Below are 133,793 nucleotides of genomic sequence, written 5' to 3' on the forward strand. Positions count from 1 at the left end.
ATGGAACATCAAAGCAGGCAATTCTCAGTGTCACTCTGCCACGGGACAGGCTCTACCGGTGGTATCTTGGTGAAATTGCATTTCAACAGAGGTATCAGTAAGTGCTTTTGTTCCCTTTTTGAGTGAATGAAAGCCTTCTGGGTGTTTGAGTCACTTAATGCTCAACCCTCTCAAATCTACTAGATTGTTGCTGTTACTTCACACTACAAATCACTTGTGTCGATGTGAGAAATATTCAGAAATTCATGGCATCAACTAACTATTATATATATATTTTTTTGAGGAATGTATGGCGCTATATGTGTGTGTTACAGTGTTTGTATTGCATCGGCTGGATAAGGATGATGTCCTTGTACTGGAGATCATCAGTAAGCGGTGGTGCACGTGGGCTGATTTTAAAGATTGATGCAACTTTGAAAATGATGCATTAAGAGTTTATTGGCTTTGAGAGGTAAATGCTGGCAGGTGTGTATACGTGCATGTGCATGAACAACACACACACACACACACACACACTAGACATCCCTCTCCTTGTAATTGCTCCTCTCATTGCCCAGAGGCAGCGTGAGCTGGCATATGAGCTATATAATAAAGCACATCATCCTGGCTGGTAATGCATTTCTGCCTCCTCCAGCCTGATGACAGCTGGAATTGAGCTCTGCATGTTGCAGAAGGTGATCCATACTAAATACCTTCAGGCAGCTTGGAGCTCTGTGTCATAGTGCTGACCTTCTCCTGACAGCTAGCATAATGAGTTTTGCAATAGCATCGTCTTCCATGAATGAGCCAGGTCTCGCTGTTAAGGTTTTACTTTGACGTCCATAGAGTACATCCAAAATGGGGATTTCAACCAGTTCCAGGAAGTATTGACATTGTGCAGCTGCTGTGGTCCAGAGCCAGAAATCAGAAACTCCACTTCCCTACCTGCCTCATTTTCTTCGACATTTTCTAAAAGTTAAGAGATTAAGCAATTTTTTTCCTTTGCACACTGATTACTGCTGATGACATATAAACGAAGGCAGCTGCAGCCAGATGAACAAAGTAATGTGTCCTACTTTCCTCTGATCTATTTGCTGTATCAGCATCCGCAGCAATCCTCAAGTTGTAAAGGGAGCAGTAAATAAAGTTTTCCTGCCAATCGCTCTGAAATCACCCGTTCAGCGCTAAACAGCTGTGTTTTGATCAAATACAATACTTTTCCAGTGAAGAAAAGTGCCTGCTGTTTGGCAGCTCTTTGATCGGAGTGAAGCAAACTGAGGTGTGCCAGGTGGAGGTGTTGGGTGGCGTTATGACTGTGAGGCAGGTGAAGCCAGCTGGACAGCTGGACTAATGCCAAGAATGGAGTAAAAGTATCCTTGTTATCTCTTGCGGAAAAAGTATTTATTGTGTGTGAAAAATAATGTTTAAATTGACATTGTACCTAAACTGGTAAAACTGAGTAAAACTGGAATAATAACTTTTGGTTTTAATCATTTGATGAGTTAGTTTAAGTGACATTTAAGTTAGTTGATTATTGATAGAAGCTACAGAAACTTTAGTCTCTTTAGTATTGGCTAACTTGGAATTTGACGCCTGTCTGCGATGCCAATTGATTAATGCAACCCGGACAGAAAGCCCGTCTAGCCACGCGAATCGAAAGCAGCCCCTCTCGCTGTGAGGCGACGGTGCGAGCCCAGATCCCGACATATATTTCATATATTTAAGTTGGGCCCTCTGTGTTGACACAGTCAGTGGGGGTGACGGATCCTTAAAATAGCAGACACTTGATGCTAATGTGCAGTGTTAACCGGGAACATGCACTTGGCGAGGGACCTGTCGACACTTCCTGTGTTGATTTGTCTGTGTAGCGGGCATGTTGCTATGCTCATATACTACCCTCGGCCTCCATAGACCATTTCACAGTTAAACTTTAACGTTCCAAATGTGTCCCAATTTATTTCCTGTTGCAGTATGTGAATGACATAAAGTGAATGGAGGTAAAAATTGATCCAAGCAATGCAATTGCGTTGAAAGGGCCTTCAGACGTGCATGTCAGACAGTCCAACAGTCATAACCGTCTTTAACTGTAAGATCTGTTCGACTGATATACCGTATTTTATTAGATCTTGATGCTCGTTTTTCTGCCGAAGCTATTTATTGTAATTAGTTCTGATGATGTTGGTTCATGTAGTCAACAGAAAGTTAGAACATTACAGAAACAGGCTCTTGGCCAAGATGCCACTGGTTTAATACAATAGTCCTGCAATAAATGCCCTTTTTGTGAAGCTGCTATCTGAGAGATCTTCTAGGTCACATTTCATGGTGTTGCTGGATTGGATTGCATTATGTGAGAAGTTAATGCTGCATCTCAAATAGAAGCTGGTTAGTCATTGCATACAGGTTCCCAGTGTTATATTATAAAAGGAAATATGGCTCGTTTTTTACAATTGTTTCGAAGGTGTGAAGGTGTGTGAATCAGGCGTCCGTGTGGGCTAAAGTTTGTGTGAGCAAAGTGATACTTGTGTTTGAACTGGTGGCATATTTTCAGTGTGTATAAGTGAGTGTGTCAGTGTCGGGGGTTTGCAAAGAGAGCCCGAGAGAGAAAGTGTGTGTGAGAGAGAGAAAGACCAAGAACAAGGGTTATTTAATGATCAGAGCAGTTTAATTACCTCCCAGTGAGGTTCAGCCTTTTAGACGGATGATTATTCAAGGCGGGAAATCTCATTTGCATCTTGTACAGTAATATGTAAAAGTGTTCACTCTACACTAAATTAAATTGCCACATTGATTTTTTTTTCTCTCTCGTCCCTTTTAAGTATGTTTTTGTCCTCCTTCAGCAGAATTATGGTTTTATACGCAGTTTAATTTATCTGTGAGCATAAAAGAGAAGATGGTGTCTCTATGTCCTGCAGTTCTTGTATTCAGTCATGTCTCTGGGGTTCAGCTTGCAGATCATTAACAAGGTGTTAGACATTATACTCTGCGCTCTGTAATAAGGGGCTGTGAAAAGAGAGGCCATGCGATAAACCTGTGTCACGCCCTCACCGCAGCGCTCTAAAACAAGGCAGGGAGCGTCACTGTGAATGGACATTTGCTTGGCATTTGCAACACTTAAATCTGGAGTCCACCTCTCTTCAGTCTCTTTTTCTGTAATGCAAAATTGTACAGCTTCCTCACTACCCACGTTCATACACCTACACCTACACACCTTCCGTTTGGCAAGCACACCTCTAGCCATCAGTATCTTCAAAGGAAATCAAGGACCCCGCTTTCATTGACAGCACCTCCAACTACGGTGGGAGAGAAATGGCACGGAGCGAGTGTAATGACAGCAATCAAAGCTGTGTGGGGGAGAAGAGAAGAACCTGAATGAGCTCATGTAACATTCGCTGCTGTACTGCCTGAGGACAAATGGACGGCTGGAGGAAACCAAGGAGGGAAAAAAGATACAAGAAACGAGACGATATGTTTGGTTAGGATAAGATAAGATAAGAGTGAGTGAATGAAGGTGGAGAACAGAGTGAGGCGTGGTGAGATTAAAAAAAGGAAACAAGAGAAAGAGACTGTGATTGACAAGAGAGCCATCTGTTGATCTTCATGCTTATTTGTGTTGCTTGGAGCCTTTTCCCTCCCAACTAGTCCCTCGCGTGGCTGACTTGGGGTCAGCTGTGACTGATAGTCTGTGCTCCTGTTTTTCGGCTGACAGATGGGCGCAGGGGCCGACTCTGGTGCAGCCCGAAAACGGATTCTCCATGCCTCCATGTGCTGCCACAGCCATTTTACTCAGCTGTCAGTCACAGACGGCACGGTTGACGTTATCAGTTGTTCCCCGCTTAACGGTGGAGGTCTGCTCAGAGCTGCTGCTGGGTAGGAGTCTAACGGGGGAAAGGAGTGGACGGAGACGAAGTAGAAAAACCGAGAAGGTAAAATGGAATCAGAGAAGGTTAAAAATCATAAAGACAGAAGGCATAAAGCAAGCAATTCAAAAGAAAAAGGACAGCCGTGGCATGACAGATGTGAATCCAGAGTAATTAAAATGGAGCTGTTGCTAACATTGTCTCCTCCTGTAGATGTGCACATAATGAAGACGGCGTCCAAGGCCTTTGGCTCTGCACCAAGAGCAGAGAGGCTAAAGATGAAGTACAACAAGATAATCAATTCTCTCCTCTCTGCTCCCCTCTTCCACTCAGGGAGAGATTTACAGGCCGAGTTATGACAGCGCACAATAACGACAGCCATATTTTACCCCTGCAGTCTGACAACAGCATCCGCAGCCAATCAAATCTACCACAGAACAAAGTTATCGCTTTGTGTGTGTGTGTGTGTGTGTGTGTGTGTGTGTGTGTGTGTGTGCGTGTGTTGGGAGTGTTGGAAACTGCTTGTCACCGCTAAATGTGATTGTGCTACATTGAGTTGATCCACTCAATTTATTGCTGTCAGAGATAAGGGATTCTGAGGATAGTGGAATGGACTTTTATGGGAAACACATTAGAAAAATAAACAGCCATCAAAGAAACCAAAGAGAGATGAATTGCGTGGAAACGTGATGAGGAAACACTGTATAGCCTTAAAAGTACGCGTAAGTCCTAAATGGGGGCCGAGGAGGATGGAAATGTGAGAGTGAGAGAACAAAAGTAAGAGATACTTTAAGCCTGGACAGCGACAACGAAATGATGAGAGTATAAAGAATGAGAAGAGGAGACGCAGAAAAAAAGAAAGAAGGGAACCAGAGAGTTACTTAATGAAAGTGTGCATGGATCAATAGATATGGATGTGAATAGGGAGACTTTTAAATAAGGCTCTCGCTTGTGTCCTCAGATTCTGTTTCACAAAGAAACTCAAACTCTACAGATCAATACCGAGCTCGTCTCCCTGGCCTGTGTCCTGTGCCGCCGGTAGCCAGTGGCTCCTCTTGTATGTCGTTCTCTGTGTGTCTGTCTCTGTTTACAGCACTTGAAACCCCCTCAAACCGTCTTTTAAACAGTTATTGCTCTGCAGCCCCCGCCCGCCCGGCTCCCTCAACATCTACACCACCTTTGCTCAATAACTGCTTGTTTATCCATTTCCCCAACAAAGTATAACCATCCTCCAAAAAACTGCCAAATAACAATCAGCCATATTTCCATTCCCATTTAAATAACTATCAGTTCTGCTGCTCTAAATTGATATAACTATAGGAAAACAGATGGGGATACAGCCTATACCCAATGGAAGAAACTATTTTTAATGTGCATGTTGAACATCAGGCCTACTGGGTTGGACGTTTCCTGAAATAGTTCTTGACAGATTCTGACAGCGGAAATTGAAGATAATAGCAGTTAAAGGCGCTCCATATGAAATTCAGAGAATATCTATTGCCTCCACACAACTCTCAGCATGGAGAACAGCAGCTAAAGGTGCTAACGGCACCAACAGTGCAAGCAACATCAACAGTGCTGACAGCGCTAACAATAGGCTTTCTTGTACCAAACTGTTCTTGGGACTGAGAGCAACTGCCCACTGGTGAGCTCCCTAGAGAACGTCAGACCTTAATGGGCTTCTTGAACCATTTCTTTAGATTTATAAATAGAGGATTCATGGAAAAAGACACCACTGCACTAAGGACACCACAGCAAGGAAAATAACGCAGAAAAGACTAATGTAATAATTGCTACAAGCTAATTATGGACACACTATACAGGCAGAAGACGGTCAATAATATGCAGAGAGAATGAAATTAGCTAAATACCTGTCTACACTCACACTAATGCGTTCATGTAGAGACACACACACACACACAGACACACACAGACACACAAAAACATTTTTCATTAATTCCTGACCAGCCACTGTGAGTCCCCGACCGCCCTGGGACATCTGTTATTGAGATGCAGAGAGACTGCCAATGGTTGGTCTAAACGTGCTTCACTGCCTCACAGCAGCCTCTGGACAAGTGTGTGTCAATACGCAGAGAATGCTACATTAGAGCTTTGTTTGATCAGAGGGCTTTTGAATTTGGCCTGTGTGTATGTGTGTGTGTGTGTGTTCATTTGCATAAACACAGGCGTGTGCCTTAATACCCTATTCAAGAAACAATACATTGATTAGTAAAATATGAATCGGACAGAGACGGAGACTATTTCGTGGACAAGGAAGTGTCCACGATCCCTGTCTGTGAGCCTGTGGATGTCAGGCCATCTCAGCGCTCACATCCTCCTCCTTGTTTGACTCATTAGTAAAAGCGGACCGTGTTCGTCGCTGTGCTGTGATGCTCGGGTCCCACTGTGCAAATGTCACCGGAGTCCTCTCCCCGTGTCACCTCTGTCTGCTCCCTGCTGTCACCATGGGAGCCTCCCCTGCCCTTTCTCTGACAAGAAACCCTGGTGAGTACTCTCACACACACGCACATGCATACACCGGATTGCACACGTGCATGCGGACACACACAAACACTGAGGAAACACTGACAAAAAACATCCACCTAATCAATTGCATCCGTCTAAGATGTAGCATTTTGTATTTCTGGATTTACAAGTACGCTCTGTGCCTTCCCGATGACAACAAAAGGAGTAACTAAAAATGATTGTGCGATCTTAAATCTGAACTCCCTTTGACACCACTTACCTGGTGGTTAGTGACTTTGCATTACAGTACAACTTATGATGTTATGACCTCAACAAGTGCATGATTCAGAATGAAACACTGCTGCTTTTCACACAAAGAGGAGCCATACTAGCTCCATTAGTTACATTGTATAGACTTGTGATGTGATTTAGATGCTCTCCATGCCAATTTGAATGCATTCTCTTCAACAATGTAGAGCACACACGCATTGTACACACGCAGTTAGATGATGTTAGCTGGATAAGACTACATGGGCATGTATTAATAAATGCCCTTTCAGTATAAAAACATGGGATGGTGTGTATAAACTATAACCACATTTGCAAACATGTTTATACCAGTAGCTTGTTTGGACTTGGACGGTTATGCACGGTTAAAATGTTGCATCTAAAAAGATCCCAAAAGCATTTTTTCGTCTACAATTCATAGTTTTCAGTCACGTGACATGCGCGGTGACGTGGAGGGCCAACATGGCAGCTTGCACTGGACTCTCCATAGAAAAACGCAGCACAAGCCGTCAATTTTCCTTCTGTTTCAAGCCATGCATATTTGGATCACCTCTCAACCGCAGAAAAACAAAGATATGAGATCAAACTGCAGGTTTTGCGATCCATAGGCAGCGCCCCCCCGCCGTATTGTAGTCACTAAAATCCAACATGTCCCTGCCAAAAGCTCCACTTCTTCGATGTTTAGCCTTCGTCCATCTTGTGGATAATCCCTCACCTCACTGCTGCCAAGATGAAAGCATACAAAAGTGTTTACCGCTCCTATTTTAGCAACGTCACATGATGCCACCAAATCATCTGAAGGCCAGGGCTGTTACTGTGGGGAGCCTGTCCTGCATAATGACGACAGAACTGAGTGTAAATCAGGAATCTGTAAAAGACAGCACATTTACAAAAGTTGTTTAAAGCGCAACACCACACATTTAAAACATGTTAAACTGGAAATACAGCGACTGTATGCAGGAGATATTTAAACATATGAGGAATAACACAGATTGTACATTTGAAATGTTTTATTCAACACAGGCCACTTACGTTCTGACATGTATACGTGCACGTTTTTGTACATAGATGCATGTACATTACATGTGGATTTTTTCAGCCAATATATTAGCTGATAATTACCTGCTTCTCATGGCCGATACTGATAAGACAACTGATAATTTCAGGTTTGTATTTTAAAAATAAGTTGAAAAAGCCTGTAGTTCATGCACACCTGAGGGTAAGAAAGGCTCAGATTTAGCAAAGATGGATGGTTTAATATTCCACAGCTCCGACTGAATCAAATCTAACTTACATCACTATGACAACAAAAATAGTTTAGTTTGACTCAAGTTTTTTCTGGTAAAGTTAATAAAAAAAACTCTACAATAGGGCTGCAACTAATGATTATTTTCATTCTTGATTATTTCTTGCTTAATTAACAACCTGATTGGTCTATAAAGTATCAGAAAATGGTGAAGAATGTTGATCAGTGTTTCCCAAAGCCCAAGATGACGTCCTCAAATGTCTTGTTTGGCCTACAACCCAATCTGTTGTCCCACTGTGGTTCATCCTCAGCATCTGGCACTGGTGACAATTCTAGGAGGCCATCCACTGCATCTTGCTTCTTCTTCTCCTCCACCCTCGTGTTCTTCATTCTGCTGTGCTGCTCATACCTCTCCATGTCTTTCTCCCTTTTCGTCTTGTTGGTGGCCGGTGTGTGTGAGAAGATGGATGGAACCCGGTCAGGGTCATCAGATTTGGCGCCTATAACGATAGAAGAGATATGTCCAATAAGTAAAAAAACAAAAACCTTAGTTAAATGTGTAATTTGTAATTTCTGTAAACTTGTTAAACTGCTGATAACGCTTCAGACTGAAAATGAACCTTTCCTTTAACTGTAACTTATTGCAACCTCAATTCCATAAAATGTGGGATGCTGTTTAAAACTTACATGAATAAAAAACAGAAATGATCATATGAGTGTATATCAGTCTGAACATTAGCTTAGCATTGTCTCTGTATTGTATTCAGTTTAAAATAGGTGCAAAAAGATTTGCAAATCATTGCATTTTGTGTTTATTTACATCTAACACAACATCCCAACTCTCTAGCTAACTTTAGTGTAACTCATCAAGGCACCTAGAACTGTCGCTGCAAATGCATGTGTACTTTGACGGCAGCCATTGTTTGCCCTCCCCAGGGACAGAGGCGCGTTTACCGGCGTAAATCCACAATGTTTTCCTTTCAGGATATTCTTTCTCGGATGGGATTGTGTAGAAAAACGGACCAGGTTTGTCTCCTTATCTATTAGTGCATCCGATTGCACAACAACTATCCCGCAGTTTGGCGGAAAAACGGAAATCACTCACTTCGTAATCTGGCGGTCAGTGTATGGGCAGCGTCACTTTGCCCTCCAAGGGGGCGTTCCCCTAAGGACGTGACGTCACGTGTAAACTATGATACTGGGGCATTATTTAAAGAGCCAGTGTGTAGGGTTTGGCTCCATCTAGCTGTGGGGTTGCAGATTGCAACCAACTGAAACCTCTCCCGTGTGCCCAGCGTGTTGGCGTGTCGGTGGCCGACGCAAAAATGCGAATGGTCCTTTGTAGAACCAGTGTTTGTCTTGTGTTCTGAGCTACTGTAGAAACATTGCAGAGCAACATAGCGGACTCCGTGAAGAGGAACCGTGCCCTATGTACATCGTTCTAAAGGATAACCAAACTACATCCTTTTATTTGTGCCAGCCACTAGTTGATTGATGATTTTATTATACAGGTGAAAATATATAATATAGAATTTCCCTCATTGAGGATTTTTAATCTCTTTAAAGCTGCAACGGACCTTTTATTTAGGGCTGGGCGATAATTAAATGTGTTAATTTATCATCTCTCAATGAAACCGTATTGTGAGGAAATCATATATTGAGATATTGTGATATACATTTATGTTGTCACAATTGGTTATTACATGTATCCAATAGTTCAAATTCTGCTCTTAAAAGTCTTAATTAAAGGAGAAAATACTTTATTTCATAGAACATGCTATATCGTGATATCGTTATAGAGATATGTAATGACCTGTATAATGATTTTGGCCATATTCCCCATCCATACCATTATTTCCATAAAGCTACAGTCAATATTTGTATATAAAGAATAGGGAAAATGACAACAAGTGTAAGTTGAAAGGAGCCGTTGGTAGTAAAGAGTATTTAAGCATCTTTGAGCTCATTATTTTGGTTTCACAGCCTCCAACTCTCACCTCTCTCACCAATGTCCTTTTCCAGACGCGGCATGCGTCTCTAAATAAACTCACTGTATACTAGCTGTCTAGCACCAAATGGTGGACAGACAAAGTAAGCAACTAGCTGGTGAACATAGTGGAGCATTTAGCAGTTAAAGAGACAGATCTTTTTGCCACCAAGTGGTCAAAAAAACAACAATGCCTTGGTAATATTAGATAATTGTTGATTTGTGTTCCAACCAGCATGTCCGTCTTCCCTTTGTCCCTTACATAACGTAACTGCCACCACCACTTTATTGTAGACAAACAAGAAATCTATATTTTGCCCTTGACAGAGCCCATTCATAGAAACCACAGCATTGAATAAGTACCAAAAAAAAAGTGGACAAAAAAATAAGCACTTAGTTATTGATTCCATTCAGAAGGATGCATTGATGAGCTTACAAAAAACAAATCAATAGTGTTTCTTTTTATAGTCTGTGTCATACGTGTAGTCAATGTTGTGTATTATGTTTGACAATAACATCCAAATGATGTCGTCACTAGTCATTGATTACTATGTTAGAGCCTGTTGCCCTCAACTATAAAGGAATAAAAAGAAAGAATGCAATGATTGCAGGTGGTGTGTTCGGGGCTCAATTATCCTTTGAACAGTGAACATGAAGAAAGAGCGACAAAAGAGCGAGCCCTGGGTCTGTTCAATGGTGTATTAAGATTTTGTATAAGTCATTTAACCTTTCACCTTCAGGCAATTATGAATTTCCCTCCCCACGCTTAGTCAATGTGTTATCGATTGCTGTCGTTACGTCTGTATTAATTGGACTTGTCAAAACGCATAATCCTGGTCACCGTGTGGCTGTGTCTGCACCAGAGAGGTTATCATCAGGGATCAGAGCTGAATGGTAATGAGGGTGTATGGGCACAAGAGATAATACTAGACAAGTGTGTGTGTGTGTGTGTGTGTGTGTGTGTGTGTGTGTGTGTGTGTGTGTATGTGTGTGCATGTGTGGTGTGGCGGTACACCGGGGTTAGGTGTGTGTGTTTGGAATTTTAATGATGGCACCACCTACTACGGAGTGTTCACAAACACAATATATCCTCTCCAAGCTTCCTCTTTCACAGTTTTCTTGTCTTTTAAGGTCTGTGTGTGTCTACTGGCATGACTCACCTTGTGGGGTCAAAAAGCTTAGATTTTATGGGGAACCCTTGGTATTTAGCTAAGGCAAGCTAATCAATATTTTATATGAATGGATCACATCACTACATATATGTGAAAGGGTCCCATGTAGTGATGAATCCATTCAGATTTATTCGCCAACTCTGCTGATCCCCTCAGCTCTACTGATTGTTTTAGCGTCTTTCAGCTCATTGTTTTGGTTTTCTGTTTTGATTAATTTTCACTGCTCTTATAAGTGTTGTTTGCAGCTATTTTCAGCTGGAAAAAACCCTGCTATAACCATTGTATGCCCAACCTACCAGCACCAAATGTCAGACACATGAACACACTGGTGAACATAGTGGAGCATTTAGCAGCTAAAGAGACAGATATTTGTCTCAGGAGTTGGTAGAGACCAAAACCAGAGCTAAAAGGAGACGATTAGACTTATTGTTACATTCATCACATGACCAGCAACTCCAACTGATAGCTAATGTTACTCATGTTAACCACATACACATACAACATAGCATACACAGGGACACAAAAGCACACACATAAACAATTATTTTCTATATTTTCTTTTTCAATTTACAAATTACAAACCTGCCTCTTGCTGTTTACAAATAAAATATGTCTTATAGGCTCAGAAATGATATAATTCCTTCCTTTGTGTGCGAGAACGTACACAGAGTGTTTTTGTAGTTGATCCACAGGTTGAGCCACAGCTGATATTCATGTGCTTCTTTTAGTTTCAGAACCATTTCATTTTCAGGCTTTGGTGTTTTTTCTCATATGCACAGACAAATCTCTCTCCCTCTCTATTTTCTCTTTGCTTCTACGGGAGCGTACACACACACACACACATACGCACATACACGCAAACGCAAAAACAAACATGCACGTATACACAAAATAGCACGTACATGACATGCAATTCGATCAGGTGTCCTCCAACCCCAGCTTCAGCTGCGGGGCCCTAAAATCAGCTCTAACCATCGATCATGCTTTATAGCACATCACGCATAACGGCCTTACAACAGAAAGAGAGAGACAGAGGGAAATTCTGAGACCCTTATGGGGGGAGGGAGAGTATTAAAAAGAGCCAAACAGCAGGAGAGAGAGGAGGGGGAGAGATGGAGGGAGTGTAAGAAGAAGAAAAAAATGAAACAAGGGGGAGAAATAGCATCAACCTTTTCTAATCAATATCCATTTCCCGGGGCTGTCATGTTGTTGCGAGAGTGGCTGTTGCATTACCAAACAGAGAACGTCTGATCCTAAATAAAATATCACCTTCAATCCAAACTATCCCATTCATCTTCATTTAACAAACACTCAGCTTTTGGCAATACCTTTTATGCACACTCTGCCATCGTCGGAATGAATATGTTACGACGACGGGGCCTGGCACCTGCAGACGGGGACATTTCTCCACAGAAGATACCCGACTATTAGTGGCTTTGTTGCACTGCACGATTCAGACGGGGGACCCCGTAGGGACGGATTGCAACATGCAATTGAATTTACAGTTCATGACTCATGATCTTATGACTTGAAGATTATAAGGGGGGGGGGGGGGGGGGGGCGGGGTTTAGAATACATTACTATGAATTAAAATCCCCCAAAAAAGGGCAAGAAAGAAGATGTTTTTTTTTTAATGCAGGGCTTTCCAGAGAGTGGGAGTATGCTGTCATCACGATTAATGAAATGTGTAAGATGCACACAATTTTGTGGGTGTGTGTGTACTGTCCTAATGATGCAAATCTGCTTAAAAATCACTTTGTGCGTACGCCAGTGTCTGTTTGAGTATACACACTTCCTTAAATAAGTCTAGACTGACAGCTGACCTTATCAGCAGAAAGTAGGACCTAATTTGTGTGATAAGTCTGAGAAAAACATGTGAATGCACAAATTGGCTCTTTTTTTCTCTCTCTCTCTCTCTCTCTCTCTCTCTCTCTCTCTCGTGTTCTCTCCTATCTCTCTCTCTCTCTTCACTCCCTCGTGCTTCTTTCTTCCTCTTCTCTCGGTCTGTCACGAGTCTATAAATGGCATTAAGTAAATCATCTGACTGTATATCAGATGAAAAAAAGAACAGTTTAATATCATTACTGACATACTGCTCCTTTCCCTGATTCTCACGGCTCTTCATCAAAGGCCTCTTTCGTTTTCTGAGCAAGGCGAATGATAAGACTCTTGCATTGGTTCCTCCCTCTGAGTGTTCGTCCAGAGTACAGAATTCTTTCTCTCTTCCTTCTCCGGACTGGACTACATCTGAAAAAATAAGCTGTGCATTTAAGTGAGACTCACAAATATCACCTATTAACCATTATTGTAATCCACATGCTGCTGCACTGAGACATCAACCAAACATTAACCAAATCCCTTTTGATGCTTGATCAGTTGTCTGTCAACAGAAACAGGAAACTATGTAAAAAGAGCATATCTAAATAGTTAGTTTGGCTCCATTAAGACATTGTATATGTTATCACGGACAGCAGGAGGGAAGCAGAATGGAGGTTTAACCGACTGAGGCTTTGGCGAAGTAACAGGACTGTGTCTGTTCCTTTCCTCACCAGATGAGGGCTGTGGTGCACGCGGTGGTTTGAATCGCACGTAAACTGTGTTTTTGTGGACATAGTCTGAGAAAGACGAGCTCCAAGAAAGCTTGCGTGTGGAAAGGTCGCATGTCATCTCATTTGTCTGTCTTTGCCCTCTCCTCCTCTCTCATGGCATGCTGTCGCTCTGTGCTCTGATCTGTGGAGCCCTGACAGGAGCTTGATCCTCAGAGCTGCATCTCTACTTCAAACACTGAGGCAAATGACCCACTACAGCACGGGAGGGTAGCACACAGGATTATATGCATACAGGCACACACACACACATACTGGACGTGCACACACACATACAGTACACACAGAGCTATATAAGTGCTTGGGATGTCTTAACTCGTCCTTTGGGGTCTGCCTGAGATGTCATCTCCTCCAGCAGCTGCTAACGGTCCGTTTCAGCCTCTAGCCCTGCCTGGGGCCGGGGGCCTTACTCCGTCCCTCCTTCTACATCCATCCGTCTCTCACATGTTTATCAATGGCGCTGTTATTTATCCCTCTTGTTTACTGTACTGCCTCTGCTGTTGATTGCGTCTCTGTTTGTAAAAGTGTCTGTCATTAACCTGCACCTGTTTGGTATTCTTGTTCATGAGCACGTCCATAACTGTGCGCACGGCTGCGCATTTGCCGCTGACCACTCTTTGTAAAACCAGCGACCATTAACTTTGTGTTTACTGTCTCTGCATCATTAAGAACGTGTGTCCTAGTAAAAGACTGGGACATAAACTGAAGTGATGTAGCTACGGTCAGACTCACATTATTCTCTGTTCTATTTCCACGGCTGCCTGGGAGCCTAAAAGCCGTCATAAATTACACTGTTATTTGGGTCAAACCTCTGTTAGTAAGCATGTGGCTGATTTAGAGCCCCGACTGCCTACGCATAGCTCTGTGTTGGTGCTTTATGTGTGTGTGTGCATACAACCACACATGCACAAGCAAATGCTCTGTTGTAATGGCATAAACAATAAGCATTAATTTAATATCCAACAGAGTATGACAAAGAAATAGACGGAGAGAAATGCTTCTTTTAATGTTTTGTGAATAGACCACAAGTAGAGTTTGACTCAGCACTCTTTTAGTAGCCCATCTTGTGTGGTCAAACATCAATATGTGTGCTTGCTGCATGTGGTTCTGGATAGTGTGTGTGTGTGTCCATATGGTGTGTGTGCCTCCACATTTGCTGTTAGTTTTCCATGACATTTTACAGACCATGTGATTGTGTTTTTACCATAGAGTTTATGTAAGAAGTGGACGTAGTCATGGTGACGTTTGTGGTTGGTTTGTGGACTGCCGTTATAAAGCCTTGAGTTTGGCGATTTCGCCGTCGCCATCTTGGAATACGGCCGGCGCCATGTTGTTTTTTTGCAACCGATGAACGGAAGTTACCATATTTGGAATGCGGAGGAGTGACATAGAGACACCGTGTATGGCTCTGGTCGTGGCAGCGACCTGTCAATCACAGTTAGCCCACCCTAAAGCATACTACGCTTTATGGTCAATTTGACTCTAAATGGACCATCATTTACAAATTGAACGTCATGCTGTATTGAAGAAGACTTGAGACTAGCGATTGAGACCATAAACTCATGTTACAATGTTTGCTGAAGGAATAAATCAAGTGAGAAATAGGGTCATTTTTTCATAGACTTCCATACAATCAGACTTCTATACATGTCACTGGAGTTGCAATGCTTATCGGTATACACATATTTGATTGGCCGAGTAGCATCAGGTGATATAATTTACAATGCATGTAATTGATCGGTGTGTTTCCTGGACCGCTGAACGAGTGCAGTAAAGGCTCGAAAAGCTGTGCCGGTTTACTTCACAAGTCTATTGATATATTACCTTGATGCACTATTTCTTTGCACAATGGTAAACTTCCTTACTTATACCCTTTTATTTCGCAAACACGCCCACGCACATATACACAACCAACAGCACCGCTCATCCATGCTCTGTCTCTCTTATGTTGCTGGTCAAATCCCCAGAGGCCGCCACCAATCAATGCCAAGTAGACATTATGTAGATGACAAACAGGCTGCTGGAGGAGGAGGAGGAGTAGATGCAGGAGGGCGTAGTATAGAAAAAGTGGTCTTAAAATAGTTAAAGAACACCAGAAGATGACCTTATATGCCTGTTTTTCGTTAGGATGCTCATTCGGTTACAGTGGCACATTTTTTTGCCACGTCTGAAGATGTTCAAGTGAGTTTAAAGTCATTCCCACCCACCACTAAAATGTTCTTTCCATTCACAACTGGAAAAAATTAGGAGACCACCCCATATTTTTGGAATATCTTAAAATAGTGGTCTACCAAGTGTTCTTGGAGGCCTCACAGCTGTGATTGATTATTTTTAGGGAAGAAAGCTGTCTGGGTATCATCTTATTTAATTAACATTTTCAATCTACAGGACACACATTTCTGAAAGATAATCTCTAAAGTTCATTCTTAACTATGGAAATAGCAGTTTCACAAAAAATAACAAAATCAACAATCCTCTTGTTTTATGTTATATGGACAATCCCTTAACATTTGCAACACCATTTCAGTTTTTGGCTTTGGTTTATTGTTTAGAAAAAGTTTCAATTTGCCAATCAATCCAGGGTTGGCCGTTTGACTCCCAGCTTCTCCTGTCTACATGTTGAAGTGTCCTTCAGCAAGACACTTAACCCCAGTTTCTTCTGACAGGTCATCATCGCTTTTTATGGTACGTTTCCAGCGATGTGTGTGTGTGTGTGTGTGTGTGTCGGTGTACAAGAGGCTCAATAATACTAATTGAATATATTCAATTTAGCATTCACCAGGCAACTTCAGAGTATTATTCCTTCCTACTGAAAGGCTTGTTTTTACTCGTAACAATGTCACAAATATTCTACTCAACAAAACCATCCGGTATTGTATCATGGATCTGTTCTTGTGTTTACAACGATTGTGTTTCTGTTAAAGGTGTTGAATGCAACCTCAATGCCTCGTATCCTCTTCAGATGAGAAACAATGCAAGAGGAAAACAGCAGATGACGAAGAGAAAGAATAGCATGATGAAGGGGGCATGAGTATGCAGAGCGACGCTCTGAATAGAGCCATTTTGTTTTGAAGCTTTGACGTTACAGAAAAGTGTGTTGACATAAACCGCGGATTATATTTCCGTGGGTTATATAATATATATAATTATGTTGCAGGCTCCTGATCTTCTCCATCCATTTGCTTTGGCGAACATTTCATATGGATCCACCGACCCTGAAACAACTTCCCTCAGCTCACAGAGGGGGTTGCTGCCGTTTCTAGGCTCTTCCCCGTAACATCAAAGCTTGATTGACGGCACTTGCAGAGCTGTGTTTGATTATACAGGAGAGGAAACACACGTAAACACGTGGTGCGTATACAAGAACACTCGTGTCTCTTCTCCGCATATACACATGTACACGCTCGGGCGACAGGCACCGGAAATCATGCAACACACTGCAATCAGCTGTCACATGCAGAGTTCATAATGGGATTTCACAGAAAGGCAAGAAGTAGGCCTGTACATTTAGGAGGAGGAAGACATTAGCAGTATGTTTACACTTCAATAAATAAGGCTTCCATACGCTATCACCCCATATGTCACTGAGCCCTGGAGAGATATTATGTTGTTGCGTGTATCTGTTTGTGTAATTTACAGACGAACAGATTTTCATCATCTTTTCTCTGTCGATGGAGAGCACGGATTTGGACGAGAGCGAGTTTGTGTTTGGTCAGGGTCCCTCTCCAGTCAGCCACTCGCAGTTCAGCGTGTCATGTCTGCCAACAGTAATTTCCACATCTGTAAGGTATTATGTGGTCAATATTATCTCAGTTCCTCCAACCTCCTCCAAGTTTTTCTTCACTTTTTTTTTTTTTTTCCAAACTCAAACACCATTTATTCTCCTCCTCTCCTCTTATTCTATTCATCCATCTATGTACTTCTGGTCCATTTTCTAATCTGTAACAGATTTCTAGGTGGTGACAGCTGTCCAACACAGGCAGGAATTCTTGCTGGTTCTCGTTTTCTGGTTACCTTTTTATACTTGGGTCTAACTGTAGAAATATTACAGTTTTTATTTCATTTGGTGCCAACAGCCTTGGGCGGAATATGAGACAATAATCTCCTTTAGTCGTTTTGTGTCTCTTTGTTATGGTTTTGCATCTTTTTATATTTGTTTTGTGTTTCTCTGTAATCATTGTTTTATTTTTTTTGTATTATTTAAAGTTTTGTCTACTTCTTTTTTAATATCTTTTATTTCATTATTTCATTTTAAGTCTCTTTATTTTCGTTTTCTGTCCGTTTCAGTGACATCGTGCAGTTGAACGAGACCATTCAGGCTCAGTTTTTGGACCAACGGCACTACATAAGTATTTAGTTCACACTGGAGATACTAAGAGAGAGACACTATCCGACTCCTGTCCAAAGCGTCCTGCCACAGCAGAACCACACTGACTTCCCGCGCACAGATATACGCAACACTACAACATACTATACAACATATAGGAAACCAGTAAAGAAACCCGGAGGAGCAGCTTTCTATTTTCTTGAAGCAGAGCTATTCTGCTGTCAAACTTTAAATTTAAATTACTTTACTAACTATATTTTAATGAAATGTCACTGTAGACTTTACATGATGTGAAGATTTAATATGAAGGAAAAAAACAAAACTGTTGTATTGAATTGGTTGGGATCCTCTGACCCTTTTGACCCTGATCACTAATCTTTTCATGCCAACAACAAAAGCATTTTAGTTTTACTAAATTCCCTTTTTGCCTGACTTTATCACTGATTTGAGCTGTACTGATGCATATAAACTCAACCTAACTGCGAGCCAATAGAACTTGAAACGATGCCAAGAATTGTGTCCACATACAAAAAGACCCAAGTGTGTTATCTTTATTGTCGATTCACCGTTCCTCTCTCCTTTCTGTATTATCTGTCCCAACAGAAAATTGCACGGATCAAATCACAGTTCTGTCAACATCCATTTTCCTGTTCCACCGCTTGCACGAGACACACACACACACACACTTACAGGGAGACCATGACGCAGACCTACACCCAGGGTGGCGTCTCATTCCCGTGGCTGATGAGAGCGGGCATGATGGGAGTGAGGCATGTAATGTGATTTATGGAGCTGGGCTCACTTTTCAAATTCAATCAGGAACTTTGATTACTGATGAAAATTTGAGACAGGAAATCGCTTTGATAGCAAACTAAAACCTCATGAGACAGAAGAGCACTGGTGTGTACATGTGTGTGTGTGTGTGTGTGTGTGCAGACCGTGAAACACTCAGCCCAGTCTGAACTCGGCCATATTTGATTAGAGAGGACACATGCAATGCAATCAAGAGCGACAAAGCAGGAACTCCAGCAAATCTTACCAATGACCGATGAAACCTTTCCTCTAGTTCATTTTATCTACTTTCTTTTTGTCTTGATACTCGAACTGCTCTCTCTCACACACACACACACTCACACACGCATCGTTTTTGGTCTCACAAGCACTATGAACACACAGATGTGACATTCATACATGGACAGACACACACACATGTGCACACATGGCTGACCCTGAGGTCATGGTGGATCTATGGCTGTTTGGTCCCTTGTGTTTTTTTAATGTCTGCTGTTGCACATGAGGGGACACTCAAACCCACACCCGACAGCATGACAGAGGGGCCCAATTACTATTCCCATGGGAGAGAAAGAGAGAGTGCAGAGAAGAGGAACACGGAGAAAGGCATAGATAGAGAGGGAGCAACAGAGTGCTTGTGCATGTATGTGATGGAAAATGACAGGCTCATCAGTCACCAATGGCCTTTTAAAGTGTTCTCCGTAAGGACACCTGACCTTTTCACATGATGCCAATAGCAGCTGCATGATGAATCAATCGCCTGAGCCTTTGGCTCCCAGTAGCCTCCGTGTTATCCAGAGTAAATACGTGAGATGACATTCTCCCCACTGAGGCACCTGCAGACAAAAGCCCAAAAGTTATGGATTGGCTTGTAATGGTGAGAGGAAACCCAGTGGTGATAGCAGTGAGACGGAAAGAGGCAGTGGGCCTCAAAGAGAGGGCTGCATGTGGAGAAAACTTCTGCATGGATGGGGTGATGGATAGATGGATGGAGGTAGGGGAAATTAGAAAGCTATGAGAAGAGGAAAAAGCAAGCGGAGGGGAGATAATGGGGTAGTCAAGGTCAGAGAACGAGCCACAACCTGTCTGTCTGTCTGCACAGGATGGATAGGATGAGGCAGAAAACATGGGGATGCACAAGGCCAACAGAAAGATTAAGAGGAGGCCAGTAGGAGGAGATGGATATTGAGGAAATGGAGAACAGGCCCTGAATTTTTTGTGTATGTCTTGCTGTGTGTGTGTGAAAGAGAGACGGAGGGAGCGAGCGATAGGGGGATATGGAGCCTAATATGATGGGGTAAATGAGGTGTAATGGCAATAACATAGAGTGACAGCAACTAGGCCAGTGCATTAAGGGGTTAACCAAGGCCAGGAGTCGCTGACCTTCCCCTTCCCCCTCCCCCGAGACAGAATCATCTCTCAGTAAGGAACACACACACACTCATATATACTCTGATAATGAAGATGTGGTTGCAGGGTGGCCATATTTTGCCATTCAAGAATGCTATGATGGGAATTTCACCAGCGCTATCACCATTAGAGCAGAGCTGGGGACAAATGAGACTTGAATTTCCCAGTCATGCACTGATTTTCTGATGCACAGCAAAACAAAATTAAATACCTTCAGGCTTTGTTACACAGCAAAAAATAATCAAGCGAGGGCTTCATAACACTTTCATGTAAAGGCAATGGGAATTTTACACTGTCGTATTCCGCAAGTCCCAGTGTAAATGTACTGTGGAGTTGTGCGTGTGGATAAGCGTGTGTGTGTGTGTGTGTGTGTGTACTTGTGTGTGTCTGGGAGACAGAAAGAAAGAAAAAAAGCAGATCATTTGTGAAAGAAAAAGACACTGCAGGCTTCAGGTGAGAAATTAGAAATATTAGCATATTTATTACAGCAACATGAAAGACATTAGAATGCCTACACCCTTTATAACAAGCAACGCTGAGGAAACTGGCATGGGGACAAATAAGCATCGTACGGTGGCCAAAGAAAGGGAGGGTGAGGGAGAGAGAGAGAGAGAGAGATGGTGGGGTATGGAGGACAAACACTGTATTTGAGTATCAAGTAAACCAACCCACATAGCTTACCTTGAGGGTGAATAGTGTGAGTGTATGACCTCTGAATTATTAAAATGTCTAAACTGTGAGTGTTGAATAAGTTTGTAGAAAAAGGGATGACATTGTTGCAATGCGCCCATTTTTTTGAGTGATACTTAAAACTGCCTTTTTCTAATCCTGACATTGCATGAGGAATTTTGCCCGTGACAATATTTTTTGCAACCAAATGCAGCCTATCAAATTGTTAATCGTATGACTCAATGCAAATAAATAAGAACAATCTGCCAATTTCTCTATCAGCGTTTACAGATGATCAGCTTTAAGATTCATGATGCAACAAAATGACTTTGTTCTGCTTAGAGGAATCAAAGGGACGGTACTGTTGAAGAGGTGGTCTCTGGGATGTTACAAAACCAGGGTGTTGATGTGAGGTCATCTTAAGAACACAGATAAATACTACTTGTACATACACTTTACTCTTAATATCGCCTCTATAGGGCAACAGAAAAGAACAATAGCTCAGTAAATAAGGCATCTAAAAGGCCAGCGGTCAAGGGTAGTCCGCTAGAGTGAAATCATAGAGTTAGCAAGAGTAGAATGTAGAGTTTCAGACTCTCCGAATTGCATTGTATTTTTATTGTATTCTCAAACAATAGGGCTGAAAAAACACAACTCAAGAGCCTTATAGTGGTTGAAATTGGATACAGTTGCTACGTGCCGGTCAAGCTTTTCGTTCTGGAATGGCACATTGAGAGCGGCAAGTTAAGCATCAAAAGCATTAAACACTGGGTCCTTGATTTCAGGCAGATGTAGACAAAAGACATTTTTAGCCATGGACATTATTTCTTCCTGGCTAAAATGACCGATGTCAACGGCATGTTGTGATAGCTAAGCTAGTTAAGCTTCATTTAGTTCCATGAGTTGCTTGAAAACGCTGTCTCCTGCTGACTTTTTAATGTTTCTAGCTCACTTGTTTTAAATTGAAAACCCTGTAAAAAAAAAAAAAAGGTTAAAAAGGGGCCATACTTCATTTTAAACATTACAAGAGGAAAGGCTTTTAGTGTGAAGAATAACCAATGTGCTTGGCACATGAAGCGTTATCTCCGAGGCTGTTGGCTGGGGTTGCTCTGGTGTAAACTTAAAGAATCCAATAATGAGCGGGACAACAGCCAACGTTGCCCGTAACTCTGACAGCATCCAAGATCAGCCTCAAGTCAGTGGAGAAATACAACGCAGTGGATGAGCTAGTTGTGAACGTGGCGTTTATTTTCATAGCCTGTCACCCCACAAAGAAATGTAACCTAGGTAATTAATGACACTAGCTAGCACGGCATGCTAACTATTGCAGTTTACACTAGAACAGACAAACACCCTTTCAATCCAATCCGTACACTGTTGCCCTTGTATATTGGGTTATGGAAAGGCTGAAAAAAGTAACCACCCTCCAAAGTCTTTAAATGCCAAGTAACGCTCTTAGTGCATGCTAATTAGTCCAGCATGCGGATATGCTTGACGGGTATGCCGTGCCTAGCTACGGTTGCTAATCTATGATTGGACAATTTCTGCTTGGGGGAGGGGTTTAGCGACTGTTTAACTTGTGGTGTTCATGGATAGAAATTTGATCTGAGAACATGTCTTATCTCAACCCTTCTCCTTCCATCTCCACAGTACCTCACCCAAACAAGCTTTTTTTTTTTTTTTTTTTCAGAGTTGCTTTGTAGAACACAGGCTTAAAAAGTGCATGTAATTACTGTTTACGGGAGATATTGCAAATTAAGCCAGTGTATCAATAAGGAAAGTCCATTCTACTCATTCTAACACTATGGTAGAACTGCAGTCACTGCCACCTGTCAATCAAAGCTGAAGCTTCGCACCATGCTACATTCCTTTGTTCATACCAACAAATCACCTCCCTCGACTTTTCTTCTGTATGACCCGCCCCTGAACGAGAACTTCAGAAATCTCTTTTTCACAATAAAAGTACATCATAGTCATCATCATCGTTATCATTACAAACATTCTAACATTGGAAATCAACACTGTACATATTTTACACTATAATACAATCATATATACTGTACTTTTTGCCACTGTTGGTCCTATAGAGTACCACATATATTGAAACTGGGTTTGGGAATACACTAAAGCAGGTTCAGTGCTATTAATGCAGTGCACACAAAGAGGGTCCCATCATATCTACGCTTGTATTTACTGTGATAAGCAGCAGTTTCCCTCTGATAAGGAAAAAAACAACAACAAACCAATTTATTTTCTTTTTGCTGTAAACATTGTTTTGTAAATTGACCTTATCAGCATCGGTTTGAAACTAGGGATGCTTGAAAGTGGTTGGCAAGACAGATAACAAGTAAGTGAGACAGAACAAGACACAAATCATCTTTTTTTTAAAGTAAAATGTACCCTCTTGTGGTGGCACGGCTGAAAATCAACACTGCGTATATTTTGCCCTGCTGGAAAAAAAAGGGTGCATTCCAAGGCTCCTTCTCATCAAGCAGACTATTTTAACGAAACACTGTAATTACTGTGACTGGCCTCGTGTTACCATCCAGCCACAGGAGCTGATGAAAGGACGGAGTATAGTAGAAATGATGGTATGTTGCCCAGATGAACATTTCAAGCTTACGTTACATGGCACAACACTGGGGAAAAACAAGGTACACGTTCTTATCAGTGTCAACTCTATGATGGCCGTAGCATCACCTTCGCTCCACACAAAAACACTATAACTTTCTTTACACACCTGAAACATGGGAAGGCAAACTTTTGGGCTGAAATATTCCCAACATCATCATACTGTAACAGCTGAACAGACAATGTTGTTTGGAACAGATCAGTCAGTTATGGAAGAAGAAAAATGTATCTGTGCTGACTGCAGCTGAAGCAGTTTCGGCAGTTTCTTTGCACTCGGTTACATCACAAGCGCAAACAGACTAGCAAAGGTGCACTGGGTCTGGTGGCTATGGAAGTGTGTCTGAGAGCAGCCTCTAGGGAAGCCCTTGTCCTGGTCAAATACACAATTTAAATGAATAATACTTCCATCCTACATGAGCTAGCAAAATCGACACCCCGCTCTATCTTTTAAGGTCCAGTTTTTCTGTTCCCCTCGCCCTACACATTCATGTCATTCATAATCTCTGCTCACTCATTGGCTTTCTGTATACAATGGAGGGGGCCATACATTTACAAGGGAATAACTCCCGTTAAGGTTGAGCGATATAAACCTCACCACCAATACAAACATTAGGTCCATCTCTACGGTTGTGGCACACACAGCCCATATAAACATATATCTACACATATACATTTCTTCTGACCCTTTTTAAACTCTTCAAGGTGAGAACAGAAACAAAAGGACAGTAAAAAAAACAAAAACAACAACAACTGTACACCTCACAGACAGTGATGATAATTATATTCTATTTTTTTTTTTGTCATTTCTTTAGTTAAGAATTCATTTTTCTTCTTCTTTTGGCTAAAACCTGACCTGAAATGATGTGAAATGGTCTGGAGTGCTTGTTGTTGGACGCGTGTCCCTCTGTTGCTCCGTAACGGTGGCTGTGTTGCTTGGACTTTTGAGTGCGAGTGCCCATCGAAGGATGGGAAGAATGGTGAAAACTGCAAAAAGGTGAAGGAGTCAAGCGTCCATGTTGTCTCCATCTCAGAGTGTCTCCAAATCAGTGGAGGCCCGAGCACAGAGCATCCATTCCAACTCCATCTCAGTGGGGAAACTCTTCACAGGAGCAATCCATTTCGGCTCTGTCTCACTGTGTGTTTGTGTGGAAACTGTTATACTTGGACGTGCGTCGCCTGGGACTGCTGGCTCTGCACGCTGGACAAAATCTTCTTCTGGTGCCCGGCGAGAGTCACACCCATCTTGGCCAATTCACTACAAGGAAGATAGAAAAGAAAGAAATGAATTAATGGGACAAAAAAAGAATCTTCATTGTCTCTCAAATGCCAAGCAGCTGCTGAGGTTTCATGTCCAAGATACTTGTGTAAATCCCCTTCTTTCATTTTAAATGACACTCAAGTGGCATATAGTGCGTCTTTTACTGACAATGTTGACCTATTGAGTGCTTCATTTAACTGGGATGAGTCACCAGCCGTTTGTACCTGACACTGATGTAGAGGATTGAGTCCAAGCTGACATATCCAGCACTGGAAAAGTTCTCCTTATACTGGCCCATCTTGATGGCCTCCAACCACTCATCCACTGTGCTCACACTGAACTCTGGGGTGGACGCGTCCTCCCTGCTGGGATACAAAGCACACTCACGACTCAATGAAATGTTGTCCCGTTGAGTGGCTACAGTAAATAATAGTTTCTGATTGGTGCCGAAGTCCATTATTTGCCCTTGGAGCTGTTATTAAGTCCAACTCTTGTTAGGGGCATTCATAAGAATGCAAAGTGTCAGCAGCACACTTGAGGAGCCAATTAATGTCCATTCATGGTGCTCTATCTGCATTTGGACAGAATGGCTTTAACTCTGCAACAACCACAGTATGACAGACTCAAGTCCATTGTGAAAAGAAAATATGAACCCTAAATGTAACCTACCCATTAGTGGGTAAGTTTGCTTAATGATTCATCCCCTCGCCTCCAGTACAAACACACAGGGACACACAGGGAAACAGTCAAAGAGTTGTCAAACTCTTTGACTGTTTCCTTTCTATTGCTATTTTGTAAAAGATCTTTGCGTTTGTTCATGTGCATGCTCAAACTCCGTAAATACCTTGCAAATGTAGTACTAATTGCATCTGCACTAGCATACGATATGCACTTACATACTGTGCTTCATATGCTTCAGTTGAGGACAGTCTATAAGGACCCGTGTATAAGACTCTTCTTTCTGGTCTCAGTTCTTTGTGTCTTCAGGGGGTAGGCCTTTGTGAGTTGTCTTTTCAGTTGTGCTGGGATTTGTTGTTTTATCTTTTTTAAAGTGTCTTCAGTTTTCTTGGAAAGGGACTGGCTCATACTCTATTGCACACTCTGTATGCTGCTGGTCTGGTTCTTAACATCGGTTAAATGATGTTCTATGGTCGTGTGCAATACAACCGAGGTGGCAGCGAGTCTAAATTTAGAATGTGAGACCGTAGATATGCCAACCCACAATCCTATATTCATACCTTTTCATTGACGAATGTTACTTTGCAGCGATAAGAGATTAGAATGGGGTATTACCAGGGAAAAAAAAAATGACATTTCCTACTTTTCACAATTTTCATAACTGACAAAGTAGATTTACAACGTAGATCTAAAGCAGTGATTATGTCTTCTATGCATGTACCGTCCTATAATGTAATCCAGGTATCTCCAGACTACATGCGTGTGTGAGTGAAAGAGCTGAACTCAGGATTTAAATGTACAGCTTTCTCCCACTGACCATGCTGAGCTGTTGGCCAGCTCTCTGAGGCTGGCTGGGTTTCTGATGAGCTTGTCCAGGATTGTGACAATCTGTCCAAACTTTGGCCTGTCGCTGCGTCCCTTCTCCCAGCAGTCCAACATGAGCTGGTGCAACACCACAGGACAGTCCATAGGAGCGGGAAGACGGTAGCCCTCATCTATTGCTTTGATCACCTGTAGGGAAAGAGGGTAAAATATCAGCTTCTAGATCAATTACGAGAAATGTCCCGGAAGATTCGTTCTTTAAGTTAAGAATTGAGCTGAAGATGGAGGAAGACATAGCAGTCACTGTAACTGAGACATGATGTAAGTGTTTGTGACTCACGTCCTGGTTGGACATCTCCCAGTAGGGTCTCTCTCCGTATGAAATCACCTCCCACATGACGATACCGTAACTCCACACATCGCTGGCTGAGGTGAACTTCCTGTAGGCGATGGCCTCTGGAGCCGTCCATCTGATGGGGATCTTCCCTCCCTGGAGATGGTTCACAACACAGTCAACACATTCTTGGCATACTGAATATGTCACCCTGAACTTGGTGTTTTACTGTAATGGTATGAATATGTATAGGTTGCTTCATTAGTATGTTTGAGGCTAAGCTCTATAATAAATAGGAGTGGAGCTGATAAAACACGTTTTAAGACGGTGGTTGCAGAGAAGCTCGGTGTGGCGCTGCTGCCTTTAAAAACAGAGCAGGTCTGATTATACACCAATTTAAAGGAAACACTCCCTCTTTAATCTGCTCACAACATAGGAGCTACTTTGGCTCCAGTGTTTACTCTTATACTTGACTTTCTTTTGCCATCTTTTTTTCTTCTCTTGCCTTTGTTGTTGATGCACAGATGAAACGGATTCCATAAAGCCCACTGTATAGACAGAATAGGGAGTAAGATACCCACGCACACACCGTACCTCTATAGGGCTCAGTTCAGCTTTTTAACATGCGGCAGCTGCCTCTGCACCACCTAGCATTTCCCATCTCTGCTTGGTCAAAGTCAAATAAAAGACAAAGCTGCCAAGTCACTTGGCACTGTACTTTTGTTTCCACCACCCCCAGTCCACCCCTACCCCATCCTCTTTTTTTTCTCTTAACTGCTCTCACTGGATCCTTCGCCTGCCTTCCCTTATTCTCTCGTTTTCTCTCTCTCTTGCTCCCTCTCTTTCTCTCAGCCTCCCTCGATCTCGGTCTTATTTGATATCCTCTCTCTCTCTCTCTCTCTCTCTCTCTCTCTCTCTCTCTCTCTCTCTCTCTCTCTCTCTGTCTCTTCCCCATCTCCGCCTCGGCCTCATGCCTGCAGCTCTCCATCTAGGTCTCCTGACATCAGTGGGGGTGTGTGTGTGATTGCAATAGAGCAGTCAGCGGCTGATACACTCCTCCCAGGGCAATGCTAATGCCATATTAAAAATAACATCCCCAACACTTCCTATGAATATGAATAATGCCATCTCCTTGTGGGCATTTTAGATGAGTTACTCCGCAGTGGTTTAACTCACTGACGTTTGAGTTTCTTCATTCTCTCCGTGCTCTGTGAGAGGATGGTGATTACCAAAGACTTCTTTCATCTGTCTATATGCGGGCAAAACGTGAAGTTTGTGTGTATGCATACATCCAGTGTGTGTGTTGAATTTTGTGAACAGTATACGTTTATGTCATCAGTTGGGTTTCATGGCCTCATAAAAATCCAACTGCATTGTGTAGTACAGTTTTAGAGCCCTATTTAAACCATCTACAGCGCATGGACTAAAGTGCATGGCTTAACAGCATTTAGGGTGTGTCCAACTCTACTTTAGTTAACCAGCGCAAGGGGCAAAAGAGGTTGTATTAAGCCTCTTAATTAATCACAGGTGCGTTTTGGGCGTATCGTGTATTAAACCAATCAGATGGTCATCTCCCATTACCTTTGTAGCCAGATGTGCCTGCACCTGGTACATTGTTATTCAGATGGTGGATTTGGCAAATTGAAGGAGCGAGCGGTCTTTCTGCTAAGGAAACAGATTTACTCTAGCGCAAAGTGAAAGTGTGCCAGCAGACTTTATATTAGAGCAGTGGACCCTCATCCTCCGCCGTCTGGTAATCCTCTGTCCCATCAACAACTCCATTTTCCTGCATGTGAGCGACTGCGCTGACAACCTACTTAACTGAAGAGGAGCACTGCTTCACGTCCCTGTGTGTGTAACAAGCAGAGAGTACGCGTGAACCCGCAAATAAAGGCACATCTGATCGGAATAATGCACCCTTTCAATAGAAGGAAAATACTGCAACATTGACTGTAGTCCAAGTTACAGTTGGTCAATGGCACAATTGCTTTCTCCTTCCTCAAGAAAGCATTGCGCCAACAACGCGCCTGTCCAGACCTCATATCAAGACCAACCACCTGTGGACACACAGATGGGCGCGAGTACATTTGCATCTTATACAATGTGGGCGTTAAAACTGCACCAGTCTGAAACTCGCAATGACCGTTGCGTTGTGCTTTGCGCTGGGTGTAAGATAGGGCCCTTACAGCCTTACGGCTTTGTCCAGTCAGTCCAGTCAGTACATTTTATACATGTAGAGAAGAAGTCATCACACGTCCACTCAGTTCCTACTGTAGCAACTGAGACCAGACATTCGGCTAGAGTCGTCCAAATTATAAGCATTCGTATCAGGTCAGTGTCCCGCTCTATAGCCGTGGGTGTCGGGTCTGTTGACAGCAGGCTCCCTCTTGCCACTCATGAGCTTCCTCGTCGTGTATAGCCTGATTTACATATCCAGCTCTGATTGGATGGTTGTTTTCTCCCATTTCCATCATGGAAAACAAAGTGGTTCATTTCCTGAGCGATGTGTTTTCATGCATCATTTTCAATTGGCTTGTTAAAGTTATATCAAATTGGGAAGCCGTTTAACGCGGTGATCAGCTTTCCCTAAATTTAGTTTGAAGTGCTTGTTCTATTTCCTGTGGGAATCAAAACAAGCATGATTGGTTTGCTCCGGGTTGTCGCTCCCCCATGCCGGAGATCATTTCCATAAACTTTCTCAACTGCTCCACGTCACACCTTTTGGCCAAGTTTTGGAGTCTTGAATGCAGCGCCAGAGCCAGAATATCATTCAGAGGTTTCCATTCACATTTAATAGCAGCCAGCTGTGCCTCTAGTGCTTGTGTTCATATGTGTGAATGGTAATAATACCAAGTGGATACAAGTGGAGTTGCTATCCGCTCTGATCACATGGTGTGTGTGAGGAGGGTGTGGACTGTCAAGTCCCATAAAAATGACATTTATTGCTCTTCTTCTTTGGGTCTGTTTAGGTCGACCACATTTTGGATCAGGTCTGATTATCCTCAGGACTTTTTCAGATCAGCTTTCTTTTTTAAAATAATGATTACAAGGTTTTGGTTTTGGACTCTAATAATGTATGGGTCAATGGGTGAACTGTAATTGGAGGTAACATTTGTTCATGACAGCTGAGAGCGTCTTACCCTTGTAGTGTAGGCAGCCTCCGGGTCGTCCTCCAGAACTCGACTCAGGCCAAAGTCAGACACCTTACACACCAGGTTGCTGTTGACCAGGATGTTTCGAGCTGCCAGGTCTCGGTGAACGTAGCTCATGTCTGACAGGTACTTCATGCCTGAGGCGATGCCGCGCAGCATGCCGACCAGCTGGATCACCGTGAACTGGCCGTCGTGTTTCTGTAGGTAGAGACAAGGAGAAAGATGAATTAACACACAGCACAGTGTAAATGCTGACGTTCAGCCACATCAGGGGGGCATAGTGATTAGGATCAAGTCCTACAACAACCCCAGCAGGAAGTGAAGGCTCAAGCCAGGATTCAAGCGCCCGTAATGGCAGCAATCCGTGCTTTTGTCTCTGGGCTAGACGCTGAAGCCCATCCAGCTCTTGCTAACCCTCCGCTTTGACCTCTCTCTGGGAGGTGGCAAGCAAAAGATGAAGTTATCCACCCAGCGATCAATGGAGAATCACCAAGAAAATCCTGCTTGCAGAAGATTGGATCTGATAGAGAAGTCAAAACTTTCCTCTCTAACACTAACAGTGCATGCAAGCAGAGCTCGCTGGATTTCATATTTGAGCTGTCTTTGGCAGAGAGCAGAGCCTGTTGATCGATGACGGTCCAGCTCACCTTCCTCTGCCAATTATTTCTGCCCCGGGCCAACGGCCCCCGTTAAAAAGCCATCCATGTTATCAGTCACCCTCTCTCCTTTATATCATCTCTCCTTCCCTCTGTGTCTTTGTTCTCTCCATCCATCTCTGTCTGTCCTCAGTCACTGTCCCAGAGAGAGAGAGAGATAGAGAGAGAGAGAGAACTCTGTATTACTTTGACTCAGTCTCCATCTATCTATCTCCCCTCATCTTTCTACATCTGTGCACCCCCCTCCCCCTTCATCTATCGTTCTTTCTCTCTCACTCCCTCGGCAGCTGTGGAGTAAGTTAATTAGCCGGTGGTTTTGTGAGATGCTGATTGATTGGACTGTCTAACAAACCTACAGACTTCCTCTATCAATCTGCCCACCACATTGCATTGCCAGGAAGGGTGGGCAGGGTGGGGAGAGAGCCGGGGAGACAAATGCAGGGCAGACAGGTTAGACGAGGAGACGGATGAGAAAGGTGATGATGGAAAACGAGACTTTTTGGGCAGATTCTAACATAATATTTAAGTTTACCACAAAACTAAAAGGAAACACATACTGAGGAAGAGCGTAGAAAGGCTACTGGAGGTAGAAACAAGGAGACTAAAAGAGGGGGAGCTTCGCGGACAGAACAGTGGTTTTGTTGTTTCCGAGGGACGACTGCTTAATAAATGGTCATCGTAATTAAAGACACATATGGATGCCAGGAGCACGGATGAGCTGTAAAACCCATAAAATTCCATAATTATATTGAGCCACTGCGAGCACTCTTTATGACCCTCATTACAATACATACTGCAACACACAACATGCATGTGCTGCGTGTGTACGTGCGCGCGTGCGCGTGTGTGTGTTTCAGGCCATTTTTTATCTGTCAGATTTCATTTCATTTTGCTTCAGTGTTGCTGATGGGATTGGTGTCTATTTAGCGATGGGCCCATCATCACAGACTTAATGGCTTTGGAGCACTGCAGTGATTTTACTGGCTGACAAGCAACTCTGAATATGAATCAGGGGGACTTTCAATGTGAGGCACATCGGGGCTGCAACAAGCTATTCATCTGGGTGTATGCAAAACCTTAATTCAAAGCTCCTCAGCTAAATCAATACTGCTACGTTTGCTCCATGAGCAGGAGTCATGAATCACTCATTTATCAACATTTACGACATTATATGCTTGTCTTACGCATCTGCAATGTCATAAAGATCCATACTTTTGTGGATATAATTGACATTATGAGAAATACTTCAAAATCAGTTTTGAAGAAATACATTTAGATTTCTTGAGTTAGTCCGTCTGCAGGTTTGTGATGTGTTTTGGGGGATAGGCTTTAGGACAAATTCGTTAAAAACATCAATTCATGTAATGAATGTATTGAGTGACAGGCTCCTCTAACTCTTGTCATGATGTCGATTTCAATAACAAAGCAATACCTCCACAGACGCCCTTTGATTTTTAAATCTCTTCACTAATAAGGGGTTCAGCAATAACCTTGAGTAAAATCTGCTTTTCCAGACTTAATTTTGTAATGTTCTGGCAGGGATTTATACTCTACAAACTAGTCTCTAGTCTCTAGTTATATTTCTACTTATTGTACTTCTCTGTTCATTCATGATCAAGCCGTTTTGTTTTAAATCTCTTTGGTATTTTGGAGGTTATTTCCTGCAGCTTAGACAATAATGATTTTCATTGTTTTTACTGTTTGTGTCACTTAAACTCAACATTTCACCCCATAAAATACTCTCACCATGTCTAAATACAGATGCCGTTTACTCTTCTACGTACACTGTACCATATAGTGGAGACGTGTTGCATTTATTTTACTTTGAAATTGTCTGATGTGTCGTTATAGCTGCAAAAAAACTGCAACAGCTATGTTCTTATTTCTTAGATTGTGTAAAACTGCATCCATTACATTCCTAATGTGGTGACTGCATATAACAATGTGGCTCAAGTTTAAAAACTCTAATGAGCTGAAATAGTGTTAATTTTAATGGAGACTTGTTAACTTAAGTCCTTAGTGTGAAATGTTTTATATACAGAATTCTCCAGCTTGAGATGAAAGACAACTTCAGTCAGGTATTTTTTTTTTAATCTATTCTTAGAAGAATGTGCCCTCCAGGATGGCAATTTGGGGGTATGAACGCTACAATTTTCATTCATTTTCCACAGGGCCTTTGTAAAGACACGTGGCCCTGGCCTTGGAGGAAATGTGTGTGTCGTGTTCCTTCCAGCTGAGCCGCGACTCACCTTGAGAAAAGTGTCCAGAGATCCGTTTTCCATGAACTCCGTTATGATCATCACTGGTTTACCTACGGAGGCACATAATAAGGCAGCCGTTATTGGAGCAGAATTACAAGGAAGAAAGACACCAACTGTAAAGAGACGAGGACAGAGAAGTAGTTCAGTCCACAGCTGTGACCAGCCTCCCTCTCTGTCTCTCTGTCTCTCTCCAGGGGATAACATGGCATGTCGTCATCAGTCACACTGACAGCTTCTAATCAGCCCTCTCCATAAACGCCAGGAGATAATTAGAATGGACCAATCCTCCAGAATATGTGTGTGTGTGTATTAGGGGCCTCCTGAGATCTCGTGAATACTAATCAGCCTCAAGGGGAAGGGGGTTGTGGTTGGATCGCTACATGCACCTGCACGAGTGTGTGTTCGTGTGATGAAGGGGCGGTTGACTGACAGGCCCCGCGCACTATGGTCCCCTGCATGGCATCTGGTGGGGCTTACAAATGATGAACAAAGTACCTGCAATCACATGTACACAGGCACACACCCGCTCACCAAAAACAGCGGTTGTCCACGTTTTACAGGGTTCTCCCCAGTTACCACCCCCCCCCCCCCCAACAGCCGAGCTTTGCCAATCACAAACAAACATGCAATGTGCAGTACAAATGGTGTGTGGGTGTGTGCATGGCTCGTAAACACACAGCCTATGTCAGTTGTGATGAATAGGTCACATTTCCCCAATCAGATACTAAAAAAACCTGGTGTGGAGATGAGACTGCACGAGACAGAATCTTCTTATGGACTGTTTTCTTAAAGAACACAGTCAATAGGAAATTAAATGTTCCCTTCTTTTAATCAAAATGCCACGCCAATAACGCTCCATTGAATTAAGAATTTGAATTGGGAAATGAATTGAAAGAAAAAAATTGAATAGAAAGGAAATTACTGTTAAACAAATCAAGGATTAAAGAGTGTAATGGAAATTGGACAAAAGAAGCAAAGGGTTAAAAGGGAAAAGAGGGAAAAGAAAGACGGATGGTAGGGGGAAAGGGCACGTGAGAAGAGAAGTATAAGAGGGAAGGCAAAGAAAGAAGAGAAGGAGGAAAGGAGAAGGAAGGGAAAGAGGGAGAGGAAAGGAGGAGGGGTCAAACGCTTGTCATGGAAAGGCAGGAACAACACCACCGAGGCCTACAGTGAGATTGTAGGTAAAGACAGCAATACATCACCTTAAATGAATTCACTATCTCACTGCAGCAAACACACACACACACACACACACACACAGACACACACGCACACACACTGGGACTCACACACAAACAGAGTCGCCTGGTCTCTGGTGGTGGTGTCTTCTCTGACAGTAACATTAGTCTCGGGGATAAAAGTGAAATAGAATTGGATTTTCTTCTGCTTCGGGTGAGGACTGCTGGTCACATTTATCTCCACACGAGGCCTGTGTTTGTGTGTCACTCTGTGTGTGTGTGTGTGTGTGTGTGTGTGTGTGTGTGAGAGAGAGAGACACAGAGCTGGTTTCAGGGCATGGCAAGTGGATCGGTGGGGATGACCATCTGATTTCAGCTCTGATCAGAGGTGGAGAACATATGTGTGCTTTTGTGTGTGTGTGTTTGTCACAGCTACAGATAGAACCGTTGATGGGATTGATCCCGACTGAAAGGAGGTCTGACTCTTCACAGCTTTCTGTCCACCAAGGGAGGTGTGTGTGTGTGGGTGTGTGTATGTATTTTACCATTGAGGGAGAATATTACCTTCAGGCACACAGTGTTACATGCGGTCAAGAGAGAAGCCCAATGAAACGCATTCATCCCGTTGTGTCGGCTTAGAGGTCCATGTGAGCCTGGCACGTTCACACAGACACACAGACACTGCTATCACTAGCCATCATCTGGACACCTGCCATACAGAATTATCCCTGCAGCTCTGAAAGATAACAGAGGTTACCAATAAAACCGACCACACGCACTTGAGCTGTATATTAGCTCGTTCCGTCTCTTTTTGTTAAGTGCCAGCACAAACACACGCGCACACTCGACGACACAATGATTCTCTTTCAGTTCTTGTAGCGACTTCATCACATGCCATCCACATTTCAAACACACACACACACACACACACACACACACACACACACACACACACACACACTGGCAGCACGGAGCCTCTTCAACTCTGCGCGGCGCACCTCACTGCCAAACATTTTTGAGCGTTCTGCAATTTCCTCCTGAAAGCGCATAATTAACTAATCACATTCATATTCATTCCAATGTATAGCCTTTCATCACCTTTAGAAATAACGCAGCCGTTTGTGGAGCTAAAAAACACCTCCCAGTGTGTGCGTGGGTGTGTGTGTGTGTGTGCGCAGAGTGGGTATCGATGCTCTGCCAGGTGGAGTGTGTTATGGAACAATCAGTGGGGAGTTGCTCTTCTTTTTACAGCTCTTCATTAAGTGAGAGAAGAACGTGTGGTCTCTGCTTTCCTCAGGATGGAGCTAGGATTATTTAGGCCTCACGTGTGTGTGTCTGTTAATTTGTGTGTGTGTGTGTGTGTATCAAAGTGATGGAGTCTATACATCTGGTAAATTACATTATGAGCGGCTGTTTCTGTGTGTTGGTGTGAGTGTAAGCGAAAGTGATACAGTCCCTATACATCTGGACAATTAAATTACGAGTGGCTATCTGTGTTTGCGCTAGCGGGCCGCATTACCGCATTATTGAATGAGACGGCCCAAGGTACAAACGAGAAAATGAAATAACTGCTGTATTGATTAATGTTAAGGCTCTGAACTAAGTGATACGATGCTTTTAACACAGGGCAGATCTCTGTTCTGGGGAGCGCCACGTGAGGGTGCGGAGAAACAGTCAGACAGAAACTCAATAACCTTATCTCCACCCCTCTCTTCACCTCTCTCGCCCCCTCTTCGCTTTCTCCTCTCCTCTCATTTCCTCACGTTTGTCTGCTCGCCATCTCTCCTCTCGTCTATCCGGACCTTTTCTTACCCCTCATATCTCTTCCCAACATCTTCCCCTCCGTTGCCCCCATTTGTTTTCAAGCCCCATCTTCTCTCATTTCCTCGCTCTTGTGTCCTATCTCGTCCGTCCCCTCACTTCTTCCCTCCGTCCCGCACCCGTTGTCTCCCTTTCTCTACGCTCCCCTCTTTTTTCTGCTCTTCGTCATTTGTCCCCACAGTCCAATCTCCAGATCTGCATACGTATTCAAAACGTGAATAACTTCAAAGCGCTCTGACAGGAAAGATTGAAACACTTATTATTCATCGCACAAAGACACACAGTTAAACTAATCACTAGTTTCTTCAAACAGAAGACGGATGGAAAAGACGGGCGGTTTTGATAGCACCTTTTCAGTTTGTGTGTGTGTGTGTGTGTGCGGGGGGGGGCAGGCAGGCAGGCAGGCAATGTGGGCAGATGAGATGGAGCTCGGTAATTGAGGGTTTTCCAAATGAGCCGATTGTTGCAGCGATTGTAAAACACATAAAGGGTGGATGGATAAAATGAGGGACGGGGAGATGAGGGGAAGATAAGGAGACGGGGGGGGGGGGGGGGGGGGCAGAATGCTGCACTTTCCTGATGTGTAGACAGACAGAGAAAAGAAAGATCTTTTTTTCCTTTTCCGCATGTGGTGCTCTAATTAGCATGACAATAGCAACAATCAGGTGACAGACAGCAAAGTAGGTTATTAGAGTGGCACATGGAGGAGGCAGAGGGCTTATGAGGTTTTAAGAGGAAATAACACACACACACACACACACACACACACACACACACACACACACAGAAGCAGACAGTCAAAATAAGCACATACCCAATGCAAAATTCAAATAAATACCACGATAACCATCATTGCTACATTCGCTACCCTCCATCATTACTACTAATATCATGTATTACCATAGCACTAGTAGTACTTATATTATGCTGTTACTTGTAAGACTATTATTAACATTATCAATCATTCTAAAGTGCTCCTTCTTGCTATTTGAAGAAGGCGCTTTTTTGCTTCCTTGCCGTGAGTCAGATGATGATGATCTCCTGTCTGTCCGTTAAATATGAAGCTACAGCCAGCAGCTGGTTATCTTAGCCTATCATAAAGACTGGAATCCGAGGCATACCGGTACCCTGGTTCTATTCAGAGGCTCAAAAAAGAATTTCCCTACCAGCACCTCTGCACGTCACACTTTGTTTGTTTAATGCGCACACACTGTATCCTGGGACACAGCAAGGTTAGCTTTCCCCCCACTGTTTACAGTCTTTATGATAAGCTAAGCTAACAGTCTCCAGGCTCCGGCTTCATATTTAGCAGACGGATACGAGTGTGATATTGTCATCCAGTCAAGTCTTAGCACATGTTATTCTTAGGCCATTAAACTCTTTTCTTGTCTGATATCCTCACACCAGAACTTCTGCTTTTTACAGTATCATTTCGACTGGTATTAATATGTTTAAAACTGTTGTTGCTGCTTTATACTGCAGTACCACAGCTACTTCTGCTACAGCAGAACAGTGACAACAGCTACTTTCGGCACTACTCCAACTAATAGTACTCCTATAACTGCTGATTCTACTACTGCTTACACCTACACAAACCAATCCAACACACCTGAGCCCAGAGCAGTCAGGGTCAGCCTGCCTGATTAGACTGAGGGCGGTGTGAAGGGACCAGCTGGTACTGAAGAAAAAAAGGCCTGAAGGAATTATTGACCCATCTCAACTCTCACCCCCTCACTCTCACATATGCACCCTGGGCTGTGACCTGTGAAATTACTGCTCCGCTGGTGAGATTTGTTCCTGAGGAGCTCTATCAGCTTCTCAATGTGCCGTGAAGACAAGTGAGATGAGAGACACAAAGAAAGGCATGTAAAAGTAGACAGACGCTCGTTACATTCACACACAGCAAAAAAAAAAAAGGAAGGAGCACAAACATGTTGTTATATTCATGGAGCACAGCAAAGCCAATCATTCCACAGTCAGCAGAACATTTTAAGGATTTGGAGTAAGCCTTGAATTTATTCTGGTATTTTTAATCGGAATGGCTTGTGCCATTGAAAACAAAGTGCCATAATTACATGTATTCCTGTCAGAATAATACAAAAAAACCCACAATTGATTTAATTTGTTGCTACTCTTACAAACGGCCTCAATCAACTATGCAAAGGTGTAAAGGTCACAGTTACCACAGAGAGACAGAATAGGAAATGCAGCGCGTTCTCTTTCTTAATATGCATGCTGCTGAATATTCATGAGCCTAAAACCCACATCCAATTAACTTTATGGATTATTAATATTCATGATAGAAGCCTATGCATATGGATATGCTCTTTTATTGTTGGCCTAAGTGCCACTGAGCACCGGTGTGTGTGATGGACTCAAGATCTTTGTGTGTGTGTGTGTGTGAGACAGAGGGTGAGAGAGGGGGAAAGCGGAGGTGTATTTGACTATCTCCATCTTCCTTTTGGTTGTCTGTTCATCTCTAAGAAACATCTGCGTGACATTGTATGAATACTGTGTTTTATCGCAGACAAACTCCCACTTTAGTTGCTGACATATTTTTCTGTTTTCTGCCATCTGAACGAGCCGAAAATACAGATTTGAACGGTTAGTCGGGCACTTCTGCACTGCGAAATCAACACAAATACGGATCGAATTTACGATGCCTGTGTTGGTGATCACCTATTTCGACATTTAAGGTAAGAGATCACAGAATGGGTTCGAGCTAACAGAGTTGTCTTCTTGAATTTACTGCCACACAGCCACTGACCAGCCTGGAGATTATAATATAAAAATATAACATTAGCGGTTGGCTTTGCAGTTCATTAACGCATAATTGCTGGACCATTTCACAAATTATGAGAACCAATGCCACACAAACCAAGCTTTGCATTTTGGTCGCGATAGCAGTTTGGTCATGAAGGCGGGGATACCCAGGTGCAGCAAGGACCAGGCTTTCCGCCATGCTTTCTGGCGGTTGAAACGATTCTGTCAAGTAAAGAGCTCCAGGGGATTGCATCAACGCACACCATCGGCCTAAACTACGGAGGGAGTTGTGCCTTCAGTGTGGTTGTAGGTCCAAAACCGGACAGAAAAAAAAATGTGTTATCAAATTTAGCCTGCTTTGCATTGACGTATTCTGGGTTTGAGAGAGGGAGACAAATAGAGACGGGAGAAAAGTGGGGAGCGCTTGAATGACAAGATTAGAGGGACACTGGCTGAGAGGTATGAGACGAGAGAGAGATAGATGGACAGAGAGTGGGATTGAGAGCGAGGCCCGGCGAAAACAAATCGGCTATCTTGCTGAACCAGGCCTGTGTCTATTTCGCGCACACGGACAAACTTGCCCTAATTGCCCAACACAATCATGGGAATTAAACAAGTGGCTGCATGAGAGGCAAACAGCTGCCGTTCACATGCACACCGCCATGTTTCATCAAAGCATTGCCATGGTAATGGAGTTTTTTTTCATCTGGTTCAGGGTTAGCTCCTATTTACATCGCCACCAGCGACGTGAGAGACACACTCACTCCCTACAGAGAAAGGAAAAGGGGAGTGTGTGGTTACTAAACCAAACGCGTCACTCACATCTTGTCACCACACCCTCCAGCCTGATGATGTTCGGATGGTCAAACTGGCCCATGATGGAGGCCTCAGACAGGAAGTCCCTCCTCTGTTTGTCAGAGTATCCCGCCTTCAGACTCTTGATGGCCACGTAGATCTCCCTCTTTCCCTGAACACGCAGCCGACCACTGCAAACCTCCCCGAACTCTCCTACGAAAAGGCAATAGTAATTTGAATTCAGGTTAAAAACGTTACTCTTTTTAGTTACATCAATAGTCGACTGCTGTTTTGCTGCCAACTCACCAGCTCCAATGACTCGCTCTATGCGAATATTGGAAGCATCGATCTCTTTGGCAAAGTCCCTGACAGCCTGGTTGGGGTCTTCGTAGGTGTGAGGATGGATGTAGATCCTGCTGCCTGGCAGCTTGACTGCATGAGGAGGAAAAGGGGAGAAATGAAAGTTATATGTGCTGATATAACCAGAATTAGCTCGGTGTATGTATAGCAATAGTGTATTGATCCCTCTGGGAGATGGTTTTTCTCCAGGAACCCACACTGATTTCTACTGGGACACTTCAGCAGCGTGAATGCATGTTACAATGGGAGCTCGAGCGTGGGCGTTCTGTTTGAGTGACATCGCAAATGATTACATAATTAAACACATAACTACTTTGTTAGCAATGGTGTTAAAATGACTCATAACTTTTAACAGGAACCCATAAGGAGCTACACTTTGCCAGCAAACATTTATGTAAGAGTGTGAAACGATTGTGGTTTATTTAGCCGAGAACGCTGCAGAGTTGGAGACGTACATATGCACTAACTGTATTAACTGTAGCTCTGACTGTTTTTCAACAACACATTAGAAGGTCTGCAAACACAGCACGGCTATTGTATGTGAATAACCAGTGTGAGTGCTTTTCCTCCTGGAGTCTTCACCTGTGTAAACTATAAATACAGGTGATTTGATCCATTGCAGGATGGTGTGAAGCTTGCTTGCATAATCACAAACATTTCAAGATAAATCGTTGAGTTCGACAAAACAAAAACAATATGCATTTGTGTGCATCATGTCGTAATGTTATTTATTGCAGTGGTGGATTTTGGTACAGCACATGATAAGAAACATGCACAGTTATAATAGCAATACACATCCGAACATTTCTGTGTGTGTCTGTGTCTTTACCTCGGCCATGTTGGAACTGCATCTTCTCCTCATCGGGGTCTTGCTTGGCTTTGATGTAGCCACAGTGTCTGAAAGAGAAATGCACAGCTGGATTATGATCCTGTATGTTCTGTAGACCTAGATACACGGCACAGATTGTTTTCACCACACGGATACCAATATAGCTTTATTGCACGTCTATGGAAGATCACATACCCTTGAGTGTGTATGTGCAATTCCACACAGGTGGTGAATCTAAAATATTTCTAGGAACCGCACTCCACAGCAAATAGCGGTGAACTAGATATTTCCTTTTTTGTCTTTACACGTTCACTCCTCTGAGACTAGCTTGGAGGAAACTAATTGTTCCTCTTTTTCTCTGCGTCTACCTGTCAATTCCGCCTGAGGTTGAGTGAATGAGTGTGTGTGTGTGTGTGTGTGTGTGTGTGTGAGTGAGTGTGTGTGTGTGTGTGTGAGTGAGTGAGTGTGTGTGTGTGTCAGTCAGTCATAGAGAGGCAGATCTATCCATAATGCACGCTCCTCTTTTATCTCTGGCCGTTTACCACTGCCTTCAATATTATCATGCGTCTCTCACACACACACACACACACACACACACACACACCTCTATGCCCTTTTCCCACCCCCCGTGTGCATACAGACACACACCCTGCAGCGCGGGTCAGTTCAACGATCAAGACACAGTATTGACAAATTGATCAATTCAATCCTGCCGTCCAGCTGTGAGGAAGTGTTTACCTTACTCTGTTTTACAGACCTCAATGGGTGGAGGATGCTGCTAGTGTGTGTGTGTGTGTGTGTGTGTATGTGTCATATGTTTGTGTCAGTGTATTTCTTTCCACTTTGTTCAGCTTCCGCCTCGAATAATGTCTAACAACCCTGATCCCCCATAACGCTGTCTCTGAGATTTACGGCTCTTTTAAATTCAGCACGAACATTTTAGGACAAAAAACATCAAATGTAAAAGCAGTTTCATGTAACGAGGTACTAAACACAACACAAATACTACAGCCTCCTCTCCTCCCCTCTGTTTCCTTCTTGCGCAATCCTCCTCAACTGTTGTGCAGGTAAAGCAGCAACCGGTCGGTATGTCTGTCCATCATGAAGATTAATCGATTTGGGCTTAGAGCCAAGAGTAACTGCAGCACAGACCGTGTGACCGTGTGACCGTCAGCAGAGTGGAGGAGGACAGAGGAGAGAGGGAGGCTGAAAGAAATGGCAAATATTTAATGACGAAAAGGGGGTGATGAAGACAAAAATATAAACCGGAGTGGAATAGAAACAGTAAAGCATTAACGTGAGACACAGCGGCAGAAATTGGGAAATGTGGGGTCTCACTGGGCTCAGCAAATCTCAGTCATTTGGTGTATAATCCTTCTGTTGATTTTACACAGCTGAATGCATGGTATAACCCAGACATCAATAGGCTCTCTTGGGAATACACACACACACACACACACACATAAGGGTAGAGACTGGTTGCTGGTATTGGAGGATTAAGAGGAGGGGGCTTAATGTTCTCTGGGCCCCACCTGGTTATCAGCTGGGCTCAAGCCAGTCAAACACCAAGGGACCATCATTACCCCCTTGACACACGCTCACACACACAAACACAGTGCTTTGGGGCATGTGTTTTGAGCATATGGGATATGGTGAATGGGGACATGGGTCACACCTCTGCTCCAACTGTGATAATCCTGTGGGGACCTACGTCTGCCCCCCCTCCCCCCCAACCACCACACACACACACATGTTCTGCGAGACCCACGTTCAAAACACTTCCCCATCGACGCTGGATGTGTATCCGTGTGCGTGTGTCTCCACGGGTGCATGGCTGCATACGTGAGTGTGTGTGTGTGTCTGATGGGAAATGAACACATTTCCATAGTAATTACAGAGCGACTCATTTCTCCTCTTCAGTTAGAAGTGTCATGAATCATTAGTGCTGCAGTCTCAAACATGGCACAAAACTTGACATGGCCGTGGCTTTTGTCCCCCCCCCCCCCCCGACAGCTGTGGCTCTGTGTGTGTGTGTTTGAAATAGATATTTTATTTAACATCTACAACTTAATGCAACTGACCAATAATTCATCTATAGGAGAGTCTAGAAGAATCACACATTTATATGGATGGTTGAGGCTATTTCATGTTTAAACAATTCGGCTGCTTGTTCTGCATGTAAATGGTCCACCGTTTCAACTTTCTTTCAAAATCAATTTTTACTACAAAGAGCTCACTTTTTTCCGATGAATATTTAGCCAATGCTCTGTCTTTGGAGGATCTGCTGTCACCAACTGATAGCTTTTTACCGGCTACAGCAATATGCTAATCATGCATTTGCGACTTCTTTGAATAATTGCTTAAATTTAAACTTAACTCCACATTTTTAGATATGCTGTCATTGAAAGCATGATTAACATGTAATGGTTAGGCACTCAAAGGTTTAGGTTTGAAAAAGATTGCAGTCCCAGTTACATAATGTTTTCATTTAACTAGAATATGAATAGAGTAGCTTGGGCCTCAGTACATTTGAGTGGCTTCACAGCTGACCTCACTCTCTTCTTTTCCTCCCAGGCCTCCACATGCTACTGTAGTTTGCATTAAAAGAGCTGTTTTTAACATTACGTTTTCCATGTAAAGATATAGGAGTAATGTCTTCCTTTATGAAGATTTATTTAAATTCTGCGTTGTTATCCGAGCTTCTCCTTGCTATGTTGACATAGCCAGGCCGGTCTTACGTGCTTTTAGTGCATGTCAGTGCACGTGAGCGTGCCTCGCTGGTTAGCTCACGGCCGCCGCTCTGCACAGCTCTCACAGCTCCCACAGCGGTTACAGCTGATAATGCCGTCCTGACAGAAATCGTGGTTGGGTAAGCGTAGCACCCACCCTCCAGTTCCCCCTCAGGTTAACACTGTTAGCTCGATCGGCACTTTTGCTTAATGTTCCTCATTAAATTTATTTGAGCTTCAGTTCACAATGCATTTCATTTTGAATCTTTATTCATGTGTGCCTCCTGTTTTTGGTCATTTACTCTACTCTCTTGTTAGATTAAAGCTGACATGTAGGACACTCTGGTATCAAAGTCCTGTACTTTTAACGAGTGTATAAGAATGTCTCTTCCTGGATTGTCTGCTATTGATTTGGATGCCACAGGTTTTCACTTTACACTGTGAGCCCCTTGAGCTGGAACACACTTTGCAATGAGATAGTCCTCGTCGCGTCAGCCACCAGCTGCTTCTTTACCCTGCAGTTTGGAGGTAGCACAATCTGCCACTGTGGGAGAAGTCGTCGTTCCGTTTAGCTGCCATCTAATTACGCTACACTCTGCTGTTTCATACAGTAAACCACGCACACACATCTGTGTATTTATGCAGATTTAAGGTACACACACCTGGGCCGATCGCGCAAAAACACACACTTTAATGGACAGCGATATCACTATCACACCCGGGCTCTCACCTTTCTCTCTGCCTCTCTCTGTTCCACTTCAGTGAGGACAACAGGCTATCCCTGTCCTCCAAAGCCACACACTCCACATTTGCATATCAATTTACTTTTTAATATAATACTCTGTCACTCGAGACCCATTTGTCATTCTGCTAGCAAGCTCCCACCTTCATAGAACATCATCCATATATTATCGTAGCCATTGCCCGTCCCCTGTGTTCCTATACCTTCCTGTCCTTTATCTCTCTTGGGTGTGACATTCTTCCTTAACTCTTCCTTTAAGAAAAAAGACCTTCCCTTTTCCAATCACGCACACATCCTCCTTTTCTTCCTCCTATTCCCTCCATTCACCCCCCCCCCCCCCCCCCCCCCCCAACATGCCATGTTCTCCTTTCTCTTTTTCTTTGTGCTTGTTTTTGATGGAAAGAGTGGACACTGGGAGCTGGAAAGAGAAAACAAAGGAAGAGGTGGAGAGGGAGATGGAAAAAGAGAGTGCTGACAGGCAAGAACGCACAATGGGGGTCCAAGCCTGCATACCAACTAACAAGCAATCAGATGGAGGGGGAGAGCGAGGAGGGATGCGGAGGCAGCCATATAGGAATAGAAACTCGAAGGTTAACATGAGGGAAGTGGATAGAAAGAGGGGTGGGGCAGTGTTGTGTGCTGCAACAACAGGAACTGAAGATAAAAAAGGGAGAGGGAGTAGACTTATTATGAGAAGAAGGAGCGCTAAATAGAGATGAAGTGAGTAAAAACAGTCAACAAAGAGGAGATGTTGAATCTTAACAATAGGGACGCTGGCTACAGGAGAGTACAGGAAAGAAGAGCTGAAGTAAGGTGGGATGGAGACCTTGAATATTGGCAAGAATTAAGAACAGAGCAACACTCGGCACATAGCTCCCCCGTGAAGGAGAGTAGCAGAGAGTTTAAGGGGCCGTGCACATGTCGTGTTTTTGCACCCTCAAAGCCATTGTTGGAAATGTAGATGCACTGAAGGCGCGAGCAAAAGCGTTCCCAAACATGTTTTTTTTTTGTTTTTTTTATCAGGGCGCGCTGCTGCGCCCCGAGATAAGAAATAGTTCACATTTTGGAACGCTGTAGCACACAGCGCATGTGATAAGGACCAACCACTTACAGCCGGTAGATTTATTTTTTTTCATCCTTAAATATCAGTTTACGGTAAATTTATGGAGGAGAAGTTCATCGTTTTAGTGCAGGGCAACCCGTAGCTTTATGAGCCAGGGCAATCCCTGTCTGTTCAAGGACGTCACAACATCAGCCAAACGCACACAGCCCAATTCAGCCCAATTCAATTGGCAAAGTATTCACCTGTGAATACTTTGCATTGCCCAGCACATTTTCATATTGGTACTTGAGTATGTGCACCATGCTATTGTATCCTAATTCTTGTGTGATCATGTGGCAAATAAAACCCTTGAATCTTGAGATGGATACAGTTGTCTGGTGGCAATTCAAAATGCAGGAGGCCCATGTCGTGGATGACAAACACATTGGGAATCAGCCTGATTTTTGTAAACCTTTAAGAAGATTATACAATGTGCGATAAAGCAGGCTGCCTCCTTTTCCCCCCCTGATATTGTCACTTTTATGCCAAGTGTTCATTTATTGGTCTATTCAGCCTCGAGCTCTATTGCTGCTTCCTCTCTCCCTCAGTCTAACTCCAAGCTATAAAGAGCGCGAGATAACATCTACCGCACTGAGCTGCACTGATTTGTGTTTCTTCTAATAATTAAAACCAGCACTCAGTGATTCTGCTGTCATTTTAGTTTGCCGGGGCTGCTGAAGCCGGGCAATGCAGTGTGGAATCAAGAGAATAACCTTTCACTGATATGCAGGGCGGTCATTACGTCACTCAAACTGTTCTGTACTGCTACTGTATTCTCTGATATTTAAAGCTGTAACCGCCTGTAGTTCAATAACTCCCTCATGAAAAGTGTCTGCTGAGCCACTAGAGTCTATCTATCTGAATCAGAGGGGGGGAAAAAGAAAAATGTACGGAGGTGAGAGGGTGTGAAGCAGAGAAATTGAGGGGGAAAATGGAGAGAACGGAGAAAAAGAGGGATGCAAAGAGGAGATCAAACAAGGGAGGTCTTTGGCAGGATGGGACAAATAGCTTTATGTTTCAATAAAGGCAGAGAAAGGTTGAAGGGAAGAGGGCCAATATGGATGGTGGAATAACCTTGAAACAAAGCGGCAAGCCAAAGATGAACTAAGTTGTGTGTGGACGATGATGTGTCGGTGATGAAGGAGAGACAAGAGATAAGAGAGATAGACACAGTTTGTCTTCATGAGAGTGAATAACCTTGGACTAATGTTAACCTGAGACGTGAACAGAGCGTGTCGCGTTCTTAGCTGCGTGGTGTCGCTTAGTTGTTTTTTTAATATCACTGGCCACCTTTTATAGGATTAGATGCCGGGAGAAGAAATGAATACACTCCGACACAAGGAAGAGTCAGAGGGGATCATTCATACAGAAACATACTATTCTTCGTTCCTCTCCTCTCTTTCATTTCCTGTCTTTGCACATCATTTTCCCACTGCTAATCACAATGACTAGAAAAATGAAATCAGTAATCATTAGTCACCCCTCTGGCATGACAATGAAATGACACATCTATCCTCCTTTCTTCACTCCGCACACAGACACACACACACAGACACACACACACAGACACACCCTGGGTATCTGCTCTCATCATTACTCATTATAATGGTGATTCCATTTAATATCAAGCTATTAAATTAAAAAGAATTACCGGGAATGAAATCAATGGATTAATATCACTCTCATTGTTTTGCAGAAAAATTAAGCCTCGCTCACCAACCAGGCAAAGAAAACACGTTTACCGCTAATAAACTATGAGGTTCATAAAATATGATTGTGGATAATTAATTAGCATGAACATAAAAAAAGAAAACAAACTGACAAAAAGTCTGGGTGATGTAACGTTCAGGAACACAAGTGGCCCTCTCTCTCTCTCTCTCTCTCTCTCTCTCCATCTTGGACGTGTCTGGCACCGACTCAGCACTCTCTGACCACAGTGTGAAAAGATTTACTCAGCTCTGGCTAATTATTAGGAAGGGGGAAATGATTAGCTGGAGAGTTATGAGTAATAAATCTGTCCATGTTTCATTAACAACCTGTTTGGAAACATTTCATTTCGCTCCTGCTCATTAAAGAGAGTGGTAGCACAAGGAAAGGAAAGAAAGGAAAGGTGGGGGAGAAGCAGTGAGGTCTGCAGCGGGTCTTTGGTAATTGGTGACGTAGCCACATTTTAAACAACCTGGTGAAAAGGTCAAATGAAAGAGAAAAGAAAAGAGTGAGAGACGAAGCATGCAGTCTGTATCATTAGGTGAGGTGTATCTCTATATTTGCGAAAGGATTAGTGTGAAACTAATTCCCCTAATGATCTTACTACACGGACACTAATTGATTAGGTCAGGGTCGTAATGTGTGTGTGTGTGTGTGTGTGTGTGTGTGTGTGTGTGTGTGTGTGTGTGTGAATGAAAACAAATGTATTTAAATGTACTATAAACTTTTAAAACCCCAACTGAAAATAGTTTGGAATTTGTCTGATGCTTTTGGACATTTGATCAATCCCACTGCAACATCTGCTCATTTGCATAACGCCTGTGTGAAATAGTTTTTTGCACCTGCGGCAACTAGCTGCTATTATTACAATGTTTGTAAGCTACTTTCTAGGCGTTCTGCAGACAAAGCTGTATTCAGCAACACCCTACAGCTTAGCTGCATTAATTGAAAGCGCCAGCATCCAAGCAACACATACAAATCTGTCTAATGACATTACACACACATCCTCATCGCATTTATACATGCGCACACCTCCCCGTACTGGCCTGTTTTGTTTCAGATACACACAACCGCCTGGCTGCCAAATCGTTATTAGTGCTATTATCAAGCAAACAGACCAACACCACCCACAGGGAAGAGAATGCTTTGGCTGATTTCTACCTCTACCAGATACACCAGTTGAATAACATGCGCCTATTACTTTTTCATTATCTCCAGCAGGAGATTATGCATCCAGTCTTGTGTGTGTATGCTGAAGTGAGTGCATGCTCTGTCTGTCCACGGCTAATCTTGATTACTACTGGACCCATCAGCCTAATATTTTTTGTCCTCATTTATGACTGTATGCTCCGAGACCTGTCGTTGTTGCAGTGATTCACACTTTTGAAAAACACAATTTGTTGACAACATATTTTATTGACTGTTTTACACTTTTTTTTTTTTTTTATCATTGACTGCTAACTCCTCACTATACTCTTACCAAATATTTTAGCAGTGTACAGTAACAAGAGGGCTTTAAGGCTAATCCTTTGCATTTGATTGGGCCGCAAAAAGTAGGCGGGCTTAAGTTTTACTTGAATGAAGTATATTTTAGCCACATTGTTTTGGAAATGAAAACAAAGTGTTTGCCTTCTGACATCCAGCATACGTCTCTTTTTATCCCTCCATATAGCAGCTACTACCATCCACAAACGGTGAAGTGTGGTTTCATATGACCGGTGTGGCTAGCGACGATTGGATGATTTGTTTGTAAACGCCCCTGAGTGCAGAGTGAGTCATCAGACATTTGAAACAGTTTTACAGACGACAAAAGATTTATTGGGGATTTTGATGTAAAAATACTCTATATGTATATATGTATATATATGACAAGCGATAAATAAACAATTAACACAGGGACACACGATTAAAACTGGGAAAATGTATTTTTCCTTTCATGCTTCAGTTTGGACTCTTGTTTCCAAATGAATTAGGTTGCAAAATGTAAATAAATCTGTTTTTTTATTTATTATTACTATTTTTATTGGGCATCAATCTGTTGTTCACGCGTGTATTGTCATGTATTGACTCGAAGCGATAATAAACACTTTAGGTTGCAGTAACGCGCTGAGACGCAGCTGAGACTCTCTGAGACAGCTGCAAAGATTAAAATGAGCGTATGCGAGTAAAAAAAACACATCTGCCACGTTTGCTGTCAAGACGTTGGGTTAAATAACTGTGGTTTGTAATCATTCAATCAAAAATTACAGCAGTTGTTGTTGCAGATACATCTGGCAGAGATCTGCACTGTACTGAGTGCACTTTTCTAGTTTATTTCCTGTTTTTGTTGTATTTCGTAGTTCTAAACCGAGCCATTTATCTTTTTTTAATTCTTTCCCACATCCAAGCTAAAAATTCCTCACTTGTAGTCTTTGGGGTTTTTAATCTCCACTTCTCACATCTCCTTTGAAATCCAAACAAGCCGACACACACACACACACACACACACCGTGCTGTTTTACACTCAATTAGTGCTCTTCAGTTCCTCACAAGTCTCTTTCTCTCGCTACCTCTTGACTCTCTCAACAGCATGTTTTCATTAGCGCATGCTTCCTCTTGTTTTTCACTCTTCCTCTTTTGTGTCATTAAGTTTTTAAGAATAACCCCGGGCTGCTAACAGATGCTGCGGAGGTAAAAGATCGTGCACATCATCAGAACATGCTTTTGTGTTTAAGAGGTAGAGCTGTTAACGCTCTCTATTAGAGAAGACTGATATGTCTTTCTGCTAGAATCATCCACGTTATAATGACATCTCACTTTCCTGTGTTGCTTTCTCTCTCGGCCTTTTCACTCTTTACTATTCGAAACTCTCCTCAGAAAAGGATGTTGTTCTCCTTCAGAAATCTAGGCTTGTAGGATCGTCCTCTGGAAAGTTTGTTTCTTCTTCTTGTCGTGGATGAAAACTGAACTATCCTGCAATAGATTTCTGTTTGAGCTTACCTCTGTTGAAAAATAAATCTGGCTTTAGTAAATAACTGTTCATCTAAATCCAATTAATCCCTTCTTATTATTTGAAGATTTTCAGACAGATTGCAGCCCTTGACTCCCTGCTGAATCTCTCCAGCTCTGACAACAGATGCACTCGACAAAGGCAGACTTTGAGACACATAGCAGATAAGATAAAATAACAGGGATCACGTAGATGGAACAACTTCACACTGACTTCTCACCAAAGCTGCACATTAAAAACATGAACACAGAAAAACACTCTAGAAATCCGGAGAACAACCGAAGCCTGCAGCTATTCAGAAAAAGGAGACGGGTGCAAGGCTGGAGAATCATTAGACTGCAGACAAAACAGAGGCGCGCACACTCACACACACACACACACACGCACACTGGAGGCAGAAGTTGTAACATGTTTAACAAGGAGTGAGAGAAAGTGAGGACTGAAGGGGAGAAAGCTTTTTGAGTGAAAGGCCATCTGCTGAGTCCGTGGCGATGCCAGTCGCTCGCTAGCTTCCCAATCGCTCGCACCTGCCAGCCTGCCAAAGCACCCTCAGGAGGACGAACGCACCGACGCCACACACAAACACACACTCGGGCCGCATGCACTCGCAGAGCAATAATGGCGCGCACACAGCAATAACCGGTGTGATTTGTCAGCGCCGTGCTGAGTCTGAGGAGCTTTCGACATTTTTTCATGTTTTCCCTCCTGCGGTAACAATAGCATAACAGCACTTTATTAAACGAGAACAGGACAGAACAGAATGGCCTGCAAATCAGCTCGTTTATGAGCCATAGCTGTGCAGCACCCTGCCCGGGAAGGCTGCAGGGAGTGTGTGTGTGTGTGTGTGTGTGTGTGTGTGTGTGTGTGTGGGGGGGGGGAATACAGGGAGACTGTACGGGCATTCATTGTAGTTTTATAGTTCAGTGATGAAATCCTCCATCAGGGTGTTCAAAATGTAGTCAGGATTGTGGATAAAATAGTTGAACTAGATGCAAAACAAGAGCAGAAAGCTCTCCAGCACTTATCCAGTCTCATGATTACTGGGGAAATGATTTAAACAGCTGACATTTAGGGGGGGGGGGGGGGGGGGGGAAATAGGGCCTTACAAAGGTCTGGTGGGGAATCATTTCAACCCTGGCCGACTCTGTGTCCATTTCAATTCCGATTTAATCATCGTCCACATTCAACCGGTCTCGGCAAACACATCAGATTCTCATGTATCGAGAATCCGATGTGTTTGTTGACACCGGTACAGAGGGGGTTTCATCCAAATGTACTTTTTCAAGAACGGAGCCAAAGATGAAGCGAAATGAGAAGAAACGCAGAGAGCGTGCTGAACGGAGTGAAACGGACTGATTGGCAGATGAGACGGAAGGTTTAGTAGATGAAAAGAGGGCGGCATGAGCAACAAGAGAAGAGAGACACCCAATCCTTCTTTTGAGATTTCTACTAGTTCCTCCAAAACCTGAAGTATGACACTCCCGTGGCATCTTACAGTGCAATCGCCCACCCATCATCTTTCACACTCTTCCTCCTCCTCCTCTATCAAATAGACTTGGAATCTACCTTTTCATCTCCTTGCAGCTCTCTCCTTCCCTCCATCAATCTCCTTTTCTCTCTCCATCTCTCACACACCTCCTCCTCTTCCTCTCTCGCTCTTTGCTCTTTCACACCATCTCAAAATGTAGCTCTCCAGTGGCGCAAACATACTTCAGATGCATCCCCCCCCTCTTTGGTACAGTCTGTCATTCCCACTGCCTATCTATTCCTCTCTCATTTCTTCTTCCACTTGTGTCTCTCCTTCAACTTGCTTCTGTCCAACCCCCCCCCCCCCCCCCCCCCGCCTTCTCGCTCTCCTGCTCTTGTCTCTCTAGTGATGTATCTTTGATCCTCGCCTCATTCCCCAGCCACAAACGCACTCCACCTAATACACACACATTTTGACAGGTGCACAGAAGTCGGTTTAATAGAAAGCAGTAATCAACACTACTCCCTCCCAAGTGTCCTCACCTCCAAATAGAAGAAAGATAGTTAAAGACGGAGTGAGGGGAAAGAGGAAGAGAGAGACGCCTGAAATTCATGGCAGTGCATCGACCCCTCTGTAAAAACCTCGTTAACACCTCCCCGGCCTGTGAAACCTGATTAGTCGACTGTGAGTGCGTTTGTGTCATAGCGTGTGTTGATAGCACACTACGTTTAACAGGTTGTTTTGATTCTTACACGCACAACCTCATAATTCCCCTCTGATTAAAAAGAAAATGTTGATGTGTTCCCATTTGTTTGATGTGTGTGTGCGCCACGTGGGACATGTCTCCACTGATTACATCCCTCCTAGTCAATAGTGAATAGAGCACTCAGCCTGATAAGCAATCACCTGAATCAATACTAATGTTTTTAGTGTGTGTACGTTAGCGTGTGCATGTGTGCGTGTGTGTGCGCGTATTTCTTAACATGAAGCTGATCTGGGCGGAGCTCATAGAGGATAAACATTTAGTTACAGGCACGGTAAATCACAGATGCTGTCATCCCTTTTTCCCCTCTCCTCTGCTGACGTTGTCCCTATTCTTCTTCGTCCAAAGAGCCCTCTCCTAACTCCAATCCTTTCATCTTTCTCGCCTTTATTTTCCCGTCTCGCTCTCATCTCCTTCCCATCTTTGGCCGTCTTCGAGGCTGAGCGCTAACAGCGGCCTAACCTTCAAAGAGAGTGATCATGGAGCATCCATGGTCTTCTCATGCGCAATAACACAGCCCTCAGTTTAGGTGTTGGCAGCAGTATAAATGTCAAAGTTGGAGGCTCTGCTTTGACACACACACACATGTAATCCCTCAGAGAGAGGCAGAGCGATATGAAGTGAGACCAAGTGTGAGATTCTGCTGAACCCTCGTGTGCACGTGAAAGCTTGAGCTATTGTTTCCTATGGACTACCTTAGACGTTGCACTCAAAGGTTGGTCAGCTCCAACTTAAGACTTCTTTGTTGGTTACTTATAATAATGTGCCAACGATAAGATTACAGCTGTCAATGGCGTAACCTGAAAACGACCCGTGATGGTTTTGCAGAAACGATATGACACCAAATAGAGGAATAAGCTAACAAGTACAAAACCAACAATTCTACAGTCCGTCGATCAGCACTTTCCACTTCCTGTCTGTGACCCCAAGCCCATTGACCACAAATATATACTTTCATTTTTAGGAAATGCTAAATACTTCCCTAAAACAACTAGGCATTGCTAACCAGTGAACTTGTTGTGGATTTGATGCTCCAGTGAGCATTTATGGCAGCAGGACAGTCTGTATGAGACTGACACTGAAATAAACTACATTGCCCATTTTCTTTACAACAAAAGAATGTGTCAGCTGGCACCAAGAAGTGTCTCTTAAATGTGTTTTCAGGAGTTTTTTCACAACAATAAAGGTCTATGTAACAGAGAAATAAGATATAGTATATTATTAATTAGATGGAGCAATTTGTTGTTTTTAGTCTTTTCATGGTAATTGTTGATGATAATAAAAATAAAGAATATTAACATACATACTTAAAAACACCTTTGTTTAGGTTTATTGTTTATTTTTATTTCCCAGCACTTGGAGGCTTCCCTGTGCTCTCGTACAGTTCATACTTGTGTAGACGACCTTCGTGTGTCTTGTTTCTTTTCTTTTTTCAACCTACCTTCCGCTGACAACGAAGCAAGTCACCAGGAAGATGAGGAGAACGATTCCCCCGGCGATGGACACAGCCAGAATGGTGGACTGGTTAGGGTCCCCGATAGCAAAAACATCTATATAGGAGACAAAGGAAGCACAGAGGATTAATAAACAACAGCATAATGGAGGATGGAAAGAAGCTGAGGATGTTTTCTGCCGGAGGAAAGTGAGGGTAGAAAAGATGAAGGTAGGCTGGGAGTAAAATGGACAGCGAGGTGAGCGTGGCCGGGGAAAGAGGGAGAGAGAATGAAATATGATAGCATTAGAAAGGGAGATAAAAGAGGTTGAAAAAGAGAGCGAGGGAGGCGGATTGAATAGTAAGTAAGGTCCTTGATGAAAAGCGCTCTCCCTCTCTGCATCGCCTATGAGGGTATGAGACGTGAAAGCCATTCCCATTCGGCCGCGCTGTCCAAATGGATATGTTAACATTGCACATAACAAGGCTACCGCAGAGAACTTTCTGCAAAGATGCATTGATTTTTACGCCACACCAATCGAGCCATTACTCAAAACAAATGCCCCATTTATCTGGCTTAGCTAAGCATGAGCAGAGACGTGTGGCTGTATGTGGGTATGGGTATTTGTATTTATATATGAGTGTGTGTGTGTGTGTGTGTGTGTGCGTGTGTGTGTGTTGGAGAGGCAAATGAATGCCCCTAGGCAGCCACAGATGAGCATTGTTCTCCTATTACATTTACTTTTGCAGACATATACAGCCTTCTTTAACAATCCATATAATTGATCTGATTAGATAACCTTGATATGATTGCTGTATTTTACAGCCCTGAACTTGACTATGAACTTTCAGAAACAGCTTTATACCAGTGATACCCAACCTGTGTCCTGAGCTCTGTGAGTTACTTTTTTACTACCACATTCCTGATATTTGTTGCAGGACTTTGAATTGCTTTTATTGATAATTTAATGATTAAAAGGCTAATGTGTGGCTGTTGTGTGCTACACAGAGAGCGCAGTCTATAGCACAGTGCTATACATGAACTGATTTATCCCCCCTCTGCCTGCCTGTCTGGGAATCAATGTTCACTGTGAAGAGGCCTCTAAAGCACATAATGAAGCGATAATGAAAGTGGATGACAGCAAACAAAGGTGAAAAGGACAGAGTGACAGAGGGATTAAAAAGCATCACGACCGAGATACAGTACACCCAGAGCTGTTTGTGAGGAGCGGCCCCGCTGGCCTGGATCGAACCCGGCATATGTTTCTCTTTTGTGTGTCCTCCTCTTGTTTCCCAAAGCTTAAGTGTGGAAAACATTTCTAAATGTAAGTAGTCCGTGTCCTTTTAAGAAGAAAAAAAAAGGGAAAACAAATAGTGCTCTACACAGATCACTGCTGCTCACTGGTGTGACATTATAGTAGCAGGTGGGGGGAGTAAAACCAGTCCAAAAATAGGAATCAGATATCCAGTCATGTTCATTTGTGATGATTCGAACTTCTTCTACCCTTTTTTATTTTCCTCCAGTGGTTGGTATGAATCTAATCCTCACGATCTTTTTCAAATATACTTTTTCCTTCATTGTGAAATTGGGTTGTCTCCTTTTTGCCTGATGGGTATTCTCGGATGCTTTCAAGCCAGTGGTTCAGACACGTCGATGACAACCTACTGCGGTTTCTTTGTCTGACAACAGACCTGAATAAGCCATTCGGATGAAAAGAGAGCTATTTTATAACCATCAGGTGGGTTGATTTAAACTGCAGCTGAGCTGAATCAGACTCTTACAGTACTGTTATATGATATAATATGTCAGGACGCTGTGCTCTGCAGTTAATCTTTGTGCTTCCTCATGTTCACTGATTGTTTTTAAAGACTGGCATGTATTTTCAGTGCACTGTGTGCTACTCCAATTTTCAGCTGAAAACCACAGGAAAAGAGAAAAAAAAACCTAAAACAATCCAATTACATAAAAAAAAGGCAAAAACTGAAAATATGTATTAGTCATCCCTTTACCTTCGTGGCTGGTTTCCAATTCAATCTCTCCACCATAGCTCCCATAGCCCCCGTCGGTTCGAGCCCTGACCCTGAACACGTAGGTAGTCCCTGGCTTCAGCCCTTCCACCGTCATCATGTTGGAGCGAGTCTTCAACACTGTGTAGTTCTGCTCCCGCTGATTCTGTAGTGGGAGAAAGAGCAAAAGGAGGGAATTTAATACTAAATTGAATATTATTAAGTGACAGAAAATAATGTAAGGGCTGAAATTATAGATATACTCTTAAGGGTTATATAAAGAGCAATGGACTGTGGTATCGAGAGGGAAAGTCTGAAAATAATAGAAACCTCAATAGTTTAATTTAAATGTCTCCAGGGGCTACGTACTGTACACCTCACTAAGTTTTCATTTGTTCATCATCGAACCATTTGGTCTGATTTATACATGAGCATCTGTCAAGTCCCAAATCTTATCCCCTTTACACTTGGGGGCAATATGTGGTTACTCAAGTCTCGCTTCGCTTCGTTCCTCGGCTATCTTGTAGTCCTAGGTGTGTGACTACCTTGGTGAGTGTGTGTGTGTGTGTGTGCGTGTGCGTGTGTGCGCACGTGCACTTAAAAATGTGTATGTAGGAGGATAAATAAAGAATAATTGTGTCTGTCAGTAAGCTGATTCCCTGCAGAGAAGCTGATACTCTTCCTAATGGAAGACACTCTACAACAAGGATTAACACTATTTTACCGCTAATGCCTGCCAAAAAACACACACACACACACACAGAGCCTTAATTTCATCACCTTGGCCTTGTTTTACGAGGTTTGTTCGACAGATGTGTGGTTAATTGGCTTGGTGTGAGCAGTAGGGGAGACGTGAGGGATAGAGAGAGATGTTTGTGATGAACAAGTCATTAGAGACAGGCCCTAAGGCTAAACCCATAACCTACAAGCCTAGACGACATATAGATGAAGCCAACAAGAGGGGAGAGAAACATGTTGTGTTAAACCCGTTAAAAGGTTCCTCCAGAAAATTAACATTGCATTTAAAAGAATAGTTTGGCATTTTTGTAAATGTGCTTATTCCCTTCCTTGCTGAGAATCAGATGAGAAGACTGATACAACTCTCATATTTGTATGCTAAATACGAAGCTACAGCTAGCAGCCGGTTAGCTTATCTTAACACAAAGGCTGGAAAAGGGGGAAACGTCTTTCTGCTGTCTGAAGCTCCCACATTAACATGTTTTATGTCCGTTGTTAATCCATGAAGCAACAATTGTAAAAAAAACTATTTTCCGCTTTACAGGGGGTAATGTTGCGGACAATTTCTTGGCTAAGGACCAGTAACTTCCTGGAGTCTCGGCTCGTTGGTTCTGGCTTCGAGATAATCTGGAAAAAAGCCCCTCGTAAAAACGGTGGGATGTTGTTTTTACCTTACAAACTTGATTTATAATGTGGTCATTTGTGACCTTAAGAGATGCTTATAGGAGGATATTTTTTCACCTTTTAACACAAAAAGGCTAGTTTCCCCCTTGTTTCCAGTCTTTGTGCTAAGCTAAGCTAACCAGCTGCTAGCAATAGCTTCATATTTACCGCACAGACATGAGAGTGGCATCAATCTTCTCATCTAACTCTCTGCAACAAAAGCGAATGCTTTTAACACAGGCTTTCTGTTAAAAATCTGACAAAACAAGTAAACTGATCCTCATGCGTGAAATTGGTAGAGTGCCCCTTTAAAAAAAATAAAAGCGCGTGTGTGCATCTCTTTCACCTTCTCATAGTAGATGACCTCATACTCCACTATCACTCCGTTGGGTCTCTCTGGACCCTGCCAGGCCAAAGTCACGCTGTCCTTGCTCCGCCTCTCCTTCAACACAACGCTCACTGTAGAAAACAAATACCAAGAGGGGAAAGCATGAGCACCAAAGAGAGAGTAAAGTTCAGCAGGATGAGGAAAAAAAAAAAAAAGTGTGGGAAGAGAGCGGGCTGTGTGGGAGAGGAGAGAGATTTCAGATGGATACCCACTGTGCTATAACGAGAATACCCTCACATCACAAGCATCTGAAGTGCTTGTGATGTAATTTTGCTAATGAGAGAGAGCTTACAAGCTGTTTTATACATGTGTGATTACAGCATCCTACGATGTCTGTATGTGTGACATGCGTGCGTATGGTGTGTGAACTGCTGGTGTTACTAACCGCACACCCTGCGACTTCCAACCAAGCCTTTACACATTAGGGCACATGCTTGTGTGGGTTGACCCCCCCTCCCTCCCGTTATTACACACACACACACACACACACCCATAGCACGAGGTTGATTTGTCATCCCCTCCCTGTCATACACACTTCTCTTGCACCAATTTTCCATAGTCCCACACTGTGAAAGATGCCCGCATGATCATATATGTGAAGGCAGAGGTGCAGAGGTGTCATTTTGTGGCATCAGAGTGATGCCGCACAGCAGTGACTTTACAGTTGCCTTGTAAAAGCCTGGTACTATTTGTGAGCGCGCAATCAGGAGACAATTTTGAAGAAAAATACTCTCTGATCCGTCGTATTCGTAGTTCAGGCTGATGAATACGTTCTTCCCAGAGGGTTATATTTTTTTAAAAGTGGATATCAGTGGAGTCATGCAGAATCTTTCTTGTCATGTTTTTACTGCAATTTAAATCAGAAAACCCACTGGCACACATAAACATCATTCTGTGAAAGAGCCGCCTGTGTCACCAAATACTGGTGTTTTGACAGTCATAGTTCAATTTGGGGATTTAGTTGTTTTACATTTACATTGCTCCCATTATGCGTGCATGTTCTCACCTGTCTGTGATGTAGTGACATTGATGAGTACAGTTCCTCTTGGTGTCGGACTTAAGTCTGACACTCCATTCTGGCTCTCAACAGTGAAGCTGTAGTTTGAGTCCGGCTGCAGGTCGGTGACCAGCACGGTGGCTGACGAGAGGCCGAACTGTCTCGGAACAAAATGGATGCTGCTGCCACACGGTGCGCACTTCCTGCCGTCACCGGAGCACTTCCTGCAGTGGAGGCTGTAGGTGATGTCCCCTCGGCCTCCCGTGTCTCTGGGCGGCGACCACTCCAAGGTGATGCAGGTTTCGTTCACCGTGGAGATGGGGTTCTCTGGAGCAGATGGAGGACCTGAGGGAGGATAAAGACAGCTATATTTATTATATGATTTATTAAATTATATTATATTATATACAGTTTAGATTCAGCAGAAACATATATAGTGTTTGTGCCGTCCCAGCATGCACTGGGCGAGCTGCTAGATACAACCTTGCATTTACCACCCCTCATCAGTACCAGCTCATGAAACAGCAACACTTTTTTCCCCCAAACGTACATTCTCTAAACGTGCATCGCATGTATATCACTAAACGTATTGCAGTTTCTATTAAGAACAAAATTCACATTGATTCAATTAAAAATGAATTAACTGTCTCCTGCCAGAGGGTGGACACTAAGCGCTTCATTAATGAATAGCTATGGAACGTACGGTGATTAAGAGGCCTTGGCTGATTGTAAATGGGACGGTATGAGAAGTTATTACACTTCCGAAGTTTAAATCCATCTTTAAATATAATTCACATGATGTTAAATACTTGGCGCTCGACCGCGGGGAGGGTTTAACCATGTGAAGTTCACTGATACTCTTCAGGGCTGCACTGCAGACAATCAATAGTGAGTGGACGGTGATCTATGGAGAGTGCCTGGAATAATTTTCTCATGAGTCAGGTACATTTTATGATTTAGAGCAGTTCATTTTACTCTGAACGTCAGCTGAAATGATTAGTGTATCACACAGTCAGGATCCGAAAAGTGTGTCAGTAATATTCAAAGAGGCAGTGACACATCTTTAGACGGAGTGTGTTAATGTTGACACATTCAATGTAGATGTGTGTGAATAATATTTCAAATGGTTTTGTCACAATTGAAGCAGCATACTGATGTTTGAACATACACACTAAGGGGCATTTCGTCTCCAAATGAACCTGAGAGGTCAAATTCTCGTGGATGTGACTGCATATGTTTCATTTTATTGTTTGCACTCCCATGTAGATAGTAGAAATGTGACCCTCCCTCTTCACCAGCGCTTTCCTGTATCGAATATGGGGATTAAAAAAAATGTGAGATTGAATTCAAAGAAATTCAAGGGCCACAAAAGCGTGTTGTGTTGGACAGTGGATACCTAACTTGTATGCTGCTCATACACCAAACCACCGGCTCTGTACAAGGTACTCTATCTATACTGCGGAGGGCCTGCATGCACGGACTTGTTGCTTCAGGTACCCACCATGTGTCTGTTTTCTGCTGGAGCCCTCAACCTCGCTATGTCAACGTTGTGTCTGAACCCAGCCTTATCGGGAAGCAGATGCAGGACGTGCTCATGTGGGCCTTCTCTGCGCTTTCTCATTGGCAGATCAGTTTTGAATATTGTCAGGAAGGGCATTTTGAGCGAACCACAAACCTCCGACTCATCCTCAATGTAAGATTCCATGTTGTGTGGGAACCAGTCTTATGGAAACCACAGATTATGGTTGCTCACTGCACAGCACGGTGCAGGTATGTCAACCGTATGGAAATTTGTGAGTAGATGACCGTTTAGCCTGACATCTCATCAGGTCCTTGCTGAGCAGTGAGCCCCAGGGGGCCGCCGGCAGGGCCTGGGACTTTCCTGATTAGTCTTCCCAGTGGAGAGCCTCTCAGAAATGAGGAGGGATGGGGTAGCTAGGCGGGGGGGAGGAAGAAGGCCATGGCTATGGATAATTCAGGCTGATGGTCATAAATATCCTGAAAGGGTGTGCTGACTGATCCTGTTAATTCTGTCTTTTTCTTTTCTCCACCCCCCCTCTTCCCTGGGCCACACTTAAGTGTCCATCATCTCATCCACTGATCAGCCTTTTATGACATTTAAATTATAAGCCTCTGATAGTCCACCATTTCCCCCGCTGTTCTATTCTTTGCCTGTGCCTTAAGTGTCCCTCTCCATGTCGCTCCATGACTAATTCATTCATCACCTTTTCTCCTTATTTTCTCATTGTCCCCCTCTCCATCCTCTTCACGGCCGGGCATGTATCTGTGTGTGCCCGTACATATTTGAACTAACCGTTACTCATTTCCAGCTGATAACACCAACCGTCACACATCTCACCTGCTACAACGAGTAATGGGTGTAATCTACCGTAACCTGATAATGGGTTTGTGTGCGTGTGTGTGTGCGCGCACAAGTGTGCAAGTGTGTTTCTCCATATTTATCTAGTTCAGCCCCAGCATGTCACTGTCCTTTCCCACCCCCACATCCCTCCGTCCAGCTCAATCCATCCCTCTCTCTCTCTTTCGCTCAATCTTCCCTCCTCATCCTTTCTATTCTCCTCCGTCACTGTTCATGAGGATTTGGTCCGATCCCCCTGGCTCTGGGATTTTTGTGTGTGTGTGTGTGTGTGTGTGTGTGTGTGTGTGTGTGTGTGTGTGTGTGTGTGTATCTCTAGTGTTGTCTAAAACAATAGCAGCTGAGTAGGAGGAAAATGTATGGAGGGATTATAGATATAAATGGAAAGAAACCATGCAATGCCAATTTTTAGAGGAATACATTGCAAACTAATTAAATGAAATGTAAGCCAATCATTGCAACTTAATGCCATTTTATAACATGAAATATGTACACAGCCAAATGCAAGTATTTGACGACACTGAATGTAAAACTTGGTATGAAATTAGCTTCCGTGTGCGTTTGTATCACTCACGTGTGCAGGCCATGGAGCGTGGGTCCGTCTCGGCACGATAGAAACCTTTCTCGCAAACACACTCGACAGCCTGTTGCTGCGGGGACGAGCTGTGAGGAGGACATTTGGTGCAGTAGGCATCTGTGGCTGAAGCTTTGTAGGTACCAGGTCTGCACGCTGGAGTGAGGAGACAGATGAACACAGGGTTAGAGGCTGCGCTGTTTTGACCCTTTCAGACATTTTCCCTTTTTCGTGGACCGGTGAAGTCCGAAAAGTTGTGCCAGAAATGCTTTTATAGGATGAATCCAGTTTACTACAACTCATATCATATTTTTGTAAATCGATTCTGTCAGTCACTATAATATTATACTCACAGAAGTAATTGCTGAGCTGTGTGAACACAGCAACACTGCTAAAAAGTAATCATGACGCCGCAAATATGCAGTCAGAGGATCATAGAGGTTTTTAAACAAACCTGTAGCCATATTCAATTTGAAGAAGGCAAATGGTGAAATTATTTCCGAAACTGCCAGTTTTAAACATCAATGTGCTTTCAGCTGCATTCAGTTTCAGTTTTTCCTCTAAATAATGTGGTTTGAATAATAATAATCTTGTTTACAACCTGTACAAATGTCTCTTGCCCAGTCCGACTTTTCCCAGATCTCATCTTGGTGAGTACAATGTTATCACATCTGATGAAATGATGCCGGAAGAATAAAACCAACTTTGCACAGTAGTAGAGTACGAGGGAAAGCAGATACTCAAAAAAAAAGATGAACATGTACAAAAACATTATACGGCATGAGGAGTTATGCTACCACAAATGTACTACATATACCGATAAGTCACACGATGTGCCGTGCAGCACCCTTGGAAAAGCAAAAGAAAACAAAGTTTGATTTAATATATTGTGACATTAGGTCGACGTGAGATCCTTTCACATCAGGCTGAAGGCCTGTATAACCACAGGGCCGTACAGTACAATAACACAGTGCAACAGCACAGCAACTGTCATTCCTGTTATATAAGATTTAGATCTTCAGGCAACCGGGGGAACAAAAATACACAGCCGCAGTCACAGCAATAGTCACAATAACAGAATATTACTATTGCTACGGCTGTTTCAGTGGCTGCATATTAGTCATTATGTGGGGCCATAAAACTGTGGAGGGAAAACCGAGCTTCCGCTCAACAGGAGCAGTCCGCTGAAATAGATTGGGGACTTGAATGATTTCCCTTTTGCATCCAAGGCAGTAAAATGGAATTCCTGACTTTCCCTTTGGTAATCTGAATATAGATTACACATGTATTTATTTATACATTCATAGGCCTGGTATTCCCATCTTCGCGAGCCCTTTCTGCGGCGGCGGTAAATAGTACGACAGTGTACAAAACCCTGTGTAAGAAAAATGAGGGTGTTCCAAATGCAATTCCATAGATGCCTTGTGTGTGTGTATATGTGTGTGTGTGAATAGGTTGGATCAATGATGCGACAGAATCCGCCAGGTGCTGATTGCATGTTCGTGTGCTGAGTGCTTGTGTGCAAGAAGGTGTTAAGTATGCGGCGTGTGCGTGATTGTGTGTGCTCGCAGCTGATTGCTTGTGCCGGTGGTGAAGGTCATGGATTTAATCAAGCTACACGTCACTCGTCCCAGAAAGGCTGTAAATTATAACACACACACACACACACACACGATCACAGGTACACACGCTTTAAGTTCTACGGCCTGGTTAACCTGCTGCGTAGAGCGATGGAAAAGTGGCCTAAAAGGAGTGTGTTTTCTCACTGTGGAGGTAAGTTCTTCCACCTGGACATTGTGCGCGTTTTGCTCGCATGCAGACAGTATTTTTAGGCAAATCATTCATCATAGGGGAGCAAAGTCCACTAGCACAATCCCCAAAAGACCTGAAAGAACACTGGAAAAGAGATGTGTGTGTTTGTGTGTGTGTAGGTGCAAAAGAGAGAAAGAAAGAAAGAAAGAAAGAAAGAAAGAAAGGAATGGAAAGGGAGTGATAATTCTCAAAGGGTTTCTGCTCTCTTTCCTCCTTCCTGTCAGCTTCCAAGGTAATGGGTGCCTATGTGCTGTGCTAGTGTGTGTGTGTGTGTGTGTGTGTGTGTGTGTGTGTGTGTGTGTGTGTGTTCCTGTTGGCTGGGCTGTTGGAGCAGGGTGGAAAAGCAGCTTTTCTCCGGGGAGTTTCATCCGGAGAGTCCTGGCTCCGGGCGCTGGCCAACCACAGAGGCACAAAAGGACCCGGGCGCTAGAGGACAGACAGGGCGCCCCCATGCCAGGCCTGGCGTCTGAACAGCTGCCTGATCAAAAACTTTCTGCAAGAATGGCGACTTGGCTGCTTCCAGTGGAGCTTCCTTCTCCTTCCTTCTGCTTTCTGCTCTGCTTTTCCACCTCGTTCTCACTCCTTTTTTTTTTATCTCTCTCTCTCTCTCTCACAGTCCCCCTTTTCCCTCTCTCCCACTTTTCTTGCCTCTTTTTTTTCTCAAGCTACTCCCTGTGTGCGCCCCATGGGAAATGTGTTACTTGACTTGGCTCCCTTATGATTAATGATTTACCACAGATATGAAAAAAGGGACAAGGAGGCTGAGGCAGTGAGACAGTGCTCTCATAAACACACACTCACACACGAAGCAGACACACAGAAGCGCGAAAAAAAAGTTTAGTGACAAAAACTATGTTGTAGAACTATGAGCTAACTCCAAATTTGCATAATGTTGAAAGTAACGGTTGACAATGCTGTACAGTATCTAGGGTGTGTGTGTGTGTGTTGTGTGTTGTGTTTCTTCTAAAGACAAAGAGTGGCCTCAGATCCAGTGTCTTATTAAATATTCATCCGGTCACCAGAGAGACTTAGTGTATTTATGCCAATCGATAGCTCTTAGATATGATATAGTACTGCTACTCAAGACCCACCCTCAGTCACCACTGATTGAGAAGGGAACAGCCCAACTGTTTCCTTTGGGAAAACACAACACAGTATGAGCTGATTGAGTTTTATTTTAACCCGTTCTATTCTATTCTACTCTTTTTAGTGCTGCAACTCTTGTTGTTTTTTATTTATCGTAAAATGCTAGAAACTAGTTAAATAAGCCTATTACAGTTTCCCGAACCACAGGGATACATCTTTAAAAAATCTCCAAAATATTTATTTTATCAATGGGTCAAATGACTGCCTGTAATATAAATGGGTTTCGTACAATAGGGATGAACCCTCAGGGAATTATCATCCAACTCTGCGGTTCCCCTCAGTTCTACAGATCTTCTTAGCGTCTTTTAACTCATTGTTTGGGTTTATGGCTCTCGAACTTACAGTTTTGGTTTACTTTCACCACACATCAACGATGTATTTTCAGCTAAATGGTTAATAAAACAGCCTGCACTCTACCTGCCCAGCACCAACAGCCGACAGACGGACTGAGCGGCGAGCTGCTGAACATAGTGGGGCATTTAGCAGCTAAATAGACAAATATTTGCCTCAGCAGGCGGTGGAGAGCAAATCAGAGGTCAAAGGAAAGTAAATATTTCACTTTCATTCGACTAGAACCACCAGCTGCCTCCAAAAGGCCTCCAAAAGAAAGACAAATCACCTAATACTGTTTTATTTGACCAACACTTCAAAACCCAAACGTATTTAGAAATGCTTAGAGCCAAGAATATAGCAGCAAATCCTCACATGCCAGAAGCTGGAACCTGTGAATGCTTGGCATTTTAGCTTGATAAATAACTTAAAAGAATAAATCATCTAAATAAAATAAAATAAATATGAATGTGATCTATACATTAGAACAAGTCTCCACAGAGAAGGAAGCCAAAATAAACTGCACTGGGAGGGGTACCAAGTGTCCTACAACCACACACACACACACACACACACACACACACACACACACACACACACACACACACAGCTCAGTGTTTAATACACTATTGTTAAAGATGGAGAGTAGAATACTGAGGAAAAGTATGTTATGCTTCAGTCAGTGCTGTGAGTAACTCTTTCTGTCATCTGAAGACTTTAGCTGCGTTTAGTCACACCGTGCTAAAATAAGGTGTATGGGTTGCTCGTGTGAATGACACGGCAGCGGCTGACCGTACCGGTAGAGTTCAGGAAATGTATTGTGTTCGTGTTGGAAAGGGCCTGCACAGATTCACACTCGAGCGCACGCACAGAAACACAAACCCGATATCTTCAAAAGTCTAATTACATTCAAGCAGGCGACTATATATAGTACGTATGCAAAATCACATCAGCTGCACTTTTCTGAAACAAACACTGCCTCTGCCTAGTTGGAAGCATTTCCTCTCCTCCACTTCCCTTTCAAATGATTCTAGTTTAACTGTTAATTGCTCCGCTCTCTTGCTTTCTGTCGGGGCAAGTCAAACATTGGCTCCTCGCCATAAAGGGCGGGGAGAGGAGAAACCTGGGGGGTATAACGTGTGTGTGTGTGTGTGTGTGTGTGTGTGTGTGTGTGTGAGCGTGCGTGCGTGCGGGCGGGCGCGTGCGTCTTTCAAGAGGGATAGTTGGTGGTTCATCTCCTGTGGGCCAGTGTAAAGCTTGCTGGCCCATGGGAGATGAGCTCCATAATGGTCACCATGGCAACAGGCTTTCAAGATGGAACCCTTCTAGTACCCCTCGAGTGCCACAGCTCCTGGGGCACAGATCGGCCTGTGTGTGTGTGTGTGTGTGTGTGCGTGTAGGCTACCCAGGCGTTAGTTGAGACCAGCTACTTAAAAATTGATACATCAAGCGTCAGTGGAGAAATCTGACGAGATTGAATCTGACGTCCTTTACTGCCACCGGGGTCACATCTGCATGTGTGTTTGTGTGTGTTTTGTGCTCGTGTTCATTCCTGTGAAACATGCTTGCGGTCAAATTGACATGTTTTCATGCTAAACAAACTTCAACAAAAGTTAAAAATAACGTTGCACCTTTTTCTGTGAAAAAAAACCACATTCATGTTCAAAGAAACCGTTATACGCTTAATGGTACTCCTTTTAAAAGCTGCAAAAAAAGATGTGCTTAATAAGTGTGGCTGTATGTGTTTTTGTGTGTAGTGTGTGGGTCTGTTTATAGAGTAGAGAGCAGTGCAAAGTACATAAGTGTGTGTGTGGTAATGAGGAGGTTTGTGTGGAATAGAGATATCAGTGTCCAGCCCCCTGCTGTGAACCTCTAATCCCTAATCGGAGTTGATAACAACCTTTAACGCCATAATATTCACCGTAACTACTAATCCTATGAAACACACACACACACACACACACACACAAACAACACATATCTTCAGTGATTCTGTTTGCCTGTTTTGACATTATGTCTGCTCGCTAATTACCTCACGTTGACTGTGTGTGAACAATTACACTCAACCACATTACAGCCTTTCGTTGCCTTTACGTTTTGTTTTTGTTGTGGCATCATCACCACATCAGCAGTGTTGTAACAACAGTGAGTTCATTTGAGTCGTATGGTCTACACACTGTAGGCCCTACAGTAACACAAAGGTTCTGAAAGCATCTGACCTCACCATAAATTACTGACGACAATCCACAAAACCGCTGACAACATACACAAACTTAAACATTTAACCATGGATTCTGCTGTGTAACACTAAGAGACGTCATAATAATATCAGCAGTCTTAAAATGAGAGCAAGTAAAGATGTTTTTTTGCTTTTTTAGAAGAGCTTGATAAAACATGTATTGAACTTTCACACATTTATTTTGAAAACTATAAAATACTTTGCCTACGGGCATTAGAAACTAACAGTAAGTGATGTTCCAGTTTAACCCAATTATCAGGTAGAAACCGTCAATTGATCAGCTGTAAAAAACATAATTTGCATTACAGAGCTACGTACCATGTTTGTGTGGCTCTATAGGTTTGCACAGCATTCAGTTTATAATGGAAGACTAACTGCTGTGGACATTTGCACATTTTACTGTTTGAACTTGGCTTTTCCTCACCGGTACCAGCACTTCCCTGCCTCCATACTGAGTCGCAGAGGAAGGTAAACCCACCTGAACTAACTTTACAAGTGAGCCCAGTATTTGAAACTAAATATTGTTATGTTTGTTTATGTTTTAGGCCAGAAATTTAGAAATTTCATATTTCCCCCTCTGAATTGTGTTACCGACAGGAAGGAAAGGAAATGCATTTATATCAGGTAAGGAATGGGGCATACTGGTGCCTGAGAAAAAGAAAGGCATTTAACTGTATAATGACAGTAAATTATGTCATAAAAATGTATAGTTCAAATTTGTACAGACAGCCTTTCAATGTTTGTCATGGAGAGAAAAAAATCCAAACATAGAACGGGTGTTAAAATCGCGCTCCAGACGATTTATTTTAGATCCTGTGGTGTGTTTATATGGGTAGATGTTTGGATTGGCTGATAGAAAAGTGTCCCATGCATTGTAATCAGAAGAATTTCAATAACTGTGCTTTAATAATTATGTAATTTTGTGTGTGTGGTGTGTCGGGAAATGATCAACTGGTAGAAACACAGACCAAGTCTTTTACCTACTCAAACAGGAGTAGTGCGAGTGGGACTAGTTAACCGTATTGACACCTATTATCCCAATTCAACCACAAGTCGTCACCAAAAGAGACAACAAATGGGGAAATGTCTTAAAAACTGTATTCCGAAAGCAAGTACCGTGTCGTATACCAGCAATTACTTTTGCCAGACTTTTGTTATGGGGAGACGAGGCAGGATCACATGGTCGCAGAGCGGGCATGAGATATGAGCCATATCCAGACAGTAGACATAGGCCTCTCTGATTGACCCCCCCCCCCCCCACCACCACCACCACCACCACCACACACACACACACACAGGGTCAGACCGGATATGAATGGTTTGTGGTAGCCAGTACATGAAGCACATGAGTACACTCAGTCTTCGTTCTGATCTACTGTCTGTCCTCTGGACACAAGCCAATTACTGAGAGCGGCCAAGGGGAACTACGGGATGAAGCTCTCCCTCTTCCTCATTCTGTTCATCACTGTCTTTCTCTGTTCCGCTCTCCCTCCATTCATCTCCCTGTTTGGCCTCCTGTCTGTGTATTTCTATTTTCTGCCTCTGTCCTTTCTGTCTTTCTCTCTCCCCCTTTCTGGCCATCTCTACTTTATTCTCCCTGTTTGTGTTTGTATGTATGTGTGTGTGTGTGTGTGTGTGTGGGAGTCTGCCTTTGCCTTCGTGTGTGTCTTATTTCCCAGTGGGCTGTCTGTCATACGTTGACCCTGACCTTCTCCAGAGCTCCTGCACAAATATTTACTCTCTCGCTGACAGGCACACGCACACACATACACAAACCCCTCCAAAAAAAAAAAAAATTCTAAGGGAAAGAGAGTGAGCTCAATTTCAGTTCAATTAAAGCAAACGCACATCCACACACACACTTTTCTAGTGGTAACCCCAGCTGATGGCTCACTAATTTTGAGCTGGGGTGATTATCCTGCAGTGTAAAAACAGATTAAATAGATACCAGGTGTGTTTCTGTGTGAGTGGGATCATTGACGAGGGACAGAAAGACAGAGCGAGAAAGAGAAGAAGAAGAAGAGAGAGAGAGAGAGCATGACAGGTCTATAGAAGGAGTCTGTTGGGAGTTTGGTTCACATTCTGAATAACGCATTCTTCTGTCTGTTTTGCTATCAAGATACAAGGCCGGAGGAACACAAAGATTCACCTTTCCCTTTTAGACATGCCAGGCAGACCAGTAAACACGTAAAAACAAAACACACACACACACACACACACACAGAAACACAAAGCTTAAAATACACAGATTTAAACCTTCACTATAAGCGCACACGTTTTCTCTCCCCAGGCACACATGTAGCCTAAACACCTTCCATAAAAAAAACCAACCTACAGAGCATTAACACACAAACACACATCTTCTCTCCCCAGATACACTCAGAAACACACGCACACACACACCACGGCAGTAAACGTGCCCACATCGGCTGTCCCCGTGACCGGCAGTGTGTGTAGGAGGAGCTGTGCACCTCCTTTCCTCACCCGCGTTATTTTCAGTTCATCACTCTCAATAATTCATTCTCTCAGGCGGAGGAGGAAAGAAGAGCCCCGTGCCTTTTTCTCTATGTCAGTCACACACACACACACACACACACACACACACACACACACACACACACACTTACACACACACTTTCATGCAGATGTACCTATCAAGTGGGAGGCCATATTCTAGCTGTCTTTAATCTGTGGGCGGGCTCTGGTCGACTGCTTCAGCCGCACTCTCAGCACAATGACAGGTGAAAACCTGAACTTGTATCTTTTCTTCCCATTCGCGGGAGAAGATCACGGAGACTTCATATTTAAAAAAAAGCAAAAGCACAGGAAATGCCCAGAAAGAGACACTTTAAATCGCTGACTTGCTGGTTTTGCATAGTCAAAGGTGTCACATACAAAAGAATCCCCTCTTAGAAAAATAGCTGTTACGTGTTCCTTTTGTGCTCTCAATAACAAAATCTCCACAGTTCAGGGCAGCAAGAGCTTTTCATCTAACACATAAATATTGACAAAATAATTAAGTCTATAGGCAGATCTGGTTTATGAAGCAGCCTCGAAAGGTAATGATGCTCACAGACCTCGATGATGCCCTTTCAACATTGCGCTGGATGGACCAGAGTGGCAATTTGAGAGAACAGATTGTAGTGTTTGACGTAAACATCAGGATTTGTGCTGCTATTTTTGGACTCGTTTACTTTTAGCTTTATTGAAAAATGAGCAAAGCTGAGGTTATATGTTGGCCTGAGGTGTGTTACATGTGTGTATTATTTCCTAAAACTTACACATTTTTGTAATGTATTTAGTTGTAACTGACAGAGGAACAGAAGACTCTAGCTTGCAGGTGTATTTAGCATACTAGGTGTCAGCTCAAGTCTGCAGCCACCTTTATTAATACTGCAGCAGCTGGACTAAATGGGCGTATTTAAAAATGAAACATAATCTGTCAGATCTGTCATCGGGTCTTGAGTAACTGCTCTTCGTTCTGGCCGACACTTGAGCTGAAAACTCTGGGCTGTTTAAAATTTCCGAATGGTTCGTCTTGGCTGTAAAATAATAGTGCAGCTGCACTACATGCGAAAGCAGCAACAAATTGGACTTCGACCGTGGTTACATCTGTACTTTGTGTTTGGAGCAATAACGCCTGTGCTACCCAGGCCCAATCAGTCTGACGGGCTGATCGTACATCTGGAAGCCATCCATAAACTAGAAAGAGAGGGAGGGAGGGAGGGAATAAGGGGAAGGGGTCAATGGCTGTCTTCCTGTTCCTGTGTTTCCTGTTGAGCAGACCCGCTGGCTGCCTGCATGCCTCCTCTGCGTTCTCTCGCACACACATGCACCTTTCTCGAAACCTTTCGATCTTAACTGGAGCAGACTCAACACTGATTTAACACTATAGAAATGTGAAAATTATGAACTTTCCCATGAGTGCACACATGTTTATCCCTAACTGGAACTCAACAGCTAATGGAACGCATCCAATTAATGGCAACTGTACCCAATGGAGACACGCTCTCCCGTCTACACCTCTCTCTCTGCCTCCGTCTGTTGGGAATAGTGCTATATAAGGACATGAGGAGTTGAAACGCGCGTTAACCGTTTCTCAGTCCTTGGCCTGCTTTTCCTCCTTTTCTCTGAGGCTTTGTTCACAGAGTTCAACCCGCAGCACCCAACTCAGCTGAGCTTTACGAGGTCCCGTCTCGCAAAAGCCACCATGATGTCCCCGGGTTTCGAGGACGCTTCAGCAGGGCAAATGCGTCCTGGTGACTTTTGGCAACTCGGCTCATGTCTGGCAAGAGATCCGCCACGGCGAAAAAGGAGCTGTCCTGGGAGGAACTGTGTGAATAGACATTATCTGGGTCAGTGCTGTGTGGGTATGTCGACGGGGACTATGGTGCGTAGAGGATATAGCGAGCGCCTAAGCCTTTGTGATTTTGTCATTTATTCTAACACAAAAGGGAGGAGATGAGAATGAGGGATGGGGGGAGGGAAGGGATGGAGTTTAGGAGGGACATGTGGGAGAGAAGAGATAAAGGCGTAATGTAGTAGAAGTGAAGGCAGGCTGACGGACGAGCAGCAGGAAGACACGCACTCCCACGGACCGGTAGAAGGACTCATGACTGGCCTTTACTTGGCCCATATATCCATTTGTCCTTTAAGAACATCTGACTAGTAATAACACCCCGCTGCCTGACACTTCTACAGCTTAATGCCATAATGCCTGCAGCAGTGTACACACACACACACACACACACACTGCATACACACGCTATTTTGACTGTTTACACACAAACATCTCTTGACTTGCTGTCTAAATCCTTCTGTTAGCTGCCCACTCCCATCCTACCCACACCTTTTTGCTCTCAAGCTCCCTGAGCTGCCACCAAGAGAAGAGCAAAGAAATGAGAGAGCTGTGTGTGTGTGTGTGTGTGTGTGTGTGTGTGTGTGTGTGTGTGTGTGTGTGTGTAGAGGTGTGTGAACATACTACATGCAGGAGGGAGCACTTGACCTTCAAAAGTCTGTATGTGATCAACATAAAAATGCTTACTTTACCGACCGCCTCGACTGTCCACATCACACACACATATTTGTGGGCGCGCTCACGCCTACACACACACACACACACACACACACACACACACTTCTGTTAGGATAGAGGAAAAGATCAAGCTCTGTGTTGGAGAGGCTATAAAGAAAGTCAGAGTCCCTACTGAGCTTTCAACACACACTCACCCCCACAGCCCTCTGTAAGTGAGTTCAATCTCTTTCACAGGTGCAAAGATTAGGCTTTTCCTACATCTGTTCCCTGCCCAAACCTTTCATTATGAACAGAGACTGCAATCCTCTTATGAGATATAAAATGTAAAAGTCCATTGTGTATATATACTATATATATATGTGTGTGTTTGTATGTGTGCACGGTCATGGTCTTTCTTTTATTATATGCATGAGTGCATATCTTGATTGAGCCCTAAAAGCACATGTATCATATGACTTTTTCTTATCCGAAAATAATGTAAGTTGTCTCGCTACAAAACTACAGGTTTTTTTTCTCCTCCTGAAAATGACATTGTGCAGGACTTAGTTATTCCTCCCAAAAGCTATGATCTCATAGCTGTGGTCAAATAGGGTTGGGAATGTGTCAGTGCTAAAGCAGTGTGGTGTTTTCCTGCCTTTAATCGTTGACATGACTCTACCTTCAATAGCTCAACATTGTGCTGTTTTTTAGCCACAATCTGTTTATTCATCTGGTCGACACTTCTGTGTAGCGTATCGTGCAGGAAGTTACCGGATACAGTTGGTGAGCACAGATTTTGGTTTTCGAAAAATTCAACATGTTTTCCTTTTACTTTGTTAAAGTAATTTATTGTGTTTTTTCATAAAGGCACACAACTCAGATGTTTAGGAAATAAAAGATTATATTTTCATTGATTGAACTTTAAGCAAATCTTGTCATCGTTTTAATGATGTTGATAATGTTATGAATTACCATCGCCCAATACTCATTTTCACTGGATAGAGCCTGAATGCATCATAATGTAACTGAGCAGAACCCTCGTTTGTTAGCCATTAGCCACATTACCAGCTCTCCTTCGTTACATTTCAACACAAATTGGTTGTTTACAATGTAACAATATCAGAGATCGGCGAATATAAAACTTAAATGCCGGTGTACTGATCGCTTATTTTACTGAATATTGGCGGATAGCGATCATCAGCAAAACTTTATTTCACACTGTGATAGTTAAGTAATTAATCCGCGGTTCACATGTGTGCCGAACCGCGAGGGATGATCCGTGGTCCTCTACACCACTAGTCTGCATCCACAGCATTCCAAATGAACACATGGCTGACAAGGAAATTCACACCGGGTCGGACGCACATTGGATTTGTTCCTCAGTGATTTTTCACTTCGGTTTTGGTCCAATTTGAGAAGTGAAAAGAACAGCGGGTGAGCTAAGTGGAATCAGTATGACGAGTGTGGTGTGACTTTGAAAAGTTCCTCTTGTACACTCAGTTCCCGCTTCATTTTGGCAGCATCAAACCGACATATGAACAAGAAGGGAAGAAGGAGACCATCAGACGGGTATAGCCGACGGACAGACAGACATGTCATGGTGACCTATATTACTTTTGCCCGCTGAGAAAAAGAGAGAGAGAGAGGGGATGAGAGCAAGAGAACTTGTGTCGAGGTGACAGGTGTCTGTCCTTCTCCACTCCGTCTCCTCCATCTCTCAGGCTTCTGAGGCAGTAATTGGTGCTGTCAGACACACAGAGAAGGACCGGACACACACTCTCAAAGACACGTCTAGTCACAGCTGCACACACATACACACTCCTGCCCTTCAGTATGTTCCTCTAGGGCTTAAGGCAGGAGAGGTTCGAGGGGAGAATTCACTACATTCCCTACCAGCTGTGAGACAGAGAGACGGCAGGAGAGGGCAAGGGAGTAGAGGTGGAAATGGAGGGGAGGGGGGGAGGGTTGGGTAGAGGAAACAGTGGCAGACAGAAACAGAATGCACAAGAGACTATAAGACACAGAGAGAAAGGAAAGCAAGAGAGCGAACGAGGCAGGGGGGGGGGCTTGGGCTGCACTGACAGAGGCCTCTGCATGGGGTAGACGAGGGTGAGCAACTGTATGTGGCAGGGAGGGAGGGAGAAAGAGTATGTGTTGAAAGAATAAGAGTGGGTGAGAGAGAGGTTATGTAACTCCACTGGTGACAAAGCAGAGGAGTGTGATATCATGTGATGGAGCAGCAGAGCCAGAGAACTCAAAATAAATCAAACAAGTATTTAATATACTTAGGCATTTTTTTGAGCCATTGGGATTTAAGCAGTTCTTTCAAATACATTTACTTCAAACGTAAATAAAAGACCTGTTACCATGTCTGCAGAGTCAGGACGTTGTCTCTATTTCCCCTATAATCAGTACCAAATTACAGTTTGTTTAGGAAATTTAAATAAATGGTAAATCATCCTGCAGAAATACATCCCAATTACTAAACCTTTAAGAAAAATTAAGTGATATATTTGTGACCTGTTTTTAAAGGAATGAATTAATTTGGTTTGGGATTTTTAATGAGATTATCCAAAGAAATATCAGTATATCATGATCCCATGATCACTGTCAAGAAGCGTGATAGTTTCCATCACACCCTGGTGGCTTGTTGTTGCTTGCTAGACCATATTTCCCATGAATCACATTATTTCCTCTTTCACAGTCAGATACTATGCTTGTTTGCACTGTAGGAAAAGTGGCCCGCCTGAGCAGCATAAAACAATTCACCAGGTTTAATCGATTCCACGTGTCCAACAGTGACAACATGAATACATCTGCGCTTAACGTTAGGGAACAAGAAGCAAGCACGGGGTGAGAAAATAGAAAAAGAGAAAGATGAACCCGTGATCTATAAATGTTTAACGAGTGAAGACAGAGGAGATGAGGGCTGCGAGGAGGAGGAGGAGGAAGACAGAAAGAGAAATGGTGAGGTGAAAAAGGAAGACAGTATCACAAAGGATGGGTGAGGAGCAAAATGGGGGGCATGTGCGAGAGAGAGGTGGAGAAAAGTCCCATTATAGAAACAGACACCAGAGCAAGGTTCGAAAATGGCAGACAGGAAGGGAGAGAGCCAGAGATTGAGAAAAAAAACGGCTGTAATTGGAGGTGTCTGGTGTTTGTCTAACACAGAGAGGCAAGTAATGATTCCATTAGCGCCTCACACCGAGAGAGGGGGAGACAGGGACACAGAGAGAGTGTCACACAGGGACAAAAAGAAGAGACTAGAGATACCAAAACAATGCGAGAAGATTCACACAGACTATTAGAACATGAAAAAAATGAGCATCAGAGCAGCTAAAAGGTAAAAAAAAAAAAAGAAGAAAAGAAAACAACCGCACACAAAAAGAACAAGAGAAATGGAATGCGAGGCGTCCGTGAAAAGGCTTGTTCACCTGAAGATAATTACAAATGCCCCTCCCGTCCTTTCCCCAGCTCTCACCCATTCCTCTCTTTGTGTGACGGCGAACGAGAGAGGGTGATTTAAATGCATTAGCGGAGTGTGTCGTCCCTATGGAAGGCCCACAGACTGTGTCAGGGCAGGAACCTTTTGTTTGCAGCGCCGAGAGGACTCTTTAAAAGCCTGGCCCTTGTTCTCTCAGGGACACATTAAAGCGCAACGCGCAGGGTTGTTGTACTTCTCTGTGTCCTCCCATGTCATTGCTAAAAGCAGGCTGATTACAGATGCAGTTACATTAGCCGGCTAAGTGAAATTTTGACGAGGGAAGGAAACACCGAATACAGGCACTTGGCGGGCGAAACAGCAATCGGCACCAACGCCATTTGGATGAAAGAAAGCTGTTTTCCAAGGTGTTCTTTTTTGGCATTGTCTCACGGGCGGCAAACAAACACGAGATGTGTTAGACTGGCGTACGTGGAACAGCAAATTCTCCTGCAGTATGAGGAGGAAATTTCATTGCTATGCAAATCCTGCCCGAGATTCCACAAAAACGTTTTTTCCTAATACTGAGTAGGTGGAGCAGACAACCCTGCGGCGGAGAGGTTTAAATTCACCACGAAGGAATTAAAATCTGTTGGAAAATGCTATTTGATTGTTTCCAGAATATTTGCTACGCCACGAAATATGCCTTGAAATGAACGGAAACGAAAGACCTGGCTTAGTCTCCAGTGTTGCGGACAGCAGACACCTGTTTTGCCTCCAAAAATACAAAGACACACGCATGCACATCTGTATTGACCATAACTTCTTAGACGAGGGACACGTATATATTTCCTGGCCTCTGACCTCAGACTGTCAAAGGGAAACAACACACGTCTACAGCACACATTCACTTAACACACACACACACATGCAGTTAATGAGTTAAAGCCAGCTTGTTAAACGTGCTGACCTTGATCTATTTATTCTCTGCGGAGGGATAAGACTCGGGAGCAGACTGATGAGGTCATGGAGATCACTGAGGTCAACCGCCAGACTGAATTTAAATAAAGTTTCAGTACGGGGAATGTGACATAGACCGTAGATAGCATAGATAGGTAGGGAAATAGTTTGACAGTGAATTCACCTCAACGTGTCATTTTTTACAAGACACGCATGCAGCTAAGTATTTCACGATTGAGATGCAGCCAGACGTCTGCCACAATCTGTGCACATTACCAGTCTGCAAGCACCAGAGTACAGCTTCTGTTCCTACTCACTTGTCTCTAAGGCCCAAACTGCCAGGTTTTCTGGGCGTCTTGGCTGCTGCTCCTCCAAAACAACTGAAATTGTGTTATGTGCACCGATTTTCCAAGTTTGCAGTGATGAATATCTATGAATCTATTTTCCTTTTCGGGGAGGAAGCGAGCCCGTGGGGACAGGTGACGGCGCGAGTCTAATGCAGCTTGCACACTCAAATGCATGCGCACTCAGTATGCACACACATACAGATGCACCACATACTGCACGTGGCATCTGTGGAGTCTTACGATTCAATAATCTGCATATACCTTTTCCTCTCCTTCAAAACAAACACACATCAATAAGCACTTTCACACACACACACACACACACACACACACACGCACGCACACTCATACCACGCTCCTCTACTCTGCGGGGGGAATTAGATATTCAGCTCTGACAGACACACACTAAAAAATAAAAAAAAGAAGAGGAGATGCCTTAAACAACTCCTACAGTAACCTGCTCTCTGCAAGAACTGACTTCACAATGTTGGCAGCTGTTACTCGGAGCAATGACATCCACGCTGACACACACACACACACACACACAAGCAAAAGAGTGCTGAAATGTTTCTGCACATACTCGTTCGGCAAAGACACAAGGGCACACACGTAGTCGTTATTATTATTTACACATCACATATTCACGTCTTGAGAGAGCAGAATGGATATGATTGCTGCGTTTCATTTAAATTGTGGCACTTTTGTAAGCTGTTGAGGAATCTCACTTGTCACTGCTCTCAAGTTGCTTTCATATCAGAAGGCCAACCTTGATGAGGCCCGTGCATACAGAGAGATACACGCGCACACACACACACACACACACACACGGAGTTACAAATGCATCCCACACACGCCCTCAGACCCCCCACTCACGCTGGCAGACGTCCTTGTTCTCCTCGAAGCCCGGTTTGCACACACACCTCCCGATGGGAACCAGCCAGCCTCCGTCTGCACTGCAGTACATCTTCGGAGCCTCAAACTCCTCGGAGGCGTTCACGCACGCACCGTGGACCTCCACCAGCGCCGTGTCTCCGCCCGTTATTGTGTCGGGGAATTGGGCCAGGTTGAGCACAGTGAGGGGACACTTCTTGTAGAAGACCCTGACTGAGACCAGAGCGATACAGGCGCCGAGGTCCTGGAAGGCCAGATAGAAACCCTTTTTGCTCAGGTTGCTGATGTCGCGCACCTCCGTGTTCAGCTTCATGACGCGGTCTCCGACGTCCACCTGTGGACGAAGAACATTTCACATGCGTTGGTTCATTTTAATGGGAGCATTCAACTTCAATCAGAGCATTTTGTTTTCAGTCCAAAAGTAATCCACGCAGTATAATGCTGCTGCCTGGAACTCAGGGAATGCAAGGCAGAAATAATGAAGTCCTCAAAACCCTGTCAATTTGACAAGCAGATGGGACGAGATTATATACTACACACATTCAAACCCAGATTTCTGTAGCAAATGGTCAATATCTCTTTTTTTAATCTCTTCTATGAGAGAATCAGATGGCCACATACAGACTGAGCTTAATGCTGAAATCAGTATAGAAAACACTGTCGAAGAGATGGCCAGCAAACAGATGCAATGGGAAACACTTTGATCCATTTTTGTCACTTTTTTTTTTTTTTTGCTTTTTAAAGAAATGGGAGAGTAAAGCAAGTTTTACAGAAAGTGAAAATCCTGATAAGAGACAAGCAAGACATTAGGCAGATGTCAGAACTGGTCTCTTTCATTTTAGTGATAGTGATGGAAATATTTACTTAATTGTTGCATTATTGTGTATTTTGCAACTCCCTATTTTATGTTGTATACACAGTATGTGTGTGTGTGTGTGTGTGTGTGTGTGTGTGTGTGTGTCCATACCTGTGTAAAACTCTCATCTGCAGCAATTGTATCGATCTTCACATACTGGCTTTCCTTGATGAACCACAAGTTGGCATTGTTGGACTCGTAGTAGTACATGTTGAATGTCTGCAAGAGAAACAGGCATCACTTTACAAACTCTAGAAATTGAACTTAACAGACAAAACAGAAGAAAAAAAAACATGCAATAAAACGAGATAGATACAAGTAAGTCCATCCAGTGTGACATTTTAACAAGGCTCCCATAGCTCTGCAGCTATTCTGCTGCTTCTCTTCAAATCTCAGTCCATCTGTCTCGATGGCCGGTCAGCAACACTGCAGTTTCATGAAAGTGCAGCTCTGTACTGTCTCGTATTATCTCCGCTACTCATTCTGGAGATGTAATGAGAGTGAAGAGGGTGCAGAGGGCAGACAAAGTGGAGCGAAATGAATACAGAGGAGCAGTGATATCGGGCTGATATGAGAGAACGGGGGACAGTAAAAAAAATATATATTAGAAGTTAAAATATACGAAGAGCCACAAAAGAAGCCTCGAGAGCGTTGTCTGTTTCATTTGGCAGCTATTCTCTCATGTCGTTCTTTCCCCTCCTTTTGTCTGTTTATCTATTCATCAGCCATGAACGTGAACTTCCATCTGTGTTTGTGTTTAGTGAGTGTTGGATGAAAAAAAATCATCAGCCTTTTTTGCTGCTCTGCAGTGCCATGTAGTATAATGTGCTGAATAAGCATTGATTTCATACAAAGTAATTATAGTAAACACAAAAGCGACCACCTTTTGACTGGCCCTATATACTGTATATTGACATGTATAAAGCCATGCTGTGATAATAAAATAATCCAATATTTTGTGAAGTGTGAGGACACAAATCCTTCCCCAACACTGAATTCATTTTTATTTAATACATAATTGTGTAAACTGGCCTCAAGCAATACATGTTCAACCTTGTCTAAGAACAAAAAGTAAATTAATTTATACATTTCATCACTTTGCTCCTGCTTGCTTCTCATACTTAAATGTTGTTTGTTGTTTTTTTGCTATCTCGAGTGTCTAGATTTTCTGCCGCAGTAAAAGGAAGCAGCAAAAGCAAACAATACAGCATAATTGTATCAGATCAAATATGGAGATCGGGCAGATTTAATTGAAAATGCAGAGAAGTGTTATTGAAGTTAATTCGCTGATTCATTTGATTAGCTGTGCACACTAAACAAAGTGTCGATTGTGTGTGCTGAGGGGTAAATGGGTTCCAATTTGTGATTAAACCATTTTCATGACGAATACAATATAAGTATTTGAGAAGTGAAGGATATAAGAAATACAGATTACATAACTCAATTCTATCCAAAAGGCTAAGAGCACTGCGTAGTCAGAGAACATTTTGTAGCAATGCAGAAGGGATTGAGATCTGAGAGAAACCCAGACTTCAAACAATGTCTCCATGTTCCAAATCAAACAAAATCCTGTGCTATTGATCTCCAAAGCAGGAATGAGTCTTTATTTATTTATTTATTTGTACTGCTTCCTTCCAAAAGAAATTCAGAGTGCACACACCAGCACCCATGGATCTTGTTAAAATGCAATGTCTTGCTCACCAAGAGTGAACAAATAAGCAGCACAAATACAACAAGGAGAGCTCAAACACACACAAACCCGATGCAAGGACGTTGGACAGCTGCCACCATACTGCTTGTGTGTTCAAAAGCTTGCATGTGTATTATTATGTGTGTGTGTGTGTGTGTGTGTGTGTGTGTGTGTGTGTGTGTGTGTGTGTGTATGAAGGGATGCAGACCTCCTTGCAGGTACCGGGGACCCCGGGCAGGCTGTTACAGTCCCTCAGGGTGAACTTGATCTCAATGTGGACGCGCTGCGCTCCTTCTCGGCTGATGTGACGCGTCCTCAGCCAGTTGTTCTGGTTGGCCTCCATGACGCTACACACCTGGTAGGTCCTCATTGGGGTGTTCCTCTCATCCATCACACTGATCTCCTCCCACTGAGGATGAGAAAGAGGAGGTTTAGAGAGAGAGAGGGAGGGGGGGAGCAAAGTGGGTCTCCCAGATAAAAGAGAGAGATGTTTATTTTACATGAAATTTTGTGATTGGACTTCCACATTTAGAAGATGACAATTGTTTTTCAGTAGAGAGCAAAATAAAGAAATGGGATGATGGAAAAAAGAAAGAAGGAAGGTAGGAGCTAAACAAATAGTGAAACATTGGGAGGGATTTGAGGGAAAGTGATTTAAGTATGAGGGGGAGGAGAAGTCAAGGAAAGAGTGGAATGGGGAGAAATAGGCGAGCCGGAGGAGAAGAGGGAGAAAGGAAAGGAGAGTTCCAAACAGAAGAAGTGAGTGCTTGAGGAGTGCTTGAGTTGACGAGGAAATCCCCGTCAACTAAAGCACACATTTCAAATCAAAGTGGTAGAGTGACATTCAGCAGCACAGGGCCGGCTTGACAACAGCACCACTCAGCTGTGAGATCGTCTTATTTCATCGCCAGTCAATAGACAAAGGAGATCTCATTCCCAGTGATTGCTTTATGGGAAACTGGGCCCAAGTTCAATGAACTGTGATTTCGATGCAAACCGACGCTAAGCCTGCGCGTTCTGTTTTTATGTCTGGGTGAACATGAGTGATGATCTGTGTCAAGATGACTGAAGGACTGTCTTTGTCCACTGCTGCACGTGTGCACAGAGTGAGCGTGTTTTTCTAAAGTAAATGCGAGATTTAGCGCTCAAGAGGTAGGAGTGTGTGTGTGTGTGTGTGTGAGAGACACAGAGAGAGAGCAAGAGGAAGCGAGAGGGAGTAGGTAAGACAGAGCTACTTTGTCTCCCGTCATCTGCTACCATCTGTTTCCACTTCTGACTAAAGCAGTAATTGAGAACACTTCTCGCATGAGCAGGAAAACATTTCTATCTACACACACGCACACACATAGACAGGCACACACTAACATATATATATATATATATCATCACACACACACACACACACACACACACACACGAAGAGAAAGAACATTTCTATTCCTTATTAAAGAAAAATGAAAATAAACCAATGTGGTTTCAGTGTCTCAAGATATCTGATCCAGTAAAGGGGAGGCTAACTGAATTTTCTTGGACCCACACACACACACACAAACTGGATGAGTCCTAGTTTGTGGTGAGGGATAAGAGGACCACCATCTTTGTTCTGAGCTCCTGTCATCGTCTTCAGGCTGAAGCTGTAAGCTCCACAGTGATGAGCACATATCACCTTACAGTAGTCCAACCGTGTAAACACAGACCCCGATACATACATACATGGTACACACACTCACATGTACTCCACGACCCATGGGGCTAACTACCTGTCATCCCTAACGTGCTTTTAAATTCAAATGTAAGTCCAAGGGTAGATGAACTGAGAAGGCAAAGAATAAAGAGAAAAAAAAGAGAGAAACTTTCAGACAAGTGGAGTCGTCCAAGCTAAGGTTGGATTCTTGAGGTTAATCTAATGTGACGGCAACAACAACCCGGCAAAAGCTTGACGCATTTCACCTCCAAGTCCTGAACGCTAAAACAGATCCACATAAAAAAGCACACACATTCTCACATAGACTCGCACACTCTCTCCAGCTCTCTCTTTTTCGCACACTCAGATGCTTTTAATCCCCCACAGCCTCCGCTGGGTCGTCTACTGTGTATGAATTGGAGCTCCAACAAAACCGTGTCTCTCTTGATCCTGACCCAACAGTCCTTCAACTGCAGGAACAGAGAGAGAGGGAAGAAATGTGAGGAGGAGAAGAAGAAGAGGAAGAGGAAGAGGAGGTAGAAGATTGTTTGAGCTGCTGCATTCAGCTGACACAAATGTCGCTGACAGCCAGTTCAGAGTTTTAAAATTACATATATAAAGGACGTATCACTGGAGTGTTGCTCGACATTATGTGCATACAACAACCAAGAGCTCTATTCAATTAAAATAACAACACACAAGACGGAGGGAGAAAGAAAGAGAGAGAGAGAGAGAGAGGAATGAATGCTGGTAATTTACAGGCGCGCCTGGCAGCTAAATAGACCCATCTGTGCAGAACTGAGACCAGTCGGACATCACAGGACGGTCACACACACCCACTCACACACACACACACACACACACACACATAAAGCTGAGTCCCCAGGGAGTGGTGATTAAAGCATTTATGGGAATAGTCATTGAGGGATAAAGAGAGCTTTATGATGTCTTTGTTTATTTCTTTGTAGGCAGAGTTTGGAGTGGCTGGATTACTGCCACTTCCTGGTGAGCGACTTATTTCCCTAGTTGGCGAGTCTGTTCATTGTCACATTTGCCTGGTGTAAAGCACAGGTGTGTTTCGGAACATGAAAACGACCTGCACGCCCCTTAATTTGCTAACGATGCACCAAATGTTTGGTTAGGCTGAAGAGTTTAAGCTCCCTTTCTTTCTGACTCTAAACACACACACACACACACACACACACACACACACAAAGTGTTGGTCCAGCCTGAACACTAATTAACATTCAGAATGAAACCCTCCTCCCTGAACCCTCAATCACCTTCGCCAATCAGTGCAGAGCCCGCTTGATTGCTTTGAAGTGAAGCAGAGATGTCGGATCAGGGTTTAAGTTCAACCATTCACCAGCTTAACATAATATCCCTCCTTCTGCAATCATCTGATGGGTACACCTACGAGGACGTAATTGGCCCCCAAACTCTGCAACAAGCTCTGGCTTAGTGAGGAGGGGGAAAGAGGTGGAGAGGGGAGGGAAAAACAGAGATGGAAGATGAAGAAAGAGGAAGGATGGGGGGGGGGGGAGGGGGAGAGGGGGCAAGGAGCCTCTGGGGGAGTAGCGATGCTGTGGGGCCCCTCAATTTTCAAACATCATTAAGACGTATCTGTTTCGTGTCCCTCACAAGGAACACCCCTGCCTGGTGACAGAAGTGTTTCGCTCCACGCAGTCTCAGGCACATCCGGCCCTGCACGGCTTGGATTAAGCTTGACCTGCAGGGGTCAAGTGTGGTTTTGGACTAATTCAGGTGGACAGTGGTCTCAGATTGGTGGGAATTGCCTCTTGTTGAGACCAATCCCCAGGTTTAAAGTTCAAAGGTCAACTAGATAATCCCCCTGTTATGAAACATAGGACCTTCTCACAGCCCTGGCACCTTTCTTCTCTCAGTCTGTCACTCTCATATCACTCTCTGTCCCCTTCTCTGCTCCATTTCTATGATATAAATCCTTACCTCATCATACATGACCGTAGCCTCCGCTAGTATCTATACTGATTTTCATGATGTATGCCACCAGGTTAGATTTAACTAGCAATTTGCTGGATTGTGTTGTGGGATAACAGGAGTTACATTTAAAGTTTTGAATCATGATGTCTGCCCAGGAACGGCAAGTAGAAGTTGTCTTCGGCAAGAAGCATTTAGCTTCACAAAGCCCAACTCCATCTCGCAAGAATTATCCCGTAATGCTTTTTTTTCACCACAGGTTGGGATGGTCTTGCCGAGCAGAGAAATTTCATGGCATATTGTCGATGTGTTTTCACAAACCGCAGTGAGAGCTTGTCATCCTCGGCTCTTCATCAAACAGCTCACTGCTTCTACCGGTTTCTCCTTGCAGTATTTAGAACTGTTCTGCTGACCATATAGCGCAGAACAAGGGCTTAGGTTTCATTGCAAAATTGATGCACCAGTTTATGGTACATTTATGTAATGACAACACTAAATTCAACAGATTCTGCTGGGGTACGGCAACACCACTTGGACAACCACAGGCAGAACTACAGTACACCGTAATACTAGAACCGGTAGTAATAATATTTTATTCTTTATATATGATTACGATGTGAAGGGGGGGCACCTTTGCACAGAAAATGTCTTATCTTGTTGCGTAGACCTGTTTTTCTCACTTCTAACTCGGCAACCTTTCCTTTTCACGATAAAAGCATGAGACTAGCCTCTGCAGAAGGGCACCGGCTATACTCTACCAGGAGGAAGAGTAAACGTCAGGCCAGTCAGCAGGCAGAAATATGTGCAGAGGATGACGTAACGTGCCCTTGCTCAAAACTTAAGAGACCCACAAACAACAGACAGAGCCTTCCAGCCGTTTAAGGGAAACAAGAGTTCAGTTCATGTCAGTCATAGGTAATGGAAGAAAACTGTGCAAGAAGCAGACGCAGCCAATTTAGCCTTTTGGACTGCAATGAGTGGACTGAAAAGAGAGGAGGATCACATTCATCCAGGAGGAAGATAACATCTTATTCATGGGCCAAAAGTGTTTACCAGTTTTAACCAATTTAATAAATCCTTGGTCAGATGAAACAGCGGATAACGCTTGTGGCTGACCCCAAAGTAAAGAATTGAAAACACATTTTGTTTTCACAACGGTTCGGTCGTATAAAGGATCTGTTTGTTGTATTTATTTGAGAGAGGAGTTGTGTGGATGCCCATTTCCTCTCAGTTTCTGTACACATTCAGGGAGGAGGTGTCAGATCCCCACTATGTTGACAGCTCATGAAATAAGATACACAGGATAGAGTTTATTATATATATTTTACTTTCCAGCCAACACATTTCTTCCAGGATAAACTAAAAACACATGTGCTTTTCCGGGGCTATGACTAAGCCACCCCAAACTGAACCGTATCTTCAATAAAAGTAACTTGTGCACTCTTTGGGTTTCAGAACTAGATTGAATCTTTTGGCCACAGATGGGACACATTCTGTTCTTCTATAAGAACCTCTGTGAAAAAAAGAGAAAGATACACAAACATCCACAATAAGGACCCACAATCAGAGCATTCCAACAAAGTGAACCTGAAACCCTTGATTGCTTGAGAAAACAACCTTGCTTAGCTCTGCTCACTTCAGCTGCCTCTCCGCGGCGCACAACCATGAAACCGCGTGTGGCATCCTGCGATTTAACACACTGACGCTGAATAGTGGAGAGGAAGTGTCTCTCAAGGGGAAATAGAATTAATTCAGCGCCATTCAACAGCTCCCGCACTAGAGTGACATACAGAACCCACTCTTATTTCTTCATTCAATGCACTGCGACGTTTTTCCTCTCGGCCCTCTCGCACTCTTCCTCTCCTCTCACTTCTCTGTTGTCATTTCTGATGCATGGTGGCTGCACTCCAGACTCCCTTGGTGCCTATACCTGCAAAAGGCCAGTTACATAACCCCCTCCCACACACACACACACACACACACATACACACACACGCGCGCGCAAATAACACAAACATGTACACGTCTCCTCTCACGTCAGAATATTTACCCCTCCACTCCGTCGCTTTACACCATCCCGAAAAAAAAGGCAACCCGTAATAAATGGAGGCTCCAGTGCCACAGCGTTTTCAGCGCAGTGGAAATAATTTGTAAATTCCCCCTGCAGACTCCCGATTTAGCAAGGAGTGCTCAAGAACCCAGTGCTCTCTAAAACACACACTCCAGCCCTGCTGCTCCTGCTAGAGCCCCTGCTTGTTCCCTGAAAATAACACATGTCAAAACAAAGCCGCTAGTTGTGATCAGATTTTTTTTACTTTTGGTGCCAGCTCCGCCATAAAGAGAGGATGATTTTAAGTGTGTGAGTGTGTTCGGCTGCACATACTCACCCCCTCATTAGGGTAAGCCTCCCAGCCCAGGTCAGCCAAGGCTGACATGGAGTCCAGCAACGTAACTGCAAGAAAACGGAGAGCAAACATGTTAACACACACATACTATAAAAAACTGTACTTTGTATTTCTCAGTCCCCATTTCCTTAAAACAATGATGATGCTTTACACATACAGTACAGTGGGGCGATCCAAGAAATGTTGTACAAGGGTGCCCTTTGTTGTGTTGGAGTACAACAGCTGTGGGATCACAAGCAGTGGTAAACCTATCATTTAAATGTTAAGATTACTGTGGTTGTGCTGGTTCAAGGGTACACAAAGTCAGTCAGTGCAACAACATCAATGTACAGAGCATAGGCAAGGGTATATTTTCCAGTTACATGTACGTTTTAGATAGTCTAGTGAAAAAAAATCTTCTTTTTGAGTATCGACCACTCGGCCTGTAGGCTTTGAAAAACGGTGGTAAATGGCTCGTGTTCACCGAGAGAGGAGACTGTGGTCCATATGCAAAGTATAAATATCTACTTTGCCCATCTGTGCTCTCAGTTACAAACAGTCACGTTTTTGCCACATTTTTTCATTCAACTTTTCACTAGTTTAAAACATTTAGTCACTGTTTGAATCCACTATGAATTCTTTGAATCCAACCTCGTCACAATCCCTGTTTTCCTTCAAAGGACATTTTCTCACTTCCCCGATGCATACAGAACTTTTAAAGGTACTCGTTTCTAAAATGGCTGCCACCCAAATACAATAGAGGTGTATTTAATTCTATTTGTGGTGCTCAAAGAACAAAACTTGCTCTGTTTACTCTGTAAAATCCACAGACCTCTCTGTGAACACTCGACTCTCGGAGTAATAGTCTCTATAAATGCTGTTGACAACATGGCCTGTGGATTGTTCCGACATTAGAGATGTATATCTCAAAACCTCGGCACATAAAACTGGAAGTGTCTCCGTGGCTGGAAAACACAATAGATGAGTGATAATATATGGGTTTTTCTCATTTGGGTGAACCAAACCCGTTCAAGCCTAAAAAGGACTGAATAATATAACTTTCATACTAAAAAAGATTGTGTTGGAGTATCGCTGTCTATGATGTGCAACAGTAGCGTCAACGTAGATTTGCACATGTTGTTTCCTGTGTGTGATCTCTGTGTGACCGGAGGAAGGATGCAGGAAGGTGAGAATGAAAAGGGAAGAGAGGAAGGTGGCAGGTTGACCAGCGTGAGGCATAATGAAAACCTGCTCGGATTCTGGAGCAAGGTTCTCCACCTGTGTGTGTGTGTGTGTGTGCGTGCGTGCGTGTGTGTGTGCACGTGCAAGCGCTCTTGTTATGGCTTGGCTCAGTCAGGTCCTAATCAGGCCTTCAACACCGCTGACCATCAATATTTAATCAGTATCCATCTGCAGAGACTGCTGCTTTTCTCTTTCTCTCTCTCTTACAATCTCTCACATTGTGGCTTTTTCAGGTTATCTTCCCTCTATCAACATCTTTGAACCTATGCTTTCAATCCACAGGTCCAAGATCAGACGGGTGAGTCGCTGACCTGACGCAATTTCAAACTGACGGCATCACTTTAAAGCAACATGCTTTCGTATTCCCTCCTGTTTTCATAAGCAGTGACCTCAAACTATTCAAAAGTAAAAAGAAAACAGAGTTTGCCTGCCTGAATGCAAATGAGACTAATCACTGAATTGAAGAGGATTGCCTGTTTACGAGCCCCTCTGTGCATCAATCCTGCCTGCAGGTATAACAAAGGCACTGTAAAATTGGTCCAACCTTTTTTCCCCTATCTCTTCCCCTCCCTCTCTTCCTCTCGCACCCATGCTGTTCATCAGCCCTCACTGAATCCCAGCCGTTCTCCTCAGCTCAGCACACCCTGACAGCAGGGAGGCATGTCATGCTGTATTAGCGAGTGTACATGTGCGTGTGTGCGCACACAGCAGCGTCTGCATGAGAAACCAGCTACAGAGAAAGCAGTGCGCACAGTATAATGAAGCAGAGCGAGAGAGGCTGCACAGCACTGCCCAGGTGAGAGAGGGAGAGTGAGATAGATTAAATGAGAGGGATGAGACAGGAAGAGTGGAGGAGAGGTGCTGAGCAGCAAAAGGTCAGAAGCAGCCTGCAGCCCATGTGCGTATTCAGGAAGACTGCTTCCCTCATGGGCATGTGAGTGGCGCACAGAAATTAGACATAATAGTATAATGATATGTGATTTCAGGACTCACCGGAGAGGCACACACACACACACACATTCTCAAACACTCAGAGATGAGAGCTACCCATCAGCAAGGTTCGTGGAAACTGTTTTGCATACAGTTATACCAACGTCATCCTCTGTGACTCACTGACTGCAATGCCTTCATGTGTTTCCCAGGCATTGTAACTGAGAGCAACCTTGATATATTAAAGGTTTGGTTCACTCAAATTACAAAAACATATTTTCTCACTTTCCGGAGTGATGTTTTTTTTATGTTTTTTTTTCCATTTAAATACAGCATCAGAGTTTCAGAAACAGTGTCCTGATTATATACACATTGGAACTATTTTCTACTGAAGAAATTGCCCCTATTAACATAGTCGTTCTGTGGAATAACCTGTGGCGTAAAGATGTGAATGTTCAACTCTTTATTGGCACTTTATTTTTTTATTCACTCCAAACTGCCAATTTAAAGATGTTCAGACTGTTCATACGCTGTTTGTAGCTATACGGAAATAAATATGTATAACACAATTTCTTTTTTCATTCTGGCAGGTTAGTGTGTGAGTTTGTACCTCTAAAACTGTTTACTTTCGATTTTATCGAAACAGGGGGCATGTAACTATGTACATTATTGTACTTAAGTGTAATGTTAGAGTACTTGTACTTGCGTATTTCCATTTTATGCTTTACACTTCCACTCCACTACACCTTAGAGGGAAATATTGTACTTTTTACTGCACTACATTTATCTGACAGATTTAGTAACAGTTTCAGATTATCAAAATAAACTATGAAATGATGATATATTAGTATAAATTAAACTACCCAGCAGTAAACAGGCATTAAAACTTTAGCTACATTAAAATGATGAACACGTTTATGCATCAATAACTATAATACAATAATATTGTAATGTATGTTGATCTGCATAGTGAGTACTTCTACTTTTGTGTCTTTAAGTATACTTTGATAATAATATTTTTGTACCTTTACTTGAGTAATATTTTTCATGCAGGAATTTGACTTTACATACACTGTAGTATTACACGTTCACTTAAGTAGAGATCTGAGTATTTCCTCCACCTCAGCTTGTTAACATTCAATTTTTTAAATATTTAAAGGTATTTTCTTTCACTCATACACCCAATTTTCAGATACAGTTCATGTAGTGAAGTGCGTGAACTGTTTACTTCTCAATCCTCAGCTACCGTCTCTCTCTCTCTCTCTCTCTCTCTCTCTCTCTCCATGTCTTTGTCTCTCCACTGTGACTTGCATTTGCACACAGCTTTCACCTTGAGTAAAATGAGTCGTTCACTGTTTCATTTTGGAGCCGTAATGCAACGCAAGGTTTTTAAATAATATCAAACAGCACTTACAACTTATGATGAAGAGAAATGTATCCTACTTCATGATACAAATCATACATAAAAGGCTCACTATTTAGCCTTTCCTTCACAAAAAGATCAATTTGCTTTTTTTACAGCTGGATCTGTACGCACTGCCATTTCTCCTCGACTCCTCCTGCTTCTGAGACATATCTCAAAAACGAAGAAAAGAAAATCAAAACTATCTGCGTGACTAGAAAGGCAAACTTCTACAGGTACAGTAAGCAAGAAGAAAAAATCTGATTTAAGAAACTTTTTTGTGTCTGGAGTCACCCATCATGCAGAAACTGGTGTGTGCCCATTTTGCAGCCCATTGGGAAAAGACACACATACATTAACCTACACATCGACACTTTTCCTCTTCTCCTCACACCTCCTGTCCATACCACTTATCACTTGTAATCAATGACTGGACTCATCAATTATGTATTCGCTGGAGCTTCCTGTCTGCTGAAACAGCCCAGTGTGCATATACAGTACATATGTGTGTGTGTACCTGTGTGTGTTTGTGTGTCAAAGATGAGGAGAAAACAAAGAAATTATGAAAATATGTATTTTTTTCTTCCACAAACAAAAACAAAGCCACACCTCTTATTGATCTTTCCATCCATCTCTAAACGCTTCCACTGTGTCTCCCTCTCTCTCTCTTCTCTTTCTCCAGGGAACTGCCTAATTGTGTTTCTGTGTGTGTGTGTGTGTGTGAAATCTAAGCCTTGGGCAGGCCTGCTTCGGCCCAGAATAAAAACACCAAGCTCATCAGTCAATCACTCAGGCCAGGCTCATGTTCGATCTCATGACCAGTCCCTCTCGCTTTTACACACACACACACACACGCACACACATTTTCACACACAATCTCCAGGTTTACAAGCTGCTAAACGTGACGTATCATACCCACAGTGGAGCAACTTCCAAATTTGAGCTCTCACTGACATGATGAAAACAAAAATCTATCTATCATCACATCTTTTCTTCTGCCTGAAAATAGCACTTCCACTCAAGCAAATTCACTCAGGGACACACACACCCCTAATATTTCCCATGCTTTCATCACACGGCATAAATGCACAGATCCATACACATGTACATGTGACCTGATTACTGTGCGAGTTGTTCGATTACAGAGAGACATGCTGTCTTATTGATTTTCAGCACTGAACTGTGAGGTTTAGATTCTGGGAGTGAAAGAGGAGGAGGAGGAGGAGGAGGAGGAGGAGGGTGTGAATTTGTAAATTCCTGTACAAATGCTGAAAAATGCACGTACTTATAGAACCGTGGGTAGAAAACCCCAAACATTTTCAATCTCTTTCTCTTGGTGTCTTCTCACTCCTGTTTCCTTGCTCTGGGGTCTCTCTCTCTCTCTCTCTCTCTCTCTCTCTCTCTGTCCGTCCGTCTCTTTTACTTGCTTCTTCTCTGTTTGTTTATGTCTCTCTGCCACTCTCTCTCTCTGGTCGGTATCCACCGCTTCAGCTGAGCTGCAAGAAGCTGTGATCCACCTGCCAAGAATTAAACGATGCTGCCAACAGCCAGACTGCCGCACAAAGAGACCAGGATGCTTACACACACACACATACACACACACACACACCTTAGGATTGTGCCAGTGCCACAAAGAGAAAGACTGCTCAATAAGACCACCACAGACTCAATATAGAGGACAATATGCGACTACATAATGAGCTCATAAGACCTTTTCAGCTCAGAACACAAAATATTACAGCGGTAGACCTGAGATATAACGAAGGGGGGGGGGGCTTGCTGACACGACATTCAACATGCTGATACATGTAAGCCTCATTGTTTTTGTTCATCAGCTTAAAGCAATTTTCACCCAGGTTTCATGTCCCCACACATCCCCAAACGTTATGTTTCCTGCTGCAAGAAAATGCTGACAACTGCAGTCTACTGCAATCAAGATGCTCTTGTGGCAGAAAATCTTCCGGTAATAGAAAGAGAGGAGGAAAACGCAAATAAGATGCTGCTCATTCCTCTTCAGTACCAAATAATGTATCTATGCAACATTAAAGTTATACTACTCTTAAAGACAAAGTGTGCAGTGTGCATCCTAAAATGATGCACACAAATTTCCAATATTTCGTTCATTACTAAAGGAAATTTTCAATATTTTGGGAGATACAGGTATTTGGTTTTTTTGCTGCAAGTTCGATGAGCAGATCGATAACACGATCGTCTGTACCCCAAATATGAAGCTATCGCCAGCAACAGTTTAGCTTAGCAAAACAAAAAGCAACAGAATAGCTAGCCCGGGTCTGTCGGCTTTTTGTATAAATGAAACAAACAAGACAAGACGTACTAATTAGTAAGCTTTCATTGTGTAGGTGGATTTTGTTACCTTTAGACAGAGGCAGGCTAGCTGTTACTTTGTTTCCAGTCTTTATGCTAAGCTAAGTGGCTGCTGGCGATAGCTTCATAGTGTAAAGCCACGAGAGTGGTATCGATCTTCTCATCTAACACTTGGCGAGATAGCAAATAAGTGTATTCCCCAAAATGTTGAACAATTAAAATCAGTTCATCAGAAATACATTGCATTGAAAAAACACAATACAATTCAAGTACATGCTCTAGTATTGCAAGAAGTATTTGCAGCTTGCTCCATATACTGGGATAACTTACTGTACTCAAATACACCCAGATGCAATAAATAAAACAGTTATACAACTGAACACAAGTACAAGTACACGCACACACACACACTATCTCAGTATGAGTGCCGCCACACACACACCACAGACCTTCCCCTGCTTCCACTCCACTGAGAGTGCAGTTCAACGATTGAGAGTGTTGTCAGGGCAACTAACGGGCCAACGGAGAGCGGGATGAAGGAGTGGGAAGAGGTGAGAGCTGAACTTTAGGAACAAACTGGCGTCGTACCATAACTGCTACTCCTTCTCGCTCGCTGTCTTTTCATCAGTCCTCTCTCCGCTCATCCACAAACCACCAGAGGCTCTCAATCAGTCATTTCTCCCTTCGTTTTTTCTCTCTCGTCCTCCATTTGTGCCATTTTATTAAAGCTATATGTTACTTTTTATCCTTCCTATCCTTATCACCGGTGACTTTTGCTTTCCGTTATCTTTTCCCCCCTTAAGACATTGTTCTGTGTGGCGGAAATATTGAATACATGAATGCATCCTGTCAGGGGAACTATCTTGCACCTTGCATGTATCTTACAGGAAAAGGCAAATTGCCCGTATTTCATTTAGGGTACATGCAAATAAAAACAAATGTAATGGGAAAAGACTTATTATGGGTAATTCCTACATCCTTTCAGTTTGATAGCAAATGTAAAATATGTTCTCTAAATCTTCTGCAGCCTACAAACTGTATTTTCGGTCAGCAATGTGTTGTGTTTACATAACTCAAGAGGAAGGCAAACTGTAGGCACAATGGTGACTTGATGGAAGCAGGAGTTCTGTTGTTTCTGGCAGTGGCCATGGTGTCTCAAAACGTGCAGCTGCAGGCTATACCCATAAACGACGCTGTATCATCTTTAAAGAGCAAATAGGCGATGCTGGAGAGAGAAAAACAATCGCAATCGATTTTTGACTTGGAATCAAAATCGTGACACCCCTGTTGGTAAAGGTATATTTGTATTAAAAGTCTGCGCCGATGAACTTATTCCATGTATCAAAGGTTTGAAGTGTTTGGAATTATAACTGGTTCAGCCGTCCTTTTACACCCTGAATTTGAAGCTTTATTTGAACTCCTTTTACAGAGTGCTGTACAGTTATTCTCACAAGCCTGCATCAAGGTGGAGTTCAAATGTGAGAAATTTAACAGCAAAACTGTATTCACACATTCGATTTTCAGACTCTGTAATGTGCTGTTTGCGCGCGTGGGATGTGTTTTCCCTAAAGCAGGCATATCACAATCTGCGATATTTTTCATTTCATTTTTTAATGAGAGTTTTGGGGCGGGCTGAGATGGGATCTAGAATGATTTAAAAGGGAAAATGTTATTCTTCTTTTGAGTGTGATAGCTGTCTGCAAACTGAATGTGTCTATGAATAATTCAATGTATTTAAATGACGTTCTAATCCTAATTCTTCTTTGATTCAGTTCAATTACCCCTGCTTTCTAACTTCCTATTCTGTTCATAGAAATGTAATGTTGATCCTCCACACTTCGACAAACACAAATTCAAATTGGGTTGGACTGAACAGTATGGATAACTGAACAGCGGCCTATAGCTTCACAAATGAGTGATAGACAAGAGCAGATCAGTGAAGGTAAGAAGCTGAGTCTGTGAAACACACCCATGAAATTCAATTAGCTATTACATGCATGGCTAAATAGTAGTTGGGTGTTTGAATCATGAGTTGATAGAAAAATGGATCAAAATGATAATGATAATCATTTACCCTTTAAATCGCAAAACAAAGCTGATAAATGTTTGAACGGATTGATGGATTTGCTCTCGAGTTTTGACACATTGGCGAGAGAGTTTACGACGATCAAATCAAGTCGGCTTTAATCAAATCCTTCATGTCAAAACAAGTAAAGATTCGAGACAAATTCACTTTGTTTTTATCATATATTGTGTGCAATACACTGATACAAAGAGGAAGCATATTCACATTTACCAAGCAAAGCTTTTTAAGGAAAATAAACAAGATAAACAGGATAACACATCCACATCGTTCATCAAATGCTATTACTTCCCTCAATAAGACAGCAGAAATCGATCACAAAGAGCCCACTTTCAGTAAAGAACAAGTCAAGACAACAGCCATAACACGTCTTCTACACTGCAGTCACAAATGGGTAAAAAAAAAAGTGATGTTAGAATCTCTTTTTCAAGGCCGCTGCTGTAGTAAAGTGATTCCTAAAAGGGATGCACATGGTTTATTGAAAACCTTCTCCAAAGCCTTGAAACCCTGGCAACCCAAAAGGCAGATGGTGTGCAAAGATGAAAATGTTTGTGAAAATATTCATGTATGTGACGAACTGTACCTCGTTGAGCTTGCATTTTTGGACCTGCCTCCCCCTTCCACTGTGGTAAGTACATTAGCCTACTCTGCTATTTCATCTACACTGCGCAGCACCAGCAGAACAGAATAGATGCCATTCTGACAGACTATGACAGGAGCACTGCCCTAGTTTGTCGCTTGAAGAGGCTCTGGAGTGTGTGTGTGTGTGTGTGTGTGTGTGTGTGTGTGCGTGTGAAAGGCGTGATGGTTGAACGCTTACAGTGTTGAACTGTGACACCCAGTCAGATCAAGACATTGTTTTTTTTTAATAAGCTTCTTCTACCAGTATGCCAACAACTTATCAAGGGCAAAGAGCAACAAACACAATCCACACACAACCATAACGATGCACACACACACTAGAGACCTTGAGGATTCAAAAACAACCACAGACGCATACACCTCCGCTCACCTCTGCTCAAACTCTGACGCATCCCACCATTCATTTCAAGAACTGGGTTCAAATAGCTTGTGAGGAGTGAACGAGGGGCGAGAGATGACAGCTAATTCTGTTCATCTCTAAATTATCCCTCTTCAAGAGTGTGTCCTTCTCATTTTTGGCCTTTTCTTAACGTTTTTCGTGCTTTGTTGACATTCCTCCTGATGGGACAAGAGCACACACACACACACACACACACACACACACACACACACGCAGCTGTCACACAGTGGTTGGTCACAGGAGGGTAAATTGGCCTAGAATCTCAGGGGTGAGCCACAGCAGTGGAGACGGTTAGGAAATCTCATGTCAGATAAATGTGTGCTTAGACATGTTGCCACTGTTAGTACACACCCGTATGACATATACACACACGCCTACAGTGATTGCCTGTCTGCCCTGCTGCCTCCGTCAAATCCAACATTAAACTAATTTGCACTGATGCGGACACCATCAAGTGGTAAACAGAGAGACAGAACACGCACAACTAACAAAACCCTGAAGCTAAAATGGACTTGGGGGGGGGGGGGGGAGGGGATGTACTGCAGGGAAATTCCTAAGGGGAATATGCCACCAAAACAGCCCAAACGCACAGAGAATCGTCTGTGAGCTGGGCCCTGTATGTTGTCAGTTTACTATTGGACTCGTGGTTTCAGACAATATCCATGCATCGATAGCATAGTAAGCTCTCCTGGTGTCTGGAGACGACTGTCTAGAATAATCAGCAAGCGGGGTCCACCAACGACAAAACGATTAGCATTTGTAACTTGCAGGAAGGCATCCGAGAAGCGGCACAAATATGCACAAGAAGTTCCAAACACAAAATAATAAACACAAAATAATACCAATAAAAAAAGGAAAACTTCAACAAAGTTTTTTTTTAAGGCTTTGAACAAGTGACCAATGTTGTTGGTTTTTTTCAGTCACTACTGGTGCTGTACTTCACAGCGGTACTTGGCTATATGAATCTATTTGACAGATTTTCAGAATGTGCTGATTGAATATGTGCACTGATTTTCACATCTATGATCTTTTCTGTAAAGAAATCAAGAAAAAGCTGTATGAATAATAGATTTGGCAGTTAATTTCCAGCTCCCAAGTTCGCCGATATTTTGACTTTATAAAACCTTCACAGTTAATCAGCAGAGAAAATGTTGGAGCGCTGGTCAGCAAACATACTATATCTACGGCTGACCCAAATCCTCTGCTGTTTGTTTGTAAAGCTGGCTAATGCAGCCTTTCACAGCCGCGGCACGAGCCAAGACCGCAGAGCAAACAAGAAGAGAAAAACAGAAAGAGAGGGAGAGGTACGGAAACAACCAAATTCAATTTAGACCAATTAAAGGTCAGGACTGAGGGGGCAGGGATGTGAGTGAGGAGGGGCCGTGAGAGGAAAAGAAGAAGAGTTGGAGTGTGTGTGTGTGTGTGTTCGTTTGAGTGGGGAATACAAAGTGGTCAAGGCCCAGTGATCAGTGATTTGACCAGCAGTTAAGGGCTGTTCGGAGGGGGAGGGGGGTCAGTGGACATGGACGGGGTCCGCTTATACCCAAACTTCACAACAGCCATCAGACATCACGGAACGCCTCCTTTGACGTTATTGAATCATCCAAGCCTAACGCTCTAGCTGTTTAAGACAAATACACACGTTCACTTTACTGGTGGGAACTGAAATGTGTTAAAAATCAGTTGCTGTCTTGTGTTTCAACTTATGAGAAAAAATGATTAAATGCACACTGAGAGTAACATATAATATAGATGATGAGTTCACTCCATAAAGCAAAATTAACATAAAAGAAGTAAAGAAGAAATATATTACATTTTTCGCTGTACTTGTACTCAGAGTTCATTTAGTTTTTGTTTGCATTTGTTCACATCGTAAAAAGAAAAGCTAAACTTTGGCATTTACATAAATAAATATAGTCCAGATGTTTTCCCATCATTGTTGAAAACAGCAGATCAGCTTGACTGACACATTAAAGTTTGTATTCTGCCAAATGTGGTGGAGATGTGGAATGAATTTCGCAGTCAGCAGACTTGTTTCAGACTTTAAAGAAATACTTTGACATTTTGAGAGATATGCTTTTGGTTGCTTTCTTGCAGAGTTAGATGACGATTGAGATACCACTCTCACACGGGTAAATGTGAAGGCACAGCCCGTTTATGGTTAGCTTAGCATAAAAGCTGGAAGCAGAGGGAAACAGCTAGCCTGGTACCTCTAAAGCTCACTAATGAACATGTTATATCTCGTCTGTTTCATACAAACAAATGTTGCACTTTAAAACTGACTGTGTGGTTTCATGGGGAATTATGTGCCAGGCGCAGTGACTTCCTGGAAGCCCATTTGAAAGTAGAAATGGTCGTTGTTAGACTTTGGTTTGCGCACAGGTACAATATATAATGTGTTAGCTAGTGAGCTTTAGAGTTTATGGTAGACAGAGCTTTACTCTTGGACAGAGCCTGCTAGCTGTTTTCCCCTGTTTCCAGCCTTAATGCTAAGCTAATCAGCTGCTGACTACATCTTCATATTCAGCCTACAGACAAGAGAGTGGTAACGATCTTCTGGGCAAGAAAGTTAAAACCTAAAATGTCAAACAATTACTCAGGCAAATGGACTTCAGAACACCAAAATAGAATACTTTGAATTGGTGGGGCTGAATACAAAACCATATTTAGCGACCACTGACTGCCGTTAAATACGACACAAAGGCTCTGTGGGTGCTCAATAGAACACGTAGAAATGGGAGGGTTTGATTAGAACCATGTCTTTTTCTTTGTTCTGGCTTTTCTTATCGCTTTTGTTTTGTCTCACAGCTTCTCTCCTGTGGATTTTATAATTTCTCTCTCTCTCTCTCAACACACAGACAGACACACACACACACACACACACACACACACACACACACAATGCAACCATGAGGTGAAGCCCTCACAGCAGAATCCTTTTCTGTCACCGAGCTGTATTTATAACCCATTCTATCAACCAGCCCCGGGGACACATGACACTATTCTCTGGACCAAGACCACCAAAGTGCCCCCAAGTCATCCATTATGATAGGATGAGTGTGTGTCTGTGTGTGCACGCACATGCATCCATTTGTGCTTGTGTACAGTATGGCCCTGTGTTAAGCAGATACAGTATATAGGCTCCAACTTAATACAGAAAACATACAGTGGCTGTACAACTGTTACACATTACATTACAGTCATTTAGCAGACACTTTTATCCAAAGCGACTTACAATTCAGAGTCTATCACATTTTGACACCGCAGGCACAACTACGGGAGCAATTTTGGGGTTAAGTGTCTTGCTCAAGGACACATCGACATGCGACAAGCAGAGCCAGAGCTTGGGGATTGGGGATTGAACCGCCGACCCTCTGATTGAAAGACGGCCCTGCTATCCACTTAGCCACAATCGCCCCATACACAGCTACTGAAGGTCAGAGAGAGAGACCGAGAGGGTAGTGTAGAAGAAGACAAAGGGATAAACAAGCAAGGAGACAGAGATGGAGGCCATGAGGGAAGGAAGATATGAATGAAGGGGATTGGAGGTGGATGGGAGGGGAGGAGGTAGACGAGAAAAACAGGAGGGTCACGCGCTTGCTGTCTGTCTCTGCTGAGATCTATATCCTCTTCTGTCCAAGGTCACGATTGTTACATGGGAGCGTAGCAATTTCTCGGACTCACTCGCACACACACTTAGTGAGGTACGGCTCTGCCGATAACTACAAGCAACCATTATAGATTAAAGCAATTAAACCAGAGGGGACCTTTGACCCAACATTATACCACAGTCAGGATCCTGTGTGAATCATACGATGTGTAAGAGGAGGGCACGCTTTACATATGCTTGCCTCTGCACTAACCGCTCGCCCTGATGTTAACCTTACAAAGCAATACAGCCCCCTTCACCCTGCACCCTGAGGCCAATCCAATAAAAAGCTTCACGCGTGCTGTAGTTCCGAGACCAATTACAGATTACAGTAAACCTCATGACCGTAACATAACCCAAAGTTTTTCCCCATGCTTTGTTGTTTCCTCTCCCTTTCTGCTGACTCTTGATTATTAATTCAATTATACATCCATTTGCACGCAATTTTCAGTCAGACTTTGGAGTTAAATCATTTATCTGCCTCTTTTAGTTTACTCTAATCAACATGCACTTGCAGTGGAAGGAAGCACGGGGCCCCCAGTCGTGCTGCTGTGTTTTCCAGGATTGAGGGAGGTATATATTTAGAGAGAGAGGGAAGACACAAAAATAGAAAATGTCTGCTCCTTTCCCCCCCCCCCAGGAACCTGGGAGGAGTGGGTGCAAAGTAACAGTAAAAAGAGAGAAGTTCCACCGTGTTGTAAGGGATATGGAGCGAGGGTAAAGTCAGCATGAGGACAGCAGGACAAAAATGAACCAAGGGGAGACCTGCGAGCATCCACCCTGCTGTTACATCAGTATGCCCTCAGGGTTCAGGCAGAGGGTGTGTTGGGCTCCCTCTGCTGGTGCACAGAGACTCACGCACTCCTCTTCCTCCCCACACTGTCGATAACAAAGACCCTCAGAGGATGCTCTTCATCAAAACAACTTGTTATGACTGAACCCTTCTCTACTATACGTCTCTCATGTCCCCCAGTCTGCAGCGGTTTCAAACAATTCTCTCACAACTGAGTCCTTTGTAAATGCCAACAATTTTGGAGCAGATCAATAGCTCTGGTAGTGAACTATAAGCTTGTTGACAGCTTAACACTATTTCCCTGCTAACACTATCAGCTCTATCAAAGGGACGTTGCTCTTAATTGAGCCTTGAGAGCTCCATCTTCCATCTTTCTTCTTCTATGACAGCCTCGCTTTCTACTCGACAGACTCAAGAGGGAGGATTTCCTGGAATAACACGGCTACCGAGATACGTGGGTGGAGAATATGCACACTCATAGATAAACACAAGGTACACACACAAACACACCCACACTGGCACAAAGAAGAGCAATCCCTCAGCTAAGTCTGCAGTCACAGCAGGAAAACTGGCAGGCCCGAAAAGGTAAACGCAGGGCAGAGAGTGGTTTGCAAATATGGCTTCATTGGATTACTTTCCCATCGGGGGTACGTGCACACACACACAAGTCGGGCAATGGGCTTATAGCTGCCAATTAGGCCAATAGTCTGACACAGCAGGACAGAGAAATAACCGGAGAATGAAAGTCCAAGTGAATCACACATAGACGTGGACCGTCTGGCACATTATTTGAAAAGTGTGTAATAGCGATAAAAAACCCTCTGACCTGTCGGTCCCCTCAAAGATTCTGGAGTTGGACATGACTAAGATCCACACACACACACACACACACACACACACACACACACACACACACATGCACGTACAGAAACTCCCAGATGCCCCTGGCCGTTTATCTAAATCAACAGGAGTTTCCTTTGGCTTCCAGTTGGTTTCATCATTCATGCTCATTTCAATGAATATTTCATCAGTGTGTTAGTGTCTCCTTCACATGCATTGTTTCCTGCTGTTAAAACAATACTCCTCTCTCTCTCTCTCTCTCTCTCTCTCTCTCTCTCTCTCTCTCTCTCTCTCTCTCTCTGCGTGCGTGTGTGTGTGTGTGTGTGTGTGTCTCACTCCCTATCTATCCTCCAGAGCCTTTGTTCTATGTGAACTCCACGGGGCTGTGACATACATTCAGCAGCATGTACGTACACACCATTAAGTCAGACAGACACAGGCCAAATGACTGTTAGCCCGTCATTGTGTTCATGTGTTCAAGGTTAAGCGTTTGAGTGTATCAGTTGGTGTGTGTGAGAAAGAGATTAAGTGAAAAAAATACAGAGAAATATCAATGAAGGCAAATCATCCAGCTCATAACTGCTTCAGAGCGGGACTGACTGCTTTGGGGAATCACTGAATGAAATGAATCACACAGTGGCAATCAAGCCACAGCTGTATCATCGCAGTCAGACTGTCTGACAGCAAAGCCAGCAAAAAAACAGCACCACACACTTCCAATTATAGTTCAAATAACCTACTAATCTGTTCGATAAAACCAGTCATTGTGAGTAGAACTTGTGCGCGCCGCTCTGTCCTTTTTCTCCATTTCGTGCAACTTCCCATTAAACAAGCCAGCTCCCATGTTTCAGCCCAGCAAGCAGTCAGGAGTAGTTAGTGAGTAAATGCATTGGCTAATTTCAGGCCGAGCATCGATGTTAATACAATAACTGAGCAGCAGCGTGCGACAAATCTAATGTAATTGCTGCTGCTCTTTTGAAGACTATGGCAGTCGGCTACAGCAGAAAAACACATATATCAGTGCTTTATAATGAAGATATCTATAATTAAGAAGGATTTTGGCAGCGACGTCAATGTTGATTTGGCATCATCTTTATAAGTTCGGTTACTTTAATGGAAGACATATAGTTGCAGAGGAAACTAAAATGTGTTTCTCGGTGTCAGAAAGTGAAATGTCTACGTCAGCCCTCTCTATCTTCAGCATGGCAGGGTTGCCTGTGTGTATATCATGTCATACAAATTTAATGTCAGTATGCTCGGAAAAGAAAAAAAACGTGACGAACAGTTCTCCGCTTCTCTGTATGCATGATTCATAACCGAGCCGAGCACTTAACGGGAGTCTCCGCCGCTCCGCTCCGCTCCTTCCCCGGCAAGTGGAACCGCGGGATGGGGCTCTCCAACCCTCCAGCGCGGCGCACAACCAAGTCATCTCCCTCGCGCGAGTTCAGGGCACCCACCTTCATTCTCCGGGTAATTCCGTAAGGCTCGGCACGGCGACAACGCGTGAAAAAGAAGAAGCAGGGATGACAGGAGGTAAAGGGACGGATAGATCCACAGGACGCGTGGTGGTGCCATTTTTCAGGCTGCGCTGCGCCCTCGCTGCATCCCTGTTGGCGGTGTCGAGTCGGTGAGCGCAGCCCTGCGATTGAGAGGAGAAAGAGAGGGAGGGAGCCGGGGAGAGGAAAGGAGGGAAGAGAGAGCGAGAGAGAGGAGGAGACGCTGGGAGGGTCCACAGCCAGCCAAGTCCTGTCAATCAGCCGCCTGGCTCTGGGGTGGTATGGGGGCCTTTAGAGATTCCTCACACTTGCTGCACTGTAAAAAAAAAAAAGAAAAAGAAAAAACTGATCCATGTGAACAAGTGATTAGCCTGATGTTGTATTTATATATTTCCTCTCTTTTTTCCTTTGCCACAATCTCGTCCAAAGCCATCCTAAACTGAAAGCTGTGCTCAACATTGTGCTCCGAACGTAATAATAGGCTGTATGTCACAAGGAAAACAAAGCTTTAACGGGATTAAATAACACTTTCAAACGGCAACAGTTACATCTCATCAGTGGGAAGGGTCATCACTGAGGATGCGAAACAAATCTAGTCATGACCTTTAAATTAAGACAATAAAAGTCTCCTATATGAACCAAAAGTTTGATTCATTTATTTTGTCAAAATCACAGTACGTTAGACTATTTAGGTGAGATAGTCGTTTTAAATGGAAAATGTCCGTGAGGTAAACTGACTGGGTTTATCCAGGACCACATTCTTAGAGAAAACAAACCTCAACAAATCTAACTATCTCACTACCGATCCAGAGTTGTTGGGATCTACAGTATTGTCAGACTGGCACCAGGATAAACACTCCCATCTCCATCTAAAAAAATCCTCAATTATTTTTGATAAGAGACATGGTGCATGTGGCAATTACTGGATAAGTGTCAGTTCTGTCTTTTCCCAGTGGTTGATATGGTTCCTGCAGATGCAGCAGTAGACAACGCTGACATGCACAACAGATACCAATCAAACACTTTATGGAGATTTATTCTGCCTTTTACATGTGTTTTGACTGCAGTTTGGGCGTCAGGAATGTGTGTGTGTGTGTGTGTGTGTGTGTGCGTGTGTTTTTGTGTGTGTATCTTGCTGTTGGTGTCGAGCAGTCTTTAAACATGAATAAATAACAGCAGCCTGTCATATGAAATGTGCGAGGAACAGCTGAGAACCTTTCAATCCTTCTTTTATTTAACACTGCTCATGTGGCAAAACCCCTGACCCTACTTCTGTCGCGTAACTGCTTGAGTGTGTGTGTGTGTGTGTGTGTGTGTGTGCGTGTGTGTGTGTGTGTATTGTGTTCATATAATGCACTTCTCATCCCTCCTGTGTCAGCTTCTGTTTTAACCAATTCTGTCCTCTGTAAATTGAGGTCAACACAAAACATGATATGACTAAACCAAAGTTAACCTAAAGTTCACTAATAAACATTTTATATATATATTAAATCTGTACAAAAACAAAAAAGATGTAAAAATGTCACGATGTGTTTCTGCGGCAGACTATTTCTTGCCTGGGTGCATTTTGGTGAGTGGTTTTGAATACAAATTGGATGAAATTAGAATCTGATTTTATATCTAATTTGGCATTTTATCTTGCTGTGAATGCTCACTACAGCTTAAAAAATGGAGAGATCCCATAGGTCACCTGATGCACTGGGATATTTTCCCTGCAGCAAATGTGATGTAACCCTGCCGTGATTTATGGAAGGATCACGACCACAATTATATTTACCACAAGTAACGTTCTTCTATCACGCCTCTGTCCCAAATGAGGCTCCTGAAAGAACTATAAAACTGTCAAACATACCCTGATTTATGCTAAAAATTCTGTTTTGCACCCTCCTGGCCATGTGTGTCTCTATGGAAGTGTGTGACAGCTTTTGTGTTTTTTCTTGTGTGTGTGTGAAGCAGCCACCTCCGCAGATTTGTTAAGGGTCCAATTATGATGATGATTTGTTCCCTGCAATGGCTTTACTTGGATGACCTAATTTCCTCCATTGAATGAGAAAAAAATACTAGTCCTTTATTCTTCTCCTCCCTCTACTCACTCCTTCTTCCTTTTTCTTTCTTCTTCTTCTTCTTCTTCTTCTTCTTCTCCTTCTTCTTCTTCTGCTGCCACGACGCTGCATTCATCCGCACGGTGACAAAACATTGCTCTCATGCATTCCAGCAGTGACAGCGTGACACGGCCCCTTAAACCCTTGTCACTCCCTCTACCTCACTCACACACTTGCGTGCACACAAACACGCACCCACACACACACACACACATCGCGCATGCCTTGTGGAAGAGTGATCTCACCAGCGCGAAGCCCCAATTTTGCACAATGACATTTCAAGGCTGCACATTCGCATGCATGCAGTGACAACTCACTGACAGAGCAGAGAGACAGTAGCCTACAACAAACATTTGAAATATGTCATGTGTTTCCTTACGCCCGTCACACACTTAACTCTATCTGCGTTTTGCATTGTTCACCGCCTTCACTAAAGCTGACAGAATTTATTTCCACAAGGAAGCACTGATCTTCTCCTGCCCTTTCATTCATTTTCAAAAAGAGTTCTTCTTTCATCGGGTTTCCCTCCTCTTTCGACCTCTGGATTCTCACCCCTCACCCTGCGCGGCCTGTCTTGCTCCGCTAACCGGCTCCGCTAACCGGCTCCCTCTCTGAAACACACACATATTTCCCTCAGAGGAAAATACTTAACTTAGATAAGCACAACGGGCAATATAGCTGTAGTGTGTGCTGCGTGCATGTGCCATTGGCGATGATCACTTGTTTGACAAGGGGCAGAGGTGACGACAGGGTCGTCTGCCTTTCCAGGAGCTCCCCCCCGTAGCCACCACACTCTATATACACACACACCCTTAGCCCTATTCAAAGCCACTCACTCATGTGGTAATGTCTCTATTGTGACAGCCTGAACGCTTTATGGGCAACAGCTTGGTGCTGGCATTTGGGCTGAGGAATCAGTGTGTATATGAGCATGTGCGTAAATGTGTGTGTGTGTGTGTGTGTCTGGCTCATCCGCTTTGGAATCCGACCATTTAGACCTCGAAGCATTGAGACCTCGACTCGCCTCGATCTGGGGAAGAGGAGCAGGACAGGGGATGGGAAGCAGAGAGAGTTTCAGGCATGAAGATTAAAGGACGAGACTGCACAAACACACACATGTATATACAAACACACGCACACATCATTCCACTTCGATCCACTCTTATATTTCTGCCGCCACCGTCTCAAGCAGGCAGAGCGATTCGTCATGTCAGAGAGCCCCGGTGCTACCATACAACAAAAGGTGAAAGGGAGTGTGGGAAAGGGCTGGTGCACAAAGCCCTCCCTGGCCCCGTCTGTCTCCCTGTCTCGGCTGCATACGCAGGTCGAGAGCCCCTTCAGCATCCCCCACCCTGCAGTCTTCAAGGCCCCCATCGCATCAGGAGCGAGATTGCGATATGTACTCTGTGGCCACCAATCCTAACATGTGTGAGCACATAGATAGTGTGCTGAAAAGTATCTCATCATTAAGTCTCGGAGCCCCCCCTCCAAACAAACCCTTTAGCTCAGTCCAGACAGCCATTCAGCCAGCGAGACAGAGGGAGGAAGAGATGGAGGGACAGAGTGAGGGAGATAGAGATTAAAGAAACAACCATTCAGGGAGGAAATTCTCTCTGCCAGCTACCAGTTCTACCCACAAAAAGAGCGAGAAAGAGTGGGAGGATTTCCTTGAGAGTGATACCAGCTATGACAGAGAGGCAAACAAACCGACAGACACAAAGGCTGAGGCTGGAGGATATTCACAGTGTTCCAATTCCAAGTGTCGGTTTGTTTGCCTCTCTGTCTACATAGCCTGATTTTCTCTAGTGCTAGAGACCAAATATTGGGGGTATAACCCACACACACACACACACACACACTCACTGCTGACCCAAAGGCAAAGTGAATGTTGTCTGGCATATAGCTGAGCCCGGAGAAGGATGTTTACTGTAATCATTGTTTACAGAGGAATGATTTAACAATCAATGAAAACTGACCTACTGGCCAATGAGAAAACATGCAGATTCAGCTGGGGGTGAGATGAGCAACAATTTGAACAACATCTGGGAACAAAATGAGGTAATTTGTAAAAAAAACAAACAAAAAAAAAAAAAATGTTTCCATTGAATAAGAAAAATATCCATCTTTATGTACATCACAAAACACGTAAGGACGTTTATGTTATTTGCTTCAGCCAGTGTCACATCATATCTAAGGCGATGGATGGATTACAGGAAGGATGGAGTCATCATGACAAATTGGAGTTTGCTCAAACAGTGACAGTGTGTTGGCAGGGAGAGGAGGAAGGGAGGCCAAACTCAGAGCTCAATCATGTTCTGCTTGCATAGTGCCTTATATCAATAGGCTGGCTGAGATCAAGTTGGATATGAATAGGGATTTAGGCTTCACTGTCATACATATGGATCACATAGAACTGCCGTCGTCAGGCCTCCAGTCGTATAAGGGTAGGTAGTTACCGATGCCTCAGGGACAGTTAATCCTTCGTCCTTGGTGTCTGAAACTATGCAGGACATGAATAGAGGAGTGAGCTGCTCAGGGAAGATCCCACCTTAAATTATTCAAGCATCCTCTCCTTGAATTAGAATAAGGTTGGTTCATAAACAGTAGGCCTATTTCACAGAATACATATTGAAAGGTCACTGTAGGGAAAGTGTAAATGATAAAAAGTGATGATCGTTGGATTCCATGTAGCTGCTCTTCAGTTTGAGGGTCCTGGTATTGTGTATGATGGCTCACTGTCACACTTTCACATCTTACTTGACACTCAGATAGAATTATCTATCTGAGTGTGTTCAAATTCTGAATGTAAAATGTACGCACTATGTAAAGCCCTTGAAAATGTTACACTGCAACATAGAAAGTAGTGTGCACAGCATGTACACTAGAGCTATTGATAAACCCAAAAATCAGGCTGGACCCTACATCAACCCAAACCAGTGCAGCCCAAGTATATATATATCTCTATATATCTATATATAGAGATATATATAGCTTTAAAGTAAATTATTTTACTTTTTCAGCAAAAGTTCCATGTTTCTTTGTTATCTTTGGATTCCACATTTTTCTGCTTCAGTAGAAAGTTGGTCATATTGATAATAATACTCTTGTCTCTCATAAACATAAGTAAACAAAAGTAACATAACATAAAATAACATTCAAATGATAAAAAAATGACTATGAAAGTAGTGCCTGTGATAATAAAAGGGCTGAGCCTTGAGACTGTAAAAATATTGGCCACAGATAATATTTGGCGTGCAGCAGGCTAAAGGTTTGCATTTAGTCACTTTCGTCTGCCAAAGGGCAGAAAGTAGCAAAACTAGTGGGCTACAGAAGATAATTGCATTGCCAAGTTGCCAAATTTCCTGCTGTGCTCACTTAATTCAATAAAGTAAAGTGCAGGTGTGGAGAAAAGTCTGTCTATTGGGGAATATCTGCTTAAGTCAGGCAAACCAAAACAGTGAGCTCAGAGTGGCTGAGAGCTACAGAGACTCTTTCACATTACGTCACATTTGATTCAAAGATAAAATCAGAAATATTACTAATATGTACACAAACACTTTTCCAGGAAGTGTGGGTTCTTCTTTCACCTTTCCTTCACACACACACACACACACACACACACACACACACACACACACACGCAAATACAATTATGTACACAGAGCAGACACACATGTTGGTGTGATTTGTCACCATCTCGGCACAGAAAGGGCCCACGCTAATGGACAGACACTCTTTGTGTGCTAAACAAATTAGCTCCATTACTAAGAGACAGACAGCAAGGGTGAGAGAAAGAGGTAGAGAGAGAGAGAGAGAGAGAGAGAGAGAAAGGCAAATGTTCACGATAAGGGATGTAGAGGCAGATAGATGTAGAGAGAGGCAAACATAAAAAGGAAGAGGAGCAGGGACGAGATTTATGCGTGATATACAATGAATAAGAGGGACGTCGTCTTATCAAACACAACTCTGTGTGTATGTGTGAGCCAGGCTAGACATCTAAGCGCTCCGAGCCCTCGTGAGATAGGGTAAATGTGCATTATCACCCATCCATCACTCACACATTACTCATTCACTTACTTACACACACACACACACACGCGGAGCACATACATGAATGCTGATACGCGCTAATACGTGCACTTAACACCAGACTGGATGCGAGCGAGACACATTTATCTCCATGCAACTGTGTGGAAACGATACTGAGTGCATCTGCGAATGTGTGTATGTGTGCGTGTGGGAGCAAATGTGATCCGGCAGGTTTCAGGTCAAAGCAATCCTCTGCCAAATGATTGGTTCATAATCTGATTGACAGGCCGACTCCCTCTCCGTCTCTGTCTTCTCCCCTCTTTCTCATCGTTTGTCATCCATTTTCATACTTTGCTACCTCTCCCTCCTGCCGAGCACATTCCTGTGTTCCTTTTACGCCTTCTCACTTCACCTCCTTCTAATCCCCTTGTGAACGTCATGCTTGTCCTCCCCTCCTCTCTGCTATCCTCACTCCATCCTGTCCCACTCTTGATGATGTAAACACATCATTCCTTCTGTGCCGTGATCACATTACCTGTGGTAACACCACTCATAACCTCAGCACCTCTGCCATCTGGAAGAGCATGTGTGTGCGTGTGTGTGTGTGTGTGTGTATCCTCCATACAAATATGTATAAAAACACACCCTGTAAGGTCAAAGTGAATGGAATCAGGAGCTAAACGACTTTCCACTCAGTACTGTGGCGGCCTTAAATGTTTGATCTGGAATTACTACAGTCACACAGATAAACTGGAGGGGTTGATGCTTTGCAGTGCTGACACACTATATCAGTTCAGAGATATGATATCATCTATAGACCACCCAGGGAAATTGCAGTCTTAAGCACAGTTTCATGGGGTTCATGGAATCATCGCTGGCTTTTTGAAAGACCTGCGTACAGCTAAGATTATTGTCAGTACTCCTCAAACCTGAAAGAAAGAACATGACCTTTGAAGGTATGTAAATAATAATGTACCAGGAGTGTCATGGTGGTGGTGCCTCCTGTCTCTTTCCATTCATTTTTGTCAGCACTCTACTTTTCTCTGTCTGATCCATATATCTTTCCAAATCTGAAGATTAAAAATGCCACAAAAAAATGCATACTAGCTTGGAAAGGTTACCAGGAAAGTTGGTGAACATATGTATGTCCCCTTCAGGCGGGACTGTATCTACTTTGATGATCCCTTCACTTTTCATCTAGTGCCATCATCAAGTCAACATTTCAATTTGGTTAATGACTAAATATTACATTATATTTATTTAACTGACAGGTTTATCCAAATCGACTTACAATAAGTGCATTCGACCTTTTGAAACAAACCCAGAAATCATACAAGCACATCAACTTCAGCAAATATGCGGAACTTCTTCAAGTGCTACATTTAGAAACAGTCTGAGATAGACTTTTTCATGATTTTGTGGGCCAAGGTGCAGTCTGAACAGATACGTTTTCAGTCTGCGACGTAACATGCGTAGAGTTTCTGCTGTCCTGATGTCAAGGGGAGCTCGTTCCACCATTGTGGAGCCAGGACAGCAAACAGTTGTGAGTTTGTTGAGCAGCAGGTGGGTCGCCTTTGAAGGGTGGCCACTAAGATGATCAACGACGTAAACATTATACCTCCTGAAAATCAGCATGTTAGCATTGTGGCATTTTATTCTGAACACCTCTGTGCTAGCCACACAGAGCTGCATGGCTAACATGGCTGTAGTCACAGATCAGAGAAGGATCCCGGCTTCAGATCCAGATCCAGAACATTCTTGGCATGTGACAGGCAGAACAGCTAATCTATCATGCAACAATGAAATGTGATGAAGATGGCTTTACTTACAATAATCATAAACTTAATTTCTATAGCTCTTGTCTAAAAGGGAAAAATAGTTTTTGTTAAGACACCGCACCCTGCCCCTCATCTAAAATAGGTGGATGTTCCTTTCAGAAAATTGTCTTAGAGGAGAAACCTCACAAGCAAAGAGTGAATTGCAAGATGACCATGTTGATCTTGTGCAATGACAGACCCAAGCTCACCAACACAGTTCCTGTGAGAGCAGTGAGGGAAGATTTTACCTTTGACTTTTTTTTCCTGCTTATGTGCAAGTCTTCGGTTAAATGTAGGAGAGAAACTAATGTGGAGTTCAACGTGTGCTGGATCTCCGCACCTATAAGGTCGAGGCCACTGTACCGCAATCAGACGGAGGGTCATCAATCAGATGGTCCTCAATCAGAGGGCCTACCAACCTCTGACCTTTGTATGGATGTTTTCTTACAGTATGAGAGCCGAGCAGAGAAGGCAACCTGCAATGTAATGCACACAAACACTTTAGAGGAAGAAAAAGGGGGTAAAAAAACCTTTTCTTTTGAGATTATTAAAGAGATTTAATGATATGCTATAGGCCTCATTTACACTCTTAGCAGCTGCTTGGGATCTATAGTGCCATGTCACTCAACAATCAATATCTCTCAAACACACACACACTCTCTCACACACCCTGGGAGGAATCTCTCGTATCGGGAAACATCAGATCAAGCAGATACACTTGAATGGCTATTGGGGCCAGATTGACTCACAGTGAGGGGACTCAGGATCAATGTTTTTGCTTGCAAGCCAAACTCATCCTGTTGTTCTGTGTGTGTGTGAGGGTGTGTGTGTCCTGGTAGTGTTTGCCTGCCTAGCCAGCTGTCTGCTTATTCACGGCATATTAATATTAAGATGGCGGTGCTGAGGATCAGAGGACAGACCAGCAGCCCAAGGACAGGCCTAGTGCGTACATGGACTCACCCAGCAAGAGAGGCCCCTGGTTTAGCTCCCCCGTCGGGCTCGAGAGACAAAGACAAGTGCCTGTGTTTCCAAACATGGGCCCCTCTCACCACCCAGAGGTCAGGAACTTAGAATAATCTAGCTGAAGCAGAAGGGACCATGCTTTCTCATGCACACACACACACACACACACACGAACACACATTTAGGCATTTAGGCTTCGATATGACCCTGCTTAACCCAACAGAGTAACGAATGGCGGGGTGTCACAGGGGGAAGAGAGGGATTTAGGCGGAACGTTTCCAGGGGTTGGGGGTCTACGTGGGCAGAAAGACCAAAAAAGTGGTGGTGGTGCGGATGAAAAGGGCAATCATGGGACATGTGCGTGACTAATAGAGAGCAAGTGAATACCAGCTCAAAGACAGAAACAAGAAGCAAGAGGGTGAGATATGGACTGGATGGACTGTATGATCAAAGACAAATAGCAGGAGCGATGAAGAGAGAGGGAGACCTTGCTGCTGTGGAGTCATGAATGAGCTTGTCGGTCTAAATGGGACACATGCGCTTTGATCCTTCGCTGATAATATTTCTCAAGCACATCCTCATTTAAAATGCCACCACCACCAAAGGGAGACAAATGACTGATGACGAGACACTTTAAAGCACAATATCAAACCTGTAGTCTTTATTCAAGCACTGTATATGTCTAGCATGGGAAGTCTAAATTATTCAAAGGCCAGCTGGCATTTTATCTCTTTAGCCGCACAACTTACTGTTTTTGCCATGAAGAGCAGAATAATGTCAGCTATAGCCTAGGGGTTGCAGCACTTGTATTTTTGCCACTCTTGACTACAGGGCTAAATTTGGATGACTCTCTCAGAGGCTGTCAAGCTCCCGCTCCCCATTCGCTCACTGCAGGGGAAGTGCGCCATCTAGTGCTGAAAACACAGAGCAGTAGATCATTGTGTGCATCAGACACGCAATGGGAGGAAGGAATGCTTTGCTAAAATTAAAAAGATTATAATTGTGGACTCTCACAGTAGGCACCATGCTGTCAAATGCTAAAGCTAATGCACTCTAATAGAGCCCTGCCTCCAAGAATGTTATAGAGAGGTGTTAACCCTCTCTTCATCAGGTGGTCATCAATGATGCTTTCTGTATAGGGGGTTCTACAAGGTTCATTATGGGGTCCTGCCTTGTTCACAATTTATACTAACATGACATGCTTCATAACAAATTGTAATGCTCTTAATGCGGATAATACAGTTCTCTAATACTTTATTAATACTGCACACAGATTAACTGCCTTCTGTTGTTGCCTGGTTGCTTGTTTTTGTTTGTGTATTTATTCTGTTTTAATTGTACTATCACCATCACTGAAAATGGGGGCATGCCATCAATGATTCCTGGAGATCTAAATAAATGTTGAAAGACAGATAAAACATTTTTGAGGATGTTTTGGCAGCAAATAGCAGCAGTAAGTCTTGATTCATCTATAAATATAAATACACAAAACAAACACAAGCTGTGTGATTAGAGCCAGTGCCCAAAGTGGTAATACGTTTTAAAAACATACCAACCAACAGAACTTTAAATGTTGATATGCATTCTGGAACTCAATCATCCTTTCACATCCCAACATCCTTTAAAGACTGTGAGGACATCAGTGGTTTCGAATGGATTGTGCACCAGGTCTTGGCAATGTTGTAATGCCTCCATCTTGTGAAAACACTTCAAAAACACTTCATCACTTTGTGTGAACAAAGCACGAAATAGCCTGAATGCATCTTTCTCAAGCTGCTGTGTCATCGTACGGAAGCAGCTGCAGGTCACCTGTGCTTTGGTCCTATATGTTCAGGGCTCAATGCTTGAGGTGGACGAACAGGCCACTGACCGCTGTCTAGCTGATAGCGCCATAGAAGGTCATATCATAGAAGGTCTCCTGTGCTATTGAATGAAAAGAAATAGTGGACAAAAAGACATGCAAGTGTTGATTAGGTGATGAAAGTAGCATTTGTTTGTTTATCCCGATCCATTCATGGATGTCTCACATACACAAAGCACTAATGTAATTTGATTGATATAATTCATATGTAATAATTTTTTAAGTCAAGAATATCTGATTCATGGGGAAATTAATCAATACAGATATATAATATATATATATATATGTCAAACTGCAACAAACATTATTTAAAATTAGTACTGTTGCACTCTTTACAAAAGAAAGTATAAGCCCATTCCACACTTACAGCACAGAGCAGCAACACAAAAAAAAAACGTGGCCACCACCGCCCTGTTAATCGACCCATTTTAGCAAATCTAAAGAGAGGAGTTGACAATTTGCTGTCTATAATAGCACTAGCCAAAAGAGACAAGTTACTGAGGCGGTGAAAACCCACTCTGTCTGAAATGATCGTGCTGGATCAGCTGTGGCATTGCGCGTCTCCCAACCGTGAAGAGCTGCAGGCCGAGCGCCGCTATAATTAAAGCGTTTATTGATTAGACTTTACGTGCTCCTGCGTCCTCTGGACCGTGATCCGGAGGCACCGGGCGGGTCAGTCTGTCTTACTATGCTAATGTCTATGGTGATATAGCCACCGGCTTGAGTCGATTATTGACGGGTTCCCTAAATGGACGGTTGATCCACAATTGAAGCTTGGGGTCAATGGCAACGAGATTGATACCAGGCAGGAGGTCAACTTCATTTAGACTCCACCGGTTTCAGGAAATGAATTGGGAATGACTTTGTTAATTGAAATATTAATTGGAAAGTAAATGACATTTCTAAACTCCGAGAGGGATTTCTTTTCGTCCCCTGGTATTGAGCAGAAATATACAAGGTCCATCTATGGAGACCCTGGGGAATGGGTCAAAGACCCTCAATCGTTGAGGATCAACTTCTCACTGGTTTCATTGACACATTCATATGTCTTAGTGTGTGTGTGTGTGTGTGTGTGTGTGTGTGTGTGTGTGTGTGTGTGTGTGTGTGTGTGTGTGTGTGCGTGTGCGTGTGCGTGTGTGTGTGTGTGTGTGTTAAGAGAAGACAGAGACCGATATAAAAATGAAAAGAGCATAACACCATAAAAGTCCTGAGGTAAAATAAAAGAGCAAAGCACCAGATGAGAAGTGGCCATACCTCGCCTGCTGAAACAGAGAATAACAATGCTTGATGGTTGATGGACCTCTGGTGGGTGCTGGTGCTCGGGGCAAAGCAGACCATCATGCAATCAGCCTGAGAAAGGTCGGCATATTGATCGGCGCGTATGTCTCCACTGTTACATATCAAAAACATCTCTGCTCTTCTCAACACTTCTCTCTAAAGATGACCTGAAGTACACTGCTCTTTACAGCAGTCCTTCCCCAGACAGCCGTTCGGCCTGTCACGCTGAGGCACCACCAGACTCAAACCCAGACACATAGTTCTTTGTTACAGCGTACCTGGCCTTTATAGAAGTTTTCGGGCATTTTTCTTTTTCTTTACTCAAGATGAACTTATCAGTGTGTACACAGACAGGAAGGAGAGGGGGGGAGGGATTTAATCTGATCGTCTGATTATTATAATACTGCCAAATAATCACATATCTTAATCTACGAAATGAATGAATCAATAAGATTCGTCAGTGTTAGATAAAAGATATGATGAAACCTTGATCTGTCTGAAGCTGATTCTTTATTAAACAGAGAAAGCAGACAGCCAAATATATGCCACTCTCGTGTCTTGGCTTTCATGTGCAAATGTGTTTGCTTTCAGTCGAGCACAAACCAGTATTCGTGTGTTTCACATCAGGAAACGCACCTCGCTGCCTCAGCCTGGTCTTAAAAACCTTATATCTTTTGTAATAGACTGGCACAGAAGAGTACACAGAGGGAACAACCATCGTTCAGGGTGTGTGAATCATACATGAGTGTGTGTGAATGCACACAGTGTGATCAGAGATCCGAAAGTTGTGGTTTGAGGCAGAGGAGTTTGGTTTCCTTATCCCCTTTCTCACATTTTCTCTGTGTAGTTAAAAGATGCAATAACCACACTGAATGCAGCCTTTAAATGTGTGTGTGTGTGTGTGTGTGTGTGTGTGTGTGTGTGTGTGTGTGTGTGTGTGTGTCTGTGTGTGTCTGTGTGTGTTAACATGCATGCAAAGCCTATGCAAATGTGTTTTTAAGCGTGCCCTTGTGTCCATGCTTAGGGGGTCGACAATGTGCTTCTCATTCCCATTTGCGGTCGATATCGGATGAGGATATGAGAGTCAGTATTGATTGTAATTTCCTGTGACGCCACCTTCCGCTCTCCTGCTTTATCAGGAGACTAATACCTATCAGCTACGCTGTCGGCCAACCAACAGCCCTGGCTGCTGCCCAGGACAACAGTTAATGAATAAGGGAGGAACGAATAATCCAGCGAGGCATTTCTCCTCTGACAAACAGGTTGCCACAGGGATGATAATGATGAGGCTGGGATATTGGGTGCAGACAAATGTGTGTGTGTGTGTGTGTAGTGGCAAGTACATCAGTTCATGCAGGTCATTATCTGTGTGCTTGCTTGCATGTGTGTTTGTGTGTGTACATAGTATATTATATTTGTGTGTATTCTGCACCACACCAGCCAATTTTTTCATTGATTATAATGACAGGACATTTGGGACGACAGCCGTTGGTGTGCCTTGGGATTTGTGGGCGTGAAGCTAACTTTAGCTTTCCATCCTGACTGCAGGTGGGCGGCCAATCAGGTGTCATTGTTGAAACGGTTTTGTGATTTGCTGGCTGAGATGTGCCAGATACATCCTGCAGTATGTACTCGGTTCTCCTCCATTTCATTTTGTTTTCTGTTTTTCTCTAATTCACACCTGTTGTGTCTCAGCTTCCTTTCAACTCTCTCTTCAATGGATTTGAAAGGATACCCTTTGTGTATCTTTTTACCTCTGTGTCGTTACCTCACCTTCTCTATATTTCTCTTTCACTTTCATCCTTTTCAGTCTCTCGCTCGATCCATCCTCTCTTTCTTTCTCATTTTAAGCTTTAAATTGAGTCCATTATATTGTCAGTTTGCCTGGCTTTACGGTTGGTTAAATGCTGTGTTAGAAGTTGAAGATTGATGCATGCCACCTTCTGTATACACAATTCATGCCCCCGCTTTCTTCTATGTGTGCCCTTGAACTATATAAATGTGCTTTTCAATACTACTCCCTCCCTACTCCTCCATGTAGGCTATTTTCTATTAAATTCCTCCTGGTAGTTCAAGTGGGCTGTAAAAATAAAACTGACTTGTCTCCATTCAGAACTACCATCTCTTTCATCAAAGGCTGCCAAGATTGAAGTTAGACAGCGCTATGCTGATAATTATGTTAGGTCATGTCCGATACCAATATTGAGATTTGAGATTTAAAAAGAAAAGCTGATAAATTCATAACAAAAACAAACATTTGGAAATTAAAGATAACTGTGACATGAGCGAGATATTTTACAGTTACAGCTAATATGATAACGTCCTCCATTTTAGACTCAAAGGTCGGCACTGTCAAGAGAGTTTACAGTTGTCAAGCGGTCCGAATTCACATGTCAAAGTTCACCAAAGTCAAACTAATTTAATTTGGAAATGTCACAGATGTAAATGCTGATGTGAAGCCCAACAGTCAGGATCAAAAATAATTTCAACCAACTGTGTGGGCGTACCATACGTGGGCAGGTCCGTTAAGCAAAGCTGTTTGTGGCGTAGACAACCAGTTTATAAATGAGTTAAACATGGTACAAGCATTTCTGATGAGAATATATGATGTGGCACAATAAGTCATGTGTAGTTCAGGAAGTACATTCATTTCTTGGGTGTAATGTAAGTTAAGAGAGTTTGTTATGTTTCCTATGTGTTTATGAGGAGGAAGTGTTCATTGTACAAAAATTTTGGGGTACATCGTTATCCATCACCAGCTACATTTTCAGGCAGTAGATCCAGTGGATCGCCAGTAGGTGTCAGTGTTGCTATATGAGCAGTGTCTGTTACGTAGCGTCACAGGGAAGTCTTGCGTGAATACGCGAGAGAATAAAAATCTCTGTGTACAAGATGGAAGCAGAAAACGCTGAGTAGCGACTGTATACCTAAAGGCATATTTTTTGTATTTTGTAGGTAAGCTGGTGATGTTATTTAGGTACCCCGGGCTAGTACAATGCTATACTGTACGTTGGTGGCATTGTGTTAGCGAGCAGCTAATGCAAGATTCCCGACCGCCATTGTAGTGGTAGGAGCGCGGGGCGGCAGACGTGGTAATGAGCCCTCGTGTGAGGGAGCCCCCGAAGCTTATATTATCGTTTCGTTACGACTGTTAGTATTAAATATGGTGTTATGCTGAGCAACATTTAGGTGTATGGAAATGTATAAGATGTAATGTAAGGCATATTACCCTCAAAGGAGTTTTCGAGGAGGTGTAACTGTTCATTTTGTGCATTTGTGATATTTTGAAACCGTTAATGGTGAATAAGAAAGGAAATGAGAATCTCTGTGTACAAAATGAAAGCAAAAAAAACTGTGTAGCGACTGTATACAAAGGCATATTTTTGTATTTTGCAGAACATTTTCAATAAATGTGTAGCACCAGATTGAGCCTGTGTGACATCATTCTGTGCACCGCTACAGAATTTGACTGTGGTGTTATCTATGTACCGGACAAGGGCTTTGTGTATGATTGACTAACGGTCTTGCAATATCTGCCACTCTTCTCGGGAGGGACAGGTAAAGCAGACGTACGCAGAACTGAAAGCGTGGCTCCTGAGTCAACCAAAAATGGAACATTTCTACCTTTTAATAGTTAATGTGACTTGTTAACTTTTTAAAACCTTCATTTTCATTTGAATACATCTGGTATGTGGGTGTGAGGGATGTTTCTCTGGTTTCCAATATGTGTATTAAATGTAGAAGTTTGTCATAGTCGGAATCTAAATTTAACTCACACCCACATGTTGTGATGTGGGTGTCTTGGTCAGTCCCTCTCTGGCTTCCGCCCCTCCGCCTGGACGAGTGGAACGTCGTCAGGTTCATTGACTCCTTCAAGCTGAGGAACAGAAGAACTGCTCTTGTCTTTGAGTTGCTGGATATGACTCTATTGAAGTACCTGATTAAAATGCAAACTGTGAATGTACATGACATCAGGAGTGTAATCCAACAGGCATGGATACAGTAGCATCGGACACAACACTAAAGTCAAAAAGCTTCCTGGCAGATTTCTCTACTTAGAGACAGCATAGCGGAGAAATCTGACTGGATAAAAGCTCTACTTAAAACTAGCTGCAACTGAGGAAGACAGTATAGCTATGCAATGAGATAATAAGCTAATGGGAAACATATTTACAATACATGTAGTGTATTTATGAAAAAATTATAAAATAGCTATAACTTTGGGATTCTGTCAGTCTAGGCCAGCAGAGAAGGCCTTGCTGGCCCTGAGGGCCCACCACTTAGCATATAACTTAACATTTATTATTATTAATAATAATAATAATAATAATAATAATAATGATTCAATGCTCCTTTTAGACACCAATCTTTTCATCATCAGTGACTTTTAAAGTAGAAGCAGTTTGTGGCTTTCAGAGTGAGTGTAAAGGAAAGTGATGAGACTCTGTGTGTGTGTGTGTGTGTGTGTGTGTGTGTGTGTGTGTGTGTGTAGACACATATATTAATGCTTGTACTTTTGACTGATGCTATGTTGTGTATGTGTTGCATTGTGGGCAGGGCTGTGGTGAACGGTCTGTTTCTCATCTTTGACTTGTGAAAGGTGAACTCATTTTTTCCTCTCCCCACTCTGCGGCCACACTGAGTATAGTGACGGGTTGGGGGGTGTGATGATGGGGGAGAGGCGGAAAGGGCTTGTGTTGTATAAGAGCCAGACACTTGAATGATCAGAAGGACAAATAGATGTTTGCTTATTGCAATAGCAAGACTGTCTTATTGCTTTGACAACAACTCAAGCAAGCAGCAAGATTATTTTCTGTTTGGTGATTCAGATTGTCTAAGTTTGTGCTGAGAGATACTATACTCAACAATCGAAGGACAAAGCCAGAAGATGACGTTCAGCCTGGTGTTAGCCGCTCTTCTTTGCTTCACCACGTGGATGAGTGCTGTCCATGCAAGTGAGTACCACAAAAATGTTCAAGATTTTTGGTTGAGCGTTTCTTGGGTAAAATGAAGGGTTCTTAATCTTTGTTTCTTGATGTCTGTCTTGTTTAGCCCATGCACCGGTGACCGGCTGTTGTTATGGGTGGTCAACCACAAGAGTCCACCCTAAACGTATTCGGAATTACACCATTCAGACTGATGGCGACTGTTCAGTCAAAGCCGTAGTGTAAGTATTCCTGCCAATTCACAATGTAATCAAGCCATAACTCAACTTAGAACAAACATGTATATGGGAGGGTTCACCTAAGGGGCGTCGTTAGGCCTATTTTAGGGGGGCTGAAGCCCCCCTAAAATGTTCTTCAGCCCCCCCAAATAATTTGGCATTATTGGCTTTAAAAAAAAAGAAAGAAAAAGAAAATATATTTTTATTTTGGTTAAACTATTGTTTCTCACATGGACAAGTTATTTATAACTCTAACATGCTACATATGTGCGTGCGTTCTGGTTTGTATGTTTTCTCCCCCTTCAAATTACAATCCAATAGCCGATCATCATACTTAACGATATAAAGTTGACACTGTCAGGTCCATTCTCCAGCCATTGTGTGCGGTCCCTTTAAGAATTAGGATTTGGGAGTGACGCGGATATATTCTTTATTTGAGAAAAGTTCATATTTGTGTTGTCAAATTTCACTATGACCCTCAAATTCGGTCTCTTGTGTTATCATATACTGAATGCAAGCAAAACTACGGAGCAAAATCACACTCTTTCTGATTGAACCAATCTATGAACTGTCTGAAACAATGGATATCCGCGGACACACAATTGAGGAACAACATTTCCTCACTTACCTCCAGTGGTATACGTAGCCATGCAGACAGTTTGTGTTTTATTTGCCCAGGTTTCAGATACAGTATCTGTCTGTGAGATTTCTGCCACCTCAACAATACAATAGGCGTGAATGGAATTTAATTTTGAGAGCATTGGAAAATTAAATTTTAAAAAACAGCAAACATCTCTTTTCAGAAAGTGTCCCTGCCATTCTGGATAATTTAACTGTCAACAGTTTTCATCAGAACAACTTACTCCAGGAAAATAGTCCCTTTAAAAACAGTTCACAGTGAGAAGTTAATTTGGAGTAACAGGGATCCTTTCTGCAAAGAGATGCTGCTGTTATTTCTTTTTTTAATACCAATTTTCAATGCATTGTGCTTGAATATTTAAAAACCTAAACGAACTATCCGCTAAAGGTAATTGAGAAAACTAGATTTTGTACTGACATGAAAATGATTTGATAGAAGTGCATTAATAACAATATTAAAACAATTCCATTAATAAATCACAATCAATTACAGGTTTCACGGAGTGAATGGAGGGAGGATTTGCTCCGACCCTGACAGTGACTGGGCGAAAAGAGTCATTCTGAAGGTGGACGAGGAGGAAAACAAACAAAAGGCATTGCAAGAGAAGGGACATGATGAAGAAGGATCAACAAGCAGCACCACACCAGCAGTGTCCCTTCCGTTAAAAACCACTCCACAGAAGAAAGGCAGAAATGGAATGAGACGCCAGAAGAAGAAGTCCAGGGGAGGCAGAAGGGGCCAGAAAAAATGTGTGTGAGGAATCACGAGACAATTTGAAGTTACCACAGTCAGCAAACATGACTCTTTCCAATACTTGTCCTGCCATATTCTGTGAATAGTAAACAACCATGAAACAAAAACAGACCTTTATATATTATTGTATCGATGACTAAATATGCAATGTATATTTAATTATATTTTGAACTTGTTGTCATAAATGTGTGTATGTGTCAAAAGAGCATAAAGTTTGACCTTTTCCAGCCATTTGCCAATAAATTCTTCTCGAGCAAATTTGGTGTTTTTGTCGTGAACAAATGGAGCATGGTGTGGAACACAGTTGATATGTTGCAGTATGATCATAAATACAGTACACGTTGTCAGTAGCTCTCAGTGTGTTTACACAAATGTACAGGAAGGAAACCCAGACAAGTCCAGACACAGACGAAGCATAGATTCAGCTGCTGATGTTCAACAAGTAGGTATAAACATACTAGACAAACCAATATACAGTATCTATATACAAATACAATTACTATATTGTGGTCTGGTGTGTAGCTATACTGTGTACGTATGACAAGGCAAAAGAAATTGAATAAATACTGTTTGGATAATAATAAATTACATCTCCATGGAAGGCTTTCTGGGTATTTAGTGCAAGACACAAAAGGGGCATCATGCACATGATATTATGTACACCTCTTGCACAATACATGTGTATGCTGTATTTGTGATATAATCAACGTATCCTCATACAACGCTTTGTACAAAAAAGTTACTCTTCATTTTTTGTACGTTTTCCTACGAAAGTCCAGCAACTTGTGTCAATTTTCCTTGTTACGTGCATGCAGTCTTCTCAAAATAGTCTTTATTCTTCACAGGAAACAACGGTTTTAGTTTAGGCAACAAAACGACTTAGTTAGGTTCAAGAAAAGATGGTGGTTTGGGTTCAAACAACTACGGAAGTGTCTTTTCTTGTTTCACACGGGGCACTAACATCGGTCTCCTGGGTCAAAGGTCAGTTTATGTTTGAACCATCCACCTCTGTGGATTTGTGTGGTCTTTATACCTCCTGGTTCATGATTAGGTGGATAAATATAAATTGATTTTGTGGGATATCTACAAATGTCAGCGCTTTAATTTTCTTAGGCGTAGCCATGAATTCTGTATGTAAAAAGCCTGAATATAATATGTGGCAAACACTATATTGTTTTGGTCAATGCAGTGTTTTTTAAATGCCATTGCAGTCTCACTGTGACTGCAATGGCATCAAAAACTGTTCTGGAGTCAGGGGTCTGCAATAATCTCCCTGGTTTCCTTACTTTGGACGTGTCATATGATCGTTTAAGTCCTGACTGTCTCTGTCTTGTTCGGTGGCCAGACTCTGACGGAGGAGTAGGCCAGAGAGCAGATTACTGTGATACTGCTGGTCATTTGTCCTTCATGTATAGAGGTAAATGCTGCATACTCTTATAATTACATATTTTTATTGAGCATTTCTATGTTAAACTCACATATCAAAAGATCTCTTCAACCCACTGTGACGCACACAAAATACCACAGAAACTCCACAGAACTGAATGTCACCGTCAAGAACATAAAAAAACTGTAGTTGGTTGGAACAAGTTGTCCTAATAGAGATGTAGATAATAATAAATATAAATATATTACTTTCTACCCTTACTCGAATGGAATCTAAACCTAAAAATAATCAACGATCACTTTTGTCATCATTCATCTAACTGTAAAGCAGAATCTCTGTCTGTCTGTGTTCTTCGCATATCTCAAAAACAGCTCATCTGGTCTACTTCACACATGTTAGGTGTATTGCTGGGGACCAAAGGGTGTATCATTGAATTTGTTGCAATTTGGACACCAGACACGTTCATTATTAATACACTTAATAAAACAGGCAACAGTTTCTGCTCAGCAGCAGAGCTTCAGGGCTCTGCTGTCCAGCATGTCCTTCTCAGCGGGCAGACGCTCATTGACCACAGTTCACTTTGGCTGCTGGATGCTGGACAACTTTACAACCAAACCTTTCTTCACACAACGAGCTCAACCGAAAAGCCGACACAGGAACAGCACCACTCTGCCTTTGCAACTCAAATTGTGTACGTTTTTGCTTTTTATACAGTCTATGGTTGCCGCCACCCACATACAGTAACTCCTAAGCTGGCCCGGACGCCTTTGCGTGGCCGCTGCTCTGCACTGTGCTCGTACTGCGGTGGAGATAGCGCTGATAACGCGGTCCTGACCCATTTTTTAAGTGCTTTGGGGACCTTTTATAAGTTATTTTGGGGTACAGTGAGTTAGAATAGTATTCCATTGTTTTCATATCTAAAGATCAAAATGCATCTACAGTCGTTTGGGGCCCTTTTATTTTGGCCCCCAGGCCTAGGTTGCCTACCTTGCCTAATACTAAAGTCTGCCCCTGTTGTTGTTCCTGTGAACCAGAGTGTATTTCACTGGTGTTTGTTGCTGTGAGTAGCCGCAACTTGGGTGTGTGACGCAACTGTCATGTAAGGTGTATTGCTGAGGGCCCATGAAGCGCAGTGTTGAGTGTATGCATGCTTTGAACGGGTACTACAAGCTGTTTACATGCATTAAATTTACCACGTTCACATTGTTTTTGTTTGTTTTTTCTCTCTTTTCAACCAAAAGAAAAACTATTTAAATGGGAAAGTAGTAAACAATGTGTAAGTAGAAAAGGCTTGTATATTTGTGCCTTGTGTCTAATAGTGATGTAGTAGTACGTGTGTGATATTTGTGATATTCTTTTGCTGTCTTTGTCAGGGATGTGTTTGGTTTTATTTGAAACTATGGCCATACCACCACAACCGCCACATCCTGAACGCTCAGTAGAGCATGCGTCTTTGCGAGTGCATGTTTCTGTTTGCCTAATTCAGCAGAATAGTTTCCTCTATTCTAAGAAATTAAGTACAAAGTGACAAAACCTTAAAGAGGTCATGCAGCACTGAACATGTATGACAGAACTGTCAACCAAATACATAAATATCTACAAAAGTTGGTGTAAAAACATACAAGGAAATGCTGACTTATTAGAACCTCATTGTCATTTTTATATTTACAATGAATTTACTGTAAGTATGCCAAAGGTGTGACTCCTCTCATTTTTCAGTGCATTGTTTTGTTTTTACAGCACACAACTGTTTTGGTTCACTCTCGTTACTCTCATTTACCCTGCAGCAAAAATGCCCCAATAAAAACCACCACGCTGTATGCAGACAGACAAAGTTGGCGACCAGCTGGTGAACATAGCAGCGCATTAAAAAACATAAAGAGCCATGCATTTTCCTCAGGAGTTGGTAGAGACCCAAACAGAGCTAAAACAAGAATGAATGTTGGACCTATTCATCAGGAGCCCAGAAACACAACTCCAAATGCATGTTGCTCTGCATCTGCTAATAATATTTTTGCTATACCCTGTTTGGCATGTTAACTTAACAAGGTGATAACAACTAAATGCGGTGTTTACAGCTTGTTCTGACGCCCCCCACGTTGAAAAAATCAACAGCAAAGTCATAATAGAAATATGACTAATTATAATTATTAGTCATATTTCCATTATTATTACTGCCCTCATTATATGTATCATTTCTGTCATATGCATTGATGTTGTAATTCCATTATGTTGTTTATTCTGTACACATGACATCTTTGCACTTCTGTCCATCCTGGGAGATGGATCCCTCCTCAGTTGCTCTTCCAGGTTTCTCCCCTTTCTTCTCCTTGTTTAAAGGTTTTCTTTGGGGGGGAGTTATTCCTTTTTGCGAGGGTCCGAGGACAGAGGATGTCGTTTATTGTAAAGCCCTCTGGGGCAAATTTGTGATTTGTGATATTGGGCTAAATTAATAAATTTGAATTGAATTGAATAGATAAAGCCAGGCCAAGCCCCCTGCTTATACAACATACTATAAAGAGCCATGTGTCCTCTGACTGGAGAATGTGTTCATACAATGTTTAACTTTCATTTTGTGACATGATGTGTGAGCGTGTGTGTGTGCGTGTGTGTGTTGTACATTTGTGTGCACTGGGGAGGTGTTTTGTGGTTAACCCATCAGGAGGAAATCTCACACTGCGTTTTTTGGCTCCATGCAACATGAGACTGAATCTAACTCACTGGGGTAGGAAGATATTCATTGTAACACACACACACACACACACACACACACACACACACTGAAAGCATATGAATATTCCAGCCCTCATGATGGACAATAAGGGCACTTACATTAACCCAAGCCTCAACACCAATAGTGTTATAGCCATAGGTATGTATCAAACTGACAAAACATTCACACTAATATTTACGCTTGTATTTAGTCACAGTGGAAGTAACTGCTCATGCATTCAACAGCTCAGTCACACACGTGGCAACAATGGTGGGCCACTAATTAAGGCGAAGGGTGGGGAAAACCCATTGCACAGTGGTTCGAGCAAACGTTGCATTAACCTCAAACACTCTCCACTCTAAGCCCCTCAAACCTCCAGTGTAGCACACTGAGACCGAGCTGTACTTTCTCTCTCCTCCCACGCATAGTAAATTACAGTTTGCTTGATGCATTTTTTTTTCATTGTGTTGGCGCCGCAAGATGATGGAAACATGTTAACTGAAAGCCCCTAAATCTTCCACCTGGTCAACCCGAAGCCCACCATGTCACACAATGAGTGAAGGTGGAGCATGGCGGGCCACCAGAATGGGAGAAAATGATTAAACCGAGTTCACTGTGAATGACTCACCCACGGTTCATAGACCACGCTTTTGAGTAAAGAAAGTTGGGGTTGGGCTTTGCAGAGGACAGGAAAATCCTTATATGTATCATATATATATTATATATATATATATATAATATATATATATATTTATTTATTTTTTGTGTGTACAAATGAAGTACATAAAGAGATGAGGTAAAGAGATGAGAAGAAGGCGCCTCTAGATGCTAAGATACCGATTGTAGCTTTGACAGTAATCCGTCTATAACACACAATCACCAAAACCTAGCCGTGACATTGTGACCATTTTTATTAGGTAATTCACTCAGAATCTGCTGCCCTACATGCCAAGAGGCATAAAGGGAAATAATGATCACTCAGAATCATTGCATAATGAAAGTATTATTTACAGATTTACAGTCATCTCTCTCTCTGTCTCTCTGTCTGTATAAAATATATATTTATACAGAGAGAGAGAAAGAGAAAGAGAGAGAGAGAGAGAAAGAGAGAGAGAGAGAGTGAGAGAGAGAGAGACCAGAGAAAGACCCCCCTAACTGCATTTTTCACTTGTTAATGTGTAACTAAGAATACTAATAACTTAACTAAGTGAACTCAACGTCACTATATTTCAGAGGAAAACATTGTACACATTGTACGTTTTACAAACAAAACATACGATGGACTTGCAAAATAAGATGCATTGTTATAGATTAAACTTTCCAACAGTATATCAAATAGTTAAAATTAGCTTCACCTCGATAACAGTAACATGCTAATTACACATGTACTAATAATGTAAGTTTTTAATAGTGTAACAGTCACAGGGGACATTATTCTGCATTTGGTGCTTTTAATTATGATACTTTAGGTAGGCTACATATTGCTGATAATACATACTTTTATTGAAGTAATATTATGAAGTAATATAAGCAGAAATGTTTGAGGTATTAACAGTCCGGTTCTCCTATATTTTTACTTTACAGTAGTAAAAGCTCTGAATATTCTTTACTGCATACTCCTCTTTGGACCCTCTCCGACTCAAGAATCTCTACCATCTTTTATTCCACAAAGAGTGGCACTGCCCAGAGACTCAACTATGTTTACATGGCGCGTCGTTGTTTTGTGGCCTTTTTTTGGAAAATGAAGCGCACAAAGAGATGAGATAAGGAGACGAGAAGAAGGCACCTCTAGATGCTAAGATACTGATTTTAGCTTCGACGGTAATCCGTTTATAACACACAATCACCAAAACGTAGCCGTGACATTGTGACCATTTTTATTAGGTAATTCACTCAGAATCATTGCATAATGAAAGTATTATTTACAGATTTACATACAATTGAAAATGACACACAAAAAGGTATAATTTCACTTAACTAAAATTAGGTAAATTTTACTTTGCAGTAAATATGAAAACATTCAAACGTCTGTGGAACTCAAATGGTAAAAGAGAATTTTGGAGCGATGGCCTTTTCATTTTATTTTCAATTTTATGAGCGGCGGCGTTTGGTAAAGGTAGCATGTTGGATTTGCCAGTCTTTTCCGTCTAGGTAGGCCATGCTGGTCTTTGTCCACAAGCTCTCTGGGTCAGAGCAGATCCTCTTATTTTTCACCGTTGTAAATCTATTAAAAATCACAACAAAGAAAATACACATTCAAAAACAATCCTGAATCATTGTGGTTTATTCTGAAAAACAATGCACCACAGTATACATGTACTAAACTCTGAGAAACAGTGCACATTAATCCCACGTTGAACAGACTGGATGACTTACACTACTGCGTGTATGGGGCATGACGATGTAGACTGTTCGTAGTAACTCTTCAGCTGTTCTCGGTGGATTTGAGTGCTTGAAAGTTTTCGACAACAACTGGCTATCCCACCTTTGAATAAAGACACAAGACTCCATTGTTATCGTCATCAAGTTTTCCATAATCATGAAATAATATATCCCATCATATTAAATAAATGTAAAATGCACAAAACTCTTCACATTGTTCTTACCTTGAGCTGAGGCTGTGGACACCATGATAGTTACAAGAAGAAGCGAGAGAAAAGAAAGGCTTGCCATTGCTTGTCTCTGGCTAAAATAGATATGATCCTTGTGTCTGCTCTGCAAGCCCTTTTTAAGCCCACCAACACATCCATTTATGCAACTTGAAAGTAGAACATGCTGCACCCACAGATATGCTCATGGCAGGAAAGTAGAGTAGGCCTACATATTTCCTTCCGCTGCAGCTCACCGGTGTGCCCCTCGCCCCTCGCCTCATTACTGGTGGTCTGAGGGTGTCAAAACATGTTCCACTAGAGGAAGTTGTAGTCTTTGCACGTATTATAATCGCATTTCGTTTTTTCAGAATGCTTTTACATGTGACAGTTGGTCAGTATAAACTGTTCAAATTCTTTGTTTGTTAGGTTTGGAACAAATAAGAATAGATGCAGTGATAACCTGTTGGACTCAAGACAACCTGGAAAACAAGACTCACATGAAAAGAAAACCTTGTATGTTACTGCAAAGGTCAGGGTTCATTTGGTGACATTCTACTGTAACTCTGAAGCTGTCTAATGTTTGTTTTCTGCTGGTTTTTGAGGTGAGTGTTTCTTTGTGCTGCTGAAGCTGGCGTACTCATTTCTGCAACCACAGTGCACGCAGGGGGAGAAAACAAATTCCTCTATGCTGCTCTGCATTTCCAGGTTCTACAAACAGACACAGGTGCACATACAGTACATGAACTGATACATCAAACCACGGTTCCACTGAAACCCACATGAGGATAAGCATGACAGCAACGACACTTCCGTCGAAGGTTTTGAGTTGGAGTGTCCACAGTTGCTTAGTCACGGCTGCCCATGTCAGCTTCTTGAGAGATGAAGTGCCCGTTGTAAATACATCCTTAAACACAGCTAAGTCACAAAACCCCTGCAACAACATCCGGTAGAAGTGAAAGGATCCTCATTCCTCAAAAACATCAGGCAAAATGACATAATACTTAATCAACTCAATACATCATTAAAACGTCTGTGAGGAAGACCTTCAGGGTTGACCAAGTGTAAAGTTAGTCATAATGAGTTACACCTATGCAAACCCCATAAAGTTGATAAAGGAATAGTTTGAACATTGAAATCTTACTTTATGTCTTTGAGTTTATATTACTGTACATGAAATGCAGGTTTCCTAAATGTCCAACAGAGGGCGCTAACACATTCACAGGCACCTGTCAGGAGAAGGGAAGAAAACCAAGAAGAAGTTCAAGATAAACGCAAGTTAGCTGAAAGATTATAAGTGAAAGTTAATCAGGACAAAGTGCATTGAGTTTTGGGACACTGTGGTTCATTAAAAGATTTTAGGAGGACCCAAATTCATCGTGTTATCAATGAAAACATGACCTGGTGAGTATCTTTTTTGTGCTAATGTTAGCATGTTGTTAGCTAGCCAGGTAGTGTTAGGTCTATTTCCACGACTGTGATGGGGAAGAGTTGTGATATATGTGACAAAAATACCTTTTTTTTTTTTTTTTTTAAATGAATGCAGTGTGCTATTTGCTAGCAGAAATGCCCGCTGCATGTCATTTCAGAATTAAAAAGGAACATCATAGGGTTATAAGATAAATGCAAGATGTTGTCATTTAATATTCATGCAGTAAACAGGAACGGTGGCTGTACTTGCTGCATATTTTGCCTGATGTACGGTGTTCTTTCACAGTCAAACTGCGTGAGAGCCCAAGAGATGCTGACCGACACATGAGGAAGGAAAGAAGGACCACGATACACCATCCTTCACTTGGATTCCAGGTGAGCTTTAAAAACTGTATAAAGTGATTTTTGTTTTCTTTTTAAGGCCTTTGTTTATTTTATTAAGCAAATTGAAAGTAAGCCATTGAAGGGTGATTTCAATTAAGGTACTTTCTTGAGACTGTCACAAGAAAAATGACAGTATTTGTCATTTATTCATTGTTTTCTTTTAACCATGAATTGGAGGGTTTTCTACTTTTTCAGTGGCTATATATGTATTACAAGGTTGTGTCAAATGCTTGATGTGTAGATTGACTCGGCTTTATAGCTTTATAGTGAGTTTCAGCTCTTTACTTAGCTCTCTGTTCATTCTCACCACTCTCTCTCATAGTGGTTTTTTCAGGTGCAACAGGCAGCTGTTTTCAGCAACAACAAAAAAAAAGCTCTTAAAAAAACATCGTTACCTGCTCACCAAACAGCAGACAGACACAGTAAGCGACTAGCTGGTGAACAAAGCTGAACCTTTAGCAGCTAAAGAGCCAGATAATTACCTCAGGAGACCAACAACAGAGCAAAAAGACAATCATCATGTGGACAAAAACACCACTTCCAAACGAATGCTAATGTTGATCTGTAACTGCTGAATGTGTGAAAAGGCAACTGATTTCTAGTTTGCCACATCAACCTTAAAGGTGATACGTCCATGTTGTGTTCACTACTTGTTTCTGCCCCTAAGAGGCAAACAAACATCAGTTATTGCAGCTTTGTCCAGGTAGTAATTGCACCTAAATCAAACCAAACCTTATAGCAGATCCAAAAACAGGTATATAAATCATGTTTGTAATGGCGACGACAAACAATATGTTTTGTCATTTAATTAGAAGGAGTCTTTGGCTTTTATGACCTTTTTTGAGCCTACATTGTGTTGTTATTTTCATAAAGCAGCAGTTTGTGTTGACAGAGTTTCGCTGGCCTCCAACACATTCCTTCACCGGTTCGTAGAAAGACAGCACAGACAGAGTTGGTCACTTTCCTTTTGGTAAATGAGTCTCTCTGCCTTATTCCGATGAGTCAAAGGGAAATGACAAATAAGACTATTTAATACCACAATGCAGAACACAAAGTGGATTATCACTCATGTTGGAGCAAACTGAGACCATACATAAGAGGATAGAAAAGTCAACGCAAAGCTTAAAGATAGAGATCAGAAATGCATCTCCCCTGCAGCCACCGAGTTATCTTGTAATCAATAAGCTCCGATGAAGCTGTCGCCCCAACACTTTACAGAATGACTATGCAAGTGGAATTCTTTTAGATCGGTCCATTATGTTTAATTGACTCTGTCCTGTCCCTCTTCACTGACAGTCAGTTATTATGATTGAGGAATAATCAATGATGTATCCCGTAGTTGTGCCGTAGAGTGCTGAGGTCTGCAGGGCACTGGTTCACTTTAAGATTGTTCACCTGAGGATTGAACTACATTGTTCTCTCATTTGGAGCTAATAAAGACAATGATATGAGAGAAGAATAAGTCCGACACAATCACAGTTACAGTCTTGATTTAATCTTTTAGGTAAAATAAAAACTTGTGAATGAGGCTCGTAAAAAAAGGAGAACTTTCTTTTTCAATTCAGAAAGTGCACATGTTTCACATTTTGATCTTCGTTTTAGCGAAGCCGATCACACTGCGGATGCTTCCTTCCTCATTTTGAGGAAACATTTCTGCTTTTCATTGAGATGGAATTCTAGTGTTTCATTCACCAAATCCAGTAAATACATGCCTGTTTAATTCAATATCAGCTGACTCAGCTGCTTGGTGGCTTAACCATGTAAAATGCTATACGTTTTAAGATGTGTTACTACAAACCATTACTACATGCGGTTACCCATCTTCATTTTCCTCTTCATTTACTGTTGTATTATCATCAAGCACATTCATTACAAACACACTAACTAATAAAAAGAGTCCTTCTGTAATACATGCAACATTTGAAACAAGACTACAAAGGTGAGGAAGTGCAGATTAGGGCCAACTTTCTGAAGCTTTATGTTCAAAGATCATAACACTGTATATTTAAAGGGTTAATAAGGATTGTTGATTGATAACAATGACAAAGATTTCCTCACCAGGCGCTCAGATTCATAGATGTTAAAACTGTTTAGGAGAACTGATATATATTTTACCGTAACTCGACTTTTTTTGTTATAGTGAATATTATAATGAATATTTGCCCTACATAACTAGCTGCTGTGTTACCAGATCATCTAAAACACTGTGTCTGAGAAACCTTAATCTCACACACAAACACACATGTGTGGGGATTTTCTTTCTATTTTGTCTTAGTTATCAAACGATCCTACATTTTGCACAGCAGAGCTCAGAAATACTGTCATCATAAGAGAACAATAGGACACAGACATGGATTTTCATGAGGAACTAAGCTTTGGGCATCATGACGGCTTGTTTTTTAATTAATTTCTAAAGGTCTTGCTATTGGAACAGCACCACAATTAATCCTCAGGATCTTTGCATTTTGGTGCCATTGTTTACTCTAAATTAATTTGTTTTTGGAGTCGCTGAAAACACTGAAAAATGATCACTGGTGGTTCTATAATCAAATACTGTTTGTCTGGTAAAGTAGGCTACATACTATTATAGATGACTTACTGCCTCTTTACATTAAGTGATTTCCATTTGTGTCTTGTGGGAGAACCTCGTTTCACTGGCAGCGAGGAACCTGATTCTTAGTCTTTTTGGTTATTTGGCAGCTTTTTATTGAGCTACAAGTAAGTGAAGAAACCTCCCTTCTTAGTTTGTAGTAAATCAGATATTCAATTTAGAAAGGAATGCATTTGTACTTGCAAAGTAGTTTTATCTTTTATACTGTCTGAATTGTGTAAATACAAGTTGAGACTTGTAACTAAAAGAACGGAACGGGCAAGGACAAATGACCTAATTTGGGTGAAGGACGATCGGAAATGTGCGGTGGAAAGCCTTCTTCCTTCCCCTTTTCTCGCCCTGCACTGACCATGACTGTCAGCACCAGAAAAAGGAGGGATAGAAAGAAAGAAAGAAAGAAAGATGACGCTTTGGTTGGAGTGAAGAGCACATGATGCTGCCTTTACATTATTGCTGAAATCAGCATGATTTGTAAAAAGAATCATTCAAAACACCATAAGAAAGAGGCATCATAGTAAACTTGATTGTTAACTGTCCAAACAGAATCATATCAATCCATCCATTCAATGTATTTATCTGTTCTCTAGTCTGCCTTCTTCAGAGCCCTGGATTGTGTCAGAGCGGGAAGAAACACCCAGAGAAAACAAACACGAACATACTACAAGTATGCAAACTCCACAAAGAATAAATACAAGAATATCCAATACAGGCTAAACCTGTTGAAAATCTATAATATTAGTTTATTTGTACATTAATGCATTTCATTTAACTGTTAGTTACGAATAGTAATAAAAAAAAGTGATAAAAGCCAGTACTTAAAAATGGCTACAACTGTAGCCTTAATCTGAGTAAACGTCTTAGTCAGCTCAGTCAATGTCATGATGAAACCACAAAAACGGAAATGGTCGACTACAGCATCACCCAAGTGCGTCCCTCATACTCACCCAGTATGTAGAAAGCCCTAAGATACGATTCATCCGGTTAGGTTTCCCTGGTTCCTCTTTTCACGGTATAAATCAGAGGTCTGGTCAGAGGAGATCACTTGCCTCCATCAGCCAGATCAAACAATCAGCTTCTGCAAAGAACCTCTGGAACATCTCACGCAGCAACCATGCAGTTGTGCATCAGAAGACTGGCATGCCTGGCTCTCCTCGCCGGGGTTCTGGCAATGACGGCATCGGCATCCGGTAAGTCTCCTGTCAGAGATCCTGCACCACTTTACACAACTAGTGTATAGTGGTACATATAAGAACTTGTACCCTTGCCATGCACAATTGACTTCTGATGAAAATTTAGGCCAACACCGTCGACATTTATTCATATTTCACGCTGCAAATGTAAGAGATGTAGGCTCATCATAACAACCAATCCTTTGTTTGTTTTCTGAAAAACAGAAATGAAGGTAATCGAGTGCTGCAAGGTGGTCAGTGCTGCGAATATCACGGCTTCCATCTTGGGCTACAGGGTCCAGAGGAAGAACCTCCCATGTGTCCGCGCAGTCATGTAAGAATCTCCTCCTTATTTTAATAAACAGAGAAGAGGGATGATCAAAAATGATAACAAGTTCTTGGTGAAAATTGATTTGTAGATTGATCTTGTCTCTCTTTTTTTCCCTCCAAGATTCAAGACCACAGAGGGAGAAGTCTGCAGCCACTGGAGAGAAGAGTGGGTTTTTGAGAAGATCAAGGAGCTTGAGTGAGTCCTCTTAGAAAGTCTCCAGTAAAGACCATTTCTGCTAGTCGGTTACTTATGTTATACGTATGATTATCGGCAGCACGCACTGTTAATTTAACTGTTGTCTCCTGTTTGTGTGTCTTACAGGCAGATCCGCAAAGGAAAGAAGAACACTCCTCGTGCTCCCACAACCTCCAGCCCCTAGAAATATTATATCTACAGCAAATGTTATCGAATTAATTTAAAAATATTTAAAATTATTATTCTGTAATATTTAATATTTATTAGCAGCGCTATTTATGTCTTTCCCTTTTCTTTATGATTTCCTATCTGTGTTATTTCAGCTAACATGAAGCTTACCTGATAAAAGAAACATAAAGTGTTCAAAGCAATCTAACTAAGAGGTCTGTTGTTCAAAATAAATGTTCTTGTCCTCTATCCACACGTGTCGTTGTTATTTGGTGATATTTGGAAATCAACAGTAGCTGTAGCTCATCAAATGATCATCAAGACCTCATGACGGAGCTGACGCAGGCTCAGTTCTTTACAGATCAATTCCGCCATCTAGTGGGGAGGTGAAATGACTTCAGGACCGTTTAGATAAGAAGAGCGTGTCATTGAGGGAGTCACCTTGTCTGACTGGAGCACCAGCCCCTTGGGGGTGCTGATCTGAAATAGCACTAGAGACTGCCTCCCTGTCAGTCAAGTCATGCATTTGTACGAGCTTGGGGGTCAGGACGGCTCGTCAAAAAAGTTTTCAGACACCTTCCAGCAGATGTGCTGGCAGCAGCCTTCTCTAAGTACACCAGGCACACGTGTCACGCCACTAGAACATACGCCATGCAGAGCA

General features: G+C 42.7%; 2 protein-coding genes across 2 annotated transcripts; one reads left to right on the forward strand and one right to left on the reverse strand.

The window, feature by feature from the left end:
• Positions 1–20,584: 20,584 nt before the first annotated feature.
• epha4b (eph receptor A4b) lies at positions 20,585–102,052 on the reverse strand. Its single transcript, XM_076098096.1, has 19 exons — positions 101,510–102,052; positions 85,750–85,814; positions 79,928–80,128; positions 78,141–78,248; positions 77,156–77,507; positions 61,014–61,169; positions 58,072–58,407; positions 57,024–57,136; positions 55,280–55,442; positions 53,279–53,387; positions 40,338–40,405; positions 39,455–39,580; positions 39,176–39,361; positions 32,580–32,641; positions 29,663–29,872; positions 26,529–26,678; positions 26,184–26,377; positions 24,913–25,053; positions 20,585–24,685 (listed from the first exon to the last, which is right to left on the reverse strand). The coding sequence occupies exons 1-19, from the start codon at positions 101,625–101,627 to the stop codon at positions 24,586–24,588; spliced, it is 2,958 nt and encodes a 985-aa protein (XP_075954211.1). The 5' UTR covers positions 101,628–102,052; the 3' UTR covers positions 20,585–24,585.
• A 16,419-nt stretch (positions 102,053–118,471) lies between these two features.
• On the forward strand, positions 118,472–120,413 carry LOC142956484 (C-C motif chemokine 2-like). Its single transcript, XM_076098097.1, has 3 exons — positions 118,472–118,553; positions 118,651–118,765; positions 119,895–120,413. Exons 1-3 carry the CDS (start codon positions 118,487–118,489, stop codon positions 120,157–120,159), a joined length of 447 nt encoding a protein of 148 aa, XP_075954212.1. The 5' UTR covers positions 118,472–118,486; the 3' UTR covers positions 120,160–120,413.
• Positions 120,414–133,793: the final 13,380 nt, after the last annotated feature.

This window comes from Anarhichas minor, unplaced genomic scaffold (assembly GCF_050575085.1).
Source record: "Anarhichas minor isolate MPS153535 unplaced genomic scaffold, ASM5057508v1 ptg000024l, whole genome shotgun sequence".
NCBI classification, from domain to species: Eukaryota; Metazoa; Chordata; class Actinopteri; order Perciformes; family Anarhichadidae; genus Anarhichas; species Anarhichas minor.

What these genes read in the sequence shown, in the direction of transcription:
- epha4b (XM_076098096.1), bottom strand. Translation starts at nt 101,627, where the DNA reads ATGGCACCACCACGCGTCCTGTGGATCTATCCGTCCCTTTACCTCCTG. An exon ending in CAGATGAGAGTTTTACACAG is followed by an intron (nt 77,508 to 78,140) that starts GTATGGACACAC and finishes CTTCGTCCACAG; the next exon opens with GTGGACGTCGGAGACCGCGT. An exon ending in CTGGCCAACAGCTCAGCATG is followed by an intron (nt 25,054 to 26,183) that starts GTCAGTGGGAGA and finishes TTTGTATCCCAG; the next exon opens with CAGGGAGGACGCGTCCACCC.
- LOC142956484 (XM_076098097.1), top strand. Translation starts at nt 118,487, where the DNA reads ATGACGTTCAGCCTGGTGTTAGCCGCTCTTCTTTGCTTCACCACGTGG. An exon ending in GATGAGTGCTGTCCATGCAA is followed by an intron (nt 118,554 to 118,650) that starts GTGAGTACCACA and finishes TGTCTTGTTTAG; the next exon opens with CCCATGCACCGGTGACCGGC. An exon ending in TGTTCAGTCAAAGCCGTAGT is followed by an intron (nt 118,766 to 119,894) that starts GTAAGTATTCCT and finishes AATCAATTACAG; the next exon opens with GTTTCACGGAGTGAATGGAG.